The sequence below is a fragment of the Zosterops lateralis genome (genome assembly GCF_965231275.1).
Source record: "Zosterops lateralis genome assembly, chromosome: 4".
NCBI lineage: Eukaryota > Metazoa > Chordata > Aves > Passeriformes > Zosteropidae > Zosterops > Zosterops lateralis.
In genome coordinates this window covers 5,226,657-5,335,881 of record NC_139765.1, presented here as the reverse complement: position 1 = coordinate 5,335,881, position 109,225 = coordinate 5,226,657, and the positions used below count along the sequence as shown (strand labels likewise).

The 109,225-nt window shown below is 42.3% G+C and overlaps 4 protein-coding genes across 4 annotated transcripts; 2 read left to right on the top strand and 2 right to left on the bottom strand.

Annotated features, from left to right (window-relative positions):
• Nucleotides 1-499: 499 nt before the first annotated feature.
• LOC310908757 (putative G-protein coupled receptor 19) lies at nucleotides 500-1,685 on the bottom strand (the record flags this gene model as incomplete). Its single annotated transcript, XM_083860121.1, is given in 2 exon segments — nucleotides 500-571; nucleotides 573-1,685. Coding segments are annotated over 2 exon segments (1,185 nt in total).
• Nucleotides 1,686-4,931: 3,246 nt separating this feature from the next.
• On the top strand, nucleotides 4,932-18,073 carry MRPS35 (mitochondrial ribosomal protein S35; the record flags this gene model as incomplete). Its single annotated transcript, XM_083860120.1, has 8 exons — nucleotides 4,932-5,106; nucleotides 6,546-6,580; nucleotides 7,429-7,596; nucleotides 7,974-8,034; nucleotides 8,903-9,042; nucleotides 9,434-9,543; nucleotides 10,003-10,072; nucleotides 17,625-18,073. The coding sequence occupies 8 exons, from the start codon at nucleotides 4,932-4,934 to the stop codon at nucleotides 17,895-17,897; spliced, it is 1,032 nt and encodes a 343-aa protein (XP_083716246.1). The 3' UTR covers nucleotides 17,898-18,073.
• Nucleotides 18,074-22,769: 4,696 nt separating this feature from the next.
• MANSC4 (MANSC domain containing 4) lies at nucleotides 22,770-26,221 on the bottom strand (the record flags this gene model as incomplete). Its single annotated transcript, XM_083860119.1, has 3 exons — nucleotides 25,951-26,221; nucleotides 24,409-24,543; nucleotides 22,770-23,437 (listed from the first exon to the last, which is right to left on the bottom strand). Exons 1-3 carry the CDS (start codon nucleotides 26,189-26,191, stop codon nucleotides 22,770-22,772), a joined length of 1,044 nt encoding a protein of 347 aa, XP_083716245.1. The 5' UTR covers nucleotides 26,192-26,221.
• Nucleotides 26,222-35,688: 9,467 nt separating this feature from the next.
• On the top strand, nucleotides 35,689-50,633 carry KLHL42 (kelch like family member 42). The gene is made up of 3 exons (XM_083860598.1): nucleotides 35,689-37,000; nucleotides 43,680-43,873; nucleotides 47,717-50,633. Exons 1-3 carry the CDS (start codon nucleotides 36,081-36,083, stop codon nucleotides 48,166-48,168), a joined length of 1,566 nt encoding a protein of 521 aa, XP_083716724.1. The 5' UTR covers nucleotides 35,689-36,080; the 3' UTR covers nucleotides 48,169-50,633.
• Nucleotides 50,634-109,225: the final 58,592 nt, after the last annotated feature.

Here is a 109,225-nt window from a genome sequence, read left to right as displayed (position 1 = left end):
CCAGACCAGTGGGGTCTGAACAAGAGGGACAAGCCCTGTGCAGGAATATCCCCAGGGACATACTGGAGGGAAGCCTAGATGGCTTTGAGTGGATTTAGGCATTTATACACTATGGCCCATCCCTTAACAAGCAGTGTTTCTTTCTTTCCCTTTTCTCCCTACAGACAGAGTGTAAGGACTCTTGTAGATTCCAGGAGAGGAGTTCTCCAAAGCAGAATGTGAAAACTGAAATGAAATAGAACAAATTCATCAAACCCAAGCTATTAAATAATATGGAACATTTATTTTTTTTTCTACCCTAGGAGCTGGTCTAAAATATGTAACTATTTATGGCTTCAAAAGAGTGAAAGATCCTCCTTCTTCTGGGGGAACGTAGCACCCCATAGCTCATCCATTGCTTTTCAAGTAATGAAAACTCTTGGTAAATATATGTTTCAAGTAATGAAAGATCCTCCTGGCAAATGTATTTGTGGGATTGGATTCACCAGGCCTGGCGAGCTCATGATCCTTGACTTCTCTGTTCAAAGCACCACAGGTGAAGACTTTGATGAGGTTGGGCTGGTGCTGGGATAGTCTGTGATCCCTATGTGATTATTTTCATCTGTCCTGACACTGGTGGTAATGGTGTAGATGTTGCTCCTGGGGTATTTCCACATGCAACAAATTTCTTGTATCCCTCTTCTGAAGCTTGCATTATTGATGTAGAAGAGGATTGGCTTAAAAGCTGAGGAACTGAAAGAGATCCAGGTGATGGCCAGGAAAAGCAAGGAGCTCTTTCTGTAGTCTGTTTCCTGTGGGTGCCACAACTGTACCGTGAAAAAAGGCAGCCAGGACAGGAGAAAATTCAAGACAAAGATGAAGAACATCTTGAGAGTTTTCACTTTTCTTCTTGAGACAAGATTCATTGTCCTCCTGCCAGCTGTGTCGTCAGTGCCACTTCCCCAAATGTAGGTGAAGAGTTTCTGGTAGCAGACTATAATGAGGAGTGATGGGATCAAAAGCAACAGCACTGAAAGGTGGATGACACCAGAGGCGGCTCCTAGCCAAGAACTGGGGAGGAAAAAGTTGCAGTGGTGGTCACTGCTGGAGCCATAAAGATAACAGGCCGGTGATGCAAACAGAGCACCACAGAGCCAAGAGACCAGAGTCATTCTCTTGGCTTTCTCCCTGGAAACTCTGAAGCTCAGGGGGTAAATGAGAGTGTAGAAGCGATCCACGCTGATGGCAAGGAGCACGTAGGTCTGCACCCCGGGCGTGAGGTACTGCAGGTACCGGACCAGCCGGCACACGCCGCTGCCCAGCATCCACCGGCCCCAGCTCAGCTGCAGCAGCAGGAAGGGCGCGCTGCCCACGCTGCTCACCAGGTCTGCACAGGCCATGGACACCACAAAGTAGTTGGTGGTGGACTGTGTCCTCCTGCTCCTGTGGATCACCAGGCACACCAGGAAGTTTCCCAGGACGGAGATCAACCACAGAGCTCCCCAGACCACGCCGGCGGCTGCGATTTCCCCCGGCCTCAGCCCGTACTCCACCAGGGAGTGGTTCCTGCTGGAGCTGCCTCCTGGGGATGGAGGTTCTGCCACCTCGTAGCCAGCAGGGCTGGAGGCCTTGGGGCTGCTCATGTTCTGCAGCAGCAAGGTAAGGAGAAGAATAGGATCACTGCTGTTATCCATGCTGTTATCCATGCTGTTATCCATCCAGCCACTCTTTTGCTGCAGACAGAGAGGAGAGAAAAGGTCTTTTGTTGAACAACTGTGTGAAACACCCAAAGTAATCAATAAAAGATAACTCTAAGTAATCTCCATACTTCTTAGAGCAGTAGATTTCAGAGAAAAGGGTCAGAAATATATGGTGCCACTCTGTGATAACATTAAGTTTCATGCAGATTTTTAGGAATGGCCTGAGTATTCCAAACAGGCATTTCTGTCTACAGAAAGATGAGTGTCCCTTTCACAACTGGAGACTGAGGTGCCATTTCAGCAGCTGCAAACTGAGTGAGCAGAACATGGCCCACTGATCCCAGAAATGAGCTGTACTTCCTGGTATCAATGGAAGAGTCAGAAAAGCAGACCAAGAGGGTCCCTGCACCCTCGACTTGACCTTGAGCTTTGATGCAGAAGGACAATACTGAGGGAGGAGGTCAATGTCCTCAGACAGATGAGATGAGAGGTTGGGGAGGGATGGGGGAGACTTTTGAGTCCCAGCAGTGGAGCCTTGGCTTGTCTTGTCAGCACTGTCAATACATGTGCCTGCAGTCAGCTACTGAGCATTTCTGTGCTCTGGAGAAAGTCCAGAGAGATGGGGAAAGTCCTTACCTTCATCAGGGGCCTTCCACCCAGGCAGCAGCAAGGCTGACCCTTCACAGCAGGACCAGCCTGAAGGTTCTGCAGGCCTATGGGTGACCCAAGTGACAACTGAAGGACTGCCAGAAGCAACTGACACCAACAGTCAACCGAGAACCTGCCCCTCATCTTATAACAGAGCTCTATGAGCTGAGAATCGCTATGGCCCAAGTGCAGGACCCAGCACTGGGCATTGCTGACCCTCAGGCTGTCCAGGTCCCTCTGCAGAGCATTCCTACCCTCCTGCAGATCAACAACTCCTGCACAAATTGGTGGCCAAACCCTGTTCCCCTCCAATTCTCAGTAACTGAGGTGTTATGAACTGGTTGACACTTTCAGAATTGCAGAACTTTTAACGCTCATTGTCTTGCCTGCAAACCCCACACTCCAGTCCTTCAGGAAATAGAGTTTGCAATTCCATACTGATTTTGTTGCCGCTCCCCCTCCTGCTGATTTATTCCAAGGCAGGAAGATGGCAAGTTCCTCTTCCTAAGCATCTCTGAATTCAAATGCAGTGGAAGATTAGCAAAAGCCTAGTAGCCAAGTGGGAGAGGCCCCCTGTTAAAAATTCCTCTGCAAATCAGCACTAATTTTTGCTGGTAAAAAACCCTTGAAATTCCTGTGATCTTGGAGGGACTAACACTGATATTTGTATGTCAGTGCTGGCCATGGTGTCACCAGCAGAGCAAAAAGCTCATCATCTCAGCTGTGGATCTCCTCCCATTAAAACCAGCAGGTGGTGAATGTGTGGGAATGTGTTGCTTTCCAAATCTTGTAAAATATTACTAAATATAAATGCCTCCTGTGGGACGTGGCCATCGAGACGAGATGTTGGACTCTGGGTTGGTTGTGCTGCAGCAGAGAGGAAAATTCAATTACTGGTTTGTCACTGAAAATTTGAGTTTGAAAAGAGGAAAGAGAAGCAAAAGTAGCAGGAAGTCAATTTTCCAGTAAGGAAAAACATTCAGAGGCATCCAATCCTCCTTGCTCCAATTCCACATGATGTTTGTCAATGTTTCAATTTTCTAGATGTAAACAAATCACATAGTCTTTTCTGTTTACATGTTTTTCTTAGATTTTTTTTTCTCCTCTTACATTTCCTGTCCTTCAGGATGATATATTAGTATATTTTACACAAAATAAATACAACATGGATAAAATTGTGCATATCTTTTTCAACCAGACTTGGAAATCTGGGCAGTTTACTAGGACCACCTGTGCTACCAAATTTTGTTTCCCTATCAAGATTTATTTTGTGGTGGGCAAAATATTAGGAGAGGTGAAAGGAGCTTTTCCTTGAAAAGGAGGTTCCATGCTGTGTTCCAGAGGAAATTCTCAATATGCCTGTTGGTATTTTACTTTATTCTAAGTGAGTTCTAAGGCACCAGCTCTGAGCAGTATCCACGTCTTTAATACTTTAGGACTTTCCAGGGAAATATTTAGATAACTTTTAATTTGCAGCACCTTCTCTATGAAATATGAGTCGAAACTTTGAGTCGCTTTTGCAGCGTGTTTGCTAGAAAAGTCACAGTCCATTGTCATTCAGATGAGGTTTTCAGTGTGTCTTAAATGTAGACCAGTACAATTAAATTTTGTTCTGCAACAGAAAAAAGGGGGAAGAGGTAAATGTGGGAGACAGGAGAAGGAGAACAGCATGAAGGAGAGATTAATGCCATCAAACTTTTAGCAGGTTTTGATCACTAGTTTAAATAAACACACAGTTTTTGCAGGACTGTGTTTTATCCTAGCGAATTTTACTGGGTATCCTGTTTCAATTTACAGCTACACTGATTTAAACTTTTATTCATTAGTTGCTGTCTAGATCTCCTGTTCTGAATTGTAAGTGTATGGCTGCTTTCACCAGTCCTCCTTTCCTTCAGCTCTGGGGAGAAAAAGTAAATCCCCCAAAAATAAATTGGAGGAGATTGAGCAGAGAAGTTGTATTTTTACTTGTGAGGGGAAAAAAATAATAATAAAAAAACCAAACAAACAAACAAACAAATAAAATAAAATAAATAAATAAATAAAAAAAAAAAACAAAAAAAAAAAAAAAACAAAAAAAAAAAAAAACTTGGAGGAGACTGAGGGGCCCCTCACGGCCTTCTGCTGATTCCTTATGAGGACAGGACTTGGGAAATGGCTTGAAACTGTGTCAGAGGAGATTTAGGCTGGATATCAGGGAAAAAGGTTCTTCCCTCAGAGGGTGTTGGGCACTGAACAGGCTCCCAGGGAATGGTCACGGCCCCAAGGCTGCCAGAGCTCCAGGGGAGTTTGGACAAAGCTCTCAGGGATGCACAGGGTGGGATTGTCTGGGTGTCTGCGCAGGGCCAGGATACATTTCCACGTTTCCAACCCGGGATATTCCCAGTTCAGGGCTCCAGAGCAGACATAGCCCAGGGACAGAACCCAGGGACAGAGCCCAGGGACAAAGCCCAGGGACAAAGCCCACGCTGCCTGCGGCTCCTCCCCGGGACAGAGTGGGGTCTACGCGGCTCCGTGAGGGCGGCGCGTTCGCCCTTTGCGGGGTGTGTCCCCAGCCGGCCGCCGTCGCTCCGGGCGGGGCGGCGGGAGGAGCGCGGCGGGTCCGGGATGGCGGCGCGGGCCGGGCGGTGCTGCCGGGCCGGGCTGAGCTGCGGGTCTCTGCTGTCCCCGGCTCTGCTGTCCCGGGTCTGCAGCGAGGCTCCGGGCACGCCTCGCTGGGGACGCGCCGCTTTTTCGTCGGCGGCCGCGGTGAGCGGCAGGGAAGGGCCGCAGCCTCGGGAAGGTGAGCGCGGGGTCGGGCTGCACGGCAGCGGAGCGGTGCCTGTGTTAGGTTGTTCCCAAAGGGAATTTCATCGCTGTGGATACCCCTGGGAAGCCTTTGGTGTCGTGCCCTGGCCTTTTGCTAATGGGAGAGGTGGGTCAGGGTTTTCCCGGTCTTTTTCCAATGGGAATCTGGTCGCTGAAAGCGCCTCTGAGGGATGTCCGGTGATACTGCAGTAGCTAAAGGTGTCCTGGCCTGAAATTACGAATGTTTATTGCAGAAATAGTGATGTTTTTGTGACTTGTGGCTGTATGTGAAAGCCCCACGGAAAAGGTAGGTCGAGGGATAAAGGAAGGCTGAATATTATCTGTTGTTGGAGCGCCCTGACCGCATGTACCGTTCGGTTTAAGATTTTAATAGCGAGAAGAGGATGAAGAGAAAAGGGTCCATAAAGTTCTCAGATAAGGAGAAAAAAATAACATGTGAAATCCACATGTTTTTATGGGGTAGGGTTTTAAAATGTATGAATGATATAAAAAAGAACCCAAACATCCCTTCCTAAATCTCAGTCATTGCTTTTTGCTAAATATGTACAATCGATGAAACCTCTGAACTCAGACCAGGCACTTGAAAATAAATGTCATCAAGTTCACCGTTGTATGTCTGAGGCCACATTATTCTGGTGTTGTTTTTTTTGGACAGTGGGGTTTGGAAGTGTTTTAGAGTTTGAGGAGGAAGTGAAGGCAGAGCAGCATGGAAAGATAAGTGTTTAGTTTGAAAATCCAGTGGTATTTGGTGATTTCATGCATTCCTAGGGGTCCCTCACCACAGCTCCAGGTGAAATCAGAGAGCTATAAAGTAGAGCCAGGAAAAAAGAAACAGACCTGAAACAGATTAAACTCCTTCACTTTCTCTTCCCCCTTCTCTGGGAGTGCCCAGTGAGGGGGATCAGGGTGTTCCCCACCCCAGAAAAAAAATAAATCTAGAAGATTGTTCTAGAAGAGAAGCAATCCAGTGTTCAAACTGTTAGTTGTGCTGGAGTGTGGCACAGAAGAGGGTGTGAAGCTGTGCTCTCAGAAGGAAAGGATGGAGCCATGGCAGTCTCCTTTTGGAAATGGGAATTCTTTAAGTTTATCCATCATGTGCTGCTGGTGGAGAGTTGATTTGTGACTGCCATGTGAGAAAGAAGAAAGGGAGTGTAGGAATGAAGGGAAAAGGGTCCTTCATTCTTGTCCTCCAAGTCCTTTTTTTTATCTTATTTTTTTACAAAATGAATTAGTAATCAGCAGTTTTGAGTATCTGATCTTCCCCTTTTTCCATGTAAAGACTGGGGAGTATTACTAGATATTGTCACAAAGACAAAAAAAAAAACCATACAGAACTATGTTACATTTTTTGCTCCCAATAAAATAATTTTTTAAAATGTTTTTGTTCATCTGTTTTGTTTTTCCTTCTTTCAGGTTCAGTAAGGAGAAGAGGCAGGGCACCACAGTTTGTAAGTACTGAAATTTACAGTCAGCTCAGGTGTTTGGGTTAGTTTTCTAAACTGTGTGTTGTATCAGTTTGCCCAGGAGCCCCTTCTGCAGCCAAACCCTGGTGAAACAATCCCCTGGGACTGTTCCAGGCCAGCACCTGCCTTCTCTAACCTTTTCAGTCTCTGTTATCAAAAATCAGAAATATAACACTAAGCTGATGCTTAACTTGCATTGACACCATGTATTGCAGATCTGAAAAGTAACTTAAAGCTGCATTTCCAGTCACCCAGACATGTCAATCTTGTTTTCAGCCTGAGTTTACAGGATTTGTGATGGTTGCTTTCTGGCATAAAGCTTTTCTTTTTCTAAGAGCATTTGATTGAAATGATGGTCAGTTTTTGGAGGGAATAAGCTATTTCTGCAATGTGTTGATACATTGTCCCCACACTGGAATTTCTATGGCAAGAAATTTCAGCATTATGAACTGTTCCACACCTACAGAATTCCAGAATTTTAAAACTCATTGTCTTGTCCCCCACCTGATGTTCAAACCCTTTAGGAAGTAGAATTTGCAAATCTGTACTGGTTTGATTCCCCCTCCTGATTTATCCCAAGGCAGGAAGATGGCAAGTTCTTCTTCCTAAGCATCTCTGCCATCAAATGAAGTGGAAGATTGGGAAAGACCTGGCAGCTTAGATGGGAGATGCTTTCTGCCAAGAATTCCTCTACAGATCAGCACTAACTTTTGCTGTAAAATTGTCTTGTGATGTCCACCTGTGGGAATTGATTCCTGAAATCATTGTTCGGTGTGCTGACCCTGCCTTGTCTTACATCTCATATATCTCCTGTCCCCTTTTCCCTTGATGAGGCTGCACCTCCCAGGACAGAGAGGATGGCAGTGGACCAGGACTGGAGCAGTGTGTACCCAACAGCAGCCGCCTTCAAAGCTGCCTCTGTGCCTCTCCCAATCCGCATGGGTTACCCGGTGAAGAGAGGAGTGCCTCCACCAAAAGAAGGCAACCTAGAGCTCATCAAGGTAAGACAAGGTGCCATGGCTAGACTTTTAAAGTCACTGTTCACTAAGGATGCACTGCTTTGGTTAGAATATTTGTCTTTCTGTTATTAAGTCACATAATCCTCTTGAATTTCTAAGTGGTAACAAATACTCAGTTAATTAACAAGTGGGTGATATCATGAGACTTTTTAGGATAATCATGGCTGTGATTTCTATCACAGAGTTAAGTCTTTTCCTAAATCAGACTTGAGAAAGAGTCTGCTTATGTAAATATTTCCTTAAGCATGGTACATTGCCTTAGCAAATGTGAGAAGTGTAATCAGATTTCAGCAATGCCCATTTACTTCTGATCAGACAAAAAACTATTATTTTGGTAACTCTTAATGTATCTGTTCCAGATTCCCAATTTTTTGCATCTTACTCCTCCTGCAATTAAGAAGCACTGTGCAGCTCTTAAAGGTGAGGGGTTTTTGTTTGTTTGTTTGTTTAGTTATTTTTTTTTCTTTTTAAACTACCTCTGGAAGTTTTCAGACAAAGCAGGATGTAGCTGTGTGTGAGGGAGGTGAGACATGGCACACTTGTGGGGCTGGTTGTTCTCAGGAGGTTCTCAGCACAACAGTAAGACTGAAATGTTACTTTTCCATGAGATCTTGCTTAACTAATGAGCTGATAGTTCAGTGCTTTACAGAAGGTGAGTGGTGAATGGGATTCAGTTCTTAGAGAACTCTGTGATTGAACCAGGCTTCAATCAGCAGTCATTATGGGCTGTATTTCATGACCAAAAAGCTGCTAATGTGAGACCCTCTGTGAGAGCAGGGTCAGCTGGGGAGATACAGGATCTACTGGAGACCAGGAGCATCCCAGCAAAGCCTGTAAAGGGAACCTTATGAGGAGCTCAGGCAAAGGAAGCCTTTTTCCTGATGAGGGTGGTGAGACTGGAAAAGCTTGCCTAGAGAATGTATGGATACCTCATCCTGGAAGTGTTCAAGCTCAGGTTGGACAGGGCTTTGAGCAGCTGGATCTAGTAAAAAATCCCCACAGCAGGAGGGTCATTCCCAACCCAAACCATTCCATGATCCTGTTTGGCAGTTGTGAGATTGCACATGCAGTCCTGTGTCCTGTTTTGGGGAAGCCAGTACAAAGAGAGCCATGGCAATAGTGGAACAAGTCTAGCAGAAACACTGTTGTTACCTAAATAAATGTGTGGTTTCTAGGACTAAGTACTTTTAAAAACATTTATTGCAATGCATTTGAAAGAAAAAACAAAAACAAACAGCCAAATATACCAGACAGGTTTTACTCAGAGTGTTTTCTCTTTATTTTACAGATTTCTGCACTGAATGGCCAAGTGCTCTGGACAGTGATGAGAAATGTGAGCAGCATTTTCCCATTGAAATTGAAACAGTAGATTATGTTTCTTCAGGGACTTCCATTCGAAATCCCAAAGCAAGAGTGGTGACCTTAAGAGTAAGTAGTAGTTTTGGTAAACAGCCTTTGTTTCAAACCCCTAAGTGCTTGGCTTGCTTTTCCAAACACGCAAATGTGATCTGCTGTAAGGAAATGAGGGAATTCAAAATCACACAGAAATGAGTACGTCTGTGTGTTGCTGACCAAATCTGTCCATTCCTATTGACTGGCCTTGTGAGGATGTTTATTTATGCAGGTATAAATTGTTTGAATACTGACATTATTCTTGCCTTGTGTTAAGACTTCCAACACGCTACAGTCCGAAAAAATTCTGCAAATGCATCCCAAATAGCTCTCCTTGATAGAAGATGCACCTGTCTCAACTACTTCCAGACTTCAGAGTTTGAAAATTTTTTTTGGAATTAAAGTTGTTTTCTTCTTTTTCTTGGAGGTTAAACTCTCTAACCTGAATTTGGATGACCATGCAAAGAAGAAGCTCATTAAGCTCGTGGGGGAGCGGTACTGTCGGGAGACAGATGTGCTCACAATTACAACAGACAGGTGAGTTGCCACAAGGAAACAAAAATATTGCAGCAATGCCCACAGTAGAAAAAGGGCTGTGTGTCTTCTAGTAATACCAGTTATTGTCTTGGTGACTTATTATATTTTAATGCTAGAATAGGACTTAATTAACACTACTCATGTTATTGACTGTTAAAAACAGGTTTTAAAAGAATTTAGACTGAATGTATGTTGGATTTCACTTTGGCATAGGGGGCAAAGAAGTTTCTAATGTCTCCAGACAATTTGTAAATTCTTGGATATTGTATATTTTTCTGCTGCCTTGCAGCTGCCCATTCTCCTGTGTTCTTATTACTCATGCCTCCATGCTATTATTCTTGATTGTGTGTAATTGAAAAATACACAGGAATCAACCACTCATTTCCTAAGATTCCCTTCATTACACAGTAGAAATTTTGATGGCAGGTTTTAACCTTTTGTTCAAAAAAATGTTTCCAGGTGTCCCCTAAGAAGACAGAACTATGATTATGGCATGCACCTGCTCACAGTTCTGTACCACGAATCCTGGGTAAGCAGTTGTGCATGGACTCTATTAATATCATATTTTGTCTGTCTGTCATATTTTAAATTAAAAAACCAAGAGAACATTTTGCAGGATTTCAAAGTCCTGTTAGTTAGAATATGTCTTTTCCTTGAGCTCTTCCTGGGCTGCAGTAAACCCTGGCTGTCATTTGGAAACGTTCTGCTTCTTAAATGCTCTCTCACATACCTTATCTCAAGCTGACTGCTTTCTCTTGCTCAGAAAAGGGGCAACATTCCCACCTTCTGTCTACAGATGTTCCTTTCAGGGAATTCTTCACACTTGTCTCCTGCATTTTTGTGGTTGTGTTGATGCCCTTCAACAATTTTACAGGCATTTTTTACAGAAAACAAGTGAGCAGCCAGAACTGAAATTGTTGTTGTTGAAAGTACATAAGTAATGTTTTGGATGAGCGAACTTTGTTCAAATGTACCATGTCACTGTCACATTGTTTGAGACAGACAAAGCCTTCATCATCTCCAGATGTCACTCTTACAGAAGTTGTACCTTGTCCACTGCTAAAACTCTTACTTACTGTTTTCATTTTTTTCTAGAGTAGATGCCTGTATTTAGCATTTTTATGAATTGTTCTTGATTTTGATCACTGCAGTGCTGATGTTAAGAACATCCTAAGGAGGATGAGCTTTCTTTCCCTTTCTGTGACTGTTGGCCTTGAAGGACAATTTTGTAATTGTAGAGTACATCAAATTAAATCAGTGGTGAAAGATAACATTTGCTGTAGATTTCAAGTACACATGGATGTTTTTCTCCCCAACAGCATCACATTGCATTACAAATCTTAAATTAATAACAGAGCAGTTTCCAGTATTAAGCAATGACAAGAGAGCTAGACAGTGCTCACTTTAATAATTTCAGACAAACACCACGGCCGTGCTGGGATCCAGCTTTAATTAGTGCTGGCAGACAGAGCTATGCAATATTGATATGGGAGTGTTCAGTGTGTATTGAATATGCACAAGTCTCTTGCACTTTTATTACCTTTCATCCACCACGTTAATATTTGATGAGTTCGTCAATCAGTTGTAATTGTCTTTGATTCCCATGAAAAATTCATGGTTTCCTGAGACATGGGTTTTTATTTTGTGTGACATGGTTTGTTTTGTGGCATGAATTTTTTTCCCCCTGATCAGGGATAATGCCTTTTAATAACTTGCTGAAAGATAGTTTGGATCCATTTCGTAAGCCATGAGCAAACAGTTTGTGGTTTATTTTCATTTACATGAACTTTAATATTGGAGAGGGTGGACAGGGCCTGGCCTTCCATTTAGACAGTGACATCAGTCCTGTTTGCAGAACTATTTGTAGGATTTGATTTCTTTCCCAGCAGAGCAGTGCCACACTGTTAATGCACGTGGTTGATGGAATTGAGTGAAAAGATGAGGGCAATGTTCCATTCTTGCTGAGTGAAGGAAAGCTGGATCCATGTAACTTCTGCCCTCAAGCCTGAAAACTTTGCCCATGATCTCTTTAAGTGTGGCAGAACTCCTGTGATTTATGTTACTATCTGGATTGCTGGATTTTGTCAATTGGAAGCATGTAAAGGAGGAAAAGTTATATGCAGATATTCATCAGGAAATGGAATTTCAACTGTAATTATGTTTTAGTTGCCAGCAATGCATCATCCTTTTATTACAGTTATGAAAGCAATATCAGACCCATGAGTTGGCTTACTTTAAAGGGCTTAAAAATCTTCAAAACCTAAGAATATTCATTTATGTTCTCATTGTAAAATACTTGGAGATGTTTGGCTTCCTGCTTACTAGTTGTCTGGTTATTAACCAAATATTTGTGTTTTATTAGCTTTCATAATATATTAATAAGATGGTTGACTTGCCCCAATTAATAAGAAATTAATTTCTCTTCTTTGGACTTTTTCTGTGATTCCTTTCAAATTATCCCCCAGGATTGTGCCTGGATTGAATTAATCAGTGAAAAAGTGAGATATATTAGATAGATTATTAATCAGCAGCTTAACCAGTTGTTTTTTTGCTGCCTTTAAGTGACGTTACTGCTTGAATGCTGTAACATCACTCAAAACCTGAATGTATTTTTATGGTACAAGTGGTTTTTAAAGAGTTTGCTGCCCTCGAGTGGTTGAAAGGATCATGCATGGATTTCTTCACACAGCTTGGATTAATAGTTTATCACTGAAAAATCCACTTCTGTTTGGAGTTGAAAGCAGGAATGAAAAGCAAATGCAGCAGGAAGTCAATTTTCCAGTAAGGAGAAACGTTGAGAGCAATTAAATTTTTATTGCTCCAATTCCACGTGCTGTTTCAACATAGACAAGATGAGGGAGAGTGAAGGATCTCGATTCAGCCTTGCAATGCTGGGATCTAGAAAGATTACTAAAAAATTCTCCTGGATTTTCTATTCTCCACTACTTAAAGTAAGAAACAGAAAGGTGAGGGAAGGAAAAAATTGAAGAATGGGCAGACAGCTTAACTAAAATGTATGTATCCATCAACCCCACAGCTGTACAGCTTGACTGAATTTCAGGGGAGCTACTTTTGCATTTCTTTTTATGACTTTCAGTGACAAGGCACTGGTGGGATGCAGTGTCTGTGTCTGCATGCTTAATTGATATTTTTAATGACTGCTGGTGATAACACTCAAATCCGTCATACAGCTTTACTTAGGCTTCATTTTTTTCAGCTAGAGTCATTTAAAGCTGTTCCAAATAAACATAATTTTTACCACTTCAGGTTGTGCCAGTAATACTTGGTAACTTGGGGATCTTAGAACAATGAAGGGTGATGTGACTGTGCCCTCCCTGCCTAGAACAGGCTTCTCTCTCAGTGTGTCATTATAAGTACTGCAGACTGAGGCTGAAGTGAGGCTGGGCTCTAAATGTTGGAGTTTATCCTTTGTTTTGAACCATGGGTCCCATTCCTCACCAGGATCAGGCAGCTGAGAGTGTCCTCATCAGTGATAGGAACCAGAAAAGGTAAAGCTAAAGTGGCTTTGCAGCAGATTAATTTCAGAAATTTTTCTCTGAATTCAAATATTTTAAATTAAAGGAAGGAGGTTTCCACACAGGAAATGTGTATTCTAGTAGAAGAAGGTTACACGTTTTTGTACCTCTTGGAACAAAAAAGGATTAGCATTCCAGCAAAAGGTTGAATTAGGAATTGTCTTTGTAAGGTTTCTGATTGTAGTAAGCTTTTTGCAATACCTTGTGTTTAACCTCCATGTGTCTTGTTGCTGGAGGAACAAGGCTCATTTTTAATGCATAAATACAATTTTTGCAGCTGTTCAATTTTCAGTCTCTATTGGAGTGAAACAAAGTCTTGTGGGGCACAGACATTAACAACTGAACAGAAAATCATCAGACTTGTATTTTTAATATCACTTGATCTCTCTTGATGAGATCAAAACCTTACCTAGTCAGCCTTCAGAAAAGAAACTGAGGTAGATAAATACATTACAAATGAGCCTTTCAGAAACCTGAATTTTCCAGAAAATGCATACAGCCACTCCAGCCTAGAGAAATTAGATATTGTCCTTAGTTTTGAAACAGGCCGATAGCAGCTTTCCCGAGTTAGTTACACAGCCAGAGACTAAACTTGAGAGTTTATTATAATTAATTAATATAATTAATATTATAATTAATTAAAGCATCAATAATTATCAGAGCATCTCTTATGCAGTATTAGTCTTTGGGGCAGAATTCAGTTCTTGTTTCTTTTCTTGTCCTCCTTTTGTGTTACACATTTGTACCTCACTGGAATTTTTAGTCCTCATGGTTGCTCTTGATTTTCCCTTGGTCCTCTAGAGGTCCTACCTGTCCTGTGCCACTGCTCTGTCCTAGAAAATACGGTTCTGCTTATTCAGAAGAATGGATTTTAACTTATTCCACATCACCAAGTAATTACAATTTCTGTATCCAATCTCACATGAGACAAATAGGTTTTGCCTTTCTACAACCTCCTGTTGATATTTCTGAGTTGTTAATTAAATAGCACAGATCAAAGGTGTATTATATCCAAAGAGATAAGCACATAATTGTTTTGGCAACTCCTCTTAGGGATTGAAGGTTCCCAGTAATTTGGAAAACATTAGCATAGTTGTAATTTATTTGCTGAAAATCTGATTATTTTACCACACAGAGCATCTTTTATTTCAATGCAATACAAAGATCTAGGTGGATATATTCCAGGCTATACAGAGTTTGAAATTTGACTTGGCATTTAAGGAACTTTCTTTCGCCTCGAAAATAATTTTTTAAAAATACCTGGTCTTTGCTAAACAGCATTAAATATTTAACTGTTCAAACCATTGACAAGAAAATTAACCAACCAGGGTTTTTAATTGCCCTCAAGAATTTCTCTGTGCCACTAGAGAAATTTTAGTTAAAATGTTTTTCCCAAAAGGAAGATCAGGGAACTGACCATTTTAACCCTCTGTATCACTGCAGCAGCAAAATTGTGCAAGTTGAACAGGCAGAAAAAAACCCCAAGCACATTGATGGTGAAATGCCTGCTTAAGAGATCCCAAATTCTTTCCTTTTTTCTGTACTTTGAGGTACCATATAAAGTGAAGCTTTTCGTTAATGGATTACATGTAAAAAGCAACTTCACTGTCCAAAGTCTATTTTAGCATTCATACTCTTTCAGAATTCAGATTAAGCACTGCAAAGGCTTGTAAATCTCCACAAAATACTGGCTTTAACTGTTTGCTTAGAAACAAATCCTTACTATGTTTATGGCATTGAAAAAATAATTCTTTATATTTGCTTTAGGAAGTGAAAAAACAGCCTTTCTCTGCTTCTTTGGTCATAGGTTTAGATGTTTGACTTTATATGGAAAATGGTTTTCTGGTATTTCGGTTTGGGTGGTTTTGATTCTTACTGTAAGTTTTTTTTAGAGGAAAAGTCAAAAGTATCAGCTGGGTGCATCTTTAGCCTGGCTGGACAATGCTGAGATTCTGTCTTATGTGTCATAGAATGAGGAAACCACTTCTAGTGAATTCTTATTTTTAACCTGGTTCACAAAGTGGGGATTCTAGGAAAACATTACACAATATCACACTTGGATTCCACTTCTTACAGTTTTATTCTCATTTTTAAGACTGCGGGTGTTCACCAACATGTTAAATCTGCAGAGGGTGAAAATAATTCAACTAATAAAATTTGAGTGATGAAAACTTATTTTTTGAACTTTATTTAATTGTCCTTACTAGTTTTATTCATAACACTTTAAACTGAGACTGCAGCACATGTAGCTGTTCAGAGTTCATGGTGTTTGTCCACCTAGAGTATGTTTCCAATTGTCTGTATAATCCTACAGTTTTCTCTTGCAGTAAATTCTGTTGAAAAGGTATCTAAGTTTCACTGGATACAGTTAGTTTGCAAAAACTAATGGATTTGGAAATCTCCCCCTACTGTCAAATCCATTCCTGCCTTCACCCTCACCTCCCACCATGCAGTCAGATTTTATTTGAAAATCCATGTTGACAGCATCATTCTGCTGGGAAGGATTCCAAGAAAGAAATACTCAACAGTTGCCTTAAAAATCTTGCTTTGTATTGATCACAAGAGGTAGGGAAATCTTAATCTGTTTATCAGCCTGCATCTCCAAAATCCTGTGAGTTGCTGTGTGCAGAGAGGGATTGTTATAAAGAGATAAATGTAATACTGTCGTTAGTCCTTGTTGTCTCTGCTGTGACTTAGAGGTGTTTAAAAGCCTCACAGGGATCTTTTGTTTGAACTTCAGACATGAGTTTGGTCCAGGGAGTGACCAGGAGTGATACCCATATTCCCTTTCTCCTGAGAAACCCTATCCCTGTGAGAGAGGCTTTGGCTTGAAAATTCTGCTGGAGTTCAGGGGGAAAAATGTCTTGGAAATCCACTCTGCAGACAACCAAGGGATGTGTAAAGCAGGATGATGCTGTTAATTTAAAACTCTAAATCTCCACCCTGGATTGCAGTGTTTGTCAAACAGACAAGGAGCACTTCACTGTGCCCACTTGTTCCATTAATGTTTCAGCAGTACAGGGCTACAGGATGTCCTTTTGTTCCTGGTTTTTCCCCTCTAGAAATTGAATGAGGTCCTTTTACTCCTGTGGTTTATTGTGTCCAGGGTTTAGTGTCAGTCATATGAACCTTTGATGCTGCTTCTGGCTAAACATTTGGATTCAGACTCAAAAGACAAGAGATGCCATTTACCAGGTGCAGGACACAGCAGTTGGGAGAGTGTTTTAAATTCAGATAGAGGAATCCAAGCACACAAGAGTTGCAGGGTGAAAAAAAATATCTTGGGGCTTAATTCAAGGTTATTGAATACTGTGGTTTGACTGCAGCAGCCTTGATGCTTAGTGGAAAGAACAACCTTTAAATAAACAAATGGAAAACAATACCAACACACACCCCTGACCTTACCTCCTTGCCAGAAAAGAAAAAACAAACAAAAGATACCCCAAACAACAACAACAGCAAAACCCTCCTCCCCTGACTTGCAATAGATTTTTTTGGTTCTGCATAGCACAGCTAAAAATTTACTGAAGTGCCCTTTTTGGCAAGTGATTTTAAAAAAGACAAAATCTGTATGATGTAAAGGCTTTACTATAAGGTTTCTTTAAATGTATTTTCAGAGAAATGCAAGTTTTATTAAGGCACAATTTTATAAAAATTGTCAGAAAAACGTGAATAGCAAAACTAACCCCAGAATACTTCAAATTGTGATTCTTACATAGGTGAGGTAATATAAAAATACAACATCTTGGTTACATCAGTATAGAACTAAATAATTATAAATATTCAAACATACAGCCTGCAATATATAAAAATGCAAATACATCACTGAAGCATCTGTATTTACCAAAGTACAATAAAAACAAAATATACAGAAACGGCAGGTTAGAATATTTGAAATATTCCTTGACGATTCTTTCAAGGCCTGCTGCAGAAATGTTGAAAGACAGAATTGATACAGAACAAGTGTATTTACAGGCACTGGGATGGTATCTTCTGTCTGCTTGTGATCCTGTCTAATCTTGTAGCACTGATTGGGTAAAGATCAGCACCTTGTGGGTAGAGATTCTGTTTATTTTGCAGGAAGAAGAGATGGATTTGTTGGTGGTGCTTTTCTTCCTGAGTCACATCATGGGTTACTCCTCAGGCACTGTCTCACTTTTCCCTCCAGCAGCCAGTGTAGCCAGACCAGAACCCTGTGCTAGGGGACATAATAGCTGGGTGGCTGCTTTCATAACTGCAGTGTTGAGGGCTCTTTAAAATTACTACTTCTGCAAGGCTTTTAGATATTCATTATGCATAGTCCATAAGCTTTTCCTCCCACTCTGAGTCACCCAGCTGTGTCTGCCAGATACATAAAGAACCTGATGAGTGGGAGAAGGGAGCTCCTCCTGCTCATACAGGCTTGAGTTACAAGCCTTGGCCTCCAGAGGAGGAAATACCTTCCACCATGGATGCAATTTTTACTCTGAGAGATCAGTTCCTTCGAATTATTGTTGCTTTGTTTCAGTCTTGGGTAGTTTTTAAGGGTGTGTAATTTTCTTGCAGAAAACCGAGAAGTGGGAGAGTGAGAAGACTGAGGAAGACATGGAAGAGTATATCTGGGAGAACAGTCGCTCTCAGAAAAATGCCTTGGACACACTGCTTCGAATAAAAGCCTCAGAGAATGTCAGAAATGTCACCAAGGAGGAGCTGCTGGCCTCTGAAGTGGTGAAGAATTACAGAAACTCCGTCACTGCGCTTAAAAACGAGGGTGAAACAGAAAGTAACATGTCTCAGTACAAGGAATCTGTGAAGAAACTATTGAATATACAGGCATGAGAGCAGAGTGTGCTGGTACACCTGAGCATTACAGAGATGTTCAACTACTGTGTTAGTATTTTCTAATGATATGAATGTATAATTATTCAGAACCTGAACCAAAAAATGAAACTTGCCAATGAGTTAAGTCCTATCCGTGAATCTTGTCTTTTGAATAAAATATGTTTGGATTCATACTGGGAGCTGTAATGTTTTATTCTCTGTGTTGAGATCCTGGTTCAGTTCTCTGCTTAATCACTTTCTGATTTCTCACACTTCTTTGGGCATTTAACCTAGAGCCACAAAGTCAAACCTAATGAAATTAGTTAAGACTTCCAGTTCCATTAATTAAAAGTCTGAAAATTAAAAGCTCTAATTGCTTTTCAAATGCCATTCAGATTTTTCCCTGTGTGTAAAATGAGGATAATATTGCCTGAGTAGTCTCACTTGGGAGAGGTGTTAAAGCCCTCTGGACAGTTGAGGTTCTCAGTTGTTATTGTGAGGGCAAACAAATATCCTATGTAAAAGCACCTGTCTCTAAAATAATGGAATAAAATAAAGTGGAAAATGAGATGTTACGGGGAAGGTGAACCAGAGTAAGATCCCAGAGTACCTGGGACAGAAAGAATGATGAGAGTTGGTGAGATGGGTTTCTAACTAAATGGGAATGGAATGAGCCTTGTTACCCTCAGGCCTGCTGAGTTCTCTCTTGAATGTACCCAGGTTTTTCAAGGAAAGAAGAAAGATTGTAGCATCCTATGTAGCACAGAGAAAGAATCACATGGATGCTTATCTTATATTTGATAATTTGTAATTGAAAGAAATTAATTTAAAACACTAGAATCACAATTTTATTGCCATCTCACCACAATTAAGAAAAAAAATCCTCTACCAAACCTTGAAAGGACATAAATAAATCTTGCTTTTATTCTACCTTCCTGGCTTAGTAAGATTTCAACTTAGAAAGTCATTCTGGAGAAGGGGCAGAGGGAGTTAAGGATTCTGCTTGAAAGATCTGATCATGTGGCCCTGCCAGCAGCTCCTTGAGAAGAAGCAGTGTAAGAATAAGGACATTGAAAGCTGAGGGGAATTGATTCCTGCAGTTCTGTGTGCTGGACTCACTCCCTGCTAGGATTTCTCCCTGTGTGCTCTGTGTGTACATACAGCCAAGGAGTGGATCTGTTCCCACTGCCAAAACACTGTCAGTTTAGGAAGGATTCTTCTTGGGTCAAGGTTGTTTTCATATGGTGAGAGACCGAGTTTAATGCAGCATTTTAGTTCCTATGAGAATTTGCCAGAGCTGTAGCTGAGACTGAAAATGTCCTATAATCCCAATTTTGCACTGACTGACTTGGTTCTTTAGCAGTCCTTCCTTTTGGATGTGTATTAATGTAACGTTTTAGCAGAAGCTTAATATGGGGAAAGTTTCAGCTGTTATCAGATTGCTCCTTTATCCAGGGACAATGAGGGTAATGTTTAAAATTCCCATTTGAGATGGGAACATCCGTGTAATTCCAAATCTTCTCCGAACAACCATGAAAACAAAATGACTGAGGAAGTAAGAGCAGTTTGACTTGAGAGAATGGAGGGCTGGTGCCTGGAGCTGTGCCTGGCTCTGTTCCAGAGACAGTTTTGTTCTAGTTATGTGCACAGGAGAAATCTGTTTCCTTAATTAGCTTTGTGAGTGCCTGCACAGGGGCTGCCCTAGGAGCTAGCCTGAGGAGCCAGTGATGTGTACAAGGCTGGCGGGAGCAAGGCATGAAATGTCCTAAGAAACCCCAAACTTCATAAGTTTGCTTTTCTCCACAGAGTTGTCCTTCTGTACTCAGCACATTTGAACACCTGAGAAAATCCTCTGCAGCAGAGGGATATCCCAGTTTTCCTTTGCTTTTCACAGAATGGACCTAAGCAGAACTCTGGAAGTCGTGGCTGAAACAACAAATTGACCTTAGCAATAAGAATGTCTGGTAGAAAGAACAGCACAGCAAAGGAAAGGGATTTGTTCATTAACTTCACAGCTAAATGATGGAAAAGCTAAAATGCACAGGCTTTCCCAGCTCTCCCTGAAGTGTTCAAGCCCAACTCATGTACATCCTATAAATGTTTCAAGTAATACAGGCAGGATTTAAGGTCTCCTGAGCACCAAGTGTGTCTCCCAAAAGCAGATGATGCTGCTGGCCAAGAGCAATGTTGGGATAAAACTCAAACTTACACTTGGGATTTTTTACTGATGGTTTCTGTGTTACAGTGCAGAACTTGTGTAATGCAGTGGGCAGGACAAAAGGCAGCTTGGATGCTATTTTAAGCTCTTGGATGTTCCTCTCTGCTTTTCTGCTTCTCCCTCTAAAGTGTTTGTATTTGAAGATGACAGTATTTCTCTGTGACTGTGCAGAATACCTGAACACTGGGAACTTAACCCCTGTAGGAGTCTTCTCAACCTCAAGGATATAAAATACAGCACATATTTTTAAGACGCAAACTACACATCTCTATTTTACTGTATAATACTTCTGTATCATCCATATCTCTGAAATCCTGTGCTGAAGTTTAAAAACTGAAGAGTTAGAGATGAAGAGACTTACAGGTTAAAGCAGCTCTGCAGCTCAATAATAAACACATGTTTAGCACTGGTCACTTTTAATGTGTCATTTACAATGTAAATGACTTAAGGTGTGCATCCCTGTGTGTGGGAACTTTCCTTTTATCCCTCATGTAAACATTCTAAAGAGTGGACATTTTTTCCCCTTGTTTTCAGGCACAGTGTTGCTACGAGCACAAGGAAGGGATAAAGGGACAGTTGCCAAAAAAGGGATGTGCTGTCTGATCAAATCATCTTGCTACCCATTTTCTTTTTATGCTTTTCCTCATGCCTAAAATGTACTTATTTATTTATTTTCTTGTGACTCTCTTAGTCTGTAATAAAATAGCTCTGCTCTTGTGCTTCATGTAACTCTTTTTCTTCCAATTTTTTTTTTCCTCTCTCTGTCAACAAAGAAATCTCTTCAGAACATAATCTTGCTGTAATCATTCCCTGCTGTCCCAGAAGCATTTGCTCATGGGACAAATAAAAATTTTCACTTTTCCTCCTGTGCCTTTTTCTGGTGAGAATTGAGGTCCCAGTTGCATGATGATTCTTCTCCAGAACATCCTATTGAGGGTAAGACTCAACAGAGCATCAGGGTGCTCTGAAGTGCACTCTATGGTCACTGATCTGGAGATGGAAAAAACAAGGAATCAGGAAAGGCTATGGCTTGCTGCAGGCAAGGAGTTCCTTTTCTGAGAGTGAAGAGATGTAAAAACCCTCCTTTTTGAAAGCAAGTGTTTAACTACCTATGACTTACTCTATTTAAAAAAAAATTCTTACAGCTATATCCACCCCGTAAGATGAGATTTTCTTTTTTTCCTTGACTCAAGCTGCCCTGGAGGGTCACTGATAGCATAGAGGAGTCAAAAAAGCTGGAGGCACTAGTGATTTTGCTGTCAGAAGATGCTCTCTGGGACTCTCAGGGCACAGCTCAGCCTGAACTGGAAGAATGGATACCTGGGGACATGAAATTAGTGCAAGTCTCAGGTAAGGAAGGGATTGCAATATGAGAGAAGCTGTCAGTTTTCAGCTGAATTCTGTAGTATTTATCTAAGAACAGTAATATCTTAACGGTCCAGAGGAGAAAGGTGTTGGCCCACATTCACAGTCTGTTTCCACACCAAGTTCCTTAGACAGGCTTTTGTGGCTGCAAGTTCAACAACAGACCATAAATATAAACATTATGGATTTAAGCATCTTCCCCTATCCTTGATGCATGATTAAATCATGACTTCAATAAAAAATGCATCCTTTGTAGCATTATAAATTAATGAGTGAGGGGCATTGTGTTTCCATATTGCTGCCTCAAACTGCAAATCTTACTTTGTGAAATATGGAGAAGGAGGCCTTAAGCACTCTCTTCTCTTCAAAAATAAAAATTAAATTGGTATTCCAATAAAAATCCCTAATGTGAAACAACTAATTCTAACACAAACTGTGCATACCTCTGTGATTGAAGATAACAGAATATTCAGCAATCCTTGGCAAAACCTCAGGCTAAAAAACTGAAATACATTATCCAGCTGAAACTATGGGGTAATGTTTAGTTCAAGAGAAGATAATTTCCCTAATCTAAATTAGATGAAGCTACTTGGATGTGAATTCTGTATCCTAAAAACTACATGCAATTATGTAGCAATAATAATTTTAGTACATCTCCTGATTTTCTGGAGAAATTACATTTGGAATGTAGTGCTGCAGGGTCTTGAAGTTTGAATTGCCTTCTTGGCAGCACTCAAGACTAGGAAGTGAACAGCAGCAGAATTTTAATGGCTGTATTTGGCTTGAAGAAAGGCATCCAAAGGTACAGACCTAGTTCTTTACCAAGTGTTTCTCTGAGTTTAGGTTTAGCTTTTCTTTGGCAGAAAACATCATCATTTTGATAATTTCAAACAAAATGGCCATTTCATAAATCACTTGTGTGTTCCTGCATTACGTGGGACGTTTATTCATTTGGTAGGAAATAGAGAAGCACAAAGATACCTATAACAGGATTTCTCATCCAGTTAAATAATTCTCTGCCACACAGACCTGCCAACGCTGCAGCTGTACTGAACCTGGGGGAAAGTGTTACAGTGTTTGTCAGGCATTAATCTGCATCAGATTATGAACCAAAATGCTTCAAACTGGGAGCTGTGAGTTGGTGCTTCCTACCTAAAGAGACAGGGAGTTGTGCTTCATCTGCTGAGAATTAAATCATAACCAGAATATTCTGAACTAAGTTATCACTGGTTCTGTGAGAGGAGTACACAGCTGGTGTATGAGGTGCATTTTTAAAATCCTGTTTGTTCCAGAGCCAGGATGGTGTTTCACAGGTTACCTCTGACAGGAGCATATTTTATGAGCTGTCTGGACATGGCTGTTTTTGTCCTCACAGGTTTATAGTGACCCCTCCTGCAGCTGCAGTGCCCGGCTGTGAGGACAACAGTGCAGCAGCACAGGCAGAGGAGAGAGGAGCACAGGACAACAGGAATCAGCCAGACCCCCAAAGCTGAAGCTTCCCAGGCAGCTGCCTCGTTCTCTGATGTGGAATTCCTCCCACTGTAGCCTTTGGTTTCATTGAGGTGCTGCTTGCTGCTGTTCAGGCGAGGAGGGGTGTGCCTGTGGGGTAACAGCACCTCGGTGGGCTTGGGGCTCAAAGCTGAGTGTGCAACCTTGTCTGAGCTGCTGAGCCACCTGCTGCTTGTCCTCTCATCAAAACCTGTGTCTGCTGGGGAGGTTTCTGCCCTTCTGGCAGCACCTTCAGTTCTCTGCACTGTCAGGCTCCAGCTGGGGCTGGGAGTGTTTGCTGGTGAGCTCATGGCAGCAGGTGGAGCTCGGGGCAGAGCAGAACCTGACGTGGTGGCATTGAGGTGTTGGCATCTTCCCCACTCAGGGGTCTCTGTGCTGTGCTGCCTCTCGGATTTCCTCGCTGAGGACTGAGCATTTGGCTCTTGGGATTTCAGTTTCTCAAAAACGAGGAGATCTGGATCAATCCCTATTAAATGAGGATAATGTTAGTTTATTGATAAAAAACTTCTCTGCACACCCACAAGAAGGATCCATGGAGTGAGAGGCAGGGCAGGGAGCCCAAATAATGCCCTTTTGGATTGCACGTGTCACTGTCTCAGGTTATGGGACACCTTATAGGATGCAAGGGATGCATTTTGGGATTGCACATGACTTAACTATGGGGTGCTCAGGGAAGGAACCAAAGGTGAGGAAAGGGTGGGATCTAGGCTACTGAGGGTAGGGAAATCCAGGAAAGCTCTGTGTATGTGACAGTCTGCACCAGCAACTGGAGGGAGGCTGCACCCTGGGGGCTCAAACATCCCAGTGACAGCAACTGGTAAAAGTGTCCAGACTGGGCACCCTGGGCAGACTGAGAGTATCTCAGCCCAGCTGCTGGAGGACTTTGCACTGTATACGTGTGTGTGTATATATATATATATATATATACACACACATATATTTATGTATTTTCACTAACACAAAAAGCAGGATGAGGCTTTTGGTGCTCTCTGTATGGGTGTGTTTGCTTTATGTTGTTTGTGTTACCTGTGTGCTTGTGGTGCATGTGCCTAATGAAATAAATGTTCAGCCTTGTTACTGGTTAGGTCTGGGGACGTGGAGCAGTGGCAGCCTCCTCTCTGTCTCTGAGAGCTGGGAGGGTATTTTGGCCAAGCACAGAACTCATGAGGTACTCAGAGCACAAATCTGGAGAGCAGGGCATATCTTCAAGCTCCTTTCTCACTGAGTGGAAGAAAGGGGGGAAGTATTTTCAGAAGTAGGTATATTAATGAGAAAGGAAGTAAGTTTTCATCTTTTTTCGGGTTGTGTGATACTTCAGGGACTTCCTGAAGCAACACACAATTGACCTATTTAGCACAGCAGCTGACCTGCTGTCTCATTTTAACATTTCCTAAAGATGCTCCATTTTCAGCCTTTATAAATGAAATGCTTAATTACCTGTTGTGATGTTGTACAAAATGACATCAACTCCAGCCTTTAGGATGCAGCTTTCCAAAGCTGGGCAAGACATGTGCAAGCAGTTCCTGTTCTCATGAATGGCCCCATGGTAGAACACTGCTAGATTGCAGGAAACTGGAACCCAAAAAGAACAAAGTTGAGCTTCTCAGCAGAATGACCATTGCATTTTGCATGTTATGATGTTATTTAACATCAGAAGTTCATTATATTTGCCCACATCCTGTAGGAAGAGAGACCAGATCCTGTGGTTCTCTCATTATCATATAAACTAATTGAGCATACAGTCAAAAGAAAACTTATATTGTTATTTTCCATCTGATTATAACAGCCATTTGAGTTCTACTTCTGTATCTCATTAAATAGTAACTGATTTAAAGTCCCTTGAAATGCCCTCTAACGTCTGTTTCAGTTAAGATAGTAACAAGTTTTGTTTGACTATATATGATTATCAAAAGGAGATTTCAAGTTACCATTTATTATCTCTGTAAGTAACCAGTCCCATATGGGGGGAATATGAGAAAAAGTTTGTTGTCGAGATAGGAACAGCCTTGCTAAAATGTTTGTAACTTTTCTCACCTCATATTATTTAAGACAGAATTTGACTCTTCCCAGGATTGCTGCTGAAAGTTACTTATGTCACTGTCAGGTTGTGAAGGTCATAGTTTTGCTCATTATGCAAAATATCATCAAAATTAATATTTACTTTTTTTTAGTAACTGGTACCTCATTTTCACCTTCCAAAACCATATCCAGACACCTTTCCAGTCTGGAGAGTTTTGAAAATTTAGGCACCACACACATGCAATTCATGTATTCTTCTAAAATACACTCCTGTAGAGTAGCAGTGCAGTGTGATACAAAGAAACTACAAGGCTTAAGACAAACAATGATTTTGTTTATTTTTACTCTGAGCCTAAGTTTACCAGGCTAGAGAAATGGGGTGGCCAGCTGAATAACTGCTATTATTTATTGCTATAACTTCAGTGTTACCTGGTTTGCACAGTATAAACACAGAATAAGAGAGTGCTTTCCCCAAGGAAATGAATATTCTTGTTATTTCAAAGAAGGAATATTCTTGTATTTCAAAGAAGAATATTCCTGTATTTCAAAGAAGGACAAACTGTATGTCCACTCTGCTCTTCCTCTCACTGTGTCCATACTCCATGAAAAGAATGCTGTTGGAATCATTGCCACTGGATGTTCTCTACAGCAGATGTGGATGAATACTGAAGAGCTACTCTCTTAATGTTGCCATTGCCTACAAGCTTTGTAACAGACACCTGAAATTTCAAAGCAGACCCTAAGATTTAATGTATTCCTAGTGTAGTCTTCTAAAAAAAAATACAGAATATCAATTTCCTTTCTATGGGGAAACAGTTACGATGTGCCTTCTGCTTTCCTACCTAAATAATAATAATTAAAAAAAAATTAAAAATTCATTTCTTCTTGCAGTGAAAGGCTGTTCATGTAAGCATTACCCAGAGTGGGGGGTTGAATGTGTGACACAACCTTGGCACTCACCGTTCCTCAGGAGGCAGCAGGTCCTGCTGCACTGCTGGGGGGAGCTTTCTGCATAACCCCGCAGCAGCTGTGCTCCCCTCCTCAGGGATTCCCGCAGGTCCACCAGGACTCCCGGGAAGCGCTGGATCCAGCAGTTCCTGTAGAAGGCCGTGGGTGAGCACAGGCGCTGGGACTCCCCAGCCAGGGCCAGCAGCAGCAGCAGCAGCAGCAGCGCTTGTGCCGCTGCCAACAGTGGAGCCATGGCCCCGTGTCGGGGTCTCAGGGAGCCCCACTCTGCTCCAGGAGAACGCTGGCACTGCTGAGACCATCCCTGGAGGGACAAGCACAATGTCAGCTCTGCCTCAGGGAGCCCTGCTCCTCTCCAGGGGGATGCCGGCACTGCAGAGATTGTCCTTGAGTGCTGTGTCCAGTTCTGGGTCCCTCAGTTTAGGTAGGACTTTGAGATGCTTGAACGTGTCCAGAGAAGGGCAACAAAGCTGGTGAAGGGATTGGAAAATAAGCCATATGAAGAACGACTGATGGAACTGGGGTTGTTTAGCCCAGAGAAAAGGAGACTCAGAGGTGACCTTATCACTCTCTACAACATCCTGAAGGATAGTTGTAGACAGCTGGGAGTTGGTCTCTTTCTCCAGGCAGCACTGACAGAACAAGAGGACACAGTCTTAAGCTGCGTCAAGGGAAATATAGGTTGGATATTAGAAAGAAGTTTTTCACAGAAAGAGTGATTAAATATTGGAATAGTCTGCCCAGGGAGGTGGTGGAGTCACCATTCCTGGATGTGTTTAAAAGGAAACTGGATGTGGCACTTGATACCATGACCTAGTTGAGGTGTTAGGGCTGGGTTGGACTCCATGATCTTGAAGGTCTCTTCCAACCTACACATTCTGTGATTCTGTGATTCTGTGTCCCTGGAGGGACGAGCGCGCTGCCAGCTTCGCCGGGGCCGTGAGCCAGGGCAGGGGCTCCTCCAGACCATCCCCATAGTGCTGTTGGGGCAGCTGCTGAGAGAAAGCAGACATGTAATGAGATACATGTGAAAAACAGAGTTCACTTTCCTGGTAAATTTTAATAAGTGGGTTTGATAATAAAAAAATAAGAGAATTAGGAAAGAGATTAAGCAAAAATCAAGTACGGCCGGCTAGGTGACTTGGTATTCAGCCAAGTCCACAACCTGCTATTTCAGAGGCCTTCTTTAAATACCCTTTCTATTGCATCAGTGTGTTGAATATTCATATTTTCCCATAAACTAGTTTCCATATTCCAGGAACTGTTTTGCATGGTCCCTCCTTGGGTCCACCCAAGTGTTTCTTGGCTGTGTCTTCATTACCACCTCCAGCTTGGGGTGTGGTCCATACTTTCCTCAGATGGTAGATGCTGATAGTTGGTATATCAATAGCAGGGTCTTCTTTACATGTTCACTGGAGATTATCCTGTGATAGTTCAAGCAACTACTATATCAACTACTACCACTATGCCTAATTTTCTTTATTAATAGCTGAAATAAAAACTTATATCCTTACCACAAAGTTATTAATCCTATAGCACACATCTTGCGAAAAGCCAATTTTATAATATGCACTTATAACGTACAGAAGATTCTAAGAGTTATTATTGCTGTTCTCTGACTTAATTATTAATTAATTATTTTGAGACACAAAAAGGACAAGTTGTTTTTAGTCATTCAGAGAACTTGGTCCCCTTTGTGGTCCTGTCTTGGTGTCTCTTTGTCCTCAGACCAAACCACTCAGGCAGCCTTGAAATTTCATAAATAATAGCAAGCTCAACACATTGTTCCACCTCACTTTGTTCAGGAGCACTGTTACACTCAGCACAGAGGAACAGCTCTGCCCAGGACCTGAACACTTTGAATTATGTGGTGACTGCAGAAATTTCCCTTTTTTGCTGACAAATGAACCTCCAGCCAGAGGTGGAGATCTGTTTCCCTTCCTACACTGATTTGATTGCAAGAATAATACAATTTTATTTGCAAAGATCTAGAAGCGGATGAACTCTCTATGACTGGAGAGAGCTGGAACCTCCACTCAAACTATAGCTATGTTCTCCCCCTAATAAGTCTAAGAATACTGAGCAGTCCATACAAGGTTTTCTGCTAGGAAAAGGCCTGTCAGAAAGAAAACACAGCTGACATAGAGGGAGATGATTTTTCAGGTCTGAAACCTGAAACTCCCACGTTTTGTTTCTTAACAGGACCAACTCTGATCCCTGATTCCCACGTTACACTTTTCATACAGAAAGGCTTTAAAATCTTACAACACACAAGTTGATTTAAACCCAGTGGACTCTATAGTGAGGTTGAGAGACTTAGGTAGAAGTATGGTCTGCAATAAAAATTGGGTCTTCAATAGATAAGAATATTTTACACTGTGTTTTTACCCTTCAAGAATAGAATCAAGGAATTTCCTCCTTTCCACATGAAGTATAGATCAGTTATGTGGAGTGGGGAGAACTTCAAGCTCATTTTAATTCTTTAGTCATTACAGATGATGTTTGGTTCTTGCAGATCGAGGCCCCCAGTTTGGAAATGAACTGTCAGGTATAATATTTTGTTCCTTAAACAGCTCACTGGAAAATAAAAAAGCCCAGAGCAGGTTAACCCCTGTTGATCCAACAGCAAGGCCAAGGCATTATTTTATTCATTGGAACTATAATTAGGAGGATTCCAAATAAATGGCTGTTGTGGGGAATAGGAGAATTAAACTGTTAGAAAGAGGGTAAGTGGGTAATTCTGCAAGCCTCTATCCTAAAAAACAGCTTTTGTGTTGTTTTATTTAGTTTGGTAGTTTGATATTTTCATCTCTGTGACAATCAGCAGATAAAACCTTAAATACATTTTAAAATACCTGACAGCTTGCACTCAGTGGACTGCACAGGGAAGTTTTCAGAGATTTATCTACCACTGCCACAAGTGCTATTGGCAGCAATTTTTTTAATATATTTGTTTCAGCTTTCCAAATATCCCAAGGTATCACTTGATTTGGAACACACTCAAAAATTTGAAAGACATGCTTGTATTTTGGCATTACATCCTGTATTTAGTATGAATTTCAGATCTGCTTTGTTCTGTAAGATTTGCATGCAAAAATACTGATTTCTGATTGTTTTCCTCACTCTCACTTTTCCCCAATCTGCAACAAGGGAAGCCTGGGAGACTCTGAATAACTTGGAGAAGCACTTAACAAGGAGATTAAAAGTATTCTTTTCTTCTCCTCTTTGACCAGAATAAATTTTAAGGGCAGAAATAGCTTCAGGGAAACTTTCTTTTTAATGAAAGATAAAGTGATTGAAACAAACAAATAAATGGCTGCTTTAGGCAATTTCCTTTAAAACCAGAAAAATTCTATTAAATTTCACTGTCTTCTGCCAGCTTCCCCTTAATTTCACTGTGACTTTTCAATGGGAGATACAAATTACTGCTGAAATGATAATTCACAGACATTTTGCAAGAAGGAAATCTCCAAGTCTTACCTGCAAACCAGCGGCTGATTTTCCATGTGCTCTGCAAAGAGGCACCAAGAGGCTGTCACTGATACAGGGGAGTCTGCAGCCAGTACCAGACCAGCCCTTCATGTTATTTAGGAACTCCTTTCATCCAACTCCTCACATTTCCTCCTGGAAAACAAAAAGGCAGAGGGGCCTCTCTCCTGTGAGAATATGAATGTTTTTGCAGGCCTTTCAGTAAAAGAGATATAAATGGACCTGCCACGCTGGAACAAAATGATCTTTTTCGTGATTCTTCTTAGAAACAGTCCCTTAAGTTTCCCACCTGGGCTAGCAGAGAGAATGGCACAATCCAGGAGCTTCCCAGCACAAAGGATTTATCATCAGGCATTAACTCTTTTTTTGCCAAACAGAAACAAAAAGCAGGCACTTCTTCCATATAAAGGAACAGAGATGTCTTGATTTTTGGAGCTGTATTTAGCTTTTATGGAATATACAGTTCTAGCACTCAGAATATGTAACGACCAGAAAGGGTCTGTTTAGCTGTAGAATTGTGGAATGGTTTGTGTTGGAAGGGACATCAAAGCTCACCTATTTCTACCTTCCTGCCACAGGCAGGGACACTTCCACTAGCCCAGGTTGCTCAGAGCCCCATCCAACCCGGCCTTGGGCATTTCCAGGGATGGGGCAGCCACAGCTGCTCTGGGAAACCTGTGCCAGGGTCTCCCCACCCTCACAGGGAAGAATTTTTTCCTAATATCCAATCTAACCCTGCTCTCTGTCAGTGTGAAGCCATTGCCCCTTGTCCTGCACTACATCCTTTGTCAAGAGTCTTTCTCCATCTTTCCTGTGGGTTCCCTTCAGGCACTGGAACTATACAGTGGGTAACACTGAGTCCTTCTCTTCCCCAGGTATTGTGTGACAGAGCAGTTGGGAGGTGACAAGCCGAGAAGTGAGACCCAAGCAGTTTCCCAGGTGAGGTATGAACCTGCCCAAGTCGTCCCGTGAATGTCAGTAATGAATTTAATGAAATGTGCAGCATAATCCCATGTGACATCAGAAGTTCTCTGCCTGTGTTGTGCTCCATATAAGTAAACTGAATTTCAGGCCTGTGTTAAAATCATCTTTATCTGATTTTTTTCTGAGATATGCACATGTATTTTCCCTTTGTTATAGTAGTGGTAAGGCCAAAGTTTTAAGTAAGCCAAATATATTGATAATTTCAGAATATGTCACTGTAACTGTTAAGGTGTAAAACTTATAAAAGGCTAATGTAATGAATCATGAAATAATGAAATGTAAATATGTGGAAAAAAAATCAAACCAAGTCTTTGACGTTATTCAAATAATATGCTTGCTTTCTTTCTCCTTTAAAATTTTCCTTGAAATCAAAACACTCTTGCAAAATATCTGAAGTCCAACAAAACAGCATTTTTAGAGAGAACTGTTTTGTCAAAAACAGCTGTTAGTGGTCAGGTTTTGGGTTGGAGCAATGTATCACAATTTTAATGAATCTGACCTTCTCCAAGGTTAGGCACTATTGAATTCAAGGATTCTGATTTCAGTCCCATCCCAGCAACATGGTAAAAAGAGGTAAAATATTACAGTTTCTCTTCCTGGGGCTTCATGCAAACCATTTTTTAAACTCAGTTCTGGCCAAACCTCTGCACCAAGGCTGGGATCAGATTAGATTTATATAAATATATATCTAGTGGCATTGCAGATTAACTTGAGCCAAGCTTTATGACAAAAGGCACAATGTTTAGCAAACACCAATGAACAGATGCTGATTTATGGTACAAGTTGAACTAGGCAAAGGAGATGGAGTTTCAGACTTGTGGTGAATTTTACAGAGCTGGATACTGATTGGAAATCTTCCATGTGGATTTGCCATTCATCTTACCTAGTTATTATGTACTAAAATTCAGCTCTGCCTGTCTGCACCAGGATTAAAAAATATCTGCTGTTTTAAAAGCACCCAGTTGAGTCTCCCTCCAGGCACAGCTGCACAAGACAGTCCTGGCTGTGGATGCACAGTGCATTTGTGCAGAGCAAACATCCCTAACGGGAGGTACAGCAGCAGGCAGAGCACTCCAGCAGCCTGACCCCCATTCAGGTTTTGTCAGGGAACATTCATTTCACCTGAGGGAGTTTCAAGGAAATTCTTTACTGGGCCTGTGGTGTAAAAAATGGACCAGGTTGAAGGCTATTGCAAGGATTTACACTCTTCCACCTCCACTCTGCTGCCTGGTGCCTGGACTTCCTCATGATCCAGAGAATGCCCACCACACACAGACTCTTGGGATGGCCTTTTTGCTGCCCAGAGAGAGCCCAGAGCACAAACTTTAGTGTTGATCACTCAGATGTGACTAATAAGTACTTGAAAAGAAGCAATCTGTTTTCAAAAAACATGCCACTCCAAGTATCTTTTCAGTAGAGCTGCAACATACCTTTATTGCAAGAATAAATAAACAGCACATTAAAAGCAGAAAAAATAAACATAAAATATTAGGGAATAATGTCTGAGCAAGTGCTATTAAAATAAGTCTGTTTTCTTTCTTTTTTCTTTTTTTTTTTTTTTTTTTTTTTTTTTTGGAATAGCATTGCTAATGGCACTGTGCTTTGTTTGGCTGCGAATCTGAAAGAGAAATTACCTTTATTTAGCAGGTCATCCTTCACAAATGCTAGAGTTCAACTGAAGTAAAATCATGTTCTGGTCAGTTTCTCTCCGAAATGCCAAGATCCTTTAGAACACAAACATTTTTAATGCTGAAATACTGCAGGATAATTCCTATGTTCCACAGATGCTTACTTTGTATCCTGTGACAGGGAAAATACTGAAAAATGGCAGCAGTTGGCAAATCCTTTCCAAAAAACCAATTCCTGTCTTGAGTAATTCCACTTTTACTCAATGCACAGTTCCCTGGCAGTGCAGTACAATTCCCTGGTGTCTCAGAGGGCAGAATGTGGCACTCTGTATTTTCTATTTGATAGTACAGAGACTTTAAATATCCCCAGATTCAGTTCCAGTTCACATTTTAGACTAATAAGGCTGAAAGGAATTCAAATTTTCCACTGGTTTTTTTTTTTTCACTCAGTGAGGTCCTTTCCTCAGAGTATTCAGGTCAGTGTTACTCTCAGGTTCTCAAGTATTATCCAGTGTCTCTCTGGGTTTACTTTTCTTGTCTTTGTAGCAGTAACTCCTCCTGAGTTTCTGTGATTCCTTGCTTTTGCTGTGTTGGGAAAGTCAGAGGGCTGTAGAAATGTGTGCCGAGGCAGAGAAAGGCTCAGATTCTCTGTGTCATGGCTGAATGCTCTGTTACAATGGAGTTGCTGTATGAAAAAGGCTTCTTCCATTTCCATGTCCTTTTAAAAGAAAAGAGGGATCTCTCTTCAGCCTTGGAAGTAATTCAGGCATTAACTACAAGGAAATAGTTCAGGCACCAGACACAGGGAAAAATTATGTAGCACAAATGGCCGATGCAGCCCTGGAGCAAGAGAGGCTTTACTGACACTCTCTGGTGCCTGCACAGTCCCTTTGTTGGCACTTGAGAACCTTTTTCTTGGTATCAATTTGTCTCTCGGATACTGTAAAGAGGCCTGAACTGTCTAAAACAGCTTGAAGACTTTGCCCCAGGAGCCAAAGTCGAGAAGACAGGTATTGAAATGCTGAGCAGAGTTACCCTCATCTTCCTCTCTGAGTGTCTTGTTCTTCAGGGCATGTTCTTTTATCATAAACTCCTTTAACATCTACCATGATTGTTTTCATGTTTGATGCTTCAGCATGTTCTTGAAGGATGATTTGTTTCATATTTGTTTCAAAGATCATGCAAATCTTTTTATGGCTCTGAACTACACATTCTGGCTTTGTAGCTCTAGAAATAGAGTTCCAACTCTGGCAAATACATTTCTTACTCACTTAAGGTACAACCAAGATGACTGCTGGTGAAACAGCAAAGCCTTTTCTTTCATTCCAGTATAATAACATGTATTATTGATTTTAGAATAAACCAGTAGAGCAGAAAGACACAAAACTACCTTCACAAAAGTGGAAAAAAGAGTAGCCCTTGCCTTGGTGCATTTTCAGTGTAAGTACTCTATAAGCACATCACACAGGCTGACCGATGAGTGTAGTAAAAAACAAGGGACCCTGCCCTGTCAGCAAACTCTGGCTTAGCACAACTGCCCAGCTCTGAGCCTGGAAAAAGCACAGAGAGATGACAACCAGCCCAGTAAAAACAACTAGGTAAGGAAACAGGCTTTTTGGAGAAGTGGCCACTCAGTACTGCTGACCCCTTGGGCATGTGAGAGCTCCCAGGGAAATCTGCCCTCTAAAGTTTTCTGACAGGAATAAAATTCTAGTACATGCCAGAACTGATCCAGCTCATTAACAAACCTCATGGACTGCGAGGAAGGAAGACTGGGAATCCCAGGCAGAATGGCAGGCATCGGCTCATCTGGCAACATACGGCCAGAGAAGAAATATTCCATCCACACACAGGCTGTGGTGTCAACACTTGAGGGCTGAATTTACCATAACTGACTACATGGAAAAAAGCATTCACTAAGTAGGAGCTAACTTACAAATCCATGAAACATAAGAGACTCCAAAGCAGATGTCTAAAGATGGCAATCCTGCTGTATTCCAACAGGACAGCTTGCTGGCCATGCCAAACACAAGATCTCTGTTTTCCTCTGGGAGTAATAATGATTACAATTGCTTGAAATGTCTGCCTGTGGGAATTAAAGGACAAGAAGGAATTAAGGGTTGGACTCCTACTGAGGTGGTGAGACATTTGTTGTGTGTGATTTTCTTTTGAAGGCCGAACCTGAAACAGAGAAAATAGAAGCTGAGTGATCATACTTAAACTTCAACTAGGTGTAAGAAACTCAAAAAGCAAAATGTTGTGGTTCTCCATTAAGAACAAAAGACAGGAAAGTGAAATTTGAATATTAATTATATAATGAGGAAGATGGAAAGAGGACAACAAACCAAGCAGGCTGTGTAACACATTAGTAGGAAAGAGAAGGTGAGAGGTGATGGTGACCCAGCCTAGGAAGGCTGTCAAAGAGACTTCTTTGGGTCTGGTTGACATCCTAAATAAAAGGATTTCACGACATGAAATGGGCCCCTCAAAAGCAAGATGATGAAGATGCTTTGAAGTGAGGCGGAAAACAAACATGGCCAGAAATCCACCTCACCTCAAAAAAATGCTTTTATAAAAGTCAGTAGAAAAGAACACCTGTAACTGAGATTAACATTTGTGTCATCTCCATGGGCCAGTGTTAAGAAGCCGAAGATCAACAAAACAGTGATGAAGGATTGTGATCATTTCATAGAGGAAATGCTAAAAAGTAAACTATCCTGTCTTCCTTAAAAGAGAGGGGAAAACCCCACAAAACAAATACCATTGAATTTTTTTTTTTTTTTTTTTTTGGGGGGGGGGGTAAGATTTCTTCTGAATAGTGCAAATAAGGAGTTGTCTGAAAACTAAGCAAACTGCAAAAACCAGACATGAGTCACACTACTGCTAAAGAGAAATATCTTCTGTGATCTGCAACATCCAAAGGAAATATCTTTATAAAGATAAAAAATATATTTTGAACATCTTTATAGCAAGTATCAGCATATAAAAAAGAATACAGACATGGCAGACTTTTCATCTGTTTCAGCAGATGGTAGGGTCTGTGGTGTTGGTTGTTTGTGGGTTTTTTTGTGGTTTTTTTTTTGGTTTGGGTGGTTTTTTTTTGTTTGTTTTTTTTTTGTTTGTTTGTTTGTTTGTTTGTTTGTTTGTTTGTTTTGTTTTGTTTTCCTAAGGACTGTCAACTGTATTTCAAGAATATAACAAGGCAACCAGCAAATCTGTCATTTTCTTCTTGCCCAAGATGCTCAGTTGTTAATTTTCTCTTTCCTTCAGCAAAGAGACAAACTCAGAATCCTGGTACGTAGCTCACTCATGAGATGTCCTATTCCAGGAACTCAGTTTAAATTAAAAAATGGAGCAGCTGAACAGGTTATGCAGTGTCTTCACAGGGCAAACCAGGGGCTGGGACAGGCAGAGAACCAGGAGGGTCAGAGCAGAGCATTCCCGAGTCTCACTGCTGCTCTGCAGGATAAGCTCCAGGGGGATTCAGCTCGGGGAGGGATGAGGATGCGATGGCACCAAGGCTGGCTGTGCGCGGATCCAATGCACACACACGCTGCTCTCTCCCTGCCCGGGGAATGCCGCCCCTCGCCAGGGATGCAGCGGTACATTTATGGCAAAGGGCTTTAGATCTGCGGCCGCCGCTGCGCTCCCGGCCCAAATCAGGAGAGGGGAGCACCAGGGGGGGCTCGGAGCGGCTCTGGGCTGTCCCCTGCAGCCCAGCATCGCTTATTCCACCGTATTATCCCTGACACCCACCCTGGCCGGGCCCGGGGGATGCCTTGAGGCCTCCCCCTCTCTGCGGGCAGCGCCGGAGCGTTCAACATTGCCTTTTTCGGGCTTTTTTTTCTTCTCTTTCCTCTCTGCGCGCGGTTTGTTTTTTATTTTTTTTCTGCTTCCCCTTGTCACTCCTGGCAGGGCCTGGAGCAGCCGCTCCGCCCATCCCGGCCCATCCCGGCCCGGAGGAGGAGCCGGGGCGGCGGCGGCTCCGGCCGGGCTGAGGCGAGGCCGGGCCCAGGGTCAGCGATGTCCCTGACGGAGCGACGCCGGAGGAGGCGGCAGGAAGAGGAGAACGAAGAAGAAGAGGAGCGGGAAGGAGAAACAGGCGATGGCGGGGCCGGCGATGTGGAGGAGGTGGTGCAGATCCGTCTGGGCGACAAGCGCTACGCGGTGTGCAAGAGGAAGCTGATCGAGCAGAGCGATTATTTCCGAGCTCTGTACCGCTCGGGGATGCGGGAGGCAGGGCAGGGCCAGGAGGAGCAGCTGCTGCGCGGGGGGCTGAGCGCTTTGGGGCTGGAGCTGGTGCTGGACTTCATCAACACCTCCTGCCTGGCCCGGCTGGAGCAGGACGAGGGCGGCGAGGAGGAGCCGCCGCTGCTGGAGGAGCTGGTGGAGGCCGCGTCCTACCTGCAGGTCACGCCTTTGCTGCGGCTGCTGCTGTCTCAGGTGCGCCTGGGGAACTGCTTCGAGCTGCACCGCCTGGCGCAGGTGTACGGCCTGCAGGACCTGCACGACGCCTGCCTGGACTTCATGGCCTCGCACTACCACCAGGTGCTGCGCAGGCCCGACGCCCGCCCGCACCTCCTGCTGCCCCCGGCGCTGCAGCAGCAGCTGCGGGAGAGGCGGATGAGGGGCACGGCCACGCTGGTGCTGCTCGGGGATTTGATGGGGGCCTGCCCGCCCGGGCTGCCCGCCGGGTGTCACCCCGCCGGGGACGCGCCCTGGGCCATGCTCAGGTACGACGAGGAGGCCAGGAGGTGGCTGCCGCTGGCCAACAACCTGCCCGCTGACCTGGTGAGCGTCCGCGGCTACGGCTCGGCCACGCTGGACAATTACCTGTTCATCGTGGGCGGGTACCGCATCACCAGCCAGGAGATCTCGGCCGCGCACTGCTACAACCCCTGCCTGAACGAGTGGAGCCAGCTGGCCTCCATGAACCAGAAGAGGTAACCCCTGCTCCATGGGGGGACACATCTCTCCCTGTCTGGTGGTCCTGTTGAGTCTCATGGCACTGCCTCGCCTTTAGGGATGGGATATAGACCTGTCTGTGCTCTGAAACACCAAACAAACCCAATGAGAAACTCCTTTCCTGCTTTCTTTGTGCTTTGTAACTCCAGTGATGAGTTTTTCCTGCTCTTAATACAGGCTATGCCAGAGCTGGAGATGGCCAAAACAATTTAGTTGCAGCAGGGATGGGATATAGACCTGTCTGTGCTCTGAAACACCAAGCAAACCCAATGAGAAAACTCCTTTCCTGCTTTCTTTCTTCTGTAGCTTTGTGCTTTGTAACTCCAGTGATGAGTTTTCCTGCCCTTAGTGGGGCTGTATGGGCTATGCCAAAGCTGGAGGTGGCCAAAAGAATTTAGTTGCAGCAGGGATGGGATATAGACCTGTCTGTGCTCTGAAACACCAAACAAACCCAATGAGAAACTCCTTTCCTGCTTTGTGCTGTAACTTTGTGCTTTGTAACTGAGTTTTCCTGCCCTTAGTGGGGATGTACAGGCTATGCCAGAGTTGGAGATGGTCAAAATAATTTAGTTGCAGCAGTTGTCCAGTGGGTTGTACTTTCATAAAAGGCTGAATGTTTTGTAGGCCTGTATGTCAGTGAAATACCATAAAAACATCAGGGAGATGGTGAGAAATTTCTCACTTGACAGAAATATTTGGATCAGGGAACCTTTCCTCGTTTTGACGATTTTTCTTTTTTACCTTTATTGTTTTGAGCGGTTTATTACACATTGATGTTTTAGTCTGCATTCAGAAACAGTTGTGTAATTTAGGTTTGAAAGAGTAATAGAGACCTAGCCTTGAGGAGGGCCCAAGAAGAGAGGCCTTCTCCCTGGCCAAGGTTGTGGCTCCTCTACCTCAACCACACTTTGGAGTTATAAAAACGGAGTCTTTCATTTCATTGAAACAAACTGCCTTTGTTTCCAACATGAACTTCCTCTTTGTTTCCATTTTAGTAAAAATATTTTAACTTTTATCTTTTTTCTCTGAAAAAAGTAAGGAGGCCAAAATTCACTGTAGAATGGAAATCCTTTTCTCTATCCAGTGAACTGAAAGAGCATTCACAGAGACCCAAGCTGTTGACATAAATGTTTTGTATCTGGGTAGTTAAACTGCAGTCTCTATTCCTGGCTCTGTTTAGCTTTTGCCACCTAAACCCCCTCAAAAAAGGGATTGAGCCTGAAATTAAGTCTTTCCCATTTCAGCTTTCCCCGCCCCCACAATTCCTGTATTGTGAGAATTTTACTAAAATAATCATCTCCCTCATCAAGTCATCACAACTGATCAGAAACCATTTTTCTCAATGTTTCTGACTGCTTGGAATGGTGCTGGGAAAAGTTTCATTTGTAAAACGAATGTTTGGCTTTTAAACACTGCAAACACCTTTTCTTACAGAGCTGTTTCTTAGAGGCTGAGCCTGTAGCAGAGTTCCCTGAGGTGCCTGGGGAATTGGGATGTTTTAGCTGGCTTCATTCGACAGCAGGACCTGTGTGAACGGGGTTGGGAACACTTGGCTTTGCTGGAAAAGGAGGATGGGGTCAGCCCACACAGTCTCTCCTGTGGAAATTGACTTCATCACAGAAATCCCACATTGATCAAGTCACCGGGTTCTGTTTGTGTGCTGTCTGTAGCAAGAGAGCTGTTACTGTGTGTGTTGACTCTGCAACATGGGGTTTTAAAAGTTACATTTTCAAGGCCCTTATTCACACCTTACAGTCTTAATTCAGACTCTAGATCAGCCTTTTTCCCTCCACACTTGCCCTTTTTTTGTTTTTGCTAGGATGTGTAATCATTACACTTGAAATAAGCACATGGATATTTTCTTCTACTACTGTTTTCAATTGCCACACCAACTTAATCCTCAAACCCATCACAAGGTGTTCCTTAGAACAGAGTTTCACATTGGCCATTTCCTGCAGAAAGGCAGCAGGCAAATGGATATTTTTGGGATAATCTCTAGTCTTACATTCCATGGTAGTTATTGCAGGCCAAAATTGCAGAATTACACCTGCAAAGTAGCAGTGAAGATGTTGCTCCCTGAGTATCTGGGGTAGCTTTTTTTTTTTTTTTTTCAAGGAAACTCAGTTGACCTTTGCACAAAACACATTTTATCAGCTTCACGGAGTCTCAGCTCTGCAGTTAATGATTCCTTTTTCTATCTGACATAACGTGTCTGCTACCTGATGACCTGCTGGGTGTTTTGTGTCAAGGAAGGCTGGTCTGTGCCCTAGGAGGCAAGAGCAGGGCCCTTTTTAACATGAGGGGTTTGCATGCTACAGTGTCCAGTGCTGATGCCTGTGTGCCCAACACATCTGTGCTGCAATTAGAGCTGCAGTTTGCCTGGCATTGTATTTTTAGTTTGTTATGCTGTAGTAAAATAAGCAGCTTGGTTGCCCAGCCTTCTTCTTAGGAATCACAGCCATGTGACTGTCTGGCAAATGAATTTCTGTCAGCTGATATAATTACATCCCGTGGGTGAAATTGGACATACCTTCAGGGAGGGCTCCAGTTTCCATTGGAGTTGGTTTGACTTCAGACAGCAGAGGATCTGGATTTGTCCTGCATGAGTGGCTGCATGTGTTGGCCTCGAGGGAAAGTTGAGGAGTTACGGATATAATTTTGCTGCTCTGCTGTTCGTATAAGAGTTTTGTGCCCTAAACAAACCTTTTAAGTTCTGTGGTATTTTTATTTTTTTTTTTTTTTAATCATGAATTGTTTCTGTTGTTGTGATGGAGAATCCCAGGATGGTGGGATGAAACACTCCTAATTTACTTCTAAGTAGAAGACAAAAGCCACTAAATGTTTAGCGGCCATTCTGGTTTGGGTCTTCACTGTTGGCTTTCTTTTTAGGTGTACAGGTCTTACTACTTTAGTTTCAAACTTTTTCACAACAGGCAACTCCTGTATCTCCTGTGTGATGTTCTTGTGATGGCCCCAGGAGCGTCAGGGAGTGTTATTCCTGATTTATGCTTTCCCAAGGGAGCTAAAGTGATATGCTCAGGCTCACAAAGGAAGCCTGTGACTGAGCATGGAATTTCTCATCGTCTGAGTGCTAAATCCAGATCACAAATAGTCCACAACTGGATCATGTTCTCTAGACCTTTTCATTCTAGAGGCGTTTCTGTACTTGGAATTCTCAACAGAGAGAATGACCTGAACTTTTTAATAGAAGCAGCTCCATGTGAGTGTTGCCCAAGATCACTTTGGGGTCAAGAAAGTAACAAAGTGGGCAGGGGACTGTTGCAGGAATGTCCTTGAATACCTTTCCAAACCTTTTTTATGTTTTTTAAAGTTAACACTGTCTGTTGAAATTTGCTATTTAAAAATAATATGCTCACAGGATTTCTACTGCGTGTGTCAGTTAAAGCTGTATATTCCATTTCTGTTTTCCTTCAGAACCTTCCTACCCGTGGCAGGTAAATCTTCCAGACCTGGAAAGACCTTTGTAAAGCCCCAGGCTGGAATTATGCACATGGAACATGATTTTTGTGAGCAATGTATGCCTGAACTGCTGCCACTCTGAGGATTCTTACAAGAATATAGGAGATGGTGTTTCTTCTTCTGTTCAGGAGACCTTCTTCCTCATTTTTTACTGTGGGTGGTGGTTTCTTTTTTTTTTTTTTTTTTTTTTTTTTTTTTTTTTTTAATTCACTCAAAATACTTCTGTGCTGGATAAAAATAGACTTCAAGTTTTTTTAAAGTTAGAACCATCCATACCTTACTTACCACAAATGTATCACACACTCTTCTAAAGCTAAATGTTTAATGCAGTGTACTCTGCAAATTCACCTCAGAAATATTTTTAAAAAAGGGAAAAAAAGGAATTTATTGAAATTCCCTAACATGCTTTGTAATTGGTTCATAACTGTGCTTCCTTTATTCCTTGTCTCTGTTGTAAGTGCTTTAACTCTAGAATAAGGAAATCAGTCTGAATTTTGAGAAATGTTAAGGTTAAATCGATCATTTGGCAGGAAGAAACAATGTTGGTTAATCCAAGGCTTGTTCTGCAGCAGGATAATAAACCTTGCAAATAAATACTTATTTAACTTGCTCTTGAAATCCTCCAAGAGTGTAGATTCCAGCCTACCCTGGAATCCTCCTCCCAGGTGACTTTTTCCCATGTTTAGCCACCCCTCAGGTCAGAAAGTCCTCCCCAGTGTCTGGGATAACTCTTTTTTGTTGTACACCCAGTGAGATCGTGAACAAAAAACGATGTGTGCTGGTCCTTTATAGCCACTGCCACCGTGGCCTCCTGCAGGAACACCTAGCACAACCCAGAGCCACAGGGGGATTTTGGGAAGCTGTGGAATGTTGTCCTGTGTGTGCAGAAAGCCTCTCTGACCTCTAGCTCCTTTTACATTTGTGTGTTACATTTTCCTTCCTTTGCGCACGCAGCACTTTGTGCTTTGTTGAGTGAAGAAGGGGTGGTAAAACCCCACAGCTCCCACTGGCTGCAGTTCCTGGGATCCTGCTCAGAGTGGATGGGGGCAGCAGAAGGCAGCTCATACCTCAGCAAGAAGGGACCCACCAGGCCTGGTTTTTGGAAAGTACAAGTTTAGACAAGTAGCAGGTGGAGTTCCGGCATGGTAGAATCTGACTGATTCAGCCCTGCTGTTTCCAGGCTGTGCTCCATGGAATGATTGTTGGTTGTGGAGAGCTGGCTGCCTGCTCAGCCTTTGCCTTCCTTGTTTCCAGCTGCTCCAGCACATTAAAACAGAGTAAAAATGCACTAAATATTTCCTAATGTTCACTTTCCGTAAAGACACCTGCTGTTGCTGGCATGGAAGGGTGAATGGCAGAAGTTTTTCATAACATACTGAGCCATTGTCCAAACTTTCATATAAAGTGTGCTGATGGATACTTGCAGCTACTTTTGAGTAAAATGAACCTTATTGTTAATGAATTCCAAAAATCTGAGATACCTCCACTGAGTATCATCCATTTTAATGAGTGTTTGGAAGTGGTTAAATGACTGACACAAAGGTTTGTGGCCTCCCTTTTAAATTTTTAAAGCTATAAGTTGTGCTGTTTGTGTTCCAATAGATAGTTCTCCCTTTGGTTTTGCCCCTTTGTTAATTTGTGGATTTTTTTTTTTTCTGTCCCAACTTTTACAACAGGTACATTGCTTTGAAAATCATAATGTTTTACAAGTAGTTATCCTCATTTCGTACCTGCTATTGGTTGCCATGTTATTCTGGATTTTCTAAACTGGAAAGCATAATTGCTATTGAGGAAATATGAACAGACTGACCTAATAAATGCCAGGGAAAAAAAAAAATAAAAAGCAATTAATTCCTTCAAAGGAGCATTTTAGTTTCCAAAGCTGTATCAGGCTGACAAGAACAAAGTGATTCCATCTGGAAACAAATCCTTTTTCCAAATACATTTCATAAAAAAGAAGTTGCAGGGCAGTCTGCAGCTAGGCAGGGTTCATTTTGCCTGGACAAAACCCTGCAAAAGTACTTAGCAGTAAGTTTTAACTGTTGGATTCCTGCAGGGTGGAAATCCCTTTGCTGCCCAGCAGGCCAGTGTAGGTCTGAAACATCATTTCAGTTTTTCAGAAATAACACAGTTCCCTGTTTGGCTTTGCTGGTGCACTGCAGGGACATGCCACACACATCCAGTTAATTGGGATACTCATGGTAAAATCTCAATTGGCTCAGCAGAAGAGAAGGAACAACCTTACAAGGCCGTGAGACTGTTCTGGAGAGAGGAAAAGCCCATCCTTTGTTAGTCCAGCTTCCCTAGCTGGAAGGAAGAGAGAGCTGCATACAAGAGTTCTCTCTTCACATCCTTCAGTTTCTTCCTTCAGACTTGGACCTTTCATACCCATGGACCATTTGTTTCTGTCTGTGTTACCTTCAGAGTCTAAGATTGGAGACTTCTCTTGCTTCAGGAATTAGGAAGTTGCCCTTTGCCACGTGTGAATTTTGAAAGCACAGTGGAACAGACTAAGAAATAAATGACCAGTTTGGAGGGCATTGCTCATGGGGTGCAGTATGGGTAGAACATAATTTACAGCTAGATCTTGCTTTAGAGGGTGTATTTAGTAGTTTAATGCTGAATAGGGTACAGAAGATTCTCTCTTCCTTCTTTTGCAGAAGAGGATTCAATGTGTTCCACTTCAGATTGCTTTTTTATTAGGGTTATTAAAGAGATTCCATAATACAGCCTAAAACAAGTATGCTTTAGTAGGCATCCATCAATTCTTGTTTGAAATTTTTGTGAATTTAACTGCAATTACATCCTCCACTGTGTGTCCGTGTAATTCATTCTTCTCTACCCATGACACATTGCTAAAAGCCTAATAAAAATGAGCTGTGTACTGAGAGTGTTGGTTAACTGAACATCCAGAGCTGAACTGGCACAGGCTGAAATATAAAATAAATTATTCCTCAGTCTCAGCAGCATCATCAATAACATTGAGACTGTCCCTGGTTGCTGTCCTGAGTAATTGCAGTGTGGTTACAGCATTTTGGCCTTGCACAGAGGAGTTCAGATGCTGCAGATGCCTCAAGTGGCGGTGCAGGCTGTGAGTGTGTCACAGCCTGGGTAGGAAGAACCTTCCTGTGTGTTTCTGCACCTCATTTCAGTGCTGCAATGTGTTCCTTCTTTCAGATCCAACTTCAAGCTGCTGGCTGTCAGTGGGAAGCTCTATGCCATCGGTGGGCAGTCCCTTTCCAACGTGGAGTGCTACAACCCGGAGAATGACTGGTGGAACTTCGTGGCCTCCATGCCAAACCCTCTTGCAGAATTCTCAGCTTGTGAATGCAAGGGCAAGATCTACGTCATTGGGGGATACACGGCACGAGGTAACAAGTTTTGTTGTTACTTCTTGGTGGTTTTTACCTGATTGTTTCCAAACCCCAGATGATTTTCTCCTGTTTTTCAGGAAAGCTTTCGAACTTGTGTAGAGGGTTGTGCAATGCTGATTAAAACACATAGAAATAAGTTGCTGGTAGAAAATAATTGTCAAACAAAACAAAACAATAGCTCTGTCAGGGAAGAATCAGGTTTTTGGGGTTTTTTTCAGAGCCTGTGTGGACCTGGGACTCTGTTACTCAGAGAGAGCAAACTGATGGGTACTTCAGCACCCAGCTTAGCCAGTACCCCTTTTCTTAGATTTTGATCACACAGTATAGAGAGGCCTCTCCAGATACACTTTGCTTACTTTTTAAACACTGGTTTAGACTGCCAGAAGGAAAAATTCATAGAAAATATCTGCCTGCCTTAATATTTCTCATGTATTAATAGATGTCATGGTCTTTTCACTACAGTATTTCAGTATTTCAAAGGCAAATTCAGGTTATACCTAATAACTGAACTGAACAATCAAAAGCTGAAGCAAGAACCAACACTTTTATCTTATTTAATTTCTATACCAAGTTTTCTGAGGACACTGTACAGAGGGAAGGATTTGCAGTTTCATTCTCCTCTGACAATTACTTTTATCCAGTGTGTGAATGAGTTCAGTTAAAAAGAGCTCCCATTTGTTCATTCCTTGGTGCCATTTTTTGGGAGGAAGACATTTTCTCAGAGTTTTAGAAGTCAGTTTTTCAAACATGTCAAATGTTCGGTATTTACCAGGATTTCGTAAGTTTGAATTTGGCCTTTCCCCACTTCAGTTGACCACAGCAGTTTTAAGGGCTTTCTTTCCAAACAGAATGAAATTAGAAGAAAGATCAGCTTCTACAGACAATACTGCAAGCACAGCTAAACTGGTATTACAACAAGCTTCTAGTGTCTGAGCAGATTTGAGCTTTGAATAATTTTAAAGTTTCTAAAAGACATGCTGCCAACCCCTTAAGGTCCTTCTGGTAAAGAAAACCCTCAAACTCACTTTGTCCAGACCATTCTGACCCAGAGCCTGGTGGCTTCTGTGAGGAAAATGTGTCTGTGTCTATATGGAGAGCTGTGCTGTGCTGTGCTGTGTGTGCTGCAGTCCCAGTCCTCTGGGCACCCCACTACAGGATCTGCTGGGGCCATTGTGCTCCCTCTGAGATGTCTGGCATGACACACTTGTCATGCTGTGAGACAAGAGAACGAGGAGAAGGGGCTGAAACAGTTCAATGGGAAGTCTTGTCTCTAGAGATCAGGGTTAGGGGTTTGGCTTTTTTATCTAGAGATAGAGAAAGAAGAGGTAAGATGAAAAACCTCGATTTGGTTAAGAGTGCTACACAGTTACAGGAGGACCAGCTTTTCTCCTGCACCCTCTGCACTCTGCAAGTTCCTTCTCTGATGCTGGTGCTGTGCCTTCATCAGACTGCCTCCTCCTGGTGTCCTGAAGTGGAAGATCAGCACGTTGCTGATTCAGACCCTGTTCCTTTAAAACTCCTGACCAAGGGATGTGCAGTTGGGATTGCTGCCCTCGTTGTCAGGCTCTTGACTTGCTGCCTGTGGGTTCAGCTGAAGGAGAGTTGGGAGTTACCTCTGGTTTCTTCCATACTCCAGGGAATTGCTGCTCTCCTCGAAATATTTGTAATTTCCCAGCTCTTTTCCTAAAATCCTTTCTCAATGGAAATAGGGCAGTAAAACAATAGGAAGTTTTGAGCACATTTAGGCTTCTGTTTAAATCCAGGATCACTCAGGACAACAAACACACCTGTGCTTGTTATAAATAATTTCCTGAACAAGAGTATAGAATCAGTTTTCCTGTGACATCTTGGCTTAGGACAGGTAGCAGACTTAGAAACCAGAATTGCCACAGTTACACTGGTGATTTTCCTTCCAAATTAAGCCAATGTCAGAAAGTGTTAAGACCTAAAGATCTGAGGGACACTAAGGTTTATTTGCGGGTTTGCTACATTTACTACATAAAACACTTGCAGCAATTAACATTTTTTGTGTTATTTTTAGTAATTTTTGGTATTTCTGTATATACCTCAGTTTTGGTAGATTTTGTGGGCTGTTTTTTAAATTTGTGTAGAGCTTTCTCCTGAGACTGAATTTTCCAAAAGAAGGCAGGATCTGGAATTTCCCACTGTAAATGATAATGACACTTCTTGAATAAAGTTCTTCTCTTGAATTTCCAGCTCTCAGTTAGATCCTAGAATAGAACCTAGATCTTAATAGAAATTCCATGTCAGGCACTGTAGCATTCACATTTTGTGTTGTGGGTTTTGTTTTGGGGGTTCTTTTTGTTGTTTCTGTGGATATAAAAGACCCAGGCTATGAACTGAGCATGTGAGGGCCACGTTGCAATGGACATCTATTTCACACTACTCCTCTCAAATAGCACATTTTCAAGGGGAAGTTTACTGCTATAGATAGTCATAGAAACTTAATTCGGACTTCTCCTCCCCTTAATGAGTCAGAGAATGATAGGTAGGTTGTAGACAAAGGTCATCTATATGTAGAGCTGCAGTTTGACAGAGCACTGCCATGAAAAGAATCGGAGTGCAAATGCTGGATGGAGCAGCACCTCCCTGATCATGCCACTGATGCACTTCATTCATGACAATCCAGTTATATTTCTGGCTATTTATGCCTGTGCCCTTACAGAACTTGTCAGTATGTCCCTGTCTGCTCTTCCCCCTGGGAGCTCATCTGGAAGTCATCATGCAGGACAGACTGGTAATGTGGAGCAGATTTAATAAAAGACCTGTCTGGAGTCTGCAAACCTGTTCCTGCTTGTCACTTGAGGTTGGATTTGAGCTCAGGTCTCCAGAGACTGGAACTGAATTTACTGAGCCATGTGCATTCTGTGATAATTTGATGAAGCCTTGGGCAGAGCCAGGGTCATCACTGGACCATAAATCAGGGTGGCATTGGAACAGTTTGGTGGAATAACACTATTGCAAACACATGCAGCCACTGAGTTGTGAATTATGGAGGTGATTTCAGCTTCTTTCTGAGCCTCTGCCTAATGGCAGAGCACGGAGTCCCTGGTTCTTAGATGATTTTGCAATGTGTGTTTCTCCTTTTATAAGGTGCTCTCAGGTCATCCAGCCCACTTGCTGAAATGTAACCAGCTTTACAAATTTTATTCCATGAAACTTTGATTGGTGGAATGGAATGTGAAGAACCAAAGTTAAGCTTGGATGATAAGTCATCACTTGACAGCCATTAATGAAGTGTACTGTCTTCTTGATAGGTTGATTCATCTGTGAGGGGAGAATATTGCTCCATTTCCCTCTTTGTAAAAAAATACTTATGTATCAATCAGAGACAAAATTAAAAGCATAAGCTAAAAGGTAGGGATTATTCTGCTAAAACCTGCAGGCCCAGACAATTTACATCATGTAATGTGCCAGAAGTAGCATAATTTTTTTTCCCCTGTGCCAAGGAACAGAACGTTCAAAGTTTCTTTTCAAGGGCAAAGAGCTGCACTTGTCAGTGCTCACCATTTCTCCCCTGGCTTGCCCTGCAAGTGTGTGAGCAATCTGCAGGAAAGGCTGGGATGCTTTGTAGGGAAGAAAAACTCACATTAAGCCAAAAGATGACTGTGTTAGTGTCCCACACAGTGTCTGCAGTGCTAAAAGTCAAAAGTTGACACTAACTCTCCCCACAAAAGTTCCTAAAATACCAAGCCATTATAATAAAGCAAGACAATGTGAAAATAGTTGTGAAGTTTTTTTCCATTACATTTCAACTACACCCCCATGAGTGCCTTCTGATGGAATGACTTATCTGTGATTATCTCCTCTTTGTTTCAGGCAGGAACATGAGCATCCTGCAGTACTGTCCCACCTCCGATTCCTGGACCAACTTGGAGCTGTGCGACGTGCACGTCCGCAAGCAGCAGATGCTGTCTGTGGAGGAGACCATCTACCTGGTGGGGGGCTGCATCCTGGACCTGGCCCCCAACCAGAGATCCAGCCCCACCGAGGACGTGCTGACAGTGCAGTCCTACAACACTGCCACCAAAGAGTGGCTCTACCTCAACGAGAACTCATCCAAATCCGGCCTTAACTTGACTTGCACTCTCCACAACGATGGAGTCTATATCTTGAGTAGGAATATTACTCTGTCTTCCAGCTTGGAGCAGCGTCTCTTCCTGAAGTATAACATCTTCACGGACACTTGGGAGTCACTGGGGCGCTTCCCAGCCTTTGGACAAAACATTCTGATCTGTTCTATGTATTTGCCTGATAGGCGAGAAGTGTAACAGCACAAGGGTTTTCTTTTCAGTTCATTAATCGTTTTTTGATGAAACACTGCTCCCTCTGAATAATTCCATTTTCAGAATGTAATGTGGTTGCGTAATGCAGGCATAAAATACTGATTCTGTTCTCTAAAAAGGTTTCAGAATCCAATATGAAGAGAAATACTTCCAGAAACAATTTTAAGATGTCAGTTTAAACATTTTACTGGTTTGGATTGAAATGTCACCAAATATTGTTTGCAACTTAAATGTAAAATTATTGTATTGGCGACTGATTCCGGAGTTCCAAAGGCAAAACTGATCAATCTGGTTTTATTCTTCATCTTAATAGACAGTGTAGAACAAAACATATACATTTTAAAAGGTTTTTTAAGTGTTTAATTCAATAAAGTAAATAATTAGTATAATGAAAACCACAACAGGATTTATTTCTTTCAAAATACAACTTTTACTCAAGCAATGTTCTGTCAAATGCACACTGTTTCAAATTGTTTATACTATCCCAGTTTTATCTCTTCCATGGCAGCAAGTGAGATTCCCAAAGGGGCCAGCAGTCGAGGTCCCATCAAGAAGAACTTCCTCTACAATTATTTGTAGTGCAATGCTTTGCCAGGGACTGGTAGGAATTACCTAGAGGCTACTGATTGGAAAGTAGATGCTCCTTTAATGGAAGTTGGCAGCAATTCTTGCTACTATCAAGATAGAGATAAAAAGGCTCTTTATTCAAAGGATGGAGTTTCCTAATTGTCAGAAAGGTTTTAGTTACCTGGTTGGTGTTATGTAATACTTTAAACTGAGTTTTAAAGAGCAAATTGTAGTTGGCAACAAAGCTGCATGTTGTGAAAATGTCCCTGAGCGCGTGCAGAGGTGATCCTGATTGGGAACACTCCTGTGGGACACACATGGAACGTTTGGCTCTTGTAAATGACTCCCTGAACACATCCCCCAGAGCAGGGAGATGTGAGTGTTGGCTCTTTCTTGTGTCACCAGGAGAGGTTGCCTCAGGTTTGCCACCCAGTGTTGTTCCTCTCTGTAAAGGGCACTGTAAGGTGGTGACTGTGAGCACTCCTTTGTGGAGATCCTGGAGTGGACACTGCAGGAGCTTCTCCCAGTTCTGCCTCTTGCCTGAGAGAATTGCAGCCATGGCTGGTCCTTTTCTCCTTGTAGCTGACAAGGGCAAAAGCGTGCCTTGAGGTGCCTGCCCAGGTCTGGAAATGTGGCCTCACAACAAGGAGAGGAAAAGCTCTGGGTCACCATGAGAAGACCCAGGTTAGATATGTCCTAAACACATTGCAGGGATGCTGGTTCTGTTCCAGCTGTTTATACACATGATGAGATTTAAAACACCTGAACACATTCCTAGTGCATGGAGATGCCTCTTTTTGTTTCTTCATTGGAATTCGGGAATCTTCTTTTGAAGAAAGGAGCCTTTTATACAGTGGAGGAGGCAGCAATGGCTCCCTCAAGGGCCTTGTAACTCCTTGCTTTTCCATGGTTTGAATGAAATCAGCTCTTGCTAAAGGGTTACCAGTCTTAGAGTGCCTTGCCAGTCACTGGTCGCACATTAACCTTGGTGCTTCCAATGACCTGTAGCAACCCAAACAGAAAATCCCAGGAAACTTCTCCAGAAGGAGGGCATTTGTGTTTGAACATTTTTAGGATGAAAGCAAGCACAACACAAAGTGTTTCGGATATCTTAAGATTTACCTTTTTGGGTGGAACTTTTGCAGCCTGGTGGAGAATGTCGTGCCTCAGCCAAAACTGGTGCCTGCCACTCAGCTCTGTACGACTTCAATTAGCTAAGTCCACGTTGATGTGTTTTTATTTCCTTTGAGGACATTGTGCAGCTGCTGTGTTTTGACAGCAGTATCAGACCACACAATTGCTCTTCTGCAGTGAAGCAGTAAGGTGACTTTCACCACATGCTTCTTTCAGAAGTGTTTCAGAATAAATATAAGCAGGGTGCCATTGCCTGAGGATAAATTACCTTGGTCACATTATGCCACTTGTTTCCCTAAATTTCTTTTCCGTTCCTGATTCCATACCCTACAATCAACTGTGACCAGTATTGGTGGAGGGGATCACATCCAAGTTGCAGTGTTCCCTTTCCTAGCAAATTAACCAAGAAACCCCATCACTCCTGGGTTTGCTGTGGGATATGTCAAATCAAGTCCTTTCAAATCCATTCATTTCTTAGTGCACTCATAACTCCAAAAACTATGATATCATCTTCTAGGTGTGGTTACTGTTTTTCAGGAGAGGCCTTTCCACACTGGGTTTGTCTTGGTTTCAACTTCCAGCAATCAAGTGACCACTTTGAAAACCTGCTCAAATGCAGAAGACAAAGATGTGTCTGACTGGAAATACAGTCAGACTCTTTTGTCAGTCCATGGTGCAATTGACTCCTACACTGACATCTAGCAGTACTGCAGTCACAAAACTGGTGTTTAATTTAGTGGTAGCATTAATTAGTGTAATAATCTAAATGTACTGCATTACTACATGCTGAAATAAAAATAAATGTGGAGTTTTTTTAACAGAATCCTTTACAGAAAAGTATCCAGTGTGTGTGGCCCCATACCTCAGGAAAGAAACTGAAGGCTGTAATGACTGTCGTGTGCTCTGTTCATTTTCTTTCTATCAGTTTTATACTTCATATTCATTTTTATATTTTGTGGCAAGGAAAAGTATCTGAGAGCTACTAGCAGAATAATTAAAACACTGCTTTTTAGCTGATGGAAATGTTCAATGATCCAGTGTGCTCTCCTTTCTCTGGTGGTGGGAGGAAAAGGCCTTTAATTTTAGAAGTAGCCAAAGAGTCCTTGCAGTCTGATCTACTGGATATTCCTCTGTTGTCCCCATGTTGCTCCTAACTTACCATGTGGGCTTGGAGAGATCCTTCCAGCATCTCTAAAAGTGACATGTGAGTAGGAATGTTCATCTTGTGGCAACACAAGGTTCATCTGGTTTGTTGTATTTGAAAGAGTTCCTGAGCATGTGAAGTACATTTGTCTTTAGTGCTGTAACTGCTTCCTTGGCTATTCAGACTGCTTCAGCAAGTGCTAATTACTTCAACCTCTGCTAATTACCTGTATTTCCAACTAAAGGCTATTTCCAGCCTGTACCTTCCCTTCCTTCTTTCTTTTTTTCTATTTGGTCACCCAGCAGTCTGTAGTCCATCTAAGTTTCCTGATCCTGGTGTTCCCAAGTCTGTATCTGAATTCCAGACTGCTGCTTTCCTGCTCTGTCTGGGTTATCCAGTGCTTTATATATCCACTATTTATCTTCTTTGCCTCATGGGCCAATTCCTCTTGATACTGACCAGCCAAAACTGACTGTGGTAGAGGATGATCCTGAGTTGAAAGAAAGAGCAACTGCCCCCAAAGTCCTGAGGGAGGAGTAAACAGAAAACTCTGGGAACTCGGTCTCTCCTCATAAAATGCAGAAACATTTAAGAAGATTGCTCACATCAAGGCTAAGAGTGAGCATAAAAGTTTCTTCCTTTCTGGGAATGGTTTGTGGTTTTCAATGTGAAATAAGAGAGTTGTGTGGGGCTTAAGTTTGATCTCTCTAGCTGCTTTCCATGGGTTTCCCTTTCTGCCCTCTCGGCTGACCTCTCTTGAGTTAATATCTGTGTTTTACATTCTTTGAGGATTTTGCCTTTCTACATCAGTTTTGCTGAAATCACATGGCAGCAGTTTGTTGGTCTTTTCTGTCTTGCTCTCCTTTTCACACTCATCTGTGTCTGTCACAAAGTGGTTTGTAATTCAAGTGTAACCTTTTCATGTAGCCAGTTTTGGGCTCTGGGGAGAGAAACCTAAAAGACAAAGCTACAGATGTTCAGTTTCCTTTAACCCTCACTTCAGTGAGACATGGTGCTGCAGGCACTCAGTTTGTGGGAGTTATTCTGTGTCCATGACAGGACAGAGAACGGAGGACAGGGAGTGTAACAACATCATTTAGCACATCACACACTCAAAGCCCCCCACATACAGAAATTTCACCCTGGGAGGTGAAATTCACTCTGTAAATGGTGTTAAACCAGAGAAATCCTTGCAACAGCTGTTGGCAAGACCAGCAAATAAATAGGTGTTGATCAAGAGCCCTCCTCAGAGGGCAGAAGCTGTCAGAGAGTTTGGTTATATTGATTTTTGCACTTAGAGCACTGACCAAAGGGTGGCTCCCCAGCCCCACAGTAAGGCTTAGGAACCACAGCTGATGCTCTCATACAGAAAATTCAAACCCCTTTACTGCCATTCTCGGACTGTGATTTCCATCTAACCAGCTCTGAGCCTGGTTTAGTGCAACCTCTGGGTTGACTTTTTTTTTTTTTTTTTTTTTTTTTCTGAGAAGGAGAGTGGAGTTTGGAAAAGGAGTCTGGATTTTGTAAACTGATAGGGATCATGCAGTCACAGATTTAAAATTACTCTCACAATCATACATGCTCTATGGATTTTTTTTTAAAGCAGTGACATTACCAGTAAACACATGCTGTTATGTCCTGTGAATATCATTATTTTCTAAAGATTCAGTTTCTTTGTTGCAATTAGAAGAGTAAAACAGGAATCACTGCAATTGCTGTACTTTTCTAGTGGAAGGCTGATTATACAGGATCCATTTTTAGAGAACCCAGTTATATGATGCGCTGCACATCTTCAACCTATAAATGCTTCAGGAGGAGAGACAGACATTCAGCACCTGAGAAAAGATGTTTTTGTTGGTACTTAAACCATTATTTAAGATTGAGCAGTGAACACAAACTCTGAATCATCCTTCCCTCACTCTGTTTTTTCAGTTGAAATTTATGATCATTTGCTCAGGTGATTTTCCACTCTTGAGTGTTTTCCAGCTGTATTAAAGGGTGTGTCTTGTGATAAGAACACCTTTTATAAATAATTTTCAGCATCTTCAAAATTACTTACTCTATAAACTTTCTGGTTTCCTGTTATTAGTCATGCTTTGAAAAATGATTTTGTAGAATTTTGAGTAATTTTCTGTATTTAGTATTGACAATATCAGGGGTTTCAAGTGTAAGGGCAGAGAAATATCTGTAGCTCTTCAAGGACACAATTGACTTCAGCTGTGCAAGGTCTGAAATGTAAAAAAGTGTCTACTTAATTTCCTTTGAAGCTTAGTCTAATTTACAGTTAACTAATTTAATTATGTGAATTTACTAATTCCAAGTTTTACACCATTCACTGAAGTTAAAACACTTGCAAATGAGCAGTTTTGGGAGGTGATTGTACAAGGGCTCTGTGTTCATCTTTTGGTATTGTTATTACAATTTACTTTTTCTACTGGGGTGTTATAATTGTGTGGTATCTCATTCAATGCCTTTTTATTTGGTTGTAAGAGAAGTTTTTCCCTCTTACAGGTGGGGCCTTGATTAATTATGAAGACCAGAGCTGTGTCATTTGAGAATGTGTATTTTGAAGCTGTAAATTTTTGATTGATGATAGCTGCAGTGAAGCCCATAAAAACAAGATTTTGGGTGATGGGGGTGGAGGTAAAGCTAAGAAAGAGATGCTTAGGGACAGCCACTCTCCAAACTTCCAGGCATAAGCGACTTTCAATTGCAGAATCAGGCAGAAATAGATTTAAAACAACTCCTTTTTTCCCTCTTTCCATCTCTCCTGCTGCAACTCAAACCCCTTCAGTCACAGTAATTTGTGGCAAGACATCTGTGTACCTGGAAGAGAATGTTGGTGGTGAGGTAGGAATGTGCTGCTCGTGCAGGTGATCCCTTATCAGAGCTGCTGCTTGGCAGGGCAAGAAACCTTCCTGCAGCTTTCCTGGAGGACACTGATGGTTCTTTAATGTGTGTGTGTGATGGTCAGTGAGGCAGGGAGAGGAGTCACAGAAGTACTATTGTGTACCTGATAAAAAGTGCACAATAGCCTTGTAGAAAAACTTCTCTTTTTTTTTTTTTTTTTTTTTTTTTTTTTTTTTTTTTTTTTTTTAGTAGAGCCTGATCCCAAGCCTTTTGATGTTAATAAAAAGAGCCAGTTTGGAATTAGGCACATGATTGAGTGGATTAGATAATTCTCAAAGAATCCAAAGGGATGTTAACTGTACAACTGGCTGATGAAAGAAGAGGCATGGGCTTGGAGAGCCTTGGGACAGTTTGATCTCTGATATGCCCCATCTGTGGGTTTTGAATTTCACTGTGAAGTTGTCCATTGTGTTAACACAAGTTTATCAAGCATACTGGCTCTGAAAAAAATCAAGAGAATGATGTTTTCCTAGGAATATCTGGGGAGAAGGTGAACATCTCTACAATTGTGCTGGTGGGGATTACTGAGAAAACATTGCTCTCATCCTTCTGATTCTGACCAGCAAAGCACTTCAGTGTTTCCTTGTACCAAGGAACGTGTTGTGAGGTGAGGTTGAAATGTTTTACTTTAAATCCTGGTGCTGTGCCATTTTTATTTGTTTGTTTTCTTGCACAATAGGATCTTAAAAAAAAAAAAATCTTGTATTCAGGCATTGGATCCTTCTCTCACAGGCTGTGAAAATGCCACAGCCAACAAAATGATCTGAGTATGGTCATGTGGGACTGACAGGCATCATCCCTGTTTTACTGTCAATATGTACAAGTACAGAAGATTTATTTGTACGAGGATTAGAACTTTGGCTGATATTCCATGCAAGGTGAAACAGCTCCAGGAACTTTTTGAGAACTAAACACCTCAGGGTGGTTTCCCTCTATAGGGAAGATAAGGGTGTGTCCCACATGGGGATTTGAAATCCTTGAGGAAGAGGATAGACTTATGCCTAAATCTCCTGTGCCTTGGCAAATCTCCCAGTAAACATACTCCCTTCTTTCTTCAGTTTGTATGGGTAACTAGTTTTTGTTATTTGCTTAAGCCAAAAAAAAAAAAAAAAAAAAAACACCCCAAAACTATAAACCCCCAAACCAAAAGAAACAAAAAAACCCCGCAAACCAAAACCAACCAACCAACCAATTGTGAGGCTTTACCTGGGATAATTAAATAGTCTTTTTTTTCAAAAAATAAAATATTTACCCCAAGGTATCTACACATCAAACATCTGTACAACACACCAAAATCAGGGTGTTCAAGCTTGCTTTTCCTATATATTAACTCCCTTGCTTTATCTTTTAATCTGTATCAGCTACTGAATTATTGAAATGAACATTGTTCCTGCTGTGTCCTCTGAATATTGATAAACCAGCTAATGAGACAGGAGTATCTGACTGTCCATCAGCCTGCAATAATTGTACCTGTGTGTGGGGAATTGGACAAGGCTCTTCTGGCTGGGTGTTTTCACTGGGAGGTTGGTCACAGTGGGCTGAGCCAGCTGCTCAGGACTGGCAGTGAAGGAGAAGTGAGAATTGGTCACTGTGGCCATAATGCCCAGAGAACATCCCCTTTCCGAGCAGCATCATTTAATAGGAACTCTGAAATTGTTTCCTTCTGAATTTCTGTTGGTCCATCCGCCCTCCAACACCCTCAAATCAGAGAGATTTTCTCCTGCCAGCTGCGTTGCATAAAAAGTTCCACTCTCTCCGTGGCCCCTGAGGTCCAAAGAAAACACACAGGAACATAAACCTGCTCACCCCTCCTGAGCCCAGCACTCAGCTGCCTCCTCACCCCTCCAGTGATCAATAAAAGTCAGAAAGGAAAAAAACAACAGCAAATACTTGCGCCCCACTTGGTACCAGAGACCCCCAAGTCACTGGCAGCAGGAAAAATCACTTTTTTTGGCAGGCTTTACTTGGGAACAGTCGTCCTTGGCTCCAGGCCCCTCAGTCAGTCGCCATAAATAGCTGGAAATTCAACCTGTCAAGCTGTTCCCTGCCAGTCTAACACCTACTTCCTTCAGGTGCCACAGGGTGGGACATATTAGGAACTCAGCAGCCCATTAATTCTTTCTTGGTTTCTGTGGGAGGTCTTCACAGAAGTTCAGGGTTTTCTTCAGAGGCAGAAAATTTGGGATTTGAATTCCAGCCTCTGTAGCAAGCATGGATCATATATATTAATCCTAAAATCTGTCAGTCTTTTTGCCAGTCTCTCAAATGTACTTGTGCTTTAAATGTGAATGACGGCAATGGTCAGGAAAATGTTGTGGTGCAATGAAAAAGTGAATTGAGGTGCAGAGTACCCTGTAATTTTAGTGTTCACAGATAAGTACAGCAATGGCAACATAGGAGAAAGAGGCAAAGATTTTTTTTTTTATCATGGTCTGTAATGCCTTAAACATGGGGCCATTAAATTTCAGGCTCTCCAGAATGGACTCTAATTCAAAAGTTCAATGGTTAAGTGCTTTCTGAAGTGTTTCTAATTAGGCATGTAGAAGATCTAGTCAATCACTCTGAGCTGTTTCTGTAAATTTTACTAAGCAGCTTTCTGTATCTTCCTCTCTTGAAAGCTTTGCAACTTGTGAAAGCGCTGTTTGCTCAATGGAACAGATTAAATTGGGTTGGCCTCCCTGGAGCCATGTTATCTGGACAGAAATAGTGCCTCACTTCCAGTGTGGAAGTGCAGCTCTTCCAGTTCAAATCTCTACAGTTTTTGTGCAATGCATTCCAGATAAGAAATTGCAAATACATTTTATTTGTCCTGTCCATTGAGAGCTGTTGAGCAGTGATCAGCAAACAGGAACCGTGTGACGCAGGAGAAAATGCAGTGGGGTTTATTTAAAGCATGAAAGTGTAGCAACAGAGAAAGTGCCTGTTCAAAGGAAGAGAGGCAGAGAAACAAAAGTACTTGGAAATAAACGGTCTATATCTGTACAACAAGGTGATAACCTGGGTATATCTGTACAACAAGGTGATAACCTGGGTTTGGATGCACAGCACTTTTGTGCAGGTGCCTGCCCACCAATTTTGTACTTCCTTTAAGCAGAGTTTGTTCTGTACAGTGCTTAGAGACATCTTCTCATTTTTCACCCATTCATTTCCTCTCCCATCTCCTGTGCTTCCCATGACTGGGAAGTCCCTTGCATGTTGTAGATAATTTTGGGAGGAGGGAGCAGCCGTGCACATCTCTCTGTCCCTTGTTCTCTGACAGCAGTAGCTGTTAAGGAACATTTAGGACCCAAAGTTCTTTACTGCATTGTTCACATAAAACTGCCTTTCTGTTAGAAGTAATGATCTATCAATTTGTGGCTCAAATCTGCAGAACAAATCCTGGTTTTGATCTCATGTTGTGATGCTGATGGAATCCCAACAACTGTGAAAATTATTTAGTTGATCGTTTCCTACAAAGACCTGGGAAAATATTGCATAGCACTTTTTTGGTGATCTCAGAAAAAAAACCACTTCCCAGGCTTTGCCAGCACAGATCTCCATGGTTTGCAGGTGATCTCTATGAAGAAGGAAGCAGTGGGGAATACTCAGAGCAGAAGTCTTAGGCTGAATCCTATTGATTTGCTCCAGAGAGTGGATTTTTACAGCAGTAAGAGGTGGCTGGGTAAGGGAGGGAAAGATGTGTAGCCCTTCCTAGAACCCTGCCAGCATTTCATAGTGAACTTGTTCCAGATGGTTTAATCAGTTTAATCTGTTCTGGGTCAGGTGGGCTGTGTTGCATTCAGAGTTTTTTGGTATGAAGAAATGTTCCTCAGCAGGCTCAGATCAGAGTGAACCTGCTTTGGTGGAACTTCACAGCCCAGTGAAATTAGGAGCAAGAACTCCCTTTTCTGCGTGTCTTTGAACCAGAACAACACAGAACCTGGTGCCTGCTTGGCCATGGCACCAGGGCACCTTTTGTGCCAGTCTGTGACACCTTCAGCTGCCCCTCTGGTGAGAACCTGCAAGGACCTTGTGGTTCCACTGCTTTTGGTCTGGGTGTGTGTGTAAAAGAGCCTGTGCACACCTTCCTCCAGGTCCCTGCTCCAAAGATCTTCCTGTCACTATTACCTCTGTGAAGCTTTTCCTTCAGCTTTAAGGGAAGCATTACCTAAAAGAAATTCATTTCCAGATGGTCCCTCTCACTCAAGATGATTTTGAGTGCCCAATTAAAAATTTTACACTTCCAGCACATAAAACCCACAGAGTTAAAATAATCTTATCATTTGAAACATAAAAACTTATTCATTCTCAAGTTTTATGTGGATCTATACCCTAGGAAGGATGGATTTAATGACATCTTAATGATCTACATGCTCTGTCCTAAACTTACAATCCCAAATATAATTTTAACACAAACTCCCATTTGCCACATGCTATAAAAGTGTCACACTTTGCATTGTTCAAGAACATTTCCAAAAGTAAACTCATATCCCTAGGATAAACCCAATGCACTTATTCCACAGCTATAATTCACTGCTTTTGTGAAGTATACCATGCATTCTATAAATATTTAGCATATAATATAGTTCCTTTAGTAAATATTTAAGTAGCTATCAAACCTATTCCAGCACAGATGCAGACTTCCCCACGATGGAGGGAAGAGAATGTTGCTAAGGGTTGCTGTACCAAATGCTATACCAAGTGCACAGCCTGCTTTTGCAACAGCAGTGCATCTGTTATCTAGAATAAATATATGATTTTGACTCTGAAAGGATTGTTTGCATGAAGTAAAAAGCTTCCATGAGTGGAGGGTTATTCTAATTGTATCTTTTTGCAGCCCTTGATCATAATGGAAATCTTTTTTTTTAGGCTTTTCAGTAGCAGTGATGATTCCCTGTTTGAGGATAGAGAGCTGACTAGAACACTCCAGTGGGATTGAAAGGGGTATGATCTCCCAAATCCATGTTCCCAGAATCCTGGCATTTTTGGCATTTCTGTTAGCCATGTTGTGAGTGTGTCCTGCTTTAACTGGATGTCTCTTTTCCCTGTCCTATGCCTCCATTTAACCTTCTATGTGTAAATCTAAAACTCTTCCTCCACTCAGGATTCACATATTGCATGAAACATGTTTATTGCTGCATTATACAACCTTCAAAAGAAATCCAGAGAAGGTCAGCTCTTGTTAGCTGTGGAAGATGGGAGATTGACTCTGCTTTCCCCTCTAGTCAAAATATCCCAGAGCCTTGAGATCCCTTACAAAAATATGATGGCTTTGCCTGCAGTTTTATCATGATGTCATTTTGGGCTTGCAATAACAGCGCTCCACTAAGACACAATAATAACACACACACACACACATGGTCACACTGTTTAACTTTCAGTTTATTCTGCTTTTTTGCCTCCAGCACTGCTCCTGTCTGATGCTGTGTGATTTGAAAGCCTTCCCAAGAGGCCGGGAGCAAAGCTGTGGGCTCTGGCACCTCTGACGTGCTCTGTTCCCTCGCTGGCAGAGCCTCTTTAATGTGAAGCTAATCACTTTCTTTTGAACTGTTTATGGCAACAAATTGGATGTGAAATAATAAACACTGGCAGCTCTTTTCAATATTAAAGGTGTCCCAGAGCTGGCATGAGGTCCTATCAGTTTCTTGAAGACAGACTTTTTTCTGTGTAGCCTTTTAAAGCATTTTGTGTGTCAGTGGACACATTGAGAAATTCTCTGGCATCTTCCAGAACTCCCAGGTTCTTTTATGCATTAAAGACTATGAGGAGATTCGCTTTATTTTTTTTCAAATTTAGAAAAAATTAACAAACAAACAAACAAACAAAACACCACTTTGACTAATTATTTGATGTCTAGTTAACTGGGGCAACACAGGAAAAGCTACTTCATTTTCTTGCTTCAAATTTAGAAGTGATTATTTCTCTCTATTTCCTTCCCTGGTAGTTACAGGTATTTACTCTTCACCTACCCCCACACAAGCCCACTCTGATACAGTATGAGAGCAATATCATTGCTTAATGAATATGCATAAAACAAAGTTGGTCCTATTATCTTAAAATAAAAATTTGGACTTTTAAACAGCTCAAAATTTTTTGCCTACCCTAGAAAGCTCTGTGGTGCTTAAACAGCTGAAGAATGTGGTTGATTCCAGGTTATATCTTCCTTTTGCCTCCTAACTCACATTTTCACAGTTTCCTCTTGAAAATGATAATTAAAATAAGTTGTAGTGAAGCTGTGATGTTGTTTGGCACAATTGTACTTTTGGTGTGCAAGCAAACATTTTAAAGCATGCAGATACTGTCTCACATGGAGTTTGAAGGTTATGTTAACTTTGGGTATGTGCCCCAAATTCTGATCTCCTCCTCACTGCTTGGGAGATTTTTCTTTTCCTCACTATCATTTTTAACACATTTCAGGTCATTCCCAAATCCAGGTAACACAAGAGCATTTTTGAGAGCTGCACAAACATCCTGCAATGACGGGTTTAAGATTTTAACCTTGAGGTACGAAGTGCTTGAGTGAGATTCTGTTCAGATATGGATGGAAGGATAAGACTTCATTTTCATGGAAGCACAGGCTCCTCTCCTTTTTGCTGCTCCTGTGTCACTGGGACTAGTGACACACACACAAGGAGGTTGATGAGGAGGAGATGAAAACAATGAAGAACAGTGAATACAAAAGTGAAGGGTGTCCCCAGCCAGCCAGTGCTGACTGACAGGGTGTTCCGTTCCAGCTGTGCCATGGATTTGCAATGATTTGCTGCTGACCAAACCACAGCAGCACTGAGACATGACTCATGCCCTGAGTGGCTCTTTTGGGAGCCCTGTAGCTTTCACAATTACTCTGGCTGTCCCATGTAGCAAGAGGGGTGATGTATGGAAAGAGGAGAGGCAGAATGATCAGTTCCTGGATTTCTGAGGATTTGTAGTGATAACTAGGGCTGTGAGGAGTGAGGTGGCTTGTGCTAAGTGATCCTGCCACAGAGAGGGAGAGCAGGAGGGTGCAAAAGGAGCTTCATGGGCTGAGATTATTCTTTCTGTGCTGTGGGAAGCAATAGCTGTAAATATGGGTTTGCCCTAACAATTGCATGGCTGCTTCCAAATCATCCCCGAGCACAGCCTGTGGTCCGGCAGGGGTCAAGATGTTGGTGGCAATCCTGGGCTGTGGCCCCTAGCAGCCTCTGTTGTCACTCAGAAAACTCTTATGTAGCCAGGCTATAAACCCAGCCAGAGAATCTAAATAGTGACTGCCAAAAACAAGCATCATATGAGGGGGCTGCTGATTGGAAAGGTGTGAGTAGTTTTGTCTGAGGTTGGAGCTCTCCGAGATAAACTCTGGCAGCAAAACTGGTTTGAAGATTTCCCTGTGTCTCTTTTTCCACTTCTATACCCATTCTGTGGTGTCCTGACCCCTCAATTGTGTGTCATTCATGAAGCAGATGGAGTGCAGGTTTTCTTAATGCTCTGCTGGTAACACAACCCCCCCCCAAAATGAAGTAAAAATAGGTGGCATTTGTTCATGGCTCCCCATTCAGTACCTAACAGGACCCTACAACAAAACTGGAAAGGAACTTTTTGTAAGGACAGCAGTGATGGGAGAAAGAAGAGTTCCTTTAAACTGAAAGAGATTTAGAAGTTTAGATTAGATATTGGGAGGAAATTCTTTATTGTGAGGGTGGGGAGGCCCTGGCACAGGTTGCCCGGAGAAGCTGTGGCTGCTCCATCCATGGAAGTGTCCCAGGCCAGATTGGATGGGGCTTGAAGGAGCCTGGGATAGTGGAAGATGCCCCTGCTCATGGCAGGGGGTGGGAACTGGGTGATCTGTAATGGTCCCTTCCAACCCCAGCCATTCTGTGATTCTGTGATGCCCATTGGAGATTTTTGCCCTATCTTGCATCTGCTCCTGCCCCATGTCTCAGGATCCCTCCAGTCTCCTGGCCAACCTTCTGCTGGCAAACCCTTCCTGTTTCTCACCCCAGGCAGCAGAAGCAGGACGTGTTCCTGCTGTCTGGTACTGAGGGCTGCCATCCAGACTCCCAAACTGCAGCATGGGCTGCAGCCCCAGCAGAAACAGTGTGAGGGATGAGCAGGGATGAGTTGTGAGTCAGATATTGAGAGTACCATGGACTCACCCAGGTAAAAAAAAAAATCACTATTTCCACAATGAGTGTCCTGCTTTGTCCCACTGGCTTGAGTGGGGCAGCTCCTGTGGGCTGCACTGGGGCAGGTGAGGGTCCTGCTCCTTGTGCCACCCACTGCTCAATTCAATTGCCTGCTTCACAGCATCCTGTTTTTCTCCCTGCAGCTTTCCACCTCCAGTTTTATGCTTTCTCTGAAGGCAGGACCGCAGTCTGCCCCACACATGTCCAGGTTTATTCCTGGTTGCAGTCGGTCTCACCAAGTAGGAAAGTATGAATTTGCAACCTTGTGGTTATTTTTATATAAGAATGTCTTAATACATGGTGGATGTTTGAGTCTAGCTTTCGATGTTTTTCAAACGGTGTCTGTATTTTGATTTTTAATTTGCCTCTGAGCAAGACTGTCTACAAACACTGGCCAAATCTGCCTATCTTGGACCTGGAAGGGGTCCCTGGAGAAAGTATTTCAAGTCATTTATTCAGCACTGGCTGCTTTTACGTTTGGCTTCAAGTCTGACAACTTTCCACCAGACCTGCAGCATAGTAAAGCACATCCTCTCTGTGACAGCAGGAGAGCCAAGGAACTAGCAGGTTGCAGGAGTGAATGCTATAAAACAGATGCCATTAGTGGGCTTCACCAAGGGTGGGAAGCTGAGTACAGTAGCCCTATTACAGCCTCCAAGGTGGGCCACGAGATTGCTGTCTTATGAGCAAGCTGTGCCTGCAGAATTTGGCTCGGCATCGCATCCTGAAAATTCCAGTGCCGAGAAGCACTTTTTTTTGCCCTGTGAGTAAACTGTAAGCTAGATTTGAAAGGAAAGTTTTTTTGATTAAAATCAGCATTTCAGAGCCCTTCTGCTGGCAGCTGCCTTGGTGTTAAGGATGGACACCGTTGGAGGCTCCTGTGGTAAAGAGGCCCCCACGTCTGAGTGTTTAAAACCGGGTTCCATCCAGTTGTGATGGTGGTTTTTTTAACAGCCAGAGGAAAAAAAAAAAAAAATATTGCTGTGCGTTTACACACATAGGGACAGATTCTGCTCCCCTTAAAACCCATGGCAGAGTTCCCGTTGATTTCCATGGGTGCCTGCCTCAAAATGTTTGAACAGTAAATATATTCTTCTGGGTGGGAAACCAGGATAGAAATCCCTCTCACAGCCTGCTCCCAGCACTGCAAATGTCAGGGTTTTTCAGTGCTGGGCTCAGAAACTCTACCTCTAATTTAAAAATCCTTTTAAACTTTAACAACCAGATGTGGCCATACTTCACAGCTGTCAATCAGAATCAACAGCCAGCATTATGTTAGTCTATATTTCTTCTATTCCCCATGTAGGTAGAATTATTTCACTGATATGAATATCAAATGTATCGGAGTAATTGAGAAATGTAGTGTCAGGTATAAGCATTTGCTCTCTGAGTGCTTTTAATAATAAATGTTTTTAATAATGAAGCTTGAATTCCATTGGCACTAGATGAGCTGATGTACTGTGGATTTTTAGTGCTATTGCTTATGCTATCTCTGCATTTCCCAAAGAGTGTGCATGGCTTTGAGGATGTATTTTTTTTAACTTTCTTTCCATCTCTATCCTTATTGAAAGTTTTAGAAGTTCAAAGTGATTGGAGATTTTTAGGGATACAGCATACAAAATTTATAAAAACCACTTATATAAAAAACTCCCTATCTTCTTCCCAGAAATCTGATATAAAAGGCTTTCTTCAACATCTCTGAAAGCTCATTTAATCCAGAGCATTCCCTCATAAACAGCTGGCTTTGTTTTAAACCTGTAAGCCATATATAGATTTCTGTTTCCAATAGTTTTCAGAGTCGACTCAAATTATGCAGAGCCAAAACTTCGGGCAAATTGCTGTCAAATTGTATCAACATTTGCATCAATAACACTTGGTATCAGTGGATTCAGGATCTACATCCAGGGTTTGGAAATGTGGTTTAATGGGCTGTTCACTGTCCTGGCCACTGAAGGCTGAGGGACCACAACTGCATGAGGGAGAACCTGCACATCCTAAAATTCTGGGTCTGAATAAGCTGTAGATTCCATCTGTGTTCTGAAACAGGCAGGAAGAGACCACAGCAACTGTCCAGAAAAGGAGGAGGAATAGATGAGCAACAGTTCTTGACTATCACAGTAATTGAGGAAAACAAAAACAAAAAACAAAAAAACAAAACAAAACAAAACAAAAACAAAAACAAAAACAAAAAACCAAAAAAAAAAAAACAAAAACAAAAACAAAAACAAAAAAAAAAGCAACAAAAAAAGGAAAATATAGAGAAAACTAAAGAAGACATTAAAAGAGGTTTTAAAAGCAGAGAAATAAAAGGAAAATATAAAAAGCAAGTAACCAGCTCAGCTGACATACCTATGCTTTTAAGACCATTCAGGTATCTTAAGCCACACACAGCTGGTGGTAAATGGCACCACCCTGGAATAGTAAACCTTGGAAATAGTTTTAAAAATACCCCTCACTCCTTTTTCTTTTGTGCTAATGGAATATTATAAAAAAAATTAATACCTATGCAGGCATTCTTCAGTAGTCTATGACTATTGCTTCGAGAGTAAAAACCCCTCATCATCAGTTTCAATGCAATTATTTCATTTTTACAGTGAAATGGTGATGTAAAGAACTCACTTACTTTGCAGTGCATAAGCAATGACCTGCTAAAATATGCACTTGGTGTCAGAGGTGGCTCTTTTCACAATCCCACTGTGAGTGCAGCATCCTCAAATGTTTCTCCATCATTTGCAGAGTCAAATTCAGATTTTCTTCCATCAGTAACTGCATGCAGTCAGTAAAAATAACAAGATAACCTAGAAGCAAGAAAAGCTCACATTTATTCCCTTACTTTGGCACAAATTACTCACTAGTCAGAATTTTTGAATCTCTTCACCTTTCTGAGGCAAATAAATTGAGTGCCATGCGTCTTAATATGTATGGGGCTTTCATATAGGATGTTAAAAACTGCATTGTGTAGATAATAGATCCATTGATGAGGGAACAGGCTGGGAATTGGCTGAGCTGGGTTCTCTCTCTGGGTGGATGTGTGGGGTTAAGGAAATCACTGAGCTGGGAGCCCCCATTTGTGACAGTCCCTCTCCCAGGAAACACTTGAGGCTGAAGAGGTGAAATCACCACTCAGGGAGGATGCCCATGACTGGGAGACCTCTCGTATCCCTGTACATGGAAAGGCAGGACCTTCAGGGGTTATTTGGTTGCTCATTTTTACCTCCAACCCTCCTTTCCTCTGCTGTGCATATCTGGGGATGTTGAACATTTGCTGTTTTTCAGTGATGCCTCATCAGTGTGCTGGACCAGTGTCCCAGTGTCCTTTTAACTCTGGGTGGTGGCAGCTTGGTGTGAAAACCCTTGAAGTTGCAATCAGAATACCAGGTATGGAGCAGTCTGTAGCTGTTTTGTTACTGATTGGCAATTTGATTGATAAAAAAATAAAGTTTGTGTTAAGCTACACAAGTACAGGGGGCTTGGGTTTGTTGTGATACTGAAAATGTGACCCTGTTTTAAGTCTGCTTGAAATGTTTTACCTTTAACTTCTTCTTCTAAAGCCCTGCTTAAAAAAAAAAAAAAAAAAAAAAAAAAAAAAAAAAAAGTGAAAAATACAATTTTGAAATATTTCAGCATTCAGCATTCCTACATTTTAATCTTTCTTAGTCAAAAGTGATTGCGAAATCCAGCAGAACTTCATGAATGGTTTCAGCTTCCCAGGACCACATAGTTCTGTGCATGAACCACTTGCCAAACAAGCAAAGAAATCAATTACTCGGTTCTATTTATAAACAAAAACTTTAAGGATTCATGCTTGTCTCACTAAAGCTGATTTTGCAGACCTGTCTCTTACGGAATAAATTGGATTAATTTTTTCAGTCTTGCAGTGTGTCTGTCCAAAATAACAGCCCAGGGAATGGTGGATCTTTCTCATAGTTTGGTGTTTGTTTTCAGCTGTGGAAGTGGCACGTTGTGCTGTTTGTTGTCTGTGTTGACAGGGACATTTTCCACACTTCTGGATGGTCTTTCCTGAGTGAGAAGGCTTCAGATTTGGGTAACAGAGGTGGAGGCTTTTCTTCCCTGTGTTGCTTTCTCAAACATTTCGCTTCCCTGGCTGTGCCCACAAAATGGCCACTCTGCTGCAAAGTCCCCAGGGAACACTAAAAGAAACTCTCCTAGGTAAAGGCAATTGGATTAATACTATGGATTAGAATATATTTGTGTTTGACTGATTTTCCAATATCTTCATTAACACTGTTGTTGATAACATGGCTTTTAATAGCTTTTATAACCACAAGTGCAGCAAGGAATGAAGCAAATAGGTCATTAATCCCTTAAAAGTACAATTTAATGCAATGCTTCATGACAGGAAGTTAACAGGATAATAAAACCTTTACTGTTTTAAGCCACACTTAATATTTTTATGGCACAGTTGGCTTGACAAAATACTCTTTGTGAGTCATCACTTCAAAGCAAGGTCCTGGGGACCAATTAAAGTCATGTCTGCAAACCCCCATGCATAACTGCATGTAAGCGTGAGGTATTTCAAAATATCTCTTTCAAGTAATAGGAGTTGTACCAAGAAGAAGTAGAAGGGACCTTTTTCTTCAAACCTTTTAATTCAATAGACCCATGTGTGGAGACGCCCCTGGGGAATGAGAAATCGATTTTCATTCTTTGCACGGGTCCTACAATAATTTGCACTGTCAAAATAGTCTGTGGAATTTGTATCCCAAAAATTATGTCCTTGACAGACAAACAATAACAAGATAGATTGTCCTTTATTTCAAGCTTTTTGTTTGGAAAGAGACCAAAAATGCCCCTACTATGGCTGATTAGAAAGGAAAACAACATAAAAGTAATTGCCTTGCATACAGTTTGGAATTCCTGGGCCAGTGGAACTGAATGAATTAAGGACAAAGAGAGGATCCTAGAATTTTCTCTTCTAGTTCAGTCCATGCCAATGACTTTCTGTTTGAGCAGGCAAGGTTTAACCTCCCACTGGTTGATTCCCACTTGGAATGAACTGGAAATGAGTGTTGTTCTGGTGTTGCTGATACTGTCACCTGCCTGTGGATGGATGTTCCCATCTGAACGGCAAAGTGAGCATTTTTGTGTGAACTTTGCAGATTTCCGGAAACTCTTTCTAAGGAATATGATGGCCTTCATACTGGAGAAAGTGACATCCACATTTTTTGTTGCTGTTGTTTAAGGATCATCTGGAATCTCTTTAATTACTCTGCAAGTAATGAGCCTACAATGATAATTTGTTGATGGAGGAATGGGAAAGTAAATCTATTATTTCCATGTAAGTAGAGAATAAACATTAGATGAGCTGTGTTTTCTGACAGAGACCATGTGTTCTGCTTGTGAAAAAACCACTCCCTGCTGCAGTTGGATTTAATGTTTTCATTGTACTCATTCTGCAAGAGATAATTCATGCCTCAACAAGCTTACAATAAAATATTGATTGTTATTATAACAAATATTGCTGGCAGACAGAAATGGGGGGGTCACCAGGCAGAAAGTGATGTAATGAATCAGAAGTGAGAACTAGATCTGTGTTTCCTGGGTTGTAGCTTGCAGCTGTGTTTGCAGGACTGCAATATCTCAAGTCCTGTGGTTTCTTTTAAGAAAATGCTGCACTTCCAGAAAAAATCCCCCAAGCAACAAAATACTGAATTGTTTCAAGATCCATCCACTTCTCCCCATCAGATAATAATTTCTCAGGCACTGACATCTCTTCCTTTTTCTTTCAGAATTTCCTTGGATTTTGATTGTGCAATTTGTTTGTGGGCTGGACTGGTGAATCACGACTGAACTTACTGCTGTAACAGATCATCACATTGTTGTGTTAGGATCCTGACAAGTTCAGAAGAAGTGTCCTGTGGAGAAGGAATAGAGGTGCAAAGAAAAGGTACTGGCACGAGTGGTGTAAATTTGGGATGTAGATGCACATGACAGGGTTCACATGAGAATATTCAGATTTCTGTTTTCTGTCTGGGAAGCATTTTTGCAAGAGTGTTTCTGTGAACAACCAGTGGCTTGTTTCATCACCTTCTCCTCCTCACATTTCCTAATTATCTGTCACTTCCATCTCTTTTCCTGCATCTCCATTTAGTGCCCTAGGAACATCCTGGGAGCTTGAGAGTAGACAGCTTTGGTAAATGTTTAGCAGTGGCTTGTGCAGATTTCTGAATCCAGGGAGCTTCAAACCGTGGGAAAGTTTCAAGTCCCATCTTAGGACTAACTTCCAAGTATTGTTAAGTGGCTGAGGTTAGAAATAGTGGGGAAAAGAGTAAATAGAAGCAGAGCAGCAAGTCAAACCTCTACACCCTTTCTTTTCCCCCTCTCCCCAGCCTCATGCCCTGTGAGCCAGCTCATTTCTCCCCCTGCAGCCCCCCTGCAAGCGAGCAAGTGGATCTATAAAAACTAATAGAAATGAGAGAGAGAGAGGAAAAAAAAAACCACCCAAAAAACAACCAACCCAACCAAACTCTTGATCTTCAGGCTCCCAGGCTTTGACCGAGAGCCAAGTGCTGCAGACAGCAGCCCTTTCATAGCAGGGGAGCCCAGGCTGGGTCTGCGGAGCGAGCTGGGCTCATGTCAACACAACTGATAACACCCTTGTGCCTGCTGCCTCCCAGCCCCCAGCCAGCACAGCCCTGGCAGGCTCTCAGCCCCAATTAACACTCTGCCACAGCTTTATTTACTGCACAATTAACGGGTAAACATGACTTAATCATAACTTAAACATTCGGCATTTATGAGAAAATTTCAGAGTCCTTTCAGGAGCTCTTTTGACCTCGAGCCTGCAGGCAGACCTCTTGTAATGGGATTAACTGCCTGTTCCACCAAGGGACGTCAGGGCTCTCTGTGACACCAGAACTTTCCATCCCTGAACCAATTAAAACCAACATCAACTTAATAGACAGTCTTGTGTGTGGGTCCCATCCTGGTGTCAGGGTTTGTCTGGGCTAAATCAGCATCTGAGCCCTGAGAATCCCCAAATATCAGGATATCTCTCTGTAGCCCTAGTTCCATGCCTGAAGTGTTTTAGTTTTCTAAAATTCTTTCCCCAGAGAATTTTCTGTAAATAGGAAAAGTGTTTTTGTAACTGTAACTCTGTTATTCATTCCTTTCCCTAGGAGGGACTTCTTCTTGATGTCCCTCTGGTCTGACCAATGTGATTGAAGAGTTTTGCCTTGGTGTCACCAATCAAATTGGTCTGTGTGAAATGGTATAAAAGGGAGACACATCCTAAAAATAAAGGAGTCATTTTCAGCCTTCTGAATCTCAGTCTGTGTCATCGTAGTGTAAAACAATCACCTCTCTCCTTCTTGGATCTAAGTCACTCTGTTGTGGCCCACAGGGACCCCTCAGCTTTGGCTGCAGCACAGCAGCTTGATCCTGGTCCTGCAGACACCTAGAAATGTGCTAAACTTCACATTTTGTGTGCACTTGTTAACTTTAACAAACTAACCACTCACACAGTTCAGTGTCCATGCTGGCTTGCTCAGTTTTAGTCTCAAAGGACAGTAGGAAGCACACCAAGGTAAACTGACTTCTGCAGATTTCTTTTTGCTCAAGAGAACTGGTGCTTCTGTACTCAGTTTATGGCTTGCCTCACATCCAAACAGATGTAATCCCTTCAGAGAGATGGGATATTACACCAAGGGTGGGGACTCTCTGTGGAACCACCACAGTACAAGGGGATTGTGTTATAGCATAGAATCACAGAATCATAGAATCATTTAGGTTGGAGAAGACCTTTAACATCATCCACCCACTAAACCATGTTCAGTGCTAAACCATGCCCCTAGGTCACAAATTTGGTGTTTTGAAATCTTCCAGGGAGAGTGATTCTACCACTTCACTGGGGAGCCTGTTCACAATATTTGATTGCCTGTTGAGTGAAAAAACGTTTCCCAAGATCCGAACTAAACTTCCCCTGGCACAAGTGGAGGCTGTTCCCTCTCATCCTGTCCCTTGTTCCCTTGGGAGCAGAGCCTGACATCCCCTGGCTGTCCTCTCCTGTCAGAGAGTTGTGCAGAGCAAGAAGGTTCCCCCTGAGCCCCTCCAGCTCCCTCAGCTGCTCTGCATCACATTTATGCTCCATTCCCTTCCCCAGATCCATTCCATTCTCTGGACACATTCCAGTCCCTCAATGTCCATCCTGTAGTGACATACCCAGAGCTGGACCACGGGATCTGAGGTATAACACCAGCAACAGCCCCAACTCCAGGATGGATCACCCCTGCGCTTGGAGTTTGGCACCCATTCCTCCTCTGCAGAATAAAGTGATTTGCACATCACCAGCTGTACAGGAATTTTGATAACACCCCAGCACAGCCATCTCACTGGGACATGTGTCCCTAGAAAGGATGGGAGAGGGAAAAGGCATTCCCCTGCCAAGAGCAGAGTGACTTCTTGTAGCTAAGCGTCGCTTACTGAAATGAATTGATTTTCAATATTGTGCAGATTAACCCAAGGCAATTGTCCACTCTGAAAAAGTGTCCTGTCACAATAGGACATGAAATAAATATGTTTGACTCCAGTCAGGAGGCAGTAGAAATCAGCTTTATTTACAATTCATTCAGCCCTTTTATAACTTGCTGTGCTAAAGGCACGTTATTGGTCCATAGGGCTGACACCTCTCCCATTGGCTCAGTAACAGAAACAGCAAACAACACCTGTTGTTATGGGAAAGGAATATTTTGTACGCAAGGTTGTTTTGGGAAAAAAAGAAAACTGTTGAGAAGTTTCCCTTGGGAAGAGCTCAGCAATTCTCAGGCTCAGAAAATATCAGGTCCACATTGTCCCTCTTCCAGCTGAGGTCCTGCTCCTCCAGTGCAATCATGGCTCCCAGCACACTGCTCTTGCTCTGGCACTGAGTGCTGAGGCACTTTCACATCTCCCACCTCCAGTTCAGGTTGCAATGTGGAGAATCTTTGGCAGGAAAGGAGGTGAAGTAAAGAACTAGCTGATATCAACTGAAGTGGATTAATAAAGGATCTTAAACACTCATTTAGATATGTTGCTGTATTTTACAACCTGTAAATTGTAATATAGAATAAAACTGATCAAGAGGGAGAAAAATTGTTTATAATTTGTTGGGGGAAGATGCCATTTTATAAGTGTCTTGGTGCTGTTGCTAATATCCAACTTTTTCATAGTCTCATGCATTTCTCCTAGACACCAAAAATGCCACAGCTTCTGCCAAGTAAGACTTATCTGAGGACATGGGAGAAGAAAGATGAATGAATAGGAGAAGTGAGCAGAGAGCAGTGATTGTGAGCTGTCAGGAGGCTGAGCAGCTGAGATGGGCAGAGTTGAGCCTTGTGCTTCTTCCCCTGCATTCCTTCCCCTCCCTGATCCCATGAGTGTCTCCCAACCCTTTCAGAGGCGTTTCCTCTTCCAATTCTAGCCCGTGCTAGAAGCTGGTGTAGAGTGGGAGGAACTGTGGAATAAAGGAAGCTTTGTGGATCTGGAATTGGCCAGGACATTGGCAAAATTCCTGTGCCCTCCTACTCACTGCTCCTGCAGCTGCCTGTGGCATTTGCCACCTGTCGGGGTGTGCTGTGACTTTGGGGTGACCACGGTGCCCTGCACTGCTCCAGATCTGCTTCCAGATTGTGCTGGGAGCTGGGAGCTTGCCTTGCAGGGCTGAGAATGAATGAATGAAGAAATAGGGGTCTAATCTTTTTATCCCAGCCCTGCCACTGCCTTGCCTGAACTCAGAGGGAAACCAATTCCTCTGACTTCCATGCTCCTCACCTTTCCTGCCTGGACAATGGTGCTTATCAAGAAAACACGAGTGACATGAAACACTCCTTGTGTTTGGAGAAAGCTTTTCAAGTTTCCTGGACTTGCTGTCCCATTGGAAGTGTCAAGTAGTACTAACACAGGAGAGTAGGATGGTTTTTTTGCTTCCTCTGACTGCGTTATTCCCGTCTTGGCTTGGGGAGTGATGTGCACATCCTCCTGTGTGTCTATGCCAGCACTGACTGCTGCGTGTGCCAAGACAGGCTATAGTGTCTGTACTCACTATGCACAGCCCACATACCACCCTTGTGAGTAAGGATGGCAGCAGAGGAAGAGGGGAAGGGGAGGAGTATCTGTGTGTCTGTGGATAAGATCATATATTTGTACAAAGTGTGTGTCTGTGGGCTTCAGAGACTGAAGGGAGTCTGTGGTTCAGACAGTCTGCCTGTTTTTTTCTCTCTTGCCTTTTTTTTTTAATTCTCTCTGAAGGCAGCAAAATATGTTGATATGGATTTTTTTTTTTAAATAGGAGCTTTTTGTCTTTTGAGTTAACACATTTCCTTCATGTCAGACCTTGCCAAACATCATTTGCTTACTTGTTCTGTGAGTGCAGGTTACCCAGAGGCAGCACCATTCCCCATTGTCTGCTTCCAAACTGCTCAGAGACAAACTGTAATAAGGCTTCTGGTTAAAAACAACAGCATATCAGCGTGAGTGGAGGAAAAAAATGCCTGTGCTTCATGTGTGCTTAAATATTTAGCTGAACTAGTGCCAAGGCTGTGAGTTTGGAGAGCAGAAATACTGCCACTGATGTGCTCTGGGGAACTGTGACCCACTAACTTCAGCCATGAATCATGTCCAGGGTGGTATTTTTGTTCAGTATCCTCACTGGTGAAATGAGGCTTTAATCAGATGAGAGAAAAAGAGGAGCTTCACACAGACTAATCTACAAGGGAGTACGGGATTTTCATTCATGAGAACAATGTTTGTGATTTTTTTTTTTCTCCCAGAAATGAAAGGCCTGCAGTAAGAAAGTGCAATGCAGAGGAAGTGAACTCTTCCTGACCGCTGGAGTTTGCAAGTAATGACCTCTTTTCTCTTTCTTTCTCATTCTTTTGTCTTTTTTTTTGTTGTTACTAACTAGCAAGATTTCTCAGTGGAAATAAGCTATTTTGTCTATGGAGAGATCGTTCATCAGAGGGATTGAAATACATTTTTCATAAGCATGCTGAACATACCCAGCCATTAATAACATTTTTAGTGGTGAATAAAACAAAGGATATTACAGCTTGCCAGCAGGGAAATTGATTTATCTTGCTTTGGTTGGTTGTCTGTGTTAAGAAATGTCACACATATTCAAAGTGTTTTGCATAGTTGGTGTCCTGTGTTTTTACCATATCAAAATCTCTGCTAAAGTCTGTTTTGGCATCTTTTTCTTGACCTCATGTCAGCAAGGAAACACTGCTGTCCGTGAGGAATGTTTAGCCAATTAACGTTTATGCTTTTTATACCTATAGATGTGTACATACCTATAAATATATATATACAGTTGTGCACATGTTTGGGTATTTTGATTAATTGAACAAAAAATTTGACTTACTTCACCCCAAACATGGGGGAAGACTTGATGCTTCTGAGCGTGGCTCTCCAAAGAACTCTCACTAATGGAATTTATCTTTTCCCTTTGGAATCACTGACAATTAAAATTAGCTTTATGGGCCTACAAAGACAACTGGTGCAGCCAAAGCAGAGCTGTGACAAGTGGAATTCAGCTCCTCTGTGTCCACAAGGCTGGCTGACACAACCTCAGGTGGAATTAACTCAAAGTGGTCAAACCCAATGTGCAGCCCATGATATGCCCATACAGGGTAGGATGGTGCCATTCCAGCTATTTATAGATCTTCCCACTATTTCTTGAAAGACAGAAAGTACTTGCATAACATTCTGAAACTGAAATTTAAAAGACTTTAAAGACTCAATTTGTAAATGTCCGGATTTGACTTGAGGGTTTTGTGTTTGTTTGTTGTTGGGTTTCCCCCTAAACTTCTTGTGGATAAACACAAACAAAATTTGGAAATTCCTGACTGTGGCTGGTTTTGAGTTCATTGAGCAGAAAATATCTGATCAGAACATACATGGAAATATTTTTGTGTGGCTTTTTTTGTTTTCAGTGCTAACATAAATAAACTGTTTAACTGATTTTGTATAAACTTTCCAAAAAAAATCTCAAGCATGGAAAATTTCAGCCCAAAACGGAGTTTATTTGAGAAAATTACAAGCAACAGAAAAAGAGGGTTAGAATGGAAATCTGAACTCCTCATTAAGTAGAGTTAAGTGCCAACTTAAAATGCCAGTTTTTTTTTTTTTTTTTTTTTTTTTTTTTTTTTTTTTTTTTTTTTACTGTTAATATTTGGTTTAAGGTTACATACAGGTTTGGAAGAGCTTAGCTCTTTTTAACCCCTTTTCTATTGCTGTCACTGACTTGTTTTTGTTCCAAATTGGTGGCTTGGGTTCAGGACTCCAGAGCTGCAGGACTCCACCACGGCAGCAGACACGGGGTTGAACTTTTTCTTTCAGATCACTGCTCTTCCCAAAGCCTTGAATTCCACACAAACCCCTCTCCCTAACCTTGGCTGGCCCTAAATATTCAGTGGCACAGAGCAGTGGGGAGTACGAGGCTGAGGTGGGACTGAGGGGATGTCAAGTTGTGGTTTCCATGACACATGTGGTTTCCCCCAGGTGTGGGGCAGGCTCACACAGCAAGAAGGGGTTCAGAGCCCTCAGTGGGACACCAGGCAGCTGAAACACCAGTGTGCTCTATTCCCAGTCCTCAGCTGGTGTAGAAACCCTGCCCAGCTCCATCCACAAAAGCCATGGCAAGCAAGGCTTTGAGCACATCGTGCTTTTCATCTGGAAGTCTCATCGCCTTTAGGAGACTGAGGAGATGGATGGTGTTTGACTGGCTTTTCTCTTGGTCTAGCTAAATATGGAGACTGCTGTGGTCTAAGGAGAGGACCTGCATCTAACTCCTTAGCAAGCAGCTAACTCCATTCCTGGCTCTGCAGCAAATTCCCTATGAAACCTCTGGCAAACTTTCTCTTCCTTTGCTCCTTCCTTTGGAAAATTCCTCTGAATTCAGGGGGGCATTTTGTTGAGGGAAGGCAGGATGAGGAGTTGCTTTACCAGATTTGGAGCCTTTTTTGCTTTTTGAAGTTTAGCCAGTTCAGTTCTGAGACCAACAGTGAATGTCTCCACTGCACTTCTTAAGAGATTTGTCTCTTTTCCCAGCAATGTAAATTTTGTTTACATTTTGTGCTTCCTACTTTTAAAAACCTCCCTGGTCTGTCTTTGTTCCCATTTTTTTTTTTTTTTAGTCCAAAGATCTGTATTAGATATACAAAAGAAGGGATCCAATTATGTATGAAAAGGAATTATAAGAACTCTTAACTTAAAAATTGCCTATTGCAAACATTCAGGAAGCATTTGAGTGGTCAGAAGAAAACAGTGCCCAAGAAAACAGTTGGGTCGCCATCCCTGGAGGGATTTAAATTATGTATAGGTGTGGCAGCTGGGGACATGGTTTAGTGGTGGCAAAGTGGTGTTGGGTTAATGGCTGGACTTAGTGGTCTTATGGCTCTTCTCTAATGTAAATAGTTCTATGTTTCTATGCCCTCCTGAATGTGGTCCTCAGGGTCCAGAGTCGTTCCCACTAAATTATATGAAATCTTACACTGTGATCACTGAAAATTGAAGTGGACTTTCCCCTGTCCATAGCAAGTTATTTATTAGTTAAAATTTACAAAACTTTGAACTATTGATTGGCATTTCTAATAAATCCAGATTCTTTAACCAGACAACTTCAACACTGGTTAAACATAATTCTGGATTTCTGAAAATGCCCTGAAACTCTCAGCCATTTCTTCACTAACAAACTTCTCCTGCAGGAGACTAATTATGCAGAAAGCTTGAAAGCACGACAAACTGCATTTTGCTGTTTCCATTTTTCAGTAGCATGGACAAAAACACACTCTAATGAGCAAAACACTTATTTTGGTTCTGTATTCTTCCTACTGCTTAATGCTCTTTCCTTCTGCTATTTTTTTCCTAGAGTGCATGTTGAGTTTTCACGTTGGTAGGATATGTGCCGACACAAGCTGGATATATGTTTAAGCTTAAATTTGGGATCAAGCACTAAATTATTGAACAACAATGCCTGCATGAAGGCAAAATTACATCAACCCAGTAGTTTCTTATGGTAAGGGAGACCAGGCCCTGCTCTCAAACAAGCAGGGTGCAGCAATTTCTGAAGAGGCAATAGTGGTAGAAACAGTTTGTATTTGTACAACACTCAAACACTTTGAGTTTGTACAAAATCAGCAATGAGGCTTGCAGCCTTTCTTGGAAGCACATGCAAAACCCTTGTGCAAAACCTCCACAATTAAAATACTTTTTGGATGTATTTTCTTGCAAGTAATAGTAACGTATTGAACGTGCTCAGGGCTGTCACAGTGTGTTGTGATGGTCAAGGTAACCTGTCTTAGGAAATTAAGTGGCAACTCAGTGCTGCAATACTTGTGCTTGGTGGATCTGGAATGAAAATGAAGCTACAAGCTCAGGTACTTGCATGGACAACAGCAGTTCCCTTCTGGATGCAGATGCAAACCTTGCTCCTTTTTTTTTTTTCCCTGCAGGAAGCCCTCAGGTTAATATTTGTTAGGGGAAAGCTGTTTGAAAGTGGGAGAAATTTTGTGTGTGTGGCTCTCCCAGAAATCCTCACAAATTCCAGCCAGCACAGCTTTTCTCTGGGACTGGCACTATGTAACGTCTGCATCAGAGATATTTCCATACTTCTACCAGAAAACTCCCAAATGAATCCAAGTCCTGATCTTCATGGAAGGGCCTCTTGCAAAGGTAGCCATTCACTCTGAGGCCCACCTGGACACAGCTTCTTTGGTGCTGATCACCCTGACATGTTTACTCTGCTGCAGAAATTTCCTCCTGGGGATGAAAATTCCTTCTCACAATTTCCACCTTTTTGCCCTCTGGGAGACACAAAGGTTGTCAGTCAGCTGGGAGCTTCCTCCCATCAGTTTGTTACCAATCCTGGCACTGCTTTATTCCTGAGGGAACAGTGAGTCCTTTTGCCACAGGGACTGAAAGGGAGAAAAGAAGGGGGTGACCTTGCAGGAGCTCAAGGATGAGATGGGACCCGGCAATGAACCCCCGTGTGTGGTTTCATGTTTGTAAGCTGGAGGTGGGCTCAAGGTCCCTGCTGTGGGTCAAGGAGTGGGGAATGTCTCATTTTCTCTTATTTTCCCATCATTCCTAGCCCTCTACCCCAAAGCTTTCCTGTTCTGAGAGGCTGGGAATTTGGTTCTGCTTTTGCAAATCGTACTATTCTCCACAGCAAGGACTCTTGAGTTTTGGCTTGGGAGGGTGGGGAGCTGTGGTGAAAGTGCTTTGACCTTCACAAGGTTTTAGCAGCACCCTTTTTTCTCCTTTCTTGGCTGCCCTTTCCCTGATGAATTCTCATGCCCCAAGGCACAATTACAGATGGGCTTCAGAGAAGGATCTCAGGCTTATTTAGTGAGATCTTCCATTGCTCAAAGGGAAATAGATTTTTTTTAAGTGTTTAGATTATTAAAAATCTAGTGATTTAAAATCCTGATTGGTGTCTGCCTGCTCATTCAAGTGCTTAATTACTGTTCAAAATCTAGTTATCAGACCTCTCTTTCCATACAGATTTTGGGGCAATTCTTCCTCTATTGGAACTGTCACTACCCCATCATTTTACTGTCACCTGTAAGAGAAGGATATGTTTGCTGCTCATAAATGCCAGACAACTTTACAAAACCATAAGGAAAGATGAAGAAAAATAATTATATATGGTCAAAACATGGTTGCAGTGTTGCTGTGAATGTGGGTGACCAAATACCCAAAACCAAGATGTAAGATGCCTGTGAGGCTCTGAAGCTGATACTCCATGGGTGTAGGAAGGAGGCCAAGTAAGATGACAAGTGAAATGTTGTGGTTCTGGGAATTTCTAGCAGACTTATGGTTCACATGTGGATTTCATGTGAAAGCATGTCATGTGCCTGTCCTGGCTGATCTTCTATACAGCTGTTGAACAAAAGTATGTGCAGGAAATCTTGCATGCAAATCTCTTCTGTGGGTGCCAAACAGAGGTGTTTCAGTCCAAGAGATGTTAATTACTGGGGCTGGGCAAGGAAGTGATTTCAAGCAAAGGACTTTTGCTCTGAGGAATAGCAGGTTTTCCTACTTAGAAAAATTAATTTTTAATATGCTTTTTTGTTTCTAGGGTTAATAGGGCAATTTGTAATGTAGGGCATTGCTATCTAGTACAGAAAGGTAGGTGCCAACAAAGCAAACAGCAAACAGAAAAGGAAGGCTAAAAGGCTTCTAAGGTGGACTTTTGCTTGCATATATCACTTGAGTAGGGTAGAAGGAAGTAATTACAGGATTGTCACTAGAGTAGAAACAATTCAGCCTTTAATTCACAGAATCAAAGAATCACTGAGGTTGGAAAACACCTCCAAGGTCATCAAGTCCAACCTGTGCCCAATCCCCTCCGTGTCACCCAGCCCAGAGCACTGAGTGCCACATCCAGCCTTTCCTTGGACACCTCCAGGGATGGGGACCCCAAACCTCCCTGGGCAACCCTTTCCAATGCCTGATCACCCTTTACAGGAAGAAATTCCTCCTGATGTCCATCCTAAACCTCTCCTGGCACAGCCTGAGGATGTTTCCTCTTGTCCTGTCCCTTGTTCCCTGGGAGCAGAGCCTGACCCCACCTGGCTGCACCCTCCTGTCAGGTAGATGTACATAAATGTCCTTTTAATTGTTGTAGTGCACTTTATTACCTGAAATTTAGCACACCACCCATGATAATTGACATTCTACTCCCTACCTGTAAACTTGTTCTTTTCTCCATCATTAACATTTCTCAGAAGTGAGTCACTGAAAACTGCAAAGACACTTTCAGACATTACAATTTATTACTTACTTTGCCTATAAGGAGTCTTTGATCCTTGATGTGATATAGATTATATATAGAATTGTAAATGTAGTATTCAAGAGACTGCCAGAATTCCTGTGTCTGCACAGCTTCAGACCATCAGTGTGGCCTGAACCCTTGAACTCTAAATAGTGAAAGCATGAACTCTCTCAGATGGAAATGAAGAGCTGGACTTGTAATGAAGTAGCTCATTCTTTAAGCTTTTGTGCTGATTGCTAAAAAATGATCTGAAGTAATGGGAATAAAACACTCTCAAAATGGGGACTGTGCTTTTTCTTTGAGTTTCTGCAAAAAGCAGCAAGTACATGGAGATGGGAACTGCTGTTCACCAATGACCAGTTGATGTTAGAAGAGCAGGTTTCACAAACATCTGTGTTTACACTGGCTTCGCATGGTGACAAAAGAGTTGAGAAGCTGCTTTATGTGAAGTCTGAGGAGGGAAGCCAGGAATAATGGAAAGGGAAGAACAATACCAGTAGATTTGGTAGTTTGATGACCTTCCTTAACCAATACCTGATCCATGTTGAGCTGTTATCTTAGTTAAAAACCAAAAGGATTCTTCCTTGACAAGTTGGAAAGCCCTGATTCCTTATGCTGAATTATCCTATGACTTCTCAGCTGCAAGGTTTTCCTGTTTTCTGAAGTCAGCAGGCAAACACCATTCCCAAGTGGCTCAGCTGCACCATCAGGGAGATGGATTAAGATGATGCTTCTCTCAGCCACCAGATGTGACAACCTGTTTTCTGTTTGGAGTCAGTTTTAAGAAGTCTTACTTAGGAAAGCAGAAAGAAGAGCTGAAGAGGGATTTCATCCGTGACCCTTCCTTATCCCTCTAAATTTGTACTTGATAAACACTCCCTGAAATCCTTGCTTGGAGTGACCCTGAATGGGTTCTCAACCTTTGATGAATTGCTTTCAGGTTTTATTTCTGAGGAGTTTGCACAGTTATAGAAAAAAAAAAAAAATGTTCCTGGGGGATTCCCTAAGAAGATCTGTCTGTCTTCTTGTAGGATACATTTCTTGTACTGTCACAAGATGAAATGAGGGGCTCCCCTGACAAATATAAAAGTTATATGACAACCCATCTATTTTTAGATGATTTAAATCAGTCAAGAGGGAAAAACATTTGTTTCCAAGACTGTAATTTTCCAGATGACACCATTTTATTGCACGGTGCCATACCATGAGAAAGAGCATTCTTGTGGCTTTTGAACTGGAAATCCTGTAGGAATGCTATTTCTGGCATTTATTTGCTGTGAAGCCAGGCACACATGGAGAGCAGACAGACTGACCAGATACAGTTTGTGGTATTAAGGCATTCAGAAAAGTCCCTGCTTCACAGCCCTTTTCCAGTATCCAAAGTGTTGAGTGAAGTTGAAAAACGATCAATGAAGATAAAATCTGAACGCCGCGATCTGATCAGACAGCCAGACTTTCACGCCATTAATGTGTTCCTTCCTCTTGCAAAAACGCTATTTTGAGAATTCAGCTTTTCTGTCTTCATACACCGATGCTTCTAAAATAATTCTTGCTAATGAGGCAAGGTTTTTTTTGCAAAGCAAAGTGGGAGTGAGGGTTGAATACACACACAGGAAAAACCAAATGCTGTCACTCCATTTCAACTGGGATTTTTTTTTAATTTTTTTTTTTTAATTTACCCAGTACCATGTGTGAACAAGCAAAAAAGATGTTGAGGAATGAAACAAGAGTTTAAGCCCATTCTTTGGTCACCTTCTGAAGCTGGCAGGGATAGTGATTTCAGTGTGACTACCCATGCAAGGAAAGTTTTTTTGCATGGCTAAGTGCTTATGTTTTAGACTTTGTACCATCAGATACTTCCTGTAGTCAGTTAAACAGAGAAGGCTGGAATTTTTTTTTCTTTTTCATATTAAAAAAAAAAAAAAAATTCACTAGGCTCTGAAACTTTTTTTGAATATAGTTGTGTCTCTCCACAGCCTCACTCATAGGAACTGCTCTGAAATGATAGTCTGCCTGAATGGAGCAAAAACCCTAATAAATATGGTGCATTCCTCTTTAAAAAGTATATTTATTTAGTAAATTTAGAAACCACTCTGAGGTTAGGTTACAGCTATTGGGATTAGAGGGCGTCTCGTGGGCAGTTCAGACATCAAGCTATAGGTCCGTGGAGCGAAGCTGAGCTGTTTCTAGCCTGATGTCTGAATTATGAATTAGGTTCACTCTAATTCCAATGGGGTAAACCTCAGAGCAGTTTATATACTTATGGCTAAGTGCTCCTAAAATATGGGCTATTTATTTAAAACATACATGTAAAATGTAATATCTAAAAAAGATGTCTGGCCTAGTGATGCTGGAGCACAGCAACCCAGCCAAATAAATCCTGAATTCTGACTTTGGAGCCCTCAGAAAGGGATGGCACAGCTGGCTTTATGCCACCTTCTGATATTCCCAGCTAGGTCAGACCCCTGCTTGGCTCAGGATGAACTGGAACAGCCACAAGACTAAATTAATTTTCCTCAGCCCAAGGCATTTGCCTCTTCCTTAGTCATGCCTGTCATGCCAAAGCTGGGAGAACCTTGGGTCACGATGCCCTTCCTTCACTATTCAGGAAAGTTCTGCAGGCCAGGAACACCCTGCAGGGTTGGCTCCTTCCTCTTGATCACTGGAGTTGTGCAAAGAAGCCCAAATCTACTTTTTAGTCTGGTTGGATGTTTGGGAAAGTAGGATGGAGCTGCAGGATTGGACAGAAAGTCCAGGATTTATTAATAGCATTAATAGCATCAGCAACTTCTTCCATGTGGAGCCACCCTGGTCTCTGAGCTTATTCCACAGCAGCAGTGCCAGAACCTCTCACCTTCACTACCACGGGCCTCTGACCCTGCTGCTGGCCATCAGTGGCCTTTCCAAGCTGGATTTTCCACAGGGACTGCTCTCCTTGTGGGGCAGAGCACTCAGTGAGGTTCCTGCAAGAGTCTGAGTTTCCCTCCCTCTACTCCTTTTACTCAGGATACCCCAAGAACCTAAAGGAGAGACAGCATCCAATGTTATTTTCCTGGGATGGGAGTGGAACAGAAACTACCTGCTATTTTAGGACATCTGAACTGGCTCCATCCCTAGGCCAAAAAAAAAAAAAAAAAAAGTCAGTTTACACTCCGGTTCTCTCTTCCCTCCTCACCGTGCTCCTTTAATTTCCATTCCAGGAAATAAATGGGACAAAACACCTCTCAAGTAATAACTTCTGCCTTGGCATTGAGTAAGATGTAGAGAAGTCTTCTGGAAACAACCATTCCCTGGTTTGGTCAGAAGGTGAAGACACAGAAGCAGCAAATGTGTAGTAGACACAGAGGGCAGATTTCTTTGGACACTGAAGGATTGTCACAGGGCTGAAGGAGTGCATAATTAATTCATGTGGGGATACTGAGGCCAAAGATCACTTCATACAAATTTCTAGGAGCTGGCAAAACTAAATGTCACAAGCAAGCTGGTGGGAGTTAAAAACTGAACACGGACAAAACCTGCTGTTACTGTTTTCTGCTTTCAAAGGAGCTAAATATCAAGATTTATGGACAAAACCCATTGTTATCGTTTTCTGCTTTGAGAGGAGCTAAATCTCAACATTTTTTGTGGCAGCAGAGTGCTTACTCATAGTTCTCGAGTGCCTGAGGCTGACCATGCAGCACTAACTGTGAGTGAGCATAATGAGAATATTGAATTAATCCCTCTCCTCCAGCTGCCCAAATCCATTCAGAGATGCTGGGGAGGCAATTCTTTGTCTGGCATCACTGAATTTTGGGTTGGGCTCTACTTAGTGCAGGAAGAAGGAGTTGAGTGCTTTCAGTGGAGTGTTGGGATAGCAGCAAACTTGCCATGTCCTTAGGAAAGTGAGGAAGGGTTTTGGAGAGTGAGATAGAAGCAGTGACAAACCTGAATAGTGGACCTTTCTTTTTCACTCTGCTTTGACAGGCTGCTCATGTGTCCTCAGAACTCTCTGGATTAGCATCCTGAAGAAGGACAGCAGGTCCTTGAGGTGCAATGGCCCTGCACAGCAGACACCATGGCTGAGGAAGGGCTCAGATTGCCTGAAATGTGTCAGAACCAGCTGCAAGCCTGGAATTTTTTTTTTTTTTTTTTTTTTTTTTTTTTTTTTTTTTTTTTTTTCTGATGACCAACACATATGGCTAGAGGAAAAATTCTCCAGGAAGGTGTCATAGGAGAATATGCATCAGTCAGAAAAAGGTGGAATTACAGTGAAAAAAGAAAAAAGAAATCCTGTTGTAACAGATGAAGTACCTATCAAGTGACAACAGCAGTTTATTTTCCTTGAGCAAAAGTAATGGATATACTTAGGCATAATCCTACCCTCAAGTGCTTTAATTCTGATGGAACTTCTTATTAAGGAGAGACATCAAAATGGAAAAGTGCACACCCTAATGGAAACAATGTCATAAAGCTGACAGCATTTCTACAAGGTAGGTTGACACCTAAATTAGCTAAGAAGGCTTGAAATATGATGGGGAAAAAATAAAATGGAAAGGAAAGAAAAAGGTTTGGTATGCATCAGTATTTTTTTATTTGTTGAGTGTTTTCAAGTCTGTGTTTTAACAGATAATTAAGACACAAAGGGTAAGAGAATTAAGTTTGTTTTGTTCCACCTTCCCTGTCTGTTGACTGGCTAATCAAGAAATTTTCAGGCCCAAATGGGAGTTCGTACCCACTTATGATTTCTCTTTGCCCCCGTGTTTTACTGGAAAATGTACTTTATAAAACTTGCAACTCATCCTGTACCCTTGAAAACAAAAAGACAAGTGCTATGGGTTCAAGGTTCCATGTCTCTTGACCTCTTGATGTTGCTATTGCAGATACTGCTTATCTGCACAGAATACACCAATACACTTATTTATCCCATGCAATGACCAAAGTCACGCTGTAGGTTGAGCTATACACAGTGCTGATATGACCAGACTTGCTTATATAACACCATAATTTCATTTGTAAGGAGGCAATGTTTTCCCTCCTCAAATATTTGTGGTTTATTAAAATCACCCAGCAGGCTAATGAGCCCCACAGTGTGTATCTATGTGATTCCCAGTAAATTTTCTCAACATAAGCAAAGCCAAAATTGTGTAACTCCTCAGGAGCACCTGAGGGAAGGAAAAAAAAAAAAAAAAAGGGCATGTTTAATAAGGCACAGTTCCTTTTTTGTTGCCTTCTTGCTCCTGCTGGAGAAAGTCTTACAATTGTACTAGCTTACAGAATACAAAGAAAATACAGAATATATAGAATATATTGAGTTGTAGTATCACAGAATGGTTTGGGTTGGAAAAGACCTTAAAGATCACTTAGTTCCACCCCCTGCCATGAACAGGGACATTTTCCACCAGGCCAGGCTACTCCAAGCCCCATCCATCCTGGCCTTGGACACTTCCAAGGATGTGGCAAATGACTTTGCAATACTGCATGCAGAATGTGGCATCCTGGGCAGAAAGCTGCTTATGTGTAAACTGAATTTCTGGTTCATGATGATTCAGGCTGTGCAATATTTCAATTTATGGATTTAATAAAACAAGAGGCTTCAAGGTGGGAGATGATTCTGGAGTGACATTGTTGTAGACCACAACAACAAAAAGACTTTGACTTTAGAAGGCTGAAACTGACTTTTTTATTTTTGGGATGTGTTTTTATTTTTTTTATACAATTCTACACAGACCAATTTGATTGGTGACAAGAAGACAAACTTCTTCAATCACAGAGGTCAGACCAGAGGGACATCAAAAAGAAGTTCCTCCAAAAAACCTGTAAACCAAGTTTACAGTTACTAAAACATGCTTCTTGTTTACAAAAAATTGCCTGAAAAAATAATTACAAATTCAAAACATGTCAGGCACAAACCAAGACTACACTGGAGAGCTCAGCTGAAGTTCCTGGGATGTCATTTTCCTTCTCTGCACATACAAGAGTTTCTTTGCAGGGAGCACGATTTGATTCCCTGTCTGCTGGGAAGGGGAAGGAAGAAATACAGAAGAGCTAGAGAGGAATATTCATATATAGACATATACACAAAAAAAAACCCACCAAAAAAGGCATAACTGTGAGCATGTTGGTCGGAAGGAAGTTCTTCCACATTCTCTCAGGACATTCAGACTTTCAGTCTCCTCCACTCAAATACTCAACTTGACAGGTAGACCAAGCTGGTATAGTTTTGGGATGATGAATCTAGGACTGAAACCACCTCTCCAAGAAATAGTAGAAAACCTCTCTGGTATCTCTGTCAGCATGTCTGATGTTTTGAGACAGTCCGGAAGACATTTCATAAAACAAGCTTCCATGCCTCATTGCTTTAGGTTGATTACTCATATTTTCCCTTTGTAATAATGTTTTCCTAAATGCATTTCATTCAACACAGCGTTTCTCTGGCAACAAATGGCAGCTCATTGTTGAATAGCAAGCATTGCTTTGATGGTTTGAGTACTTCAGTGCTCGTTTGCATAGCAGAATCCTCTGCAGATCTAACACAGCCAGTTTCCTCGTGTCAAGATTTTCAGGAGGCTGAGCTTTAAAAGTGCACAGCTTTCAACAGCAGAAAGATGAGTGCTTCATCCCACAGAAATCTTTGAGGTTCGAGAGAGGGTCTTGTGTCGTGGGGAGGCCAACAAAAACTAAAATATCTTCACACACGTGTGCAAAGACACCTTGGGACAGCTGAGAGCTGTCTGCTTAGGGCACTGGTGTGGGTTGGCAGAGAATGCCTCATCAGAGGTTTAAATCCAGTTTTTATATCCCAGCTGACAGCCCCAGTCAGTAGGTTATCATCCACACTGAGGTTATTTGGTCAGCCTCTCCTCTCTCATATCCTTGTGGTCCATGGGTTTCCTCCTTCCCAGGCAGTCTGATCTCTGATACATGGTAAGAGGATTTCCACGTTAATTATTTTCGCACAAAGAAAAAACTTCTACCAATATTTAAAATGCAGTAATTTTAATCTTTTTTCATGCCCCCCCACCCCCAAGATATTGAATATTCCTGCCTTTTTAAATATATATATTTGGCTAGGCCTAAGACTCCACTGGATTTCTTTGTGCTGCTCTACTGAGTCTTATCTACAATTTATTTTGATGAAGTCTGGCTGTGAGTCTACTGGCAGACCTGTAGCTTAGTCTTTCTGTCATTATAGAGTAGTCCCATTTATGTAAATAAATAAGTATTTTTTCAATGAAACAAGGGTTCCAGGTGAGTGTCAAATCACTAAAACTAGACTTCAGAGAAAAATTCCATTCAGAATTTAGAAGCAAATTTGAGAATCAAGGTTATGCTAAATTAAGACGTCCTCATTAAGAGCTCTGTTTTTTTGGAACTGGTAATTTTGAAATTAAATATATGGTCAGAAGGCAAGTTGTGGGTATTTGTGTTTTTCTGCAGACACATATGAGGCGAACATCCCAACCTGAGCAAAGAAGGATTATTGTTTTGCCTCTGAGAGAGAAAACATTGATGAGCCTAACTTGATTTCATAGACAGAATAAACCTCATTATTTCTGGTGTTAATTAAAATGAGGATTCTTCCAACAGATCACTGCTCTCTCACTAAACCATGTCATAAAATTTCTGTGGGAACAAAGACATGCCACTTCAGAAAAGCTGGCCACACACTCCTTGTTGTTTCCAACATCCACCCAATGCTTGGACCCCAACCCTTACCTCCCTAGTTTAGGAACATCCTTGCCATTATGAGCTCCTGGTGACCTGGCCAGCTCTTATCCCACCAAGATGGGAGCTGACTGGGGAATAATTAACTGGACACTTCCATTTATCTCCTCATGCTGCATCAACATGGTAAAATGAAGGATATGTGCTTAAAGCACTTGAAAGGCAGTAAACCTTAAAGTGGCATCTAATCAACCTGTGGAATTTTTTGCTGTGGGACATGGAGACAAACAATTTGAGAGCCAGGGTAGGATTAAGCTCTTGAACAGGAATAATACCTGTAGTTAACTTGTGAGGTTAAAGTATTATGAGGTTTATCAGTTCTTTTGCTTCTGGGCATAAACTGCCATCTCAGCTTGTGAAAGAACTCATCTCTGCTCCTGCCTGTTGCCTGGGGCCGTTTGTGGGATGCTTTCCCAGGGTGTGGGGCACCTGGTAAGTCAGTGCCTGAGGGGAGGACAGCAAACCCCATGGTCAATAGAACCTGCAGTGGAGCCCTGGGTCTGATCCCCCTCCTTCTGAGGGATTTCCATGTGGGAGGAAGGCACCACAGCCAGTGGGCTGCCTTATGTTAAATCACCTTCTCAGGAAATTGTCAAGGCTGGGATTTATCATCCAGTTACTGCACAACACTTTTCCATGCAAGATAGAAGCCCTCCATTATGTATAATATGTGTCTTCTTAAAAGGAATTAAACCCTCTCACCATTTGTTATGAGATCACTCTTATCTGCACATTCTCCCTCTGTCGTTTTGTAAAGAGAAGGTAGAAGAAAATGGCTTGAACATTCCTGTCTTTTTTAAAACTTTCCGTACTGTCTCTCCACAGACAGATTATACCTATGCATGTTATGGCTAGAAGTAAATGCACAGGTATTAACTGCAGCAGCAGGTGTTTGGGGATTTTTCACCCCTAGAATTTTTGCACAACACCATTAAACAATTAGCTGTTTGCCCTCAAGGACTGGGGCTTATAAAATGGAACACTTTACAGCAAGAGTGGTTCTGACTTGAAATGGCACCACTTAGATGAGGGGTTTTGTTCTCAGACTTGTAGATTAAGATTAAAACTTTAAGATCCTGGTTGTATCAAAGTGAAACTCTGGATTTAGACTGCAAAACTGTGTTTAGGCTGCAGGAGAGCAGAGACAGTACTGTTGGTAAGGGTGTTACACTTGAAAACAGGGTAAAGGGTGGCTCTCTTCAGGCAGACATACAGTGCCTTCAGATAGGCTTGCAGGAGCATCTGATGGCTTTATCTCACAGAGATTAAAAAAGGGGACAATGTTCTGGCTGCTTTGAATGGTTAATGTAATCACAGTGTTGCTGGGCAGTCTGGCTGAACCCAAACAAAAGAGGTTGATGCTTTTCCTCCAGCTGGCTTCAAGGAGCTGGTCAAGGTGTTGGATATGCTGATGTCGAAAATGGGGATAAAGGGATCAGAAACCCCATCTAAATGCTTCTTTTATTCCTGTACTCCATTCACAGCTTTATTCCTAACATGGCAAAGGTTTCCATCCATCCAGCTCTTTCCATGAGCTCCATTGAGCTCAGTCCTGGGCTCCCAGAGTACCTGAGAGGTGTTGCATGTCTGAGTAGCTGACTGGATTCCCAGCCTGTGCTCCAGCCCTGTTTGTGATCCTGTCTCTGCTCTGAGCTGCAGTGTTGCTGGTCTTGTCTTTGACTCTGTCTCCTGTCTTGACCAGCTGCCTTGAGGTCCTGGATAAGCCCCAGGCAGTGTGGGCAGCCTTGTCTCCAGCTGTCTCCAGCCCTGTCTCCAAGGGCTGCTGTGTTATGCAGTAAACATGGAATACTCCAAGGTGTGTTTGGCATTGTGCTGTAGCTGTGAGGATATTGCCTGGCAAAGGCAGAGGCAGAGGAAGGCAGAGGGAGCTGCAGCTGGGGAGATGTGCTGGTTAATACTCTGAGGACTCATTTACTCCCCGTGAGCCACCCAATGGCATCCAACTGTGCCTGTTCCTCTAGTTCAGACTTGTAGCTGAACAATGTCCTGATTCCAGCTTATAAACCCTTCCCAGACAATGTACAACCTCCTTCTTCCTTCCCCTGAAACCTCTCGGGGCCTGACGTGTGGGGGCGGTGGAAAAACGGAGGGAGAGGAGGAGGAAGGGTGAGAGGAGCAAAAATCCATCGCCAGCCGCTCCCCATGGAGAAAAAGGGTTGTGATAGCAAATGATGCATTTTATGGCAGAGAGGAAATGCCTTCATCCCGTGAGCTGTGGCCACTTCTGAGGGCTCTGGCTACCTGAGGAGGAGGGGGCAGGTCCTCCCTGGCTGTCCTGGCCAGATGAGAAGTCTGTAAGTTGGACGGTGTTGTCCCTGGTGGATGTAAAACCCTTACAGGTGCTTCCTGCCCCCGGCTCCACAGCAGGAGGCTGTGAGCAGATGATGTAGTTGCGTCTGGAAGTTCTCAGGTGGCAGATCACCCCTCAGAGACCACCACAGCCAGCATGGATGGCTCCAGAGCTGGGAAAGGCTGGGAACTCTAACAGGCTGTATTTTCTTACCTGGAAAAAGGACACAGGCAAAGAATGGCTGGCAGTTTTAGTTTGTGAAATCCACTTTGACACTTGCCTTGGAATGAACTTTATTGACACTCATGTGCAGCACATCTAAGGGATGTTAAAGGTTCCACAAGAGAGGTCTGTGTCATGATATCTCTTATTAAGTCCAAATAAAAAGAGGCTTATACCAGATCTGGCAAAGTTTGCAAGCAGAGCTTTAACCCTTTTGCCAGGAGGAGCCTTTTCTCTCAGCCCACTAGAGCTTTTTTCTCCCCCTCCCTTTTCTTCTTCATTCTATTTATAGCCTGCACTGCTTTAATTTTCCTTGGCCATCAGACAAGAGAGCAAGTCTTTTCTCTGCTGATCTTATGGCAGAGTTTGTTTATACATATACAAGATCTCTAATTACAGAGCAGTGTGATTCCCCACAAAACATCCCCTGGCCTCCACTCCCCAGATTCATATAGGACTTCTTTTCTGCAAGGCCAAACACACTTCTAGAATTTATAGACAAAGCTGGTTTGTGTATATATGATTTTCTCTCCTGTCTCAACCCTTTCATTGCAAAAAGAAAAAGGAATGAAAAAAAAGAAAATTTTAAAAAAGAGACAGGGCAGCTGGGAAATCTTAGACTAAAGAGCAGATCACATTTCAAAACATTGTGATCTAAAAATAATAATTCTGTTTTCCCCTTCTCTCTCTTTCTTTCTTCCTTGCCCTTCTGTAGAATGTGATTCATTTTCTCTGAAGAAAAATCCCCATCCTGGGAATTTATGAACCACAGAACACTTCAGAGAGACTGATTTTACTTGCAAGACACAGTTCTGATTCTGTGAATTGGGTCTGGGCTGGGAGCAAGCCTGAGATCACTATGGTGATTTGTGCAATTTTATGTAACACTGTCCATGCATGCACAAACATCCATGTGGGGCAACAGGAGAAAAGAGTCCGGAATTCATGGCCATTTACGTTGGGAATCAGCTGCTTTCATGGATTTCACATTAATTAATAAATGTCTGGGCTTTGTGGACCAACTTCTACCTCTCAAAGGACCCTTCCTACAGTCGTTTGTGGGTCTACCCTTCTTACATGAAGATCAGAGGTTTCCAGCTGTGTGAATTGGACTGAGGGGTTGGGGTTGTTGGTTTGGTTTTGGTGTGTGGGTTTGTTTGGTTTTGTTTTTTTCACTTTCATAGGTGTTTTCAAAAGCAAAGAAGAATTTTGCACCTTTTCTAGTGCCACTCCGCTGCAGGTAAAGAATGTAACAGCTTGTGAGAGTGCAGCCAGAGCCAATAATAATTTGACTGACATGTCCTGGCACTGAAATGCCTATTAAACCTCCCTCTGTCCTTTCAAGGTGGAGGTTTTAATGCTGGGCACTTGTTTGAGCTGAAAATTCCCTCTCTTTATAGACCCAAAGAGCCTACATCCATGAAAGATTCTCAGAAAGATCTAATATTTCTATGGATGATAGAATAAATCCTTCAGTGCCGCACATTTTTCCAAGCCATGGAAGTTTCCAAGCCCAGTACATGTTTCCATATGTAACACACACTTTTCCACACAAGATCCCAAAAGTTTCTTGGAAAACCACGGAGGCCGGTCAACTATGATAACGTGGTAACAGTTGTAGGAAAATATGTATTGACTTTTGAGAAATTTTTTCATAGGAATGAAGAAATGTTTCGTAGGAAACACAGCAAATTTCCCATTAGGGGTTAACTGTGGATTCTAGGAATTGCAGAGTTCATTATAGGAACAAATAAATTCAGATATTTGATGGGCGTGATTTCAATGATGAATGAGCCATCTCTGTTTGGAAAGGTTTGACAAGATAGATACTCTTGTTTTGTAGAAAGGCAGCGTCTTGATTTTATGTGAGATATGCACACTTTGAAAGCCAGCCCCAAAGTCAAATCACTGATATTCTTTCCAAGGATTTGAGAGAGTTCCAGTAGGTGGGAGGTTTGCTCTCCTACCTACACTGCCAGCAACCAAAAGAGGTTTTTTAAAGAGCTGTTTATTACATGGTATGGTAGGACAAAATTTTTCAATACAACCCCCTGTCTCCTGCAGCTTGCAGTGCTAGCACAGGTTTGTGGTGCCTGCTGGAAACTGCCTGGGTCCTTAAGGCAGGATTTTAAATAGAGCATCTGTTTGTTTCCTCCTTTACACACAATGCAATAAAAGTTTGCATTAGCATCTAGAATATCCTGCAGGGTGAGAGACCTTGGCATTGGTTTGACCCAGATTCCTGAGTTGATTTCAGCTCCATTAAGGATGCCCTGTTACAGAAGGCTCTGTGCTTGTGCAGGTGTGTAGGCACAGAGATTATAGAGGTTGATAGCCCAAATACACCTTCTGCTTTCTTCCTGTTTTGTGGCTGGAGCTTTTTACCTCTAATTGAGTACAATCATCAGCTTAGTGGTGATTCATAAGGTTTCTACAAGTTCTTTCCAATCCAATATCAGCAGGGATTAATAAATAAATTAATCCTGGTATTTGCACCAATGTTCTTCTGTTTGTTTTTGGGGATTTTTTGTTTGTTATTTTTCACAGAATCCAGAGATGTGTGAAAATTTAGGGTGAGATCTTGCAATCGTGGATGACACTGCCGCAAACTCACTGGTACAGGGATGAAACAGCAAAGGGACAAAACAACATAGGGATGAAACTGAACTATCAGATCCTTGTAGACCAACAGAAAATTGGCACCTCGAAGATGTGCAACAGCTTTTCTTCCCCTCTTTGCTGAGAAGTCAAAAGAAATTATTTAGCAGGGCCCAGCTGTAGGAACTGAGCCACGCTGGGCTGTGTCCCTGGATTCCTGTCATGGACAGGAGTGACAGGATTCTCCTGGGGCTGGCACAAAGGAAGTATAATTACTCCAGCAGCACCTGCAGAAAGCTCTCAGGGGAACTGGGTTCCTGGAACTGGGCAGGACAGTGACTGTCACAGGTATCAAACACTCATTTATGTAATCCCTTCTCACTGATCCTCTGTGTGTAGATCCCACTGAAGACTTTTTGTCTCACAACAGGAGGTGTTGCTGGGTGTCTGTGACTCTGAATCATAAATGATCAGGCAGAAAGGCAGCACAGAAAAACCTCAGAGAACTTGACTTTTCTACAGTCCCCCCATTTTGCAAAACCCCACATTTATGGAGCAGAGAGAGACAATTGTTCTCCCACAGCAGCAGCAGCAGCAGTTCCACACAAGCTACTTCACTGCTCTGCAATTTGCAGTGCTGTGGAGTATCTGCAGGAAGAACACTGAAATAGTCTTTGTGATGGCCATGAATTTGATTAATCATTCACATAGTTGTAGTTCTAGTTGCATTCTGACATTTCTATCTGTTTGTGCCACAAGCAAAATCATTCTTTCCCAAGGCAACAATAACTTTTGAAACTCACTGCACTTGAGTAAGCCTTTCTTAAGGAAAATATTGTCTTACTTTTCCTTTCCAGTACACAGTTTGACATATATTTACACTATAATATGTAAACTGTAAACTCTAAAGATTTATTTAGATTAGAAATCTTTCTTGTTTGGCTTGTAGTTTTTAAAACCCTTCTTTTAATGAGTAAAAAGTGCATTTATATGAGAAAAGGAGGTAATATAATGAAAACTAGGCTGAATTAGGAAAAAAAAGAAGTTTTAGGATGCCACAGGTAATGCAAAGCTTATGATTTCCTTCAAATAAGTCAGGCCAGATTACTCCTAAACCAACCTGAGGCTGTTTTGTCCTGGTGGAAGTTTGGATGCTCTCAGATGTCCCTGTCCAGTCACCCCTTTCTGTTTCTGGCTGCCCTCCTGGTACCCCTTTGGCAGCTCCACAGGGCAGGTGAGAGTATATCCTGATGGATGTTTTCAGGAAAGGTTCTAGATACCTGGCACTATGATGTTCTCCTACTGCATGGCACCTTTTTTTTTCCACTGGTGGTAGAACCATGGTTGTGCTGGGATCACAGCCAGTCCCTGAGGTTGGATTGGTGGGAATGGGGGACAAAACTTGAGTTTCATCACCTGTGAAAACTCTTAATCAAAGGAGCCTAGAGTGGCTCATTCAGCTCTAGAATGAAATCTACTCTGTAAAGATTGAAAGTGGGGGGAGAGGAACCCCACCTGAGCTCTGTCCCTCTGTGAACATGAATCACAAATTTCAGCTTCTACATCTCTCCCCAGTATAGAGCAGATGTGGGCAAAAATAGAGTTGATGGCATTTATTGTGACAGCTGATGCTGGTGATTTGACTCCTTTCATTAAACAGATGACTAATCTGCAATTTGTTTTTAGATTGTCTAGATTATTTGCACCGAAAGTCCTTTGGGGATTTTAATTCTGCATTTCATCTGGGACAAGGAAAAGGGTGGGCACGTGGAAAATATGAATATAGGAACCTGCAGATTTCCCAGACTCTGTGAAACACAGAGTCAGATGCCCCAAGAAATCTGGTGATACAGAAACTTCTCTTTGGTTTCAGGGACATGTTTCCTTAAACAGCAGCAGGAATATGCAGGTGTCATATTCCTGTGCCAGGAGAAGAAGCTGCACTCTGCCTTCCTGGGAAGAGAAAGATCATGTATGCTTTCACATTGGATTAGGTGGTAGAGGAAGATTTCTTCAAGACATCCCAATTCCAGTGTCAGAAATCTGTCATGAAACAGCAAATGACAGCCAGCAGGCAAACAGGCATCTTTGTTTAAACACCTGTTGGTTTTTCACACATGGACTGAATCCTGGGTGCTGAGCTCTCCCCAGTATTCTTTCTGTGGTTTCAAAAATTCCACCTTTCCTACAGCAGCGTGTGCAAGAGATTGGAGCACATCTCTCCACTGTCTCTCCAGAGATGTACCTCTCTTCAGGGGAAAAAAAAAAAAAAAGGAAGAAAAACACTGAACCTTCTTTCTTCCACACTAAAAGACCTTTGTCCCAAACCACACATGTAGATTTTAAACAGAAAATAATATGAAAGCACAGTGCTTCCTTTATAGCAGACCTTATGTGCCTTATGCAGCTTTCTGAGTTCCTGTGTCCATGGATTTATGATGTGCTCTACACTTTCCACATTCTCAGTGTTGTTTTCCCACATTTGAAGGAGAAATGATCAAGAGATTTGTGCTGGAGTGAAATTTTTTTCTGTCTTAAGCTGTGTAGAGGTTCCAAATTCACCACAGCATGGAAAATAGAAATGCTGTAAGCATCTTGGGCCCTTCCCAGGCAGGCAGACACCGTGCCTTCTGTAGAAGTGAACATTACATTCTTGTAATTACTGCTCTTGTCAGAACTGCTTTTGCCTCTAATAGATCAGGTAAATATGAACTGAGAATATGCTATAATGCCCAAGGGGTCATTTCTGCATGGGAAAATAGCCCCCAACCCAAGGAAAAGTTGCACAGCTCTGCAGAGGATGGAGCTTGTGTGGCCTTTCTGTTTATTTAGAGTGAATTACAGGAGCGAATCTCCAAGGGGCTCCTTTGTTTAGGGGTAGGAAGCTGTAATTTATTGTTTTTTAAAAATGCCTTGAAGCCCATTTTAAGGCTCTGGTAAACAGCATCACACTGTCCAGTTTCCCCTGTGTGTGCTGGAAACTGGGTGACCATCAAGGCTCAGGTGCTGAAACCAGTGTTCTGCTGTGAGGACAAGCTGGCCATGCCCCACTTCCACAGCAATTCCTGAAGGGAGCACTGCCAGCCTGGCCTCCCGGCTGCCCAGCAAAGAACCAGCTGGGTGACCTCGAGTATTCCTTGGAAATGTTGGTCATTGCAGCCACGGTCCAGCTCCCCATTGAGGAATACTCTGATTCTGCTGAATTTCCTCCGTGGTTTGCCAGTTGCCCTTTCCATGGAACAAAAAAAAGATCAATCACCAAACCGAGTGAGAGTAATGACTGGATTTTCCTTCTTCCTCCAAGATTAACAAAACAGACACACCAAAATAAAATAAAACCACACTTACAATTACTCTTTCCTTAGATCACCTATTAACCAGCTCACCAGCTCCCAAGACACTTACGTAGCTGGGCTCAGCCCTCACTCAGGATTCCTGGGCATTACTTACACAGAAAGGAATTGAGACTTGATGAGGAACCTCTCCTTATATATCTATCTGGTCTTTGAGCAAGGAGTTCCAACTTGACAAGCATTTTGCAATTCATAACTTAATTAGGTTTGCCAATTTTTAACAGTGCTATTAAAAGATTACTGACCTCCCCTGGCTAATTTTAGAAATATCGATGTCGTCTTGGCATGGCAAGGTAGAACTATTTTCTGATCAGAGAATACACATAACTCCTTAATGACTGTACTACTGCTTAACAGGCTGCAGATCTATTTTTAGTAATGAAGGAAATCTTCCTGCCTGGGATGCTTGAACATGCACTAATGTTCAAACATTTGTATATGACCAGCGTACAAAAAAGTCTATGATTTAAAGAACCATATAGACAGATAAACATAATTCATTCCCTTTTCTGTGTTTGCATATTATCCATAATTCATTATTAGCTCTCTAATCTGGTCAGAACACAACAGCAATCAATCAAAGCTGAGGTGAGAACCAGCCTGGGGAATAAACATGCCTTACTTTGGCTTGGAGGAATATTGTGATTTGCAGCTTAATATTTTCCCCATTCCATTCCATTGCTTTTCCTTTTTGTTATTCTATGGGGATTTGTAGACTCCAGTTGCTGGCAGCTGCAGGGAAAAGTGTTCAGTTTAATTCAGTTTAGTTGGATTCTAGGCAAGCTCTAGGTTGTGTCTCTGTGCCTACATACTCTATGGCCAAACATGAAGTTTCCTTCTTCTTACCCATCAGAAATTTGCAGGATATAATAATTGCCTTAGTGGAGTCTCATTATATCAAAAATTCATTTTTTTAAGATTGCTTTAATTCTAGAAGATATTAAGGGTAATAATCTGTTGAGACACTGAAGAAAACATTTGTTCAAAACGTTGGTTTACATTGTCAGCTGGTGGTGGTGTAACTTTTTCTCACTGTGTCTCACTGTGCACTGGAGTTTGACTAAAACAAAAAGCCTGAAAATCAGGGCTGAAAACCACAGTGTTAACCCAACAACCCCCTTACCTGCCATTCAGTCACTGGGCTTCCAAATTTTACATTAATGGAACAACTCAGGGCATCAAAGGAGAAAGCCTCTCTCCTGTGAACCTTTATTACTTCAATCTTTGCTAAGCAATGGGCTGTGCTCCACTGGTCAGTCAACACAGGCACTGCTCTTTTGCTCCTAGACTGAGCAGTGGTGGATTCTTCTCCCCCCATCTCCTGCTCCCAAGGCCAGCAGAAGCTGCAGAGGCAGCACATTCAGCTCCCTCCGGAAGGATGTCAGTGCTTTGCTTGGTTTGAAAGTCTCACCTCGCCCCATGGCCAACGATCTCTCAGCATGGGCAGGCTCCCAAGGGAATTTTCTCGAGCTCTTCTTGAAGGAAAGATGATGCCAGAGATCTGGCAAGGAGGGGAAGAGTCATACCTCGGAAACCAGCACTGTGGCTTTACCACACCCACAAAAAAAATAATAACACGGATGGTGAAATTAGGGTTGGAAATAAGGAGCGCGGTGCTGTTACCACAAGCACAGCACAAAAAGAGAGCCTGGCATGGGAACAAACTGTGCTGGGATCTGAGCAGAGGCAAAAGAGGCCTTGGAACTAGTGAGGAAGGTGAGATGCAGTGGAAAAGCCCTGCTGCACTCTCAGTTGTTCTGGTACCTCGCAGCAGATGGCACTGCAGAATTCCCATGGGCCACTGTGCTCTTGGGTTGACTCGGGAATAATGGAAAACTCCTCCTGGTCCTCTCCAGGTGATGTGATCAAGGATGTTAGAACTAAAAATTCACCTAAGAAGAATTGTTAGCAAAAAAAATAGAAAATGGGTACTTTTAATAAAACTCCATACAACCATACAAACCCAGAAAACACTAATGGGAAATAGCCTTAAGAGCAGAAAATTAATGAGCAGGTTTTTCATTTATCACATCAGCACAAAAGATTCTATGTGAGTCTTAACTGTTTGAATGGGGAACAGGAAACTAATGTTGACATCAACAGGTAAATAATATATTCAGGAAGCAGCATAAAAAAAACCTATGCCAACCTTTCTTTACATTGATTAATGATTTTGTAATGGCAGAGGCAGGCAAAGCTGGGTAAAACCACTCCACGGTGGGTTTCCACTGGACCACAGCTGCAGCCTTGGGCTCATGGAGTTCTGGAGCCCAAGGAAACGTCATTTGCAAGGGCTTCCCAAAGCCTATTGTGAAAAGTGCAGTTTGGACAGGTAAGACAGGGCTGGCAGCATTACCTGTGGCTGTAAGGCCCTGTGTGTAGAGGACTTTGAATATTGAATTGAATCACCCAATTGACATTTTCCCCATGGTCTGGCCCAATGCACAGAATTATTTCTGAGTTGTATTGTGTCCACAGTGACTGTAGATAAATGGAATAAGGAGTTTGTGTTAGGTTGGCTTTTTCATGACACTCAAAGACCTTAAAAAGTGCCTTACACCTCTGTCTCACTGCAGTTATTCTCCTGACAAATATTCCCTCCTATGCATGAATGCTATCTGTGACTGTACATGCAAATCAAGAAGACAGAATTGCCCTGACATTTTCAAGGACTGGGTTACAATGCAGAATTTTAATCTGCTCAGTTTAACCAGGCTAGTTTAAATGCTTATGCAAGAGATTTCCCTGTAGTCTTGGTACAAATCTTTCCTGCAGCTTGTTGGGTTGGGTGTTTTCGATTGCCACTTTTTGCTACCTGTGTTTATGAAAGAAGCTGTCAGCTTGAAAGGAGAAATAAAAAGAGCAATTTTATCTTGTTTCTAGCTGGTTTGACACAAGAGCTGATCTCTATGCTGATGGAGAACATAATGGATGAATTACATTTTGTATACTAATACAGGGTTGCACTTCTGACAGAAAGAGAGAGCTTGACAAGGAAGATACAAGGCCTCTTTAACCAGTCTGATGACAAATTCATGAGCTATTGTGGTGAGACTTTTCAGAGTGGGAGTTTTCAAGTCTCCAGCTCCTGCTATTCTGTTTAGAGCACAGAAGGTAAAGCAGGAACAGCAGGACTTTTTGGCTGGATCAGTTTAGCCTTGGGTGCCCCGGCTGAAGAAAACTCAGTGACCCTTTGCAAAACTCATCTTCTGTTTGAACAAGTGCAGTTGGAAAAGGATGAAATAGCCTGATCATTGCTTTTTCAGGAAACCATCATCTGTCTGTCTGAAATGCCTCTCCGTGCTGTCATAGCTATTAACAGCTTCTCTTACTGTAAACACTATTTTCCTATCTTTATTTCTCGTTGGTATATTTTGTATATATAGAAGTTCTGGTGTATAATTAGCTGGAGTGTATCCTGAGACACTTGACCACTTTTTCATCCTGGTTATCTGACCAGGCAATTGATGGAGCAATAGAAATGTTTCTTTCTCCCCATCTTTTTTGTTTTTTTTTTTTTTTTTAATAAGGAATGTTCACCACAGGACCAAGGGCAATTCCTTTGGCACATTTGCCTGTGCTTTCTGAATATTTATTTAGTATCATTGTTTAATACTGAATTCTCTGATTAATCTTCAGTGACAGTAACTCCAAGAAAAAATTACACAGCCTCAGAAAGTGTGTGGGCAAATTCATGGCAGAAAAATCTACTAAGGCTATTAAATACAAAACCAGAAAGTCCCTAAACTGCAAATTGCTGGAAGTTGGAAGAGTGTTCCAAGGAAGTATCACTGTATCTTTTGCTTATAATTTTCCCTGGGCATCTGCTTTTGGCCAGATTTGGAGACAGGGTCTTGAGCCAGACAGATCTTTGGTCTGACTCACTGCTTTTACAATTTTACGGAAGTGTCATGAGAGAGTTGTGACAGATGTGACAGATGCAGGTGAAGAAGTGTTGTGGGTTTTGGGTTTTTTTTTGTTATAAATAACACATCCTTTTTCCCTTTTATTTCCTTCTTTCTTTTTCTTCCCTCCTCCTTCCCTCAAGTAATTAATTTGCTGTGTTTTGAATTTAGCTTCAGTCATTGTTTTGCCAGATCTGGCCTTTGCAAATCCAACCTAACAGCAAATGTTGTGGGGAAAGAGAAATCTCTCTATCCCTGGAGGAATTAAAGCTCTCAGTGAGAATTCACTGCTCTGATCCTTTGTGTAACCACAGTGTTGTTGCTGAGCTCCTGCTCTCTATTAGCCTCCCGTGCAGTCTAGGGTTTAACTTGGCAGAACTCGAGGTTTTCAGAGAAATTGGTTCAGCTCTTTAACCATCACGTTTACCAGCCCACATGCAAAATCCCTAAATATCAAAAGTCACGGATACTTTGAAAGCACATGAAAATCCAGGACTTACATGACAGCTGTGACAAAAATGCAGTCCTTCTTATTGCCTTTTTGTTTATGGTCGCTTTCCAGTCTAGAAGTTCGAGTCAATTTTCAAATAAATGAGTAAAGTTTAATAGCAATATCTTGAAATCTTTGCTAAAACTCAGATAGAGTTTAATTTTGTCTGTGTTCATCTATAACACTTTTGAACTACATAATAATAATAATAATAATAATAATAATAATAATATATTTTTTTCTTCAAAAGTAATTATTTTTATATTTATTTCACTTATTCAGTTTTTAAGGGGTTTCTTGCATGTCTGGTATGCAAAAATTTGAGCTTATATATTTTATCACTCTTTCTTTTAATTAAACTAATATGAATGTCAGCCACTGCTAAAAAGTGTAAAGTCTTCAATCAATTGTGTGTCTTCAAGTATGTGTGATGGTGGATCAAAAGAAAATTGTGAGGGCTGTCAACATAGATGTTGGTGCAGGAACAAATTCAACCATCACAGCTTTTGAGACCTCACACAGGGATCACTTAACTCTGTACTAATGCCACCACCTAATGCTGATATCAGCAGCCATTTATAAAACTGAAATGGCTGCCAGGAATAATTATCTGGGCAATAATCTGAGCCTGATAAGGCCCATTGCAGCTCTTATCTGGGAGGAAGTCAGGGCATAGAGGGAAGGTGTATATGCTGTTCTGGGAGGTGTGAACTGTGGCCCTTCCCTTCCCTTCCCTTCCCTTCCCTTCCCTTCCCTTCCCTTCCCTTCCCTTCCCTTCCCTTCCCTTCCCTTCCCTTCCCTTCCCTTCCCTTCCCTTCCCTTCCCTTCCCTTCCCTTCCCTTCCCTTCCCTTCCCTTCCCTTCCCTTCCCTTCCCTTCCCTCTTGCCACATTTCTCAGCCCCAGGACATCCAGCACTGGGAGGAAGAGGAGGCCCTTCCAGCTCCTTTTGCTGGCTCAGGATCCAGCAGGAGAAGGGCAGGATTGCTGCTTCTGTTGGGTCTTTGAACCAAATCCAAGCACAGTCTCTCCCAAAGGAAAGAGGACACATGGCTCCTTGGTGGCAACTCCTGATCTTTCCCCCTGTGCCATGCCCAGGTTGGTCTGACAGCTTTTGTTTGGAACTCCTCCTGTGGAAGCAGTGACAGGATGAGACCTTACCCAGAAGGAGCAGCTGGATGTGCTGAGCATTGCAATGGAGCCCAAGGCACTCTAGGAGCCTCCCCAAGCTCAGACAAACACTTACATTAAAGAATTAAGACATGGGTGGTCAAATGGAAGCCTACATGCTCCTGTTAAATAGATTTGCTGTAGGGGGGAGGAATCATCCAAGGATACAGAGGATTAAATTGGACTATGGAGCTCAGTCTTAAAAACTATAGTGGTGATCATGCCCTGCCCCTAAAAATGGGCCAGTCCCTCCTTCCTTCCTTCCCTCCTTCCCTCCTTCCCTCCTTCCCTCCTTCCCTCCTTCCCTCCTTCCCTCCTTCCCTCCTTCCCTCCTTCCCTCCCTCCTTCCTTCCCTCCTTCCTTCCCTCCTTCCTTCCCTCCTCTAATTACTTCAAAATACAGATATTAGCAATTGAGCCTGTTCACTTGCTGCTGTAACCATAATAGTTGCTGTGCGGTGCCTTCCAGGGATGCATGCTGCATGAGTTTTCTTGTCATTTCTATATTTACACTTGCTTTTTGTTGAGAATGGTTTTCAACTTTGCCATTTACTTGGTGTATTCTTATTAAAGAGCTTGAAATGTCATTTTGGTTTCTTCACCTCCTACAGTAATGGTTCTCAAATTTAAAGCATTTATTTACTTACTTTTTTTAAAAAAAATTGATGTCGTTTTCTTTCCTTTATGATTTCTTTTCTCCTCATTTTGTGTCTTGGTGAAACATTCTTATCTGCAAGAGAAACAAACAAATTTTTCTGTTTCTACTACAATGTATTTTAGAATCACATCTTTGAGCAATTCCTCCTGAAGACCTGTTGGCTGCTTTCTGGCTTGGACTTCTTTTGGAGAAATTGTAACCTGTTGGGCCTTAATTATAATGACTCCAAGATTCTCCAGCTGCCTTGGATTTTACTATTTCCTCTTGCTATATTTCTTCCACTACTCCGCCTCTTCTTTGCCTCCAACTCTTCTGCTCTTCTTCTGATGACCGGAATTAAAACTTTCACTAGCAGAAATTATGGCGTGCAGCTGTGCACACCATTTGCTGATTCCAGATTCTTTCCCTCTGTTTGTGCTTTCTACACAGATTGTTGCTGCCACTGGAAAAACAAATTAAATGAAACTGGCACCCAGCTCGCTGGTGGAACTGGCTGTAAACAAGCTGGGGAATGTTGGAGCTGGGAGATGGCCCTAAGAAACTGAAATCAAATAAAAAGCCCAGCTGCAAAGAACCATTTAGCACAGATGCCTAGAAAGTATCCTGAAGGTGAGGCGTCCCAAAGGAGGATGGCTGTGGGTTGGTTTTTATTGAATTTAATAAGCTTTGGTGTCTTTCTCCAGGTTGGGGAGGTGGAAGGTTGACTTGGAGGCCTCGAGAAGGATTTCTAGCAAAGGACTGATTTCCATCTTCCTATTCTCTGCAAACTGTTTTGCTTGTTGATTAGTTAATGAGTATGTAGAATAAGGGGAAACATTCCCTGCTTTGTGTTAACATCCACATGTGGGTCTGCTGAGATATTTCGAGTCTGGAACCCGACTGGCAAAACGTTGGGCACCTTCCAACGCGTGTCGCCAGCTGCATGTGAATATGCATCCCTGAAATGCTAGCACTTGGCAGCCACCAGCATCTGCAAATATTAAAGTATTCATTCTTGGACCTACCTATATGTTTATAACTCGCCTTCCCCAACTGTGTGTGAGAGTCCAAAACCAAAGAATCCCCAAATACCCTTTATGTGCTCCCTGGCTCTCACTCCCACACATACTCGTACGTGCATGTGCATGTATGCATAGTTATTAGTCAAAAATACACGGAGACAGACCCAAAAAAACAAGGCAGAAAGGAAAGCTGCCCTTGCAGGGACGTTGCTCACAAGATGCAGCATTTGCAGATTAATTTTTGTTCTTTTATTTGACGGCAGATATTCCACTTTTTTTATTTTTTAGGGTATTCTGAACTGAATAAGAAGTCACCAGAAACTCGTGGAGGGCAACAGGGTGGATTAAGGGCATGTCAAAAACTGAGAGAGATTCTAAGGGATGGGAAGGAAGCTGCAGGGTAAAGGGTAGGAGGAACTTCTAAAGGCAAGAAAAAAGCAAACTTTTATGGGTTTTTTGGGGTCTTATTCCAAATGAACTTGCAAACCTCTTCTCCTGTGGGTCCTGCCAAGTGATTTCAGCCATTTCAAGTGATGATTGCTGCTCGTTCCCCTGTCGCAGAGGCAGCAGGCATGGCTGGGGAAACACTGGATTTAACAGCTGGCCGGGGGAAGGGTGGAAGAAGCAGAAAATGACCCCCTACATTTGAAAGGTGTGATGTTTCTTGCTTGTCCCTCTTGCCCCCACAGTGCTTCCTTTCCTCCCTCCCACACACACACATTAATAAAGAGGAGGATGATTTCAAGCTATGCAGTTCTTGGAAATAGGCTGGAGAGCTGACGGCGCTGTAACCAGCGTGTGACTCTCCTTTTAGGAACGAGTCCCATGTGCTGTGCACAGTGCTGGGACCTCTCTGCCAGCTGGGGAAGAGGCAAAGTCTTAGCTGAAAGTTCCCTCAGCGCTGGGAAAAACAGTATTTCTGAAGGCAGATGCATGTTATGTATCTAAGATATAATGTGACTTTGTCCTTTGCAAAAGTTCCCGTTCAGCAGGGCATGGAGCTGGGAGACCCTGAGCAGGGCAGGACACTTCACAGACAGATTGAAGATGGTAAACACTTACAGGAGATAAAAGTTGGATGTTCTTTGGAGGAAAACTTGGTCAGAAGTCAAGCTTTTAATGTGGACACAAGCCTCATCTCCTGCCTTGCTTCTGCAGCCAGTGGCTCCAAATTCCAGTAAAGTCAGGCTGAAGATACAGTCTCTTCTCTCATCCTTTCAGCCCCACAGCCACCACCAGCACCTCAAACTGGCTGGTGCATTGGAGGTCCTGCTTTCATCTGACTCATTCTCCTTTTCTGTCACAGTGACCTCCAGTGGTTCTCTTCATTTATGTCCTTCATGCTGTGTCCCTCTGAAAAACTGGGCTAATTTTTTTCTTTTTTTTTTTTTTTTTTCTTTTTTTTTTTTTTTTTTTTTTTTTTTAATTTCCACAGAGCAAAATGTGTTGAAGGGAAGAAGTCAGAATGCATCAGACTTTTAATCAGATTGTTACTGTTGCTTGTGTGGGCACTGGATTCCTCCCCACTGAACATGAAGGAAAGGCATGCATCTGTGAGACTGGTGAAATAATTAACTGGCGAAACAGAACCATTATTTGTGACTATTAAATGAATGAGTAAAACTGTTCTCAGATCTGCCAAAATGTTCACATAGAAAAATCAGACTGCTCAAGGGGAGGGAGGGGGGTGAGAGGCTTGGAAAAACTGATTTGCTGAAGTTTGAAGCAGGTCAGGGAAGACTGGGGGAGGGGAAGGCACTAACTTCATCTCTGAGGTGGTCCCACTTTCAAGAACTTTGTGAGCCCTCTTTCTGGAAGTGGTTCTCTTTATACATTCAGACTTGGCTGGCAGCAGTCACCTTGCTTGGCCTTCCCTTATTTAAAGAAACAGCTGCATATGTCAGTGTTTTTGTTGCTCTTACTTTGTACCTTGTGCCAGGAGCTCTGAAGTTATAAGCCTGCTCACCTTATATGTACAGCTTATAAATCTGTACTCTGCTGAGGGCTGATGGGACAGCCCTGGAGGACGGGGATGAAAGGGGAGGGCATCAAAGGCTGAGACTGAGACACCTCTGTGGGCAAAGAAAAGACAGATCACTGTAGACTGGAAGAGAAATTGTGCTGAAAATTAGTGAAATGCTGTCAAATTCAGAGGGGTCCTTGGGGGTATTTTTTATGGAGGCAATACTACCAGTGAACCCAAGAGAAAGTTTGCATGACTAAGGGCCCTTGAATATTGCCCTAGAGCCTTTCTTGCCTTGCCTGTCCATGCCCTACAACACTACCCAAAAAACAAGAATTCTGGGTGTTTAAGGAACATCCTCACAAACTAATTTATTGTCTACTATATCAGGGGAAATTCACGCATAAATATCCCAGCTTGAAAATGCCTGCAGTGTGCAATTTTGCTTGGACATGGCTTATGTGTCTCATCGGCTGTAACCTCCCTCATTCTTGATATCCCTGTCTAGTGGCAGAAGGGTAAATATTGGTGAAATGAGGGATGAGTCCTGAGAATCCAGTTTAAGATCAATATCTGGTTTCTAGGCTGGCTACTGATATTTTTTTTTTTTTTGAGATGGATGAAGATCCTGAGATGAGCTTTCCCAGGAAAATGGTCACAGCACTAAGCCTCACAGAGCTCAAGGAGCATTTGGACAATGCTCTCAGGATCAGGATGTGACTCTTGGGGATGCTGGCCCAGGAGCTGGCTCGGTGATCCTTATGGCTCCACCCTTACAGCTCAGGATATTCTGTGATTCTGGGATTGATTCTGTGGTTCTGTGACTCTCTGATGATTCTGTAATTCTGGGATTACATGGATCTGTGGTGCTGTGATTCAGTGGTTCTGTGATTCTGTGGTGGTGGGAATCTGTGATGATTTGGGGATTCTGTGGTTCTGTGGTTCTGTGACTGAATCTGTGAGTCTGTGGTTCTGTAATTGTGGTTCTGTGACACTGTGATTGTGTGGTTCTGTGACTCCCTGATTCTCTGACTCTGGTTCTGTGACTCTGTTGTTCTGTGACTTGACTTTCTGGTTCCGTGGTTCTCTGGTTCTGTGACTGTGGTTCTGTGGTTTTGTGGTCTTGTGGTTCTATGGTTCTGTGACTCTGTGATTTTGTGACTTTTTGGTTCTGTAATTCTGTGACTCTGTGTCTCTGGTTCTGTGGTTTTGTGGTTCTGTGACTCTGTGTCTCTGTGGTTCTGTGTCTCTGTGATTCTGTGACTGTGGTTCTGTGGTTCTGTGACTCTGTGGTTCTGTGACTGTGACTCTGACTCTGTGGCTCTATGTTTCTGTGGCTCTGTGATTCTGTGGTTCTATGACTCTGGAGTTCTGTGACTTTGTGGTTCTGTAATTCTGTGACTGTTACTCTGGTTCTGTGACTGTGTGGTTCTGTGACTGTGTCTCTGTGGTTCTATGTTTCTGTGGTTCTGTGACTGTGGTTCTGTGACTGGAGTTCTGTGACTCTGGAGTTCTGTGACTTTGTAGTTCTGTAATTCTGTGACTCTGTTACTCTGGTTCTGTGACTGTGGGGTTCTGTGACTGTGATTCTGTTGTTCTATGTTTCTGTGGCTCTGTGACTGTGGTTCTGTGACTCTGTGGATCTGTGACTCTGTGACTGTGTCTCTGTGGTTCTATGTTTCTGTGGTTTTGTGGTTCTGTAACTCTGGCCCTGTGAGCCTCCCCGCTCTGGTTTGCAGTGAGCACACCCAGCAGTGCCCAGGGCCGTCTGCTGGCCCAGGGAGAGCTCCTGCTAACATCAACAAAAGCCCTGCAGGGTGTTTATAGTGCACCCAGAGCAGCATTCCTTTCTCGGTACCTAACAGACACTGCATGTTCCACTGCGGATTGTTCCCTGTAATCCCACCTAGGCTCTGACAAATCACACCACGGCTCTTCCAGGCACCTTGCCATTGTGCTCCCTTTCCTCTTCATCTGCTAAAATCACCTGGGATGAGCCAGGCATTCTCCTGAGCTCTTTTGTTCCCAGTATTTTCATTAGCTCCTTGGGCATGGTTTTGATTATGCATGCATATGCTCTTACTACAATGCTGTTTAAATAATAACACGCACAGCAAAATGTTCATGTGAGTGTGTTCTAAATTTACTGGTGATTTTCGACCGTAGGACTGCTACGTCTGTCTCTGTTGGTCTCTGGCTGCTGGCTTTTTTTATAAGTGCAACTATTAATGGTCCCAGTGGGTTGATCTTTGTCTGATAAAAATGTCTCTTAAATGGATTAAATATAAGTGACGAATCAACTGTTGTTAGAGCTGCTCTTAACTCCAAGTTTTTACCCCATGTCATCTTATCATTATCTGAGCAACTCAAATGCAGTCACAGTGGTTGTGATATATTTATTTAAAGGTTTCATTCTTGTGCCAATAATGAGCCTCTAAAACAGAAAAGCTGAGAGTTCTGGATCTGCTTAGCCCTATGGAGTCCTGATGTAAGAGCAAGTACAGTACAAAAATAAAATTCAAAATCAGTGGATGTCAGCTGCATTTCATTAATGTGGATATCATTTTCTGTATCTTATTTCATAATCTGATGTTTCAGATATAAACAAATCTACTCTGTCCTGTAAGGAACTTCCTGTAGCCATTGCACAACATCCAGGCTGCTTGAGAAGAGGCCTTGTGAAGAACAGCTTCTCTGTATCTTTCACACTCAAAAATCCCAAACTTTTGTCGAGATTTTATACTGATGCCAATTCCTCCCAGCAGTCCCTTGGAACTGTGTATCCTTCTCGTGGCTGTCACTAACTTTGTCTTGGTTGTCCCAGGAGAGGAGCCCACACATCCTCCCAGCCTCTGGCAGGGCTCTGCCCCTGCTCTTGCCTTTTTCTTCCCCCCTTTTCTCTGCAGCGTGTGTGTGTTGTGAGTTACTGGCAGGTTTTGTATCCAGCAAACACCAGAGCCTGCCTGTGATCAGGGCTTTCAAGACTGAGCACTTGTACACGTCAGAAACCCTCCTGTGGTCCAGGAGATGCTGCAATCCCTGCTGATTTATGGGTAAGGAGTGGTGTGGGATTCATATTGGTACACTGGACTCAGAGTGCTCGAGGCTGTGCAGCAAGCCTGCCAACCCAAGGTGCATTTCTCAGGATATTTGGGGAGTTACAAGGAGGCTTGTCCTTCATCTCTGGTGATTTTGTGTGTGCGAGTGGAATGCCATTGCTACACAAGGAGATCCATCGTTATCCCCAAAAGCATGATAAACCCATTTTATCTCATGGAAAATTTATTAAGTCTATGTGCTTTCCTGGTAAATCTCTCCTGGTTGTTGTTGGAACAGGAGCTGGAGGGATGCAAAAGGTAGAAAGGAGAAGAATCTATTTACAGACACTTCTTGCCTGCTGGCATTGGAAACTGTAGACATTTTAAAGTGGGTACAGCAAAGCCCTAAATCTTCCCTGTTTTGTCTCAGAATTCCAAAAGGAGACTGGCCTAAGAGCCTGACTGAGGAATTGGCTACTAAAGCCCCATTTCTCATGTGGATGGGCCACCACCCCTGTGCTCCCTGGCCTGGGTGAGAGGAGTCACAGGGCAGTCCTCATTTCACTCTGGGGGTTGATCAGATTGCTGACCTGAACCTCTGGCAGAATGTTACACAGACACCTTCACTGAGAAAAAGTTTGATCTTGTTTGGATCAGAGTTTAGCTGCACCCAGTGCTTCTGTTGTTTCCATGGCTTTCCAGCTAGTAAAGGTGGAGTGTTTAAAAACAAGTTTATAAAAACAGGTAAAGTGTCTAACAGTGTGAAAACTTTATCAGAGTAGCTCTTCACTCCTTCAGTGCAGTGACAAAGTGGGAGAAATAGAAACACACCACAAAACTCAGGTGACAAGGTGGGATTCTTTTGCCTTTTGTTGTGCCCTAGTTTTTTGCTTGAGTGGCCCAGATCCTGTAAAATGTGTTTCTAACAACAGCAATCCACACAAATCCCTCCTGCCTCTAACATGCTTGTGCAGGCACAGCCATGGCAAGAAAGCTGGTTCCAATACATAAGGAAGGATTTTCCTTAGTGAATATGTAGGGATTTCCTGGAAGTTCCACTGGAGGAAAAAAAAAACCTTCAAATTTTCAGAAGTTTTTCTTAAAGGAACTTGCACAATATGCAGAGTGGTCTCAAACATGCTGTCTGAAGTCCAAGCCTGTACTTTAGCACAGCACTGAGCCCATGGATGTGCAGAGGATGCCCACCTGCCCTGCCAGAGAACAGAATCCAGCTGTTGGAAAAGGATGGTCCGTGGCATGTGCATTACAAACCACTCTTTTGGATCACTCACACATCTGGAAAGAAAGGCACGGAGAAGGTTAGATCATAGACATTTTTCCACAGCAAATTAGTTAACATTAACTGCAGGAAAAAATTATTTGTGAGGAGAACGGTCCAGGAAACCAATTAAAAGAGTGGACTCGAGGGGGTATGTGTTCAGAGAAGTGTGTGGGAAGCTGAGAGCATAGCTTCCACTGAAGTCAGGGTCCAGAGGGGCTTCCTGGGGGATGGATGGGCCATAAGAAAATGTCTTTAAGCGCTGTCACCTTTATCTGGGTGAATATGAAATCTGTCACTCATTACCTGATGACTGTGTTCATAGCCTGGTTAAAAAACTGGGATAAGCAACCAAGGGAAAAAAATCCAACAAAACAAAACAAAAACAAAACCAACCAAACCAAACCGAAACTACCACCACCAAAATCAAGCAACCAACCAATCCAGTGAGGGGGAAGAGGGCAGACTTCAAACATTTCTGCCCCAAGCTTTCCACACAGCTCACAAACCTCCAGAAAAGTGGGCAAATCTGACTCCATTTTGAATAATAACTGGGATAAAGCAATGAAATTACTTTGCCAAGGAGTTCCCCATTAAAACTGGGGATGAATGCATGTGCCTCTTTCCGTGCTTTGTTCCTGAATCTATTAGCAGAATCCAGTGGTGGTTTCAGTAAGGGACAAAAT

What these genes read in the sequence shown, in the direction of transcription:
- KLHL42 (XM_083860598.1), top strand. Translation starts at nt 36,081, where the DNA reads ATGTCCCTGACGGAGCGACGCCGGAGGAGGCGGCAGGAAGAGGAGAAC. An exon ending in GCCTCCATGAACCAGAAGAG is followed by an intron (nt 37,001 to 43,679) that starts GTAACCCCTGCT and finishes TCCTTCTTTCAG; the next exon opens with ATCCAACTTCAAGCTGCTGG. An exon ending in TGGGGGATACACGGCACGAG is followed by an intron (nt 43,874 to 47,716) that starts GTAACAAGTTTT and finishes TCTTTGTTTCAG; the next exon opens with GCAGGAACATGAGCATCCTG.